At 30.4% G+C, this 139942-nt stretch overlaps 8 protein-coding genes and 1 pseudogene across 19 annotated transcripts; 6 read left to right on the top strand and 3 right to left on the bottom strand.

Moving 5' to 3' along the window:
• Nucleotides 1–511: 511 nt before the first annotated feature.
• Nucleotides 512–3116, bottom strand: LOC129313826 (sodium/calcium exchanger NCL1-like). Its single transcript, XM_054957238.1, has 3 exons — nucleotides 3035–3116; nucleotides 997–1569; nucleotides 512–719 (listed from the first exon to the last, which is right to left on the bottom strand). Exons 1-3 carry the CDS (start codon nucleotides 3114–3116, stop codon nucleotides 613–615), a joined length of 762 nt encoding a protein of 253 aa, XP_054813213.1. The 3' UTR covers nucleotides 512–612.
• A 4921-nt stretch (nucleotides 3117–8037) lies between these two features.
• On the top strand, nucleotides 8038–8147 carry LOC129314711 (U6 spliceosomal RNA; annotated as a pseudogene).
• A 20427-nt stretch (nucleotides 8148–28574) lies between these two features.
• On the top strand, nucleotides 28575–33326 carry LOC129313825 (glutamate receptor 2.8-like). Its single transcript, XM_054957237.1, has 6 exons — nucleotides 28575–28815; nucleotides 29615–30312; nucleotides 30427–30975; nucleotides 31075–31387; nucleotides 31586–31983; nucleotides 32841–33326. Exons 1-6 carry the CDS (start codon nucleotides 28575–28577, stop codon nucleotides 33093–33095), a joined length of 2454 nt encoding a protein of 817 aa, XP_054813212.1. The 3' UTR covers nucleotides 33096–33326.
• Nucleotides 33327–36754: 3428 nt separating this feature from the next.
• On the bottom strand, nucleotides 36755–39543 carry LOC129314259 (basic leucine zipper 61-like). Its single transcript, XM_054957634.1, is given in 5 exon segments — nucleotides 36755–37466; nucleotides 37609–37735; nucleotides 38280–38370; nucleotides 38600–38637; nucleotides 38640–39543. Coding segments are annotated over 5 exon segments (1092 nt in total). The 5' UTR covers nucleotides 39213–39543; the 3' UTR covers nucleotides 36755–37203.
• An 11818-nt stretch (nucleotides 39544–51361) lies between these two features.
• On the top strand, nucleotides 51362–59503 carry LOC129313375 (uncharacterized). The gene is made up of 10 exons (XM_054956407.1): nucleotides 51362–52053; nucleotides 52485–52803; nucleotides 54033–54149; nucleotides 54633–54715; nucleotides 55614–56077; nucleotides 57682–57857; nucleotides 58027–58112; nucleotides 58590–58723; nucleotides 58850–59143; nucleotides 59293–59503. The coding sequence occupies exons 1-10, from the start codon at nucleotides 51944–51946 to the stop codon at nucleotides 59463–59465; spliced, it is 1956 nt and encodes a 651-aa protein (XP_054812382.1). The 5' UTR covers nucleotides 51362–51943; the 3' UTR covers nucleotides 59466–59503.
• A 2621-nt stretch (nucleotides 59504–62124) lies between these two features.
• LOC129313462 (ras-related protein RABA1f-like) lies at nucleotides 62125–64747 on the top strand. Its single transcript, XM_054956600.1, has 2 exons — nucleotides 62125–62609; nucleotides 63995–64747. Exons 1-2 carry the CDS (start codon nucleotides 62389–62391, stop codon nucleotides 64425–64427), a joined length of 654 nt encoding a protein of 217 aa, XP_054812575.1. The 5' UTR covers nucleotides 62125–62388; the 3' UTR covers nucleotides 64428–64747.
• Nucleotides 64748–66443: 1696 nt separating this feature from the next.
• Nucleotides 66444–71417, bottom strand: LOC129313489 (probable E3 ubiquitin-protein ligase ZFP1). 11 transcript variants are annotated; one of them, XM_054956660.1, is made up of 8 exons: nucleotides 71283–71416; nucleotides 70968–71041; nucleotides 69693–69784; nucleotides 68211–69022; nucleotides 67530–67915; nucleotides 67354–67434; nucleotides 67056–67223; nucleotides 66444–66943 (listed from the first exon to the last, which is right to left on the bottom strand). In XM_054956660.1, the coding sequence occupies exons 4-8, from the start codon at nucleotides 68224–68226 to the stop codon at nucleotides 66794–66796; spliced, it is 801 nt and encodes a 266-aa protein (XP_054812635.1). In that variant the 5' UTR covers nucleotides 68227–69022; nucleotides 69693–69784; nucleotides 70968–71041; nucleotides 71283–71416; the 3' UTR covers nucleotides 66444–66793. The 11 variants fall into 11 exon arrangements, with proteins under 11 accessions (XP_054812635.1, XP_054812626.1, XP_054812630.1 ...); XM_054956651.1 differs by having other exon boundaries at nucleotides 67527–67915; nucleotides 71283–71415; XM_054956655.1 differs by lacking the exon at nucleotides 69693–69784 and having other exon boundaries at nucleotides 67527–67915; nucleotides 71283–71415.
• A 23212-nt stretch (nucleotides 71418–94629) lies between these two features.
• LOC129313696 (protein SAWADEE HOMEODOMAIN HOMOLOG 2) lies at nucleotides 94630–102840 on the top strand. 2 transcript variants are annotated; one of them, XM_054957007.1, is made up of 10 exons: nucleotides 94630–94698; nucleotides 94902–94968; nucleotides 97459–97544; nucleotides 97660–97705; nucleotides 97783–97936; nucleotides 99396–99468; nucleotides 99602–99653; nucleotides 100551–100694; nucleotides 100840–100959; nucleotides 102165–102840. In XM_054957007.1, exons 2-10 carry the CDS (start codon nucleotides 94915–94917, stop codon nucleotides 102645–102647), a joined length of 1212 nt encoding a protein of 403 aa, XP_054812982.1. In that variant the 5' UTR covers nucleotides 94630–94698; nucleotides 94902–94914; the 3' UTR covers nucleotides 102648–102840. The 2 variants fall into 2 exon arrangements, with proteins under 2 accessions (XP_054812982.1, XP_054812981.1); XM_054957006.1 differs by having other exon boundaries at nucleotides 102162–102840.
• A 10978-nt stretch (nucleotides 102841–113818) lies between these two features.
• LOC129314513 (uncharacterized) lies at nucleotides 113819–116335 on the top strand. The gene has a single exon (XM_054957963.1). The coding sequence runs from the start codon at nucleotides 114002–114004 to the stop codon at nucleotides 116093–116095; it is 2094 nt and encodes a 697-aa protein (XP_054813938.1). The 5' UTR covers nucleotides 113819–114001; the 3' UTR covers nucleotides 116096–116335.
• The last annotated feature ends 23607 nt before the right edge of the window (nucleotides 116336–139942 follow it).

The raw sequence follows: 139942 nt of genomic DNA, 5'->3' as shown, positions 1-139942 counted from the left end.
CGCTATAGTTATTTATTTGTAACTTGTTTATAGAATTATTTTACCTTTCTAAATATTATTATTTTCTTACAAATTATACAGTCAATTTAATATTTAATTTCTATTAATTTTTAACTTTTTTATGCAAAAAAAAAAAAAAATTTAACGTTTCCGTAGGATGTAAAATCTAGTCTAGTTGTTATTAAAATAATTAAAACTAAAAGGTTGAGGATTAGCTACCTTAGGTAGAAAATTCAAGAAGTATTCTTTGGGGGAAGTTGAAAACTTTTATGCCTGCAGCAGTATCCTCGACCGTAGACGAGAATATGGAGACGAGTCATCAAAGTTGGGATGATCAGATAGGATAAAAATTTCTTGGTTTTACTTAAAGAAATAAATCCAATTCAATGCCCAATCTCAGGAACCACGAAAAAGAAAAGGACAATTTCGATTTTCCGGACTTTAAAAAAAGTTCGGTCAAATCAAGACAAAACGGCCGAATTTACCCTATCTCAATCCCTTTTCTGCCCCCTGGTCAGGTTTGGTTGGGTTAGGAATAAGATTGGTACAAGCTGAACAACTGCTTTGGAGGCTTGGAGCTAGAAAGTGGTTACAGGACGCCCACAGACAAAATTAACTTACCGTCCGGAGAGAAGGAAAGTTCGGTGACACTTTCCAGCTAATCGAACAGATAAAGAAAATCTTAATCGAGATTGAGAATGAGCAGAGGCGGAAAACTCCTGAATATCCAAGACAAATTATAGCGCCGTTACAAAAGTTATCAACAACTCATATCAGCGTCGTATCTCGAGTTTTCATTTTCAAAGAGAAGGCTATTCTGATTTTCCATCCATCTAGAACATCCATGATGAAATAACAAGGCATAACACAGTTACTAATATCTCCATGAATTCATCTTTATTTTACTGATTATAACACAGTTTAGCAGTTCTATGAGATCTTAATATATTTCAGTTGCGAGATTTAAAACGGAAATTGCAATCATACTATCCTTACCGAGAATGAGCATGGCATCAGGCAGGGCGCCAAGAATGGGAAGAAACAAGCCACCAACGATCCCCGGGCCCAAGATTTCAAGCAACAGCTCGCTGCCACAGGACAAATAGGTAGCGGCCTTGTACATGAGGAAGCCATAGACGATGATAAGGAACAAGTTCCCGACTACACTGGTGGTGCAGGGCAAGAACCCGTACGTCTGGTCGCAGGTAGACTCCGTCAGCGGCAGGGAAAACCGGAGCAGATTGTCCTCCGGCGAATCCCGGAAATCATGGATCCCATCGGAAACTAGATCAGAGGAGGAAGAAAGAAAGCGAGCGCGGACCTGAGCGCAGAGGATTAGGAGGGAGAGGGAGAGGGAGAGGGAGAGCGTGAAGCTGAAGCGACGAGACATTGGATGGGAAAACTGATCATTTAATGGGTGAGGATGTGAAGCATTTGTGAGGTTTAAGTAAGGATATGGAGGCAGAGAAGAAGAGAGTGGCGTTATGGATGTTTGAATTGCATTCAAAGGAAGGTTTCTACGTGTGGGGACGGAAAAACGGTCGGCGATCTGCGTCCGAATCGCGTGCCCTGCGGGGAAGAGGATGGTTGTGGGAACATTTATATTAAAAAATTTTAGAAGATAAAACTCTTACAAAATGTAACAAAATAATTCTTTATGTTAAAAACTTCAAAATTTTACATAATTCATGAACAAGTGAACCCAAATAATCAATTTTTTTACTTCTTTTCTTTTAGGGAGAAAAACACGGCAGCTTTTTCTTGTTATAATTGGGTGAGAGGGGAAAATCAAGAGGTACTCAAAAACAATTTCTTTTGGGGGGGGGGGGGGGGGGAGGTTGTCGTGGGTGCGTTGGGGGATGGAGATAGGATGGTCATGTGATGCGTACAATTTAGAAAAAATAATAAGTAAATTCCAAAATATTAAATCAAAAACCGTGGACAAAATCTTTAAAAAAACTACAAATATCCATTAATTTTAGTTATATTTAAAATTCTGGTTTTCGTAATGGTTTGAACTTTGAATTGTTATTTTTAACTTATTTTTAAAAAGATTTTATCTCACACTTGCTTGTTATTAATTCAACATTTTAAAATCCTAAATTGAAATCCGTTGATTATTTAGTGTATTAGTTGTTAAATTTAAAGTGCAAACGTATGTAATAAAACAACCAATCTTTAGAAAGAAAATAAGAACTCTATATTAAATGAGAAAAAATTAGAGTTTTCATCTTTTGATTGGGCCAGTTTCCTCTGTGGCATGTGAAATTGATACATGAATTAATGTTGTTTATAATGTCATAGGGGAGAATTCCCTTCGAGGATTTTTGAAGTAAGTTATTTATTAAAGAAATATCAATAAAGACTTATTGACCAAACTTATTTTAAATTAAAGCTTTTAAAATTTTAAAATATTATTGCAATTCAGAAGTCCTAATTTAATATTAAATTTACAAGAGAATGACACGATTGTATTCATTTAAATTAATATTAGAACTACTTACTTGATTTATTCATTACCCTACTTTAATTGTTCATTACTTACTTAATATTGTTCATTGTTACACTTTACTTATTCATTTCTTTGAAATAAAATCAAGTAAAAGTTTGGCAAAAATAAGTGAAGTAGGTGCAGTGAACGACATTTTTTAAATAAATGAAATAATATATATACAAGAAACAACAAGTTATTTTGAGATAATTTAAACATTTGAAATAAAATTAAGCGAAGTAGGATAATGAACAACATTTATAAGTAAATAAACAAGTAAAATAAATAAATAAGTGTAAAGTAAAATAGTTCTTTTATCATTTTTCTCAAATATTAATATCAAAGCAAGACCTCATACTGCAGTAATATTTCATAAATTTAAAAGCTTAATTTAAAATAAGTCTGGTTAAAATGTTTTTATTGATATTTTCCTATTTATTGTTGTACAACCAAGAAAATAGTATGCAAGAATCGCGAGACTAAATTGTAAATACACTATTGGTCAATTATCAAAATGCCTTCCCCTTAATTGTAAAAACTCACCCTCTGGTCCACCATTGTCACCACCATTATCAAAATCCCTCTGGTCCCGCCACCGGAACCCCATCACCAGCAATTGTATCATGGCACTAGCGATAAATTTTAGTTCAAATTTTATTAAGTTGTAATTCAGATTTTAATAAAATCAATGTTTTTTTTGGCCAAATAATAAAATCAATGTTCAAAGCTTGTTTAGACAATAACTTATTAAAATTCGAACTACAACTTCTTATATTTAAAAAAAAATACAAAAGCAATATAAAAATGTCTATTGTCCATATCTATATATGAGATTTAACAAAGTTATTGTTAAAAACCTAACACAACCCTCTCTTTTTTATTTTGACTTAAGACTAACTATAAATATAGATAAAATTAATATTTAAGAAAAATAAATTGTTAAAATTGAAAATATAACTTTTTAAATTTGATCTACAAACTGGTCATTGGAGCTTTGAAGTTAGCCAATAACTTGCTGGAATGCAAATTTAAGTTGTCAATATTATAAACAAAAACCATTAGTTAATATTCAAAACTGTTCAAAGAATGACATGTCAAAATTCGATTCGAACACAACTTTTAGGACTTGTTCTTTGTTGTTTTTAATTTTTGTGTAGTTAAAAAAACTCATTTAACTGAGCGTTTTACATTTAAATATTTAAAAACTGTTCTATTTTTAATTAAAAAAATAGAAGAATAAATAATTTATACTCTCTCCATTCAAAAATATAAGATATTTTTAATCAAATCTCATCCTCCCAGTAAAGTAGTTTTCTACTTTTCAACTAACCCTATCTTTTCATATTTATTTCTATTAAATACTCTATAATAAATATAAAGTCATTATTAATAGGGGCACTTTTAAAAAAAGTCAATGACTACATCTTAGAAAACTAAAAATATTTTACATTTTTTTTAATATCTAACTTCTTAAAAAATGACTTATATTTTTAACAGAGAAAGTAGTTATTTTTTTTTTATTTTTAAAGTACATTACATTTGATTATTGTAAATTATCTTCCTGTTATAAACATGGTCAATCATTGTCATTGGCGACTGCCACTACTGGTCATTTTTTTACTCCAAAATTATTTTAAATTATCATAATTAAATAGGCTTTCATTTTATTTTGTTTTAAAAAATAATTTTTAAACATTTATTTACAAAATATTTTTAAAAAAAATTAAAAATAGAATGAAACTAAACAAGCTCTTAATATTTGAAAATAATTTGTCAAAATGTGAAGTGCAGCTTGTCCGCCAAAACTTTGAAATCAGATTACAAGCCATCAGATTTGTTCAAGGAAAAAAAAAAGATCACAAGCTATCAAAATTCAAATAATAACGTGTCAGTATCCCTGAACAAGTAATCATATTAAAATAATAGCAAGCCATTTAAAGAAGGCTATGCACTATGCCCAACTGTCTAGTAGTCTGGCCTTGCCAATTTTTTATTTTTAAAATTTTTTTATAAATAATATTTATTTAATAATATTATTTTTATTAACATTTATCATAAAGTATACTTTTATGAAATTTTAGAATTTGTTATCATTATAATTTTTTAAATCATTTTGAAAATTTAAAATTTGTTTTAACTTATTATCATGTAAAAATAACTAACAGTTGTTATTCTTTTAAACTTTTAAAAAAATAAATTTTGATTTTAATATTAGTTTTATAAAAAATATATTTAAATAATAATAATATTTTTTTAAAGAAAACGTTTTTATGTATTTTTAAAAAGTCTTGTAAAAATATTTTTAAATCAATCAAGCATCAGTTGACCTGAATTTGTATATGAGCAGGACACTGGGCAGAAGTAAAACCTATCTCGACCCTGTTCATGTGCAATCTTAAGAATAGCTGTTCAAAATTCAAATTGTCACCAGAACAAAGCTCCAACTACTATTGTTGACGCTAGCAACCTCGTCGTTGGAGCCTTGGAGATAAAATACCAATGGTGGACCAGATTTCCGGTACCGAGGACAACGACGGTGGCAATAGGGGAAGGGCATTTTTATAATTGATCAAGAAAATTTAATTACAATTCAGTCTCTGGGCCCTTGACTGGTCCTATCTTGATATTACCTATTTTTAGAGGTCCTTAAATGATACTCTCCTCAATTATGAATGGTTTGTAATAGTTTTTACACTGATAATATCGATACCGTCATTGATTTTAAGTTGATTTGTACTTATGAAAAGAAATAAAAACGTATCTTTAAAAATTATGATATATATGTAATTATGAAATTTAATAATTAATAAAAATATTTTGCAATGCATAGAGGATCTGAATAACGAAGGACATGCTTCTACTGTTCATTTAATTATTTGTTATAAAAAATATATATAGATCATCCCAATACTTTCTCTTTGTATATTTTTATCTTGTTCCCCTAAACACGCTCTTTGTCATCCATTTGATTGATTTTTTTATGGTAAAGATTATTAACAATGATTTTAAACTACATATGTGTGTATCCCTGTATCCTCATTTAGTCACGTAACCATTATAATCTTGTCTGAAAAAGTATTTCACTAATAATAATAAATGCAGACAATTAAACCAAATATATTGTCCATTTATAAACTATTTTCTTAACCATTCCATTAATCAACCGAGAAGATTATGCATGGAGAGACCTAAAGTACGATACAAAATCCATTTTTTTACTGGTGTACGATACACACATAATTAATTAATTAAATCTTGATTTATTATGGATTGACTTGACCCCCTACGCTTGCCACATAAAGATAGAGTAAAATACAACGATATCTCTTTCATTTTGTTAAAATTATAGAGATGTCCTTTTTATTTTCAAAGCATACACTTTAATCCAATTTTTAATACTATTAGAAATATCATGTTAAAAATTTTAGAATACTTAATTTTTTATTTTTAATTATGTTAAAATGTTTAAAATTATTAATTTGTTCTTATGATCTAATTGTCTGCTCCCTCTCTCCCTGTTTTAAAAAGCTTTAAATAATTAAGTATGTCAATATTTAAATAAATAATTTAAAATTTTTGTGTTAAATTAATCAATTTTAAAGAAAAATAAACATAAATTATATTAAATCATTTATTATATTAAATTCCTATTTTATAGATTTTTTAACTATGTGTTTGAATATTATTTTAGCATTTATATATTTAATTTTTTGAAAAATCACTAAATAAATGCATTTACGTAATCAAAAAATTTAAAACATAAACAAGAATATAAGATTATATGGATTTATTTTTTGGGTAATTTCAAAAACTTTTAAATATAATTTATTTTTAAAGAGTGGTATTTTGATCCGACATATATGACTTGATGGTCAATTAATAATTAGAGAGATGAAAATAAAATTTTAAAAATATAAAAAAATGTTTTTTAATAACTATTTATACTATGAAAGGTTCGTACGGGTCTTAAAAATCTAAAGGAGACATTTATAATTGAAGTAAAATTGAAAATAGGTAAAAGTATCTTGCTCTAAAGATAAACTACCAACGGATGGGGGCAACCGAATATAGTAACTAAGGAAGTCACTTTAAATTGAGATTGGTGGAGAGATATAATAATTGGAAAAAAAAAACTTATATGCAATTCTTTTCTTATATAAACTTTTGATTCTGCTGTCCAATTACCAGATGACGTCTCCTTTTTTATTTTACACATCACACTTCATTTCATTCAGTGAAAATCACTATTTAATTACCAAAAAATTTTATAAAATGTATAAAATACTTCTAAATTCTAAATTCTGTACAATGAGAACTTGACAAAAGAGAATGATAACTTGGACATAAGTTTAATATTAAGTTATTAGTTTTCTTTATCAAATTATAATTGCATAGGATTTAAGACTTGAGAATATTTTATACATTTTATAAATTTTTAGGGTAATTGAAATTCTCGCATGCAACTTCTCAATAATTTTCTGTTTCATTTACTAGTTATTAGTTTAACGCGGTTAATAAAAATGGTTTCATTCCAGCCAAAAAAAAAAAATTGCTTTTCTCAACCTCAATAATCAACTGTCAAAGCCCGCCACCGGCGGCCACCAAATTCCGGATGGTGGTATCACTCTGCCTTTTGCCCCTCTTCACTCTGTTTTTTTTTTTTTTTTTGAGATAATGATAGGAAAATATCCCCAAAATAATATGCAAATGACAATCTGATAACAGGAAATATGATAATTATTTTTTTAGTCTCACGAAACTTGCCTAACATTTTTATGCTCTGAAAAATGGCATATTTGCCACTGTTTTAAAATTTAAAATAAAGTGGTGACTAAAAATAAGTTGTCATTTCTTTTAAAAAATAACTAGAGTGGAATATTAAATTAAAAGTTGTTCTGTATGAATTATTTTATCAAATCTAATAACTAAAATGACTATATTTTTTTAAAAATAACTAGAACAAAATTACAAATTATAAGTTGTTTGGTGTAAATTTTTTTTATCAATAGAGTCTAGCAATTAAAAATCAGTTACCGCTTTCTTTTGAGAAATAACTAGTTTTCTTGAAAAAATGACTACAATGGAATAATAAATTAAAAGTCACTATGTGCAAATTTTTTCTAAAAGGATAAAGAAGTCTTTTCACAATAAAATCAATTGACAAACAAGTCCTCAAGAACTATAAAATAATTATCACATTTTACAATACTTAATTGTTTTTAGCATATTTTGGGATCTTTTTTCTGTCATTCTCCCTTCTTTCTTCCTATTAGATTTATTTTTAAAGTATGTAAATGGAGGATGAGCTAGGGAAAAAATACATGTAATGTTTTGAGTTTTGATACGGGTAAAAAAGCCTGGGACAACTAACAATCATTGATCCTAATGAAATAGACTTTGATTGCTTCAACATGTACATATCATGAATTTAAGTTCACGTAAATGTAAAAAAAACATTTTTAAAAGATTAATTTTCAATCGAGCACGACAATATAATGCTCAAACTTGTTCTAATAATGTAGCTACATTAAAAAACACACATTAAAGTCCCTTCAAGCATCAGGGACATCCAATAAAATTGGAACAACACAAAGAAGATTAGCATGGCTCCTCTGTAAGGATGACATGCACAAATTGATAAAAAAACACAGATTAAACAACATATAAGCATTGTTATGTAAATTTTAATAATACAATATAGTGATAAATTCTACCGGGAATAATTATTGTATAGATTCTTACTATTTATATACTCCTTTTGGTAAAAAATATAAGGTATTCTTATCCATAATAAATTAGTTATTTGTTTTCAAATTAAAAACTATCTTTTCATATATATCTATATTCAATATGGTATTTCACTTTTAAGTAAATATAAAATAATTTATTTATTAGGAGCACTTCTAAAAAAGAAGCAATTATTATATATTGAAATATTAAAAATATCCTATATTTTTTAATAGAAAAATTATTTTTTAGAATCTAATGATATGTTTTTTTTGGATAAAAAATGATATGTTTTTTTTGTATTTAAGAAATAAATATATGCTGTGTAATCAATAGAAATATCAAGCAATATTAAGAGAGAAAAAGTATCATTGATTTTATGTATTTTTATTTTATTTTCATGTTTTCATATTCTATGTATAAAGAAGATCATGGGTGGTACTGGTAAAAAAAATAAAATAAATAACTTTAATTTTTATTAAAAAAAATATAAGAAATATGAATAAAGAAAATACTTATAAAAATAATTAATTAAAACTTATTAATTAATAATATTTTTAAAATTTTAATAAATAATAAAATATAATGATATTATATAATTTATGTAGCTGATTTTATACTGTGAAATAAAATTTATTGTCATTGTTGTGGTTGTCACCATTGTCATCATCATATCCTATATTTCATATAGCGTGACATGCGTCGAAATTAATTTCACTACAGTAATATTTAGTCATAAAAATATAAATAGTTGGATAATGTTTTTTTTAAAAAAATTAACTGAATAAATAAATTTATTAATAAAAAATATATTACGTTACTGCAGTTGTCGGCAAAATCCTTGTTGCGCTGAGGATATGGATCTGCGGGCTGCGGCCACGCGTCGACGGAGTATTGAGTTTTGCATTTTTGCATCGGCTCTGACTTTTTAGCGCGATGACATGTTGACAACCATATAAGATTTGGTGGAACAGAAGAGACATAATTAACAAAAAGCCAAATTTATATATATAAATATATTTTTTTATTTAAAAATATAAAATATTTTTAATCAAATTTTACTTTTAATAAAATAATTACTTACTTTTTAATTAATCTTATCTTTTTATATTTATTTTTATTAAACACCCTACAATAAATATAAAGTCATCATTAATAGAAATATTTAAAAAAAAAGACAATAATTACACCTCAAAATATTAAAAATATTTTATATTTTTTAACATCTAACTCTTTAAAAAATATATTATATTTTTAAATGGAAGAAATATATAATATCAATGTATTCAATGCATGTTATGAGTGTTACAATTTATTTAATTAATAAATACACATAAAAAACACGCAATCACTCTAGTTACTATTATAATTTTTTAAAAAATAAAGTAAATTGGACATGACTCTATTTATTTTTTAGAACCAATTTGGACATGACTCTATTGGAGGGTATCAAATTTCATAAGCAAAATGTAAAAAGGTTCATGCAATTATTTATATTAAATTTATTAATTATTATTAATCAATTTACTAATTATTATTACACTTTAATTTTATGCTCCTCTCAGGTAACTACTTATATGTAATTGAAAACAGGAAAAACTGATTTTTAGTGACTTTATTAGCATACTCCCTTCACTTAAAAATATAAAATATTTTTTGAGAAGTTGAATGTTAAAAAATATAAAGCATTTTTAGTGTCTCAAGATGTAATCATTACATTTTTTTTTCTAGAGTGCACCTAATATATATAAATTACTTTATATTTATTTTTGAGTAAAACACCTTATTAAATAGGGATAAATTTTAAAAAAATAATATTAGTTTAAATATAAATAATTATTTTATTGGAGAATAAGATTCAATAAAAAATATTTTATATTTTTTTATAGAGTGAGAGAGAGTGCATAGTATGATGACTTTTCGACTGTATTGCATGCAATATTTATCAATACATATAAATCTACTCACCAATCAACAGCTACACCTTCACATTAACAAGGAATTAGTTTTGATAAAAATTGACCTAAATATCAATTTTTTTATGGATAAAGGGGCAAAACTATCTAAAAAATGATCAGTTAGAAGCATCCAGTATCTTAAAGTGAGAAAAAAATAAAAATATCAATAACATTATATGAGTAGGTGTAGAAGTGATAAACCATTAACTTTGACTTAACGCTATTAACTTTGATTGTTAAATATTGACTATATATGTTACTCGTCAATCATTACTGACGTGGACTAACAAATGGGCAAAAATACCCATGATGTTATCATAATTGGTGCAAAAATAATAAATCTATCAAATCATTTAAATGTTGACCATTAGTTAACACTTAAGTAGAAGTTGATCATTTTTTCACAAAGAAACACCACCTAATGTTAATATTTTTTAAAAAATATTTTTTAAAAAAATTTTTATACCCAAATTTTTACCTTTAAAAAAAAAGTTCCAACAATATAATTACACTAGTCTAGCAATTTACAAATAATTCAGCTATGCTACACAACATATCTTATGGCAATACAATAAACAAATCCATACAATTACATTGAAAGTTGAGATCATTGATGATCTAGATGCTCATGAGGGGAGTTTTATTTAGAATATATGTTCTTACATGCTCATGAGGGGAGTTTTATTTTGAATATATGTTCTTACATCTTTCTTTCCAAATATTCCAACATACATGGGTGAAGAGTCTTTATCATGGGGTTTTATTGCACCTAAACTTCTAGCGTTGGTCTTTTCATTTAAAAGTATCCAATCTTGTAAAGGGAGAGAGAAGAAAATGCATGTGTAGTTTAGGTTGATTCATTAATTTTATTCAAACCTCTCTAAATATCCTATAGCCTCTCAAAATATGGATGGAGAAGTTCAATGTGTTACAACCAAAGAGACATACCCTGTGTCAAGGGTTGGCACCAAAGGGACGGCCAAAATGCTTGGCAAATTTTTCATCTATTTTTTTGTAGTATTGAATCTCACATTGAGTGGCGTTGAACATACAATAAAAGTGAAACAACTCATAAACTGACATTTTTTCTAGGATGTCTGCAAAACTTATTCACTTAAAAGTAAATAGTGCACATATATATATATATATAAATAATTATTTCATACTATAATACAAATCATTGTCAATTAACTTATGCTTTTCAAAAAAGGTTGGTTAAAATCTTAATTTTTCAAAAATTTTACACATTTCCAATCATGTTCATAAGTGTAATGAATATAACATTTGACTTATTCAAAACATTTTTATTGATTACTTAATAAAGTAAGGGTATGATTGAAAAATAAATAAATAAATAAATAATATATATATATATATATATATATATATAACATCTATCCAATATTCTATATTTTAGATCAAGTAATGTTTCTAAAAATAGATTCATATTGTGGTTCGAAGAAGGAGTATATATCAAGCCCTCTCCTATTTAACCTTGCTAATTAAAATTCTACAAAATTTCCTTCTTTTTAAAAATCTACCTTAGACCTTAATTGCTTCAGTTTTTCTATAACATGCTAATATTTTTTCTACTTCTTATGAGATTTCTCAGGTTACCCGGTCCTTCATTAGCCGTATGCTGACTTTTGGCCCTTCCTTCAAATTAATATGTACGCACGTAAACCCATAATTGTCTTTGAATGAAATGCAAGAAAACATAAAGTTGACTTTGGTACTTTTTGTTTGCATGGATGGTAAAACATTAGATACCAAAAGAAAAAGAATTGTAAAATATTAAGCCAATTGGCACTTTATTTGATAAGATTATTATATATTAATTAGTGATAATTATGGTAGAAAAGAGGTCATACAGTTGCATACATGGACGTGCAGACAACTCAATCACGCATCTCATTCCTTTAAATGATTCTCTGATTCATGATTCCTCAGTGAATGAATGTCATGGCTTCAAAGTTTTGTAGGAATATTTCTTTTTGCTTGTTAATCATATCATCAAGAATTTAAGATTGATTCTGCTTTCAAATAATAATACTTTTATCGCTCTTGAATTCAAATTAAAACAGATTTCACATACTTGAATTGACACTACAACATTTTAAAATAATAATGATAATGATTAAAAGTAGACAAGAAAAATGAATTATAGCACGAATTGATCCACTACAACATTTTTGCTTTGTGGCAACGGTCAGAAATTGTTGCCACAGGGTGAAACCTCTCTAGATATTAGGCAACGGTTTTGAGATGCTGAAATAAACAACAGTTTTTGCCTATTGCCTCTTATATAAGTATAGGCAATACTTAAGAATTGTTGCAAAAATATCAAATAGCAAAACTTTAATATTTTCTTCTTCACTTTGAATTTGAACCTTGATTCACTTGAAGTAATGAGAATACTCTAACCACTCTTTCAATATGATTTTTAGTTATTATAATGCAAAACATTATATATATATATATATATATATATAGATAATTGTTATATTAAATTTTAAAATTTTCTAATTAATAAATAATAAATTAAGAAAATAAAATAAATAAACAAATAAAAGAATATAGATAAATTATCAAAAAATAAAAATATTTTTTATTAATAAAAAAATAGATAACAGTTTTTAAATGTTGAAAAAAAAATATTTATAGGCAACGTTCCTTTTTTTGTTGCCTATTAGAATAGGGAACAATTCTAAAATATTGCAAATACTCTTTCATATTACTTATTTAAAAATTTTATTGTAACACTTGAAAATTATTGTCTATTGTAGTTTAGAAAATAGTTTTTAAATGTTGCCAATATTTATTACTTAAAGTATATATAAATAGCAACACACACAAAATGTTGCTTCTATCCAAATTAGGCAACATTTTTATAATTGTTGCAATAAAAAATGTTGCCTAAAGTAAAAATGTTGTAGTGTGAGGAACTTAGAAAGTTGAGTTGTAAACATTTCTCAATAAATATTTCAAGATGGAAGAAGATGTACTCCCTTGGTTTTGTGAAAAATACTACACATCTTTTAATTATTATACTCCATCTAGTTCTATTATCAATCACTTTCAACATGTTTTATTGAAATAAAAAAAGTCATACTTCATTAATTTTATTTTAAAATTTAATAAATTTATACCTCTACCTTTTAATCAAGATAACAAATAATTATTTTTAATATTTTCTTAGCATCCAATAAGGACAAAAGTGCAAAGATAAATATAAAAAATAATGAAATGTCTTAAAAATAAGATCAAAATTAATCTTATGTATCTGCTTATAAACAAAACCAGTGGAGTACAGCTTCTCCCATCTTCTAGTTAGTTGTAGCATATTGTCTCTCTCCTTGCATAGATTACGAGCTAAAAAAACACAAAATAACAAAAAGTAATTAATATCTTTTTTTTTTGCCGACAAAAGTAATTATTATCTTATTTAAATTTCAAAGTAGCAAATTATTCTAGAACAAAATAAAAAAATTATAAAATGAACCTAGCACTTATTTTCAAATTAAAAAGAAATGATCCTTTTAGGTAAGAAATTTAATAAGAAATTATAATTATTAAATTTATGTTTAGAATAATATATGATATAAAAAATTAAACATCCAACAAGCCATGCTTTTCATGATTTAAAAAAAGTGCAATTTATTTCTCAAATCGGAGCTCATGTCTGTATATAGAATATAAAAATTTTGGATTTAAGTCTTTTGAATTTGAGATTGATAAATTTATGTTAATTTTTTTTTTTGATAAAGGGAAAGAAAATTTTACTTTTATAAAAAATAAGAAAATGAACGAAAATATTTAAAAAACTTCAACCAAATTCATCCATCACAACTTCAAAGAATTGAATCCAAAATTTTTTAATAAGTTACACTTTTCATGAAAGATGAATAATAGACTTCAAATAAAAAGCAGAAGCACGAGGTTCACGCATATATTTTTTTTTAAGACACGACTATGTCGATATTTTTAATTAAATTATATCATTTATTGAATTAGTTAAATATTTTTAAAATTACATACTCTCTTCATATTTACTCTTATTTGATATTATATCACAATTAAAAAATATTATTAATGGCATCCTTTAATTGGTGATATTTTAAAAAAAAACCTCATTAATGGTACCTTTAAATACCTAAAATATCTTACTCACTCCTTCCAAGAATATAAGAAACTTTTTCTTGGATAAGGTGTTTAAAAATATAAAATATTTTGAATTGTTCAAGGTATAATTAATGATTTTTTCAAAAATACTCTCAATTAAATGTGTAATTAATACCCTATCCGTTTAAAAACATAAAATTTTTTTTAAGAAGTTTGATATTTAAAAATGTAAAATATTTTTAATCTTTCGATATGTAATCATTGCTTTTTTTTAAGTATTCCTATTGATAATGACTTTATATTTATTATAAGGTGTTTAATAGGGTTAAATATAAAAAGATATGATTAGTTAAAAAATAGATAATTATTTTATTGGAGGGTGAAATTCGGTTAAAAATGTCTTATATTTTTAAACAGAGGGAGTAATTTTTATGAGTTGTAATTAATACATCCTATTAAATAATGATAAATATAAAAAGAATGTATAATTTTAAAAATAATTAATTAATTTATTAAGATTTATAATTTGGTTTAAAATATCTTGTAATATTGAAGGGATGAAATATATTTTTAACAATCTTATTCTAACAAAATGTTTTAAATTTTTGACTTTGGATTGAATTATTGTGGTGCGAAAATGATAAACGAGGAAAGCCTGGATTGTTGGTGCAAATTGTGATGCTCCAAGTGCCGGCAAAGTCTGCAATAGAGCAGAAAACTGGAAAATGGAATCAGACAGTACTCAGTGGCCTCACATGATGACATGTGGACACTCCGTTGAGTTGACGTTGCCTCGTTTGACTTTCGGTTCTACAAGGCTTTGACAAGTGGATGATGGCAACAACTCCCAAAACACGATGCCGTATTTGATCAGTCTTCTATTGTCAATCAAATCCTATTAACTACTCTATCACACTCAAAATATAAGCTACTCCTCTCATCCTCTTCATAAATTATTTCTATCAATTTTATTAATATTAACATAAAAAATATATATAATTTTAAATATATTCTTATATAATAAATTTTAAAAATAATATTATTTTATTTTTAATTTTATAAAAAATAATTTTAAAAATATATTTTAAATATTATTTAAAAAATCACACCATAATTTATAAATAAAATTAAATAAATTTTTTAAAATATGACTTAGAAATAAGATTGAAATTCAGAGGAAGTATTTTCTTTTCTAAAATTAAATATTTAAAAATATAAAATATTTTTAATTTTTTAATGTGTAATTAATATTTTTAAAAATTTTTTAATAAACAAATTATTCAATCATTCACTTTTAACTTTAAATGAAGAATTTTATTAAATAAAAAAAATATAAAAAGATAATATATATTTAAAGATAATTTAATAAATTTATTGAGGGTATAATTTAACTAAAAAATTTCTTATATTTTTAATAAGATAGTAATTAATTAATGTTTTTATCACCAGATATTTAAATTTTATTTAATAAAACTTTGATCTTTTCAAAATATTTTATATTTTATAATATTAAATTTTTTAAAAAATATTAAATAATTTAAGATAGAAGGAGCATCATTGTTCTTTTATAACAAAAATATTGACACAATAGCTTTACTGTGAGAGAGATTGACAACTATAATGTAATGTATTAACAGTTATTTGAAAAAAAAATAGAGACCAGGACATTGACAAGAAGCCCAAATATCTCATTTTCCATATTCTTTACCTATCGAATGGAAACCACTGGAACAGTCAAAATTTAATCTTAGACTTGAGAAACCAAAAAAAAAAAAAACCAACTCTGGTTTAATCCTTGGTTAAAAAAAAAAGTACATGGGACTTCTTTTGCGAGAAAGTTAGGGACAGTAACAAATAGAAATTTCATATGAACATTAATAACAATTATAAATTTTAAATTATTAAAATTTTAATAATAAATTATAGTCTTTATTTATAATAATATTTTTTGTTGATTAATTTAAGATTTACATGGACTTTAGTTAATTCCCAATTAATGCTATTAAGATTCTCAATGATTTTTCAAGTGATAACAAAAATACAAATAATTAACTTATAATTTATAACTAACTTTTATAAATTTTTAATTGATATTACATGTAATTTCAATTATATTCTGTAAATTTTTTAAGTAATTTATCTATATATTAACTGTAAAAAAACTATAAATGATTAGCTTATAATTTATAACTAACTCTCGTAAATTATTAATTAATGTTATAAATAATTTTAAATATATTTACTCGATCTTTTGAGTGAGTTTATATGTGTATTGATGACAAAAAATTAAGATTTATAATTAACTCTCATAAATTTTTAATTAATATCATAAATAATTTTAAATATATTTAACAAATTTGTTAGTTAAACTTTTAATAATTCTAATAATTGTTATTAATGTTTTGATAGTATCCCTAATTAGCATTTCCTAGAATGGCATGAGATGACTAAACAGGGGCAAGAGTAATAAATGACAAGTAGGGGTCCAGAGAGTAGAAAGCGGCTCACCGATTATCTGTGGAAGTTGGAGAGGACAGTTGGGAAGTTAATATTGAATGCAAGTTGCAGGAGAAAATTAAAAGCCGAATCTTTCAAATTTAATACTCACAATATAAGATACTCTAAAATATTATTTAAAAATTTATTTTGTTTTTAAATATAAAAAGCATCAGGATATTTTTGAGTAGGGATGAAAGTATGTTAGGTCAACTTAGGCTTTGATTAAATAGACCCAAACTTGTATGGTAAATTAAAAGTTTGAATCTAACTTGAAGCCTGTATAAGACTTTTTTACGACTTAAGTTTAAGCCTATTTAAAGCCTGACTTGACCTGAAAACCCATTTAAAGGACTGCCTAAAAGTATTAAATAGACTCGCATTGTAGTATACAATATATAATTTGATTTATTAATTATAATATATAATAGTTGAAAGGATTTGTCAACTATAACACGATATAATAATAAAGTAAAACATTAAAATTAAAATTAATATATAAATTTAATATGATTGAAAACATAAACTAGAAATAAAAAATAATAGATTGATTAAAAATTAAATGATGAAATTAATGAGTTTGTTATATATTACATTATGCGCGCGCGCGCGCATGTAAGTAGGCCGGCATGTTAAGCTTACAGGCTAGGCCATCAAAAATAATCTTAACCTATTTAATTAAATAAACCTAATTAAAGGCTTGAACCTGACTTAATTCTATTTAATAAATAAGCTAAGATGGACCTAAAGTGGGCCAGGGCGCCTAGCCTATTCTCACCCTTATTTTTGAGTAATTAAATAATTTTATTCTTAACTTGAAAAAAGAAAATATATACTAGCTCCGTTAAAAAATGTAAGGTATTTTTTAAAAAGTTAGATGTTCAAAAATATAAAGTATTTTTAGTTTTTTGAGGTGTAATCATTACCTTTTTTAAAAGTGCCCTTATTGATAATGACTTTATATTTATTACAGGATATTTAGTAGGGATAAATATAGAAAGATAGGGTTAATTAAAAAATAGGTAACTACTTTATTGGAGGTAAGATTCATTTAAAAACATCTTATATTTTTAAACGGATGGAGTATTAATTGTGCATTTTATCCAACATTATCATGATATTAATTGACATTTTTATGACAAAACTAAAAAATTACCATGATTTAATGAGATTTCAACTAAATAATAATTTTTTATTGGTATGTGTGACCTAACTGAAAATACCTTATATATAAAGATGGAGGGAGTATATTTTAAAAATCTTGCTTAATCTAAAATATAAAGTATTGAATAACTTTTATAATTATGTTTTGAAAAAAATGATATATAGAAATTTCAATTGTTGTTATGAAGATACTTATACAAAGTATTCAATTAGAGTACAATTAAAAAGATGTAATTTTTTTAAAAAATTAAGTTTCAACTTTCAATTACTATATTTTTTTAAAATACGAATTAGTTATTAATGCCTTATATTATGAACTAGATTGAGAACTCATACTAGCATACTCCCACATATCATAATATATGCTCTAGATAACTATTTAATGGTTTTAAACAAATTAGGTGAAGCTTTAATCTCTTAATTTTTTTTTTTCAATTATACCATCCTTAGAAATCAAGTACCTTCATAATGATAATTAAAATTTCAATACATTTTTTTTAAAAATAATAAATAAAATAGGGTTATGGTTAAAAAAATTATAAAAATTATATAATACTCCTTTCATTTTTAAATAAAATAAAAACTACAAAGTGTCTTTTTATTTTTATTTACAAGCAAAACTACAAACTTTAAGAAACATTTATCATATTTTTCCAAATTTTCTCTCATAAAATCAATTATTCACTTTCACTATATGAATTTGTTAGATAAAGATACTTTGTTATAAAAATAGGGGTATATTCAAAAAAAAATTATAAAAATAAATATTTATTTATTTACCATTTACCTATAAGTGAGACGCTATATTAAATAAGGGCAAACATAAAAAATGATATTTGTTCAAAGATAATTTAAAAAACTCATCAGGGATATAATTTGATTAAAAATATCTTATATTTTTAATAAAATAGTAATTAATTAATGTTTGAAAAAATAATAATAAAATCCACTTGAATTATATAAATGATATTGATCATTTAAAATACTATAATTTCATTGAAGTCTTTATAGACTCTATGTCAAAAAATTTTAAAATGAAAAAATATATTTTATCCTTATTGAAAACAACAAGCTGCAATCATAACTTTTATTTAAAAAATAATAATTTTTATTCTGTAACTTACAAGAGTTGAATAAAAAATTATAAGTTATTAAGTGTAATTTTTGTTATTAAAAAATAAGTTCTCAAAACAACTTTACAACTTTTATTTAAATAATAACAACTTTTATTTAAAAAATTACAAGAATTGAAAAAAATTACAGTTTGTCAAAATAGGTAAAATAGTCCTTTCAATTTAAAATTTATTAACATAAAAGTTCCTACAAATTTTAGTGAAATTATGACATTTTGAAGGATTAGATTATTATTTATATAATTCAGAAAATTTTATTATCATTCTCATTCTCCCTTAATGTTTTTATCATGAGATATTCAAACTTCATATTTTATTCACAAGTCACTTCCAATATGTTTGATTTGAATAAAATAATCTTAAAATTAATTAAGTAATTGTTAACTTTCTTTGAAATTTTAATAAGCTTCAATGTTGTTTCTATTGAATATATATATATTTTAACATAACACATTTTTGAAGTGTGCGAGGAAAAATTTGTGATAAAAAATTCATAATATATCTTATAAAGATGATAAAAAATAATTCTCCCTCTACTTTATAAATAATAATGGATAGAGTATTCTTCACAGAGAATTGCACTACATCCACCACAAAATTATATAATATTTTTTGATAAAATCTTACATATCAATAAACTTTATTAAATGTACTTAACAAATTTATTTTTTTAAAATAAAAATATAATTTTTTTAAAATACCTTTTATTTAATATATTGAAAAAAAAGGAGGACAGAAATTTAATGGAGAGAATAAAAGGATAATATTAAAATAAATTTATTTAATGAAACTTCAATATTTTTAAAGTGTCTTATATTTTAAAATTTTAAATATCTTTTAAAAAAATTTATAATTTAGGATGAAGGAAGTATTAGTGTTCTTTCATAACAAAATTATTTACACATTGTAAGACAATGATTCTTTTGAGATTGACGATTATGATGTAGTGTACTAACAGTTATTTTGTTAAAATAGAGACCAAAACATTAACAAGAAACCCAAATATCTCATTCTCCATGTTCTTTACCCATGGAACGGAAATCCATTCAACAGTCCGAATTTACTCTTAGACTTCAAAAAAAAAAAAAAGAAAAATCTGACTTTGGTTTTAATCCTTGGTTTAAAAAAAAAAATACATGGGATTCTTTTGTGGAAAAGTTATGAGGTGACTAAACAAGGGCAAGAGTGGTACCCCCTGTGGTCCTATTAAGTCACTTTTTAACATTTTTATCGAAATAGAAAAACCGTTAAATTTTATTTAAAAATTTAATACAATTTTATTTTTATTTTTATTAAATATATATATTTTAAAAATAATTTTTTTAATATTTAATAGAGATGAAAAGATAAAAATATATAAATACAATGTACTTTATAAATAAAATTAAAATATATTTTTTTCAGTCCTTTAAATGGGGCAAGAGAAGTAAACGAGAAGGGGTCCAAAACGTAGAAAAACGCGGCCCACGAATTATTTGTGGAAGTTAAAGATAGCAGTTGGGAAGTCAATTTTGAATGCAAGTTGCAAGATGAAATTTAAAAGCTGAATCACTCGAATTTACTACTTACGGAATAAGATATTTTTTAAAAATTTTATTTGATCTAAAATATAAGATATTTTTTAGCTAAATAAAATACAGGATATTGAATAATTTCTATAAAAAAAATGATAGATTAAAATTTTAATTGTTATTATGAAGAGACTTGTATATAATGAGAGTATAATTGAAAGATACAATTTTTTAAAAAATCAAGGGTTTCAACTTTCAATTACTAACAATTTTTTATAACTGTAAATTAGTTATTAATACCCTATAATGTGCTCAAGAGGGAGAACTCATACTAATATACTCCCCTGAATCACAACACATGGTATTAATAATTATTTCACGGTTTTAAACAAATTAGGTGAAATTTTAATCTCTTAAAAAAGTTTAATTTTTTTAATTACATCCTCTTTAAATTTTAATGCATACTTTTTTAAAAAGGTAATAAATAAAATAACAGTATAGTCTGAAGAATAATTATAAAAATACCCAGTACTCCTTCATTGCCTTTTTGAATATAAGAAAAACTGCCACACGTTTCTTTGTTTTTATTTATAAATTTTAAGAAGCACTTATCATTTTTTTTCAAATTATCCTTCATAAAATTAATATTTATTTTTATTAGACAACTTTGTTTCATTCATTACAAGAATAAGTTGGTCCAGATTTTTTGATTACGTACATAATTATTATATTTAATTAACTTTTTTAAATTATATAAATTAATTACTTTTTTTCCTACGTTTAAAGGTGAAAAGAGTATTTTACATTTTGAACCAAGCACAACTCTCAAAAATCATGTACTATGTATTATTGAAGGCAGCGGCCACAGGGACAGTAAAATATATGTAACTGAATTGTACATTTCATCAGAGACATTACCGACATCAGCGCGACCACGTGTGTGGCAACACAATCGCAGGTGGCAGCCCATTGTACTGATCCATTCATAAATATGAACGGTACAGTTGGCAGCCCATCTATGTAACGTGTGGCTGATCTTAGACTCCGCGTATTGTGCAGAAAAATCTGCCTAATCTTTTGCAAGCAAAGTTATGTGATTATTTTTTGTTCAAAAAAAGTTATGTAATTGTTTTACATTATCAAAAAGACGTATGTAAAAGAGAGACCCTTAGGCTATCATTTTATATCTCGTATAAATATACGATCATTATATCATTTTTATGACTTATAAGTCTTCAAGATCTGTAATAAAGAAGAAAAAGTCTCCAACAATAATTAAAAGTTCATGAGAATTGAAACAGATTATTTCTAAATCTTAAAATTGATTTTTAAAATCTTTCAATAAATCATCAAAGATCCTTCTTTCTTTTCTTGCTCACATCATTGGTTTGGCTATTATTTCCAAATAAATAACGTTTCACATTTTACCAATTAGATACAAAGGCCAGACGTTGAATTGATCAATTAAATGTATTACCAAGTTGATGAAGTTTTAAAATTTATATTTACAAAGAAACAAATTAATTAGTTATTAGTTATTGAATTAATCATGAATCAAACTTCGTCATTCTCAAAGAGTTTTGCTTTTTATCATTTTCACAAATAATTTAATTTAATAACTATGATTTTAAATATATTTTTTCCTTTTCAAATAAAATTTATTAAGGATAATTGAGTTATTGAATTATAAATTTTTAAATATTGGAAATTATCATTCTTTTACTGGCAAGGGACAAAAAAGGGGGAAATTGTCATTCAATCAAGGGGCGGTGGATAGCAATTATCAAAGCACTAGCCATTAGGAATGAGGTAAAAATGTGATAATGATCTTAATTGACTAATTTGACCAATAAAATAAAAAATGTGATAACGATGAATTCAATTTCCCTATAAAGTAAGGCCGTGATAATAAATTTAATGTTAAAATATATAAATTTTTTTAAATTTTAAAACAATTATATATAATCCTCTTTATTTTTAAAAATTTAAAATTAACCTCTCAAATTTAAATTTTATTTTACAAAACTCCCTATAATTGATTATATTATTTTTTCATGAGGATTAAAATATCATTTAAATAAAAAATATTATTAAACAAAAATATTATATTATATAATAATTTATAATAAATTCTTATCTTTTTTAGAAAGTTGAGTTATCGATAACAAAAAAATATTGTTATCACTGTATAAAATTTTAAATATTTATGTTTACATTAGTTTTATCCATGTCTTTTTATTATCAATGATGCATGATTTTATTATTTTAAAAAATAATTTTTTATTAATATTTTTATATTAGATTAACATAATGTACATGATTAAAATATTTAAAATTTTAAATGTTATAATGTTAGATTAATTTATTTTTTAATGTAAAAAAATTATACATTATTGATAATAAAAAATATAAAAAAATTAACACAAAAGTAAATATTCATAAAATATTAATTTTTCTTATTTTTTAAAAATAATTTAAAAATTTTAATTTAAAATAAAATAATTTTATTAATAAATAATTTAAAAAATAAATTAAATTATGTTTATAGAAAGTGGCTAGCATACCAAACCAAAAGAGTAAGCAGTAATTAAAATTATTTCAGTGCTATCTCCACCTACATTTCAGTGCTAATCTGGTCAAAAAGCTTATTTTCATTCGCTTTTCCAATCAATTATCGTACCACGCATTGAAGTGATTGTCCAATTAATTAAAGCAGCGTCATGTCATACGCGCTTTCAAGTGACCCATATCAATCAAATCAACGCGTATACAGTAAACAAGAATATATAGCCGACGTTAAATAGTTTAATACTGCCCTGAAAAGGTTCCACATATTAACATAGACATCATAATAAAAAAACATAAAAAAAAATTTTATCTCTACATTTTACTTACATTTTATTATTAATTTATATATATATATATATTAATATTTTATTTTTATTATTTTAAATTTTTCAATAAACAAATTTTAAAAATTTTAAAAAGAATTAAAATAATAAAATTTAAAAATTAAAAAAATTAAAACAGTAAAAAAAAGCATAAATATCTTTTATCAATAATATTTTTTATAAATTTTTAAAATATTTTTATAAATGAAGTATTACATAAATGATATTTTTTAAAGTTTATATTTTTTTAAAAAAATAAAATTATAAAGTATATTTAATAAATTTTATTAGTATCTATCGTTGTTAAACTCTCGAGTTGACTCTATAAATTTAACGTTTTTATATTTTTAACTTATAAAATCATGTCAATTTATTTATAAATTTAGACTAGATATAAATTTGGTTAAATTTATGAATTTATCTCTGAGTTTAATGTTTTTACATTTCTAACTTACAAAATTGTGTTAACTAATTCATAAACTCGGATTAGATGCAAGCTTGATTAAACTCATTAACCTCATCAATTTTTTTTGTTTAGTTAAACGAGTTAAGTATATACTATAAAGAATTCATTCATAAAGGTTATAAGACCTTATTTGAAGAAACAAACTTGAAATGCAAAAAATAATATTAATTAAAAAAATAAAAAAATTAAAAATAAGTTCCTCTATTTTAAAATTTTTATGTTTTGTATACAATAATTTATCAATGTACGTGGGTTTAATTTCAATGATTTATATTTTTAATATATTTAAATTAAATTATAATAATATTTTAATGGCTATTTGTTAATTGAGATAAACTCTTATAAATTTACAATTTGAGTTTGCATTCTCATCACAAGTTTACTTAAATTTATGCACTTAACAACCTTAGTATGTATAATTTTATTTAAAAATAATTTATAAATTAAGATGAAAAAAAGATAAATATTTAAAAATAAATATGAATATATTATAAATAATTTGACCTTCATTTCACGGCCTCACAATTAGTTTACAAAATTGCCTTTGGCAGTCTATTTTGTCTACTTTAAAGAGAATAAAAAGGATGAAATAAGAGATTTTAATAACATCAATTTAATAAAAAAATATTATTATTATTATTTTAATTGTTCTCCTTTGTATTTTATTTTTAATAAAATTTCAATTCATTTTTTTACGTCAAATGCATTAAAATCCTCTCTTCCCTACAAATCACCCTAGCAAAATTCAAGAGTCAAAATGGAAGCTGATCAGGCTGAGTTGGGTTTGGGGAATGAACCGGACTACAATGACCCAACATGTGTAGGATGAGAGTTTTTGAGTACAAAATATGATTGTCCACAAGTAGAGTTGGGAAAATGAGCCAACCCAATATTATAGGGTTGGCCCTTGAAGGACTTGAGTCTAAGAGGTTAGCCTTTTTAAGTTTGAGTTTTCTTTAAACCTTGATATATGAAACTCAGCCTTCAATATAACAGGCTTAAGGTTTGCCTTGCAAGCTTCAGGCTCTTTTAATTATTTTTATTTTTTTAAAATTTTTTAATTAAACAAAGAATTATTTCATTCTAATACAATACTAAATCAAGAAAGGTATGAAAAAACTAACTAAATAATGTCTTAATGAACTAAAAAGATAAATGAAATGTTAACAAGGCAATAAGTAATAGATTGACTAAGCCAACAAACATCCAATCAAAATTAGATGAGGTTGAGCCTTGAAGGATTAAGATATGAGACTAGGAGACCGAGAAAAATAAAGAGCATGGACATAATATGTGCATCAGATAGAGCTTAGCTCATGAGTCATGAATGCACGAGCATGATAAGTGATAGGAGGACTCGAGAGATCGATGACAATAAGCATCAACTAGTCGAGCATTGTTAAAATTTGGTTATTGGGAGGGAGCACTATCGAAGTGAGTAACATGGACAACTGAAGAGTGAGCAAAAACAAGAGCGAGGATGACTTGTAAATTACAATGACAGAGACGGGAATAGCGATGCGATGACTTGCTGAAGAGCAAGAATAACTTGAAGCGACAAAAAGGAAGGAAGTATATTGAAGAAAGAAGAGTAAATGTTGAATCGAATGAATTATTATCGTGAATTTAGATGAATTAGAAGATTTAAGATTGTGTTTTTTTTTTAAATAGCAGCCAAGGATTTTTGTATGAAATTTATATCAATTAAAAACCAATTGTTGTCAAAACTTGAATGAAAAACAAACTACAATGAACTGTTATTAATTTAAAATGAGTTGTTATTAAAACCTAAATGAATACTTATTGATAAAGAATAACTCGAATCCACAAGTATCCGCTTGAATTTTGATAACAAGTGATCTTTGACTGATATAATTTTTTATCAGTGATTCTTCATCGCTATTTTTCCTTTTTTTGGCCTTCCATTCTCAGTAGATATGGGCTGACATGTGATGTGGAATAAGATTTAACTTATTTTTTTTTCAAATCTAAAAAGAGTGAAAGTCACAAGAATTAATTAAAAAAATATGCATATACAGGCTTAAATAGGCTGGCTCTCGACCCTGCCGGGTTAGCTCGTTTAAGCCCTAAATTAAATGGGAACCTGATCTATTATTTTGGAGTTATATTTGCAAGCCCGACCTATTGTTATATTGGTTTAAATGGGTTGGCTCGACGAGGTTGACCTATTTTTTCGGTTCCATCCACGGAATTCATAAAGGAAATGTAGAGCGTATATTGTGATTTGTGACCGCAAAAATTTTGTAGGCTGTACAATTCAGTGGGAGACAAAAATAACAGAGTGAACTAGGGATGTTACTTTCAATTTTTTTCTAGGAAAAATTTATTTTTTAAAATAAATAATTTTATTTTTTTAATTTCTAAAGTGAATTACAAGTTTTTGGAAACAAAAATTGGAATATAAAAGAATTACACTTTTTATTTTTTTTAGAAGCTATTTTAGGCAACTTTGAATTTTTTTGAGCATTTCTTTGAAGTAAAAAAAACATTTTTTAATAATTATAAACTAAGTGCAAAATAACTCTTGTTTGACAAATGAGCCTTTAGTATAATTATATGAATTATCAAATATGAATTCTATGCACAACTATCTTTTTGTTGTTTTGAAAAAATCCTTCCTAATATTATCAATCCGGTCTGAAGAAAAGTAAGGACACGCCAAGGGAGTAAAAGGAGACCCACTATGCTGGTACTGGGCTTTAACTAGTATTGGGCTTAATGGGTTGATCCATATGTGAGAGAGATTCGTCACCTACACTTTGCCTACTGGACCCTAAACCCAAAAAAAAAACAATTTCATAATTGATCTTTCATCCCCTTCACTGAACCAAACATGCCCTTAAAGGCTTAGACTATCAAAACTTAAACATGATAATAATCTTAAAAAAGTTTCTAATTGTATTTCAAAGACTAGAGAGAGAAGAGAGAGAGAGAGCACGCGCGCATAATATTATTATATGGTAATAAAGTACTGAAATGTAAGAAAATACCATATTTTCCCACACGAATATGCATATTCATGCTTCAGCACTCTCTCCAAGTTACATTAGAATAACATTATTCAGCTGAAAGTGAAGTGATCATAATTAATTTACCATTTTTATAAAATTATCTGATATCAAATATTGTTAGATCGAATTCAAGTAAGGAGTCTAATTAGATGTAGTTCTCCTCAAAAATATTTTTATTTTATTTACACCAACTCAAACTTAAGATATTTATGCTTAATTAAGATATTTATTAACATAAACTCAAATGCTATATATATATAGCGCCCCTTAACCCCTTTCATTCCGTTGGTTTAATTTTATGAAATGGAGATATATAATTTTTATCTCATTTTTATTCTCGTTACTTTCTATATTATTATTGAGATTCAAAGACGTTTTATGTACGAATCTACGCTCATTCTCATGATTCCTGACTTCTACTAAAAGAATGGAAACTTTTCATTTCTTCAATATAATATTTGGTCTGCTCAACGCGTTATATGGAACTGGAATAATATTTATTTTTTTGTTAAGAGAATATTCATGACTTATACTTTTCGTCTCTCTTTTCAAAACTTCATTCAAAATCTGATTCGAGAGTTGAATTATTGACTCACTATGTATGAAAAGATCTCAGCAAACAAACAGGCGGCTTTAATACTAAGTCAAATTCAAATGATTTTGACCTAATCATATGCTCCAAAATCTAAAACTACTAGGAGCTTTTTATCAATATATGCGTTAACGTCCCCTCCCATTTATTATGATTTATGAGCTTGAAGAAATTAGAAAAATTTACACCTATGCGTTGCGTTGTACGAGAAAAAAATCTATATATCTATATATTTATTTATATTAAATTTTTTAATAATATATATAAGACTTATTCTAATTGTTGAAAATCTAGATGTATCTAAGTTTGAAGGCTCTCGCTTTCACCTGCGAGAGTAGAAGAAAGTGATCTACTCAAATTCAAGCTTTGTGTACATAAAATTTTTAAGTTTCAGAAAATTTTAGGTGTATTTGGTTCCAGGATTCATCAGGACTTCAGGAAATGCATTCAGATTTAAAAAACATTTATAAATAATGTATGTATATATCACCCACTAACAACGAGACATACAAATTTTAAGTATTAACAAAGTCAATAATATATATATATATATATATATATATATATATGCGCGCATGCATATTCGTTGCACTGAAATTTTCCAAATTAAGAAAGATTGAAAACACCTCAGAAATTTCCGTCACTTTCTGGTTAACGTTTGTACTCACTACAGAATATTCCCATAGGATCGTGGCGGTAGCATCAATGCGTAGAAAACTAATGATAATGCGACATAGTCAAATATTCTAGCCTTCTTTTTGTCCTTGATCGATCTACTTGCTTGCAGTTTGGTTTGACCTCTCTAATCAAATAACACGTAAAATCAAAAAATTGATCTATTGCACTACCAGGTAATTGAGGCCCAGAAATTTCCTGAAGCGTAACTAAAACGCTATATATCCTTATTCCCTACCCGTTCGGAAAAGCTAATTAAGAATTCAGCATGCATAGATTATTTCTTCTCTTTCGTGTTACTCTTATGATCATCATCATGGTCGTACTAGTGAGTATTGCACGAGTAGCAGCAACAAACCTTGAAGATGAAGATGAGGGTGGTGTTGCCGCAATAATAGGAGCTGTTATTGATAACAGTTCTCGAATAGGGAAAGAGAAGACTGTGGCTATAAAGATGGCATTGGAGGATTTCTATCATTCTCAGAATAACACTAACCAAAGCTTTGTTCTGCACCTGATGAACTCTCATGGAGATCCTCCTCAAGCTGCTCTGGCAGGTCTTTCTTTCTCCGTTCTGTATTATCAGTCCTATCTCGTTGTGTTTTCCTACTTCTAAACCTGCATGCAAAAAACGTAATTGTTGTTAAACTAAAGTAAGCAGTATATTCATGCATGCGTGTATCAGAAAACTCAGTACTGGCATAGAGTAATACACTAATACTGCTACTCCCTTCTAATAATATCATTGATAATATGTTAAAGGTAAAGGGCCTTCACTAATGATATATATTGGGATAAGTTTCTTCCAGGTATTTATTTAGTAAACTAAAGACTGAAAATTAGAAAGGGAGAATAAAACCTCATAATTAAGGTGTGTGATTCTTGATATTTGTTCCCTCTTAAAATATACAAAGCGTTCCTTTCTTGTGATCATTTTTGCATGCACCTCATCCTTTACAGGGATTAAAATGCGTAAATGATGAAGTATATATGCATGAAAATATTGGTCGATTAAGAAAGTAGGCATTGTCTCAATTTCTTCATGATGCACCCAAATACATAGCACAAGATAAAACCGCTTGACCTGGCTATTTAGAATGAAAAAAGTACAGCATAATATATTAAGATATGCAATAAGATATATATATATATATATATATATAAGTAACCGTTGATTTTATTACGAGAGTGATTATTTCAAGAATATTAAAGGCCAGTCCCTACACAAGAAGTTATCTTGTGATTCTTGTCATCTATATTCCTCTCTTAAAAGTGATGCACATATATTTGAAATTTCGGTTTTTTCTCAAAAAAAAAAAAAAAAAAATCATCTAACTTCCATGCGATGCTTTTCAGCTAGAGATCTGATTGATAAACAGAAAGTGCAAGCCATCATAGGACCACAAACATGGGAAGAGACATCCGTAGTGGCCAATGTTTGCAGTGAAAATAGCATACCAGTTCTGTCTCTTGCTGATGCAACGCCAAACTGGGCAACAGACAAGTGGCACTTCCTTGTTCAAGCCTCACAAAGTCAGTTCCTTCAAATGAAAGCTGTGTCTGCCATAGTTCAGTCCTGGGAATGGTACCAAGTTAACATTATATATGAAGACACAGAGTCTCTCTCCACAGGTATCTTAGCTCACCTCTCTCAAGCCCTCGCCGAAGCCGGCGTTGGAATAAGCAATCTTCTAGCCATCCCTCCTTTTGCTTCCTCCTCCTTGTCCCATGACCTCATGAAGCTCAAAGAAGGACAGTGTAGGGTCTTTGTGGTCCACTTGTCCTTCCCTTTGGCCCTTCATTTGTTTGAAACTGCAAAGAAACTGAACATGATGGAGAAAGACTATGTGTGGATCACTACTGATCCCTTCACAGGCCTTGTCCATTCCCTGAATGCTTCCACTCTCTCCTCAATGAAAGGAATCGTTGGAGTTAAGAGCTATTTTTCACAGCTAGGGCATCAATATGAGGACTTCTATGTCAAGTTTCGCCGGAGATATAGCTCAGAGAACCCTAATGAGTTTGACAATGAGCCAGGAATTTTTGCAGCTCAGGTACTGCGTAATTATGATAAGGAATTAATTACTGTTTATTACTTTCTTCTATGACAATACAGATATTGAATTTTCTTATGATATGCTTTAATCTTCTTTGTTTTGGATTACTAGGCTTATGACGCTGCATGGACTCTTGCCCTAGCAATGAATAAGACCAACAAGAAAGGAGGCCAAGTCCTGCTAGATAAGATTTTGCTCAGTAATTTTTCTGGTTTAAGTGGGAAAATTCAGTTCACTAATTATAGATTAGACCCTGCAAAAACATTTAAGATTATCAATGTGATGGGGCAAACTTATGGGGAACTAGGGTTCTGGTCAGATGGACAAGGCTTCTCAAGAACTATTGGTCCGGATGCTACATATAGTTCATCAATGAAGGTTCTGGGACCAGTGTTTTGGCCAGGAGGACCTTGGGATTCACCAAGAGGTTGGACCCTACCAACAATTGATAAACCTTTGAGAATTGGGGTTCCTCTTGAGTCAACATTAAAGCAATTTGTAAACATAATCCAAGATGAATGTGATAATACCACTTCATTTCAAGGCTTTGCTGTACAACTTTTCAAAGAAACTGCAGAACTTTTGCCATACCATCTTCCATACAAATTCTATACTTTCAATGGCACTTATGATGATTTGGTGAAGCAAATTTATTACAAGGTAAGAATATTATGTGTGTCTATATATCCTCATAGGCTCCATGTTTTGATGATTGTTATTAAGTTATCATCTAATGATGTTTTTTTCTGCATGGCACAGAATTTTGATGCAGTTGTTGGAGATGTAACAATTGTTTCATATCGGTATGAGTATGCAGAATTCACTCAGCCTTATACAGATCCAGGAGTGGTAATGATAGTGCCTGTCAGAGTAAAAGGAGGACAAAGAGGTTGGTTATTCTTGAAGCCTTTTACAAGGACCATGTGGGTTCTTATAGGCTTGATGATCATCTACAATGGATTTGTACTATGGATGCTCGAAAGAAACCATTTTCCAGACCTTAAGGGCTCTATGCTGAATCAAACTGGCACCATGTGTTGGTTGTCATTCATCACTTTCCTTTCCTTACATGGTAATTTTGATTTTATCATCCTATATATATAGCTAGGAAGTACACATGCATGAGCAGTGTTGAGAATCTGATGCGGGTCAGGTCTGATTTTATCAGGCAGGCAAATACTTCCTCTAAAGTCGAGCTTGACTAGCCTAGTTGTGACTTGCCTTCGTTTTTTCTCCTCAGTCTGTCTAACATTAATGGTTGAAACCATAGGGGACAGGTTACATAGCAATTTGTCAAGGATGACAATGGTGGTGTGGTTGTTTGCGGGACTGATCATAACACAGACATACACAGCGAACCTGGCAAGCATGTTGACTGTAGAGAAGCTTGAGCCTACAACAGATGATGTTGATCAGCTAAGAAAGGGAAATGCCATTGTGGGGTGTGATAGAGGGTCCTTCTTGAAGAATTATCTTTATGAAGTTCTGCACTTTCAACCCACAAACATCAGGCAAATCAGTTCTGAAGAAGAATATGCTGAAGCTCTTAGGAATAAAGAAATTGCAGCAGCGTTTCTTGAGGTTCCTGTGGCCAAAATCTTCCTTGCAAAGTACTGTAAAGAGTTCATTCAGGCTGGTCCTATGTACAAGATTGGAGGGTTTGCTTTCGTAATATTCACCTCTTACCTTTCCGCTGCATTATGAATATTTGTTTGGTTCATTTGTTCCTGTGACTTTCTCTTGACATACTTTCCTCTGTTTATAAGTTTTTTGTTTCACTCATCTTTCATGAATCGTATTCTGGTGTGCATTTATATTTATTCCCAGGTAGACGATCATTTTGTACATGTGCGTGCGTGTGTTTTGCTAGGAATTCGGAATAAGTTGCCATATTCATGATTTATTAATAATATGACTTTATATAAATTGGTGCACTGATTATTCCTATTGTAATAAGGTATTTAGGAAAATAATTCTCGGTCACAGTCATCCTGAAAAATGTTCATAGGCCAAACTAAATCATAACTAGGTGCATATTAGGCATTTTGATCATTGAGATGGGTGTTTCATTGAGCCAATTAAAGTAGTAGTGGCACAAAAGACAAAAAAAAAAATTGTTAAAATTTGGTTTAAAATTTAAACGATATAAGTTTCAAAGTTTTAATCTACAAATTTTACATTTTACAGTTAAAAAATTTATTTTCATTTCATAACAGTCGTGGATTTAAATCCCCTTACTAATATAAAAATTTTATCAATAAATAATTTTAAGATTGCTCTTTAAATTCTAAATCTTAATATTATAATCTTGGGAGCTCTTGAAATTCAAAACTCACATATATAAGCTCTCTTTTTCCATGAAAAAAATGATATTAAATCTAAACGCTCAAGTTGCCTGCTCAATGAAAAGGGTATTAATTAGTCACACTTCTCCAACAAATCAACCTCAAACATCATATTTATATTTTTATATATGTATGTATGTATATTATGCTTTTGCTGATATATGTCTCGTGTTTTTGCAGGCATTTCCAAGGGAATCGCCACTGACTGCTACTGTAAACAAAGCCCTAATAAAAGCATTTGAGAACGGGAAGGTACTTGACCTGGAAAACAAAATGTTAGTATCAGAGCAATGTGAAAACACGAACACAGATGAAGATGACACTGCAAGTCTTGGTCCCAACAGCTTCTGGGCACTCTTCACCCTCACAGGAACCACCTCAACCATTGCCCTCTTGGTCTATGTTTTCCGTAAGAATCATTCCAATTTGCTCTGAAAACTTTGTGGAGATTAATGATTAAAGTTGTTCAGTTCTGGGAATTTCCTCGGAGAGTGTTTTTGAGAAGAGTCAGTGATGTGGCACTTGCTGAGAGTTCACCTACCAGCCCTCCAGATGATATACCTGCATTTGCAACTAGGGTTTAGCAATATCCTAGGTTTATGGTCGGATCCTCTACATTATTCATATATTGTGGATATCAAGGTAAATATATCCTCTTATATCGCTTTCTTTTGTCCAAATGTAAGAATATATGTATGAATGTAGAGGATTCAAATTTGTATAAATAAAAATCATAGAATTAAGTTATTGTTGGTGATTCACATAAGTTATACCTTCTCCTTAATTAAAGTTATATATTGATCTTACAATAATATTATCAAACAGGTGTATCTTTGCTTTATAATATAAAAAATACATAGCTCTTACAATGTAATTTTTTTTTATCTATAAAAACTAAAAAGTATCATCCACCTTATTTAAGAAGATTTGAGTTTTGTTGCACATTTACATGAAAAGTCTCACAAAAAAAGTGAGGTTTATAGTTCAAAATTTTTTTTATTACGAGTTAGTTTTTTAAGATGAACTTTTTTTTTGAACTTTTGCTCAGAACAATTTTTTTTCCACTCAATTTAACCACCATTGGTCCAAATAATAATTTTGAAAAAAATAATTATAATAATTTATTTTTATGGTCATTAAGACATTTTATTTTTTAAACTTCTTGATATTTTTAAAGATTAAAAAATGAAAGCTAGCATCTCAAGAAATATTCAATGGTGAAATCTGGTTAATGCGAATCCTTACTAGAGGAGGCTCTTTTTTTAGGTTTTAAAATTTGTTTTGCAATACACTTTTTAAATTTGTTTTCAGAACAAAACAAAGAGAAAATTTGTTTGGTTGTGTTGATTTAAAAAATTTTAAAATTAAAAAATTGGTTAATAGTAATGGTGACCGGGGCTAAAGATGGTGGTTTATAATAATTATTAGTTAAGGTAATTATAGTTTTCAATAAGAAAATGTAATGTATTTTAAAAATAAAAAAAAATGAAAACAGCTTTAACATGTTTCTATTTTTTCATTTTTAGAAATAAAAAAATGAGAAAAGTTTTAGAAACAATTATATTTAAGACATATATCCAAACAAGTTTTTAATTTTTTTTATGTTTTCAAAAACACAGAAACCAAACAGGTCTTGAGTAACTTCTGATTTTGATGGCTGTGCCATAGGAAATGAACAAAGACGTTGTAAATATGCATTCTAAATTTTCCCAAAATTTATTTTATAAGATTGTTTATATACATAGCAGTCCAAAGTCTCTTACGTAATTTAGACAACTTCTTCAATGGTCAATGCAATTTTTCGTATTAGTTCAAAAGTCAAGCTGTGAATTTTTGAAGGAATATTCTACAGCTAAACTTTGATTTTCAGACGGATCCTCTACATTCATAAGAACCACTAATTATACTAATTTATTTTTTATACGGTCATTAAAACGTTTTAGTTTTTAAAGTTCTTAAATGTGATTAATTTATGAGTCATTGTTATTTTTTAAGAATCGAAAGCAAAGCATATCAGGCAATTTTAATGGCAAGAAAAATCCAAATTTCTGCGGGACAATCTGAGTAACACCGTACAAAATATAAACAAAAAAATTAACTATTAAAATAACTTTTGATTTTGATTGCAGCTCATGTGTCACGTAAAAAAAAAAATTGTTTTAAAGAGGCACTAAAGTTTCTCAATTTTTTTAAAAAAGCCTGAAAAATATTTTCAGTAATTTTAATTACTATTAGGGCACCGATTCATGGCAGCCCAAGGCCATGACCAGGCAATTTCAATGGTCAATGCAATTTATTTTTTTATTGGGAATCTACAGCTAAAGCTTCTTCTTCTTCTTCTTTTTTAATTAGAAAGGGCAAGCAAAGCTTGATAGTATTTTTAACTTTTTTTTTATTGGAAATCTACAGTTAAAGCTCGATAGTTAATTCATAACCAATAGTTATCATGATAATTATAATTCTTTTTTTTTTTCATTCTTAAACTTTTCAAAACTCACATCAGGTCCCAAAAAAAAAAAGAACATTTCAAGACTCTATAATGTAATTACCAAGGTTTAGTAATGATCAATTCTGGTCTTTTCCTCGACTGTTAAATTCAATCATTACCTTAATTACTTAATGGACGGGTTGCTTAGGTTGTTTCCAAAACAACATAATTATGACACCAACTTCTGTCATTAGCACAGCTAATTAGAGTTTTGAAACTTGCAAACTCAACTAATCATGCTGGGTTAATCCTGCACCCACAAAATTTCAGACCAAGCTGATATGAAAACTAATCTATGCAGCGTGCACACATCAAAATTAGCCTCATAAATATAAGTAATATATATGCATATGTATATGTATAGTATATGCGCTGTGCTAATAAAAATTGGTTTAGTTGATATATAACAGTTTGACTCATTTTGTCTAGAGTGTGAGCTCAATATTATAATGTACTTTTAATTAAATTACATTCTCCAATGAGTTGGTTAATCTTATTACCTTTAAAATTACACTCTTTTTATATTTATATTTATATTTGATAGGGTGTCTCGATTAAAAAAAACTCATCAATTACACTCCTAATTAAAGAATTTAAAAAAACTTCAAAATGTATGTATATTTGAACATCTTACCTAAAAAAAAATGCATTATATTTTTTAAACAGAGAGAATTTAGTGGATATAACTATGTGAGTGTGTTTTGAATTTTGAGTTATCAAAACCTATCTCAATCCTAATGAGTCTTGCACGGTTCATTTTCCCTAAATTTTTATTTCATCTAAAAATATTTACTTGTGTTTTCAAATGGCCCCAGGAGGACCAAGTCCTTTTTGCGTATTGTTAAGCATTAGAAAAATTGATTTATGCTGTGCATTGAAAGAAATATATTAAAGCAAAAAAAGGAAAGGAAAAAGAAAAATTCAAAGCATGTAATCTTTGCTAAGGGAAAAAAAAATAAATCGAGTAATCTGCTGTCAAGATTTTAATTTACTTTTTATTTCTTATAATCACTTTTCAAAGACCATAATTCAAATATTATTTTTATTTTTCATTGTGTTTCATTTAAAAAATATTAAAATAATAAAAAGAATTAGTGATTCTTCCAAACAATATATATATAAGTTAAAAAATATAAGATATTTTTAACTGAATCTCATCCTCTAATAAAGTAGTTATTGTTTTTAAATTAATAATATCTTTTCATATTTAACCCTATTTAATAGGGTATTTTACCCTAAAATAAATATAAAGTGAATTATTTAATAGGGGCACTCTTAAAAAACTAATAATTATAAATTAAAAGATTAAAAATATTTTATATTTTTTAATATTCAACCTCTCAAAATAAACATGAATGTGTTTGATTTAAAGGAGCGGCTATATTTACAACAAAATAGTACATACATTGATCTGAATGTGTTTGATTAAAATGAACATGTGAATCAGTGAATTGATGCCAAAGAAGATTGTATGTAAAATTACTGAACAAATAGCTGCAAGCTGATCCAAAGAAATTATATATATATATATATATATATATATATGACACAGCCCAATTTTCACACGCACGCACACGCACGCATAATATAACATCAAAATCCGATGGAAAAGTAAGAATTAAGAACTACTGTTAAAAATACACCCATCACCAGTCCTTTAATTTGTACAATTCTCCAAACCATAAAAATAAGTTTACAATTAATAGGAAAGTTAGGACTTGGAGCTAAGGGAAGAAATTAAAAAAAATAGAAAAATACAGCAAACATGACATACACCACTCTTGAACCATCCTCTAAACCAAAAAAGAAAAAAGATTGATACTTTTTAGTTTTTTTCTATAATGATTGAGAGCAAGAAGAAAACTTAATGTGTAATAATCACTAAATTCCCAACCCAGTTAATCCGAAGGAGTAATTATTTTTTGATCACTTTCAGTTCATCCAACAAATTAAATTTACTTTATAACTCATGAAAATGTCAAAGAGGCTGCTGAGCCCCCACATGGTGGACATTCAAGTGTGGGGGAACATCACGTGAAAGTTCTGACATTTATATCAACTCATAAGCTGTTCCTTGTCCAAACATCCTACGGGCTGAGACCGCGGTGGCATTAGTGTTGGTTGTGTCTCCGCTAGTGGTGGTGCTGCTGCCGGCAATGATGTCGTCGTCGTCGTCGATGTCCGTGGTTGTGGAGGAGAGTGGAGCGGATGGCCGTTATTATTATTGTTCACAGACCTGTCCATCTTGTGCAGGTTCTGTTGTTGGTGATAGATTTGCCTTAGTCTTTCTATTTCCTTCTTTAGTGCTTCATGGTGAGCTGAGATCAGAAACCAAATCATGTTTTTGCTTCATGACTTTCAGAAAATAAAAGGCTGTGAAATTATAAATGTAATAGCACTATATATATAGCTATATATATAATATAAATATATAAGTTAAATATTGATCGAAGGCATTACCATCTTTGAAAATCTTGTCCTGAGCCAAAGCAGCAATACGTTGCTTTAAGGTACTATTGTCTACGTTCAGAATCAAACGTTGGTGGTCCAAGAATGCAACTCTCGGCGACAATGCTGATACCTCCGTCTTCATTTTCACCATTAATTCCATTCATTAAAATTTATTCAAATCTACTACTCTATTTTTATACAATAATATAAAATATTAAAAGAAATTATTTCATATATAAGCCATAAACAATATAACTTATATATCAAACTCCACACACACACACACACAAAGCACTTGCCCATGATGAAAAGTACACACGCTAGATATATGATTATCGAGTTGAATTTCTTTTAAGATGCCAATTATACATTTTCAAACATAAAATTATTTTTCGCATGTGATGATATCCATAGTGTTTTTTGATTCCTTAATATCAAGAATTAACTGTGATTTGACTATAAATTAAATGAATGAATATAATTTTTGAACCAATAATGAAGCAATTCATATTCATGATTTTTCTCCCATAAAAAATTTAATAGAACTTATCAATTTAATGTTCTTATGCTTAATTATGTAATTTGATTCACCTAAAATTATTATAATTTTTTCAATTAAGAAAAATATGGCCTGATTTTAGATGCCAAACAAATTGCCAAAAATTAACTTTCTTAAATACCTGCAAAGTTGACACGCTTCTTTCTAAATCAGAAATGTATTGCAGCTTTCTCACCCTGGATCTCTGAGCTGACTGCCGATTAGCCAAAATTCTGATTTTCCACCACCCAAAAAGAAGAAGAAGAAGAAGAAGATAATAAATACAGATAATTAAATTAAATAACCATGAAAAATTCGAAGCCTGAAATCTACTCTATGTTTATCTCTGGTCATATAATTTGGTGACTATTATTGTGAAGTTAATTGGTACGTGCATGGGTCATTTATTATATTTATACTATATATATCGATCGCGTCGAGATATAGCTAGAGATGGCTTACCTTTTAACTCTTTTTGGATCGACGATGGATTCGGCGCCACCGCCTGCAGCGGACGGCGGCGGGGCGGAAGAGTGTCACCGTCATTCTTGCATGCGCTCTCCACCTCCCCTGGTTCATTCTTGGGCTGTATCTGCAGTTGAAGGTCCTGTGTCGGGACGACGTCATCAAGCACCATAGGCTTCTCCTCGTGATTGCTATTCTGGTCATCGGACGGCGTGGATGGGTTCGATGCAGTGGCAAATGACGGCGGCAAGGAAACCGAGCCAATGTCATCGGAGAACATGGACATAAGCTGGTCGTCATCAAGCCTGTCAAACCCAAGATGGGCTCCGGCTCCTCCAGCCGGTTTCCGACATTCCTCGAGGAATGCCGTGTCGAGGTATGCAATGGAATCACTCGCAGACCGCCGGTGAGCCCCCCGCCGTGCTGAGGAGAAGTCGAGGAACTCGTCCACCCAAGTCGGTAATGTCAACGGCGGCGGTGACGGCGAGCCTTGTTGCTGAAACTGTTGAGTGGGATTAATAAAACTCGGCGGCATTGTGGGTAACTTTTGGTGAGGAAACGATGGCCAATTCTGGGTCATGGTCGGAACCTTGGGGGGTAACTGTGCCATCTCCTAGGTGGGATCGAACAACAAAGTTAATCTGAACGAGCTTGTACTACGAGAGAGACGATGATGATGATAGAAAGAGAGAGAAAAGGGAAGAAAAATAAGCAACCTAGAAGTTAGAACCAACAGAATTCGTAGATGAAAAGGGAAAAATTCTGGGGATGCTAAAACAGTAGTGTGAGGAAGGTCATGAGTTATAAGGAAGAAGTCACTTCACAACCACCTCGAGGATATCATCATATAAGGGGGATTAGCGATCTTTTTCCTCATTAATTATACGACCTAAAGCGATCGATGTAGGATAGTGTGTTGCTGTTTCTCGTTTAATTCTGTGGTTTTGGTGTGCGCTTGCTTCTTTAAAATGTCCAGAGGTTTTGGAGAGATGAGAAAAGGCAGAGAGAGAGAGAGAGAGAGAGAGTCACATGGGAGGGGGGATTGGGGACAGCTATCAACAGCTAGGTGGTGGAAAACCAAAAGGTAGTCTTGTTTAATATATGAGAAAATAACACCCAAAGCCCCGACACTTCTTTGTAGTTTTGATTGCATTACGTTTTAATTAATTGTTAACTACTCTACTCACACGTACTCTCTCCAATTCGATTTATAAATTATTTTTAATATATTTTATTAAAATTAATAAAAAATTTAAATATTATTAATTTTATTTTAAAATTTAATAAATTTTTTACTCATTTTTAATAAATACTTTTAAATTTCACTATTGATATTTTTATTTATAGTATTTAATAAGAGTAAAAAAATTAAAAAATATTAAGAATTGATAAATATTTTATAAATAGGATTAATATATTTTTCTCTTTTTACTCTATAGATAGAACTAAAGGGGTATATAAGTTTTCATGATGGGCACGATACGCAATTCAATTTGTACAAGTTGTACGAGTATTATGCTCTCTGATCAAGACACGCTCATCTTTGTAGTTATATCTGTTAAATTTATAAAATTCATTATATTCTATATGAGAACCTCCGCATCATGTGGGAATCTGTGATAAAATTCTTTGAAAGACTTTTGTTATGTGATCAATAAAGTATTCTAATTCATGTTTGATGTATGAATTTTTAACCATCACTGTGCCTTGAGTTTTAGAACAATTTGTTGCCCCATATATATTCCGTTCTTGTATTAATGTGTTATGAATGGATTGAGACATATGGATAATTTGGTAATTATGAGAAATTTTGGGGGATTGAAGTGGTGTTTTTGTAGGGGAGAAGAAGTGGAATCAGGAACCACGTGGCGATGTGACCCAGGCCTTTGCATCCATTATCTCAGAAAATGCTATTTATTCATATTCAATAATAATAATAATAATAATCCCCAACACATGCGCTTCTCCTCTTTCATCAGCTGCCTCCTGGCCCTTCCGTATCTCTTCCCTTTTCTTTCCTTTTTTTTTTTTTGGAGAAGCCAATGAGGGTAAAAAAAAAAAAATTGAGAACTCCAAAAGTTAAAAATTAATCGATATACAAGTTGAATATTTAATTATGTATAAATTAACTTTTAATTCTCCAAAACTCTCACCACTTTTTCCCCCTCTTCTAGGCTATTGCTACCATTCTCCCTTTATTTTTTTAGAGTTAGATAATTTATATTGAGCTTATTAAAATTGAACTTAAAGTATTTATATTTTTAAAAACTTTCATATAATCAAGCTCAATTTTTTTTATATGTGTTTGGATTTAGTCTGAATTATCAACTTTAAATACACATAGAGCCTAAAATTTTGGTGGTCAAGCTCATTAGAATTGTGCTTAAAGTATCCTACATTTCAAAAGAAAAACCCATATAGTCAAATTCAATTTTAATTTTTTTAGATGCATTTGAGTTAGTCTGTCAGGTTTGACCCAAATTAATGACTCTATTTTTTTTTAATTCTATTAGAGCTAATTATATTCAATATGTAATTGGATATTAAATTTAAATATTTTTTAAATATTTAAATATTAATTCATCGCATTATAATGTATTAAATGATTGTTTGAGTTGGTTATTTAATTTATTTTCTAAGAAAATGATCTCTTTAACCGTGTTGATTTTTCCCCTATCTACTTAACCGACACGATCATAATTCTAGATGATCAATTTATTACAAACAACGAGACAAATACAGAAAGCGATTACCAATTTAATAAACATTTTAAAAAACAAAATACTAATAAACAAATTCACATCTCAAGCCAAGTTATATTCAACCGAATATTATATATAACTGTTACATTATTAAAATAATCTAAAAATTTTTAATTTATATCTTTATTCTAATAACCATCATAATTTTTTTTTATAAAAAAAACACATACTCTCTATCTTCAGAGCAGAAATTAACTGATAAAAAACCACATACCCTCTATCGTTCTAAAGCATATTAACAGAATGCAGGATTGATTCCTGGAGTAACGCGATGCGATCTAATGAGCTATGAACTCACACAATTTTTTACTAAATCTGGTTCTCAATGAATAAATAAATAATTTTTTTTAAAAAAAAAGAGAGGGTAAAGGAAGCAATAATTATAAAATTGTAAAGGGAGGGCTTATGGGCCCACTTGGAGTTTGGGGAGGGTCGGTGGAGCATCACAACCATCTCGCATTGATTACCGATCTGAAATAATTGGGGTCGTCCTGATGCCTCCTTTGCTCTGCGTGCTCTCTGATCGGATAACAGATTCAACATTCAGATATGGCTAACCAAGTAATCACCCTTCAATGTGCTTTTTCACAAATTTGGCATCATACCTTTCTTCTAATTAAAATAAATCAAAACTCACCAATTTAAATTCACATACTCTCCCTACTCTTTTTTGACAAATTCTCCCTTAACATAAGAAGCCTGAAATATTATTAACATTACTTACCCAAACCAATCCATCCCAATTTCTATTGTGTGAGACTTTTATTATCAACAGTGATTTAATTTTTATCTTGAGAATGTCTTTGACATTTTTTATTTAACAAGACTGCATATTTTCAAGACTTGAACTTTAGATTTAGGAAGAATTGACTTGATTCTCTTAATTTGTTGAACTAAGTGTGTCTCAATTTTTTTATTACACAATTAATATACTCCTTGCAGTCTTATTTATAAGGCAAAAAGATAATAATTTTTTTAGTATTTATCACAAGTCATGTTATTATATTTTTATCACAAGTTTTTACTTGCACTTCTATTAATGAGAGAAAGTATATTATTAAACTATATATATATATATTTAGTAAAGATAGTGTTGAAAATTTATTAAATTTTTAAGTAGAGTTAATAAGTTTTAATTAAGATTTTTCTTGATTCCAACAAAACATATTAAAAATAATTTATAAATAGGATTGAGTGAAATATGCATGTGACAAGATTTTCATCCATAAAACAAGAAGTTGGGGTCCCATTCTCAATTAAGAGAAGGCAATCTCTCTTTACCCTCCTTACTCTAAGGAAAAAAAAAATAGGATTCCTGTTTGGGTTTTCTTCGAAAGCTTGTTTAAATTATACTTGAGATGTGCTTTTGTAAAATGTAACAAATGAATTTTTGAGAATATATAAATTGAAAACCAAATATGCACGAAGATCACTCTTCGTTTGGAGTTCAAATATACATGCCTCATTAAAAATTTGTTAACTTATGCATGTTTTTTAATCAATATGCATCCTTATAGTTTCTAACTTGCATATAAGAAACATATACTTTAAAATTTAAAAAAACACTCTTAACAGTTTTGTCTAACTATTTTGTCTTGGTAATCAAAGTGAGGTCACGCCTCAAACAAGAGATCTCTTGGGAAGATTAAATTAATGGGGTAGAGGGATAGTGGGGTGGTGGAGGGTTCTGGTTAAGAATGAGCTGTGAAGAGCTAGCAAGGAAAGCAAGTGTTTTTAATTGATAATTTTAAATTTTGTAATATTTATAATTGAGGCCTTATCATGAGAAAATTTTTAAAGTTATAAAGAAATCCGCTCAAAATAAAATTTTCAAAAAATTAATATTTTTATCGATGATATAGCAGCATTCAGTTGAACCCATCTTCACTTGAATTAGTGATTATTATTTGTTAAATAAGTCCTGAAATTCAAAATTCAAGTCTTAGCTTTTTCATTTGAGATCCAATGAATTTAACTTATAAATTAAAATGAAGAAATAATATAAAATAAGGTATTGTGTGAATCTAATTCTAGGTCTTTAATATGGAAGAAGAATCATGTCATGTGAAGAGGCCAGCTTGGTTTGTCCCAAATCAGAGTCACATGGCCAGATTTCTGTCTCTTGCCTTCTCAAAACTACTTTCTTTTAGTATTTTTCCCATCATCTCGTGTTGGGACTTTTATGCTTTTTTTTTTTGTTATGAAAAGAATAATAATTAAAAGTACTTGGGAGACACTAACAATGATTAGGGAAGAAAGGTTGGATTGCATGTTAACTACCACTTTTTTAATTTTTTTTTGTTTTTTCACATAACTATAATATTCACATATATACGCTTCCTCCTTTTATGTTAGTCACCGTCAACTATAAAATGTAGTTTTTATTTTTTTCATTTAATTATTTGATCGGTCATTTTCAAATATCATCGACTCTAATTAAAAATAACTACTTCAAAAACATTTCTATATTCACACATATTTAATCTGGAGATAACTTATGCTTCACTCTTCTCTTCTCCTAATGTTAATTCGAACACATGACACATGGGAGAAGATTATTGTTATAGTCATTTTCATAAAAACTCATGGAAAAATGATAATAAAGTTTCTCTAAATTATATAAATGACAATTTGGTCCCTCTAAATATCATAATGCTAATGAAGTTCTTAGAGATCTCTTTATCAATAACTTTTTCAGGAAAAAGATTATTTTATCTTTATTGATAAATTGTGATTTTTTAATTTTTGAAAGTTGTGATTCTTTAAATAAAAGATGTGAATGGATTTTTTATTTTAAGATTTTTTTAATAATAGAAATACACTTGATAAATTGTGATTTTTTATTTAACTCTTGCTATTCATAAAATAAAATTTATTATTTCTTAAATATTAGTTGTGATTGAAGCTTGTTTTTCAATAATAAAAATTATACTTGACAAGTTGTAATTTTTTATTTAACTTTTACAATTTACAAAAAAAGTTATAATCCCTTAGACAAAAATTATAATTGAGTCTTGTTATTTTCAATAAAGGTAAAATGATACTTTTTTAAAAAAAGTTATCAACAAAGAGGTCCTTGAAAACTTCATTGTTATCATGACATTTTAAAAGATTAAATTATCATTTATATAATTTAAAGAAATTTTATTATCACTTTTCCTAAACTAATACCTATTAAATTTGTTTTCTTTCCTTTTGCCTACATCTCCAAACAGAAAAATCATAGTGGTGCCCATATCTAACTGATATTTTTAGTCGGATTCCTTGCATAATTTTCTCTCCTGATTTTTTTAAACTTCCAACATATTTAATTTGAAGAAAAACTTTAAAATTTATTAAATATATCTACACTTTCAGATTTACCTTTATTATATATATATATATATATATATATGTTTTCTCTTACCAATATTTAATTGGTTAAAAGGAGAAATTTATGATAAAAAAATCAATGACATGTGTTATGAATATGACAAATTTTTCCCCTTATAAATAGGTCTAGAGGGACTACTTAGACTTCATTTAGTTGTTAAAAAGAAATAGAATGAAATGTATCAAAAAAAAATAAAGGTAAAAATAAGATGATTAAAATGTGGAGTGAGATAAGTGAACTATTTTCATAAGGGTGAAAGATAGTTCAGTTTAAAGGTCGAGAGTTGTAATGTCTTGTAATATTTTTACTCTACTAAATATAATTAACCAATATAGTACTTAATAATCAGAGGCTTAACTCAAAAAAGATGATTATTAAGGTTTAATTCAAAAGTAAGGGATCCCAAGTTTTCTAAATAAAAATAAATTTAAATCAATTAAAATCTTATATAGCAAAGTAAAAATAAGTCAAGGAAGCATGAGATACCTCGGAGGAGTGAAAAAAATCAAAAACAGTTGAAAAACAAAACATGTGTTATGATACAGGGCAATACGCCACGGCTCGTGCATGCTGCACCATGACATGTTGCTTTTTGTGCCATGCGTCGCAACTCAGGCACCATGCATCGTGGTGTGTTACACAAAATTTTAACTGATTTTGCTGTCATTTGATAGCAAGATCGGAAAACTTTTGATGCACCTCAATTCTTTGTCTAATGTCCGAATAATATGATCTAGATGTTTGTAAAAAGATCTTTACATGAACTAGCTAATGGCTTGATTTCACTTCCAAAACATGTTTGTAAAAATATACAAAGACTAAGGGCTCAAAATATAAATCTAACATTCTTGACAACAAAATAGTGCAAGTGTGATGGTATGCATCCTAAAATTGGCAAACATATGTTATTACACAAAATAAACTAAGTTAGAGGCATACGGTAGGAATATGTTAATTCCTAACCTCTTGAGCCTTCTCCCTCTCTACGCTAGAGTTAGAGCTTGAAAAAATATTAAATGGAAGGGTGAGTTTAGCCACTCAGTGACTAAGGTTAAACCTACCATATGTAGTTATATTTCAATCATAAACCAAGTACATGTACAAGAAATCAAGTATGTAAAATATGCCGGCATATATGATATCTTGTCATTTATTATTAAATACCTTCTTTACTCTCATAACTAGGTGCATTATTACCATGTTCTTAGTTATGTGACATGACCCATTATTTATGTGACTTGCCACCACTTAACACGTGTGACACATTATATATTTACTTAGACAATGATCAACTAACTTTATATTTTCCTTATTTTTTTAAACTGAAACCGTGAGCTATAACATTAATTAGGACTTTGTCCATGTGACTGGACTACCAAGCTCACTAATTATAAGGTGTGACCCGACTAAAGATCACAGGACTCACTCTTGAACCACGGCTTCTCCTATTCTTAAATCCCTAGGGTGTCTCATACACTAAACTATTCTCCTCATTGAACTGGTGGAGATAACTAGGTTCTAGTCCCTCGATAAACTATAGGATAGTCTCTCAATAAACTGTGGCATAAGGCTATACCCCTCGTGCATCGGAGGACAACACACGTACCATATGAATTTTCTCTACTCCCAATCCCTAGGTAAACTTTTGTTACTGATCATGCCATAATCAATACTCACTTATTTTAATATTTTCATTTTCATTTACTCATCTTCTCAACAATCACGTAAGGCTCACGCCTATGTGCTATCTAAGTGTGTATTCTCACCATCTTTTTAAAATCCATTTCTCATCAACACGCATCTATCTCACAAAATATCACATTCAATTTTCTAAAGACATATGTATGTTCATATTCAAAAACATTTTAATTAGGTATTTGCATTTTAAGTCACAATAACTTTATGCACATTTAATTTTTCCACGCACTCATTAAAACTAACACATGCTTTTCGCATTGAAAATCAATCCATGCATGTAACATTCACAATTTACATTTAATATTTAATTGACAATCAATTAATGTATAACTACATAAAGTAGAGTTTCTCTAGTTACTTCAAACCTTTGAGAGGTCAAAGGTTTACCCCTCATGATAAAGTTCACACAACAGCTTTTCGAGTATGAAAAGGGTTGAATACAGTGAGTCCTTACTAAGCACTAGTGGAGGGAACTTGTTCATACAGATTATGTGGAGACCTTCCAAGGCCTAAATAGGTGGGATTGGCTCGGTTGGAATATGAAACATCAAGGAGGGAATTCTTTCACTAAGAAGGTTTTTTGGGATATTTTATTCGCTTATATCTGTTGGGATATATGGAGGAGTCACTGTAATTTAGTTTTCTAGGCTCCAGAGGAATAGACAATGGAGGAACCTTCTATATCTCTCTTTAGAGTTGTAGCTGATCAAGGTTTTAAAAATAACCTGCCCCAACTCCTCATGAGTAGTAGTTGCAATGCTTTGTATCAACATTTGTTAGAGGGAGTTAGACTTGAAGTTGATAGGTCTACTTTGACTAATGGCTGCAGTTCATGTGGAAGAGTTTTGAAGGATAAAAACAATACTCGAATTTAGGGTTTTAATAAAAAATTAGGACATGTTCCCCTTACCATTGCTGAATTGTTTGGTATTTTTAAGGGTCTTGAGTTATGCTGGCAAAAACGGTACAAAAATGTGGAGGTTTTTTATGATTATGCAGAGGTGATCTCAACAATCACAAGGGACAACCATAGTTATCACCCCTTTCAAAGTATTATCAATTCCATAACTTTGATACTTTGTAGAAATTGGACTGTGAACTTTAACTTTTTATATAGGGATGATAATAGGATGGCTGACTACCTTGCTAAGCTGGGCCATAGATTACCCAATAACTTTAGTACTTTTGATATCCCACCTATTAGTTGATTAAGGGTGGTTGGTTTGCTTTTCTTTTTGTTTGTTTTGTCTCCTATATTGTTTTCACATTCTGTTGAATGAGTATTTTTCATGTTCATATTAAAAAAAAAGGTTCACCCCTCAATCTACTAGCTTCCAAGCTTGAATTTTCAATCTAATAAGTGACCAAGAGTCAAATACTACAATTAACCAAGTTAAATTTCATCAACATTTCCATCTCAAGCATTAAATCCTTAATTTCTACTTCTAAATTGCCCAACATTCACTCTATAAGAATTTGAGCCTGTCCTTTAGGTTTAATAATTACCTTTAGTCTCTAATAACATTAATGAGCCATTAAATCTCTATTAATGGCATCACAATCTTCCAACCACTCATAATAAATGATATTTTTTGACATTAATAGTGCCCAACAACTCAAAACACCAAAACTCAATATACCTAAGTTTAAATACTCTAATCTATTCACATTAATTTTATTTGAGTCAACAAATTCAGACCTATATCTCATATGGACTGAAATCATCATCCTCATCTAAACCCTAACTTAAATCCTTGAGAAAATGGAAGAGAAAATAAGGAAAAGAGTTTAGAAATCTTATCTTGGATGATTTAGAGCTTCAAGCCTTCTCAATTCTCATCTAAGTCGTGCCCTAGCAGAGTATTAGCGCGTCTCTCTGTTCTCTCTTTCCTCTTCTTTCTTTATCCGTCTCATTTTCAAAACTGATATCTTCAGAAAATGGCCATGTGCCATAATGGATGCATAATGCGCCACGACGCATGACATAGAAAGGTCTTCCCTCGTATTAGAAATGCCCGTGTGCCACGGCGGATGATCTCTATGTCGCAGCATATGGCACAGCAACATCACTTTTCATTTTTCTTTTCCCTTTGATGTTCGGGTAGCCTGCCTTGATACCGGACTCATAATTAAGGCTAAAATACAATCAAATATGATTATTGAACCTCCTTGGCCACACACCACTTTAACTTACTTTATTATCCTAATTAAGTTTAAAAACTCAGGATATTACAACTCTCCTCTCTTTTTAGGAATTTTGTTCCCAAAATTCACTTATTCTAGCAAAGCTAGTAAAATCTTACCTCATTGAAACAAGTGAAGATAATGATTTTTCATCTTCTCTTCAATTTCCCATATAGTATCATCAGAAGTCATCCCTTTCCATATGACTTTCACGAGCCGAATTGTCTTATTTCTCAGCTATTTTTCCTTAACATCCACAATTTGTTGTGGATGTTACAATAATTCTCAGGTGTTACAGGAGTCATAATTCATAAAATTTTTGAATGTTATAATAATTCTCACATTTATAATATATAATATTAAATTTTATTACTTTTACTATGAGAAGGAAATGCAATTTAATTCATGTTTATTTTAATTTTTTTAACCTATTCCATTTCTATCATTTCTAACAACCACATGGGACCTTAGTGGTGAGCTTTATTTACAAAAAGATCCAAAAACTACCAAAAATGAAATGTATAGCAAATCAATCAAATTAATTACCCCCACTATCTAATTTGACACATACATATACATAATTATTATTCTTCATCCCAAATTATAAGGTACTTTTAAAGAAGTTTTTTTATTTTAAAATATAAGACACTTTGAGTATATTAAGATTTCATTAAATGCGCTAATTTCAATATTACTCTTCTATTTATAATTAATTTATACCACTTTTTTTTCAATATATTAAATGATGGGTATTTTAAAAATTTTATATTTTTATTTTAAAAGATAAGATTGTTAAATGTGTTTAATGAAGCTTATTGGTATGTGAAATTTTATCTAAAATATTTTATAATTTAGGACAGAGATAGTATATAATTAACTCAAATGGGCAAAAGGACATTAATTAAATATTCCATAATAATCCCATAGCACATAAAGTGATTGCATGTGGCCTGCATGAACTATTATATTAGAATAAGAATTAAGGAATGGATGGATATATAAATAAAACACAGTGCACAAAATTTTGCTTCTAATTTTGTGATCCCGAGAATAATGTGGTACCGTACACAGGATCGTTTGTGGAGGACTTGTGTGGAGTGAATAAAGAAGAAAGCATAATTTCACGTGGCATGAACAAACAAGTGATCCCAACCTGTCTTATTATTACTTAATATTTGATTAGTGGTGCTTAATTTTGTGTCAAGTTTGTCAAGAAGATAATGAGATTACAAAATAATGAACTTGACGCGTGAACACATTAAAATATGCTGGGATTGTGTGTTGCAATGGAACTCTTATTCCCTTGAGATTACCGAACGAGGTCCAACTATTATAAAATCCACATTAGGAGAGAGATTATGAATGTGTTATAGGATTAATCAGTGAGGGGATCAATTTGGGCTGGTCATGGCCCATTAGATGTCTTGTAACTTGTAAGTAGCCCAAAGAGAACTCATTGGCTCATTTTCTCATCTCCATGTTGTATTTAGAGGGGTTTATCAAAAAAAGAATTGTGTTTTTAGTGGGCCACCATATTTTTTTGATAGGCCATGTCTATTTCTCTGGTCAAGTGAATTGGGCAAAACAAAATCCCCATCATGTGAGAGTTTTAACAGAGCGGAGGCAGCCCCAAACCACGAGGATTTGGTCTTGGTTATTCACCTCATATTATTTAATAAATGGGAGAAAATTTTTTTAAACTCATTGATATATATATATATATATATATATGCTTATGATAACATATACATATATGTGTGTGTGTGTGTTAACAGAATATATTTTTCTTGTCAAGGTTTAATGAGATAAAAAGAAAAGCTCATGATAAAAATATAATAATATAATTTATAGATACGACAAAGAAAATCTTTTGCTCCTCATTTTATAAATTGACTTAAAGGGAGTGATGTATAACATTGTCATTTCTATTACGAAACACCTTTGGCCTTGAGGCACTTGCTACTTCATCAGGTCTGAGAGACATGTTTAAATCATTACCGTTAATTACAGTAAATACAATATTTGTTCCTTAATAGAAAACAAACATAATCAGCTTTGTACTTATTAAGAAAATGTAGTTGTATTCTTAAAATTATAAAAAAAATATAAATTTTAAAATTTATTTATTGTAATTAATCATTATAATAAACAAGTAAAGAATAAAATTTAAAAATTAATTACTCACTTAACTTCATATTAATTCTTTAAAAAAATGTGTTATATGGGTGGCAGTATATGAAACACATGAAGACTGAAATATCGATCCAATAAAATACACGACGCAGTGATGCTTCTGGTCTTGTTTCTGCAGGTTTAAACTAAGACCGTTGCAGGTTTGTTGTTGTTGCTTTGTTTTGTTTGCTTTTTAGTGCATTGGTTTGTATGCTTAGTTTTTTTTCTTCTTTCTTTTTTCCTTTTTTTTTTTTGAACTTTGGTTATTTTATCTTGTTTGTACGCTTCATCTGATCTGTTTAACCAGGCTTACTTAACTAAACAAGCTTGTTTCCAGGTACATATATATTATATTTATATATATTTTTATTTAAAAATATAAGATTTTTTTATAGGTTGAATTTAAAGAGGTATCAAATATTATAACTTTATATTTTAATTATAATTATTAATTATTAATTATTACTGGGTGTCCCTAGTCAACCGGTCCTTTGACCTAATCCGAATCGAAAATCTCTACGCGGTCAGTCAAAAAAAAAAATCCCTATGCGGCGCGCCCCTCAGGCACTCGCAGTCCCTGCTTCTTCAGATTTGAAAACTTGACTGGACCTCGCTTCGTTTCCTGACGCCTATTCACGTTCTCGCTGCGCTCGCCATCAACATTCTCTGTGGTAGCCGCTTTTGTTCGCATTCTCCGTGCTCGTCGTTCGTGTTCAAGCTTCTCACCTCTCCTTGCACGTAGCCTCTACTTCGTGTGCTTCTGGTCTTCCATCGTTCTCAAGCTTCTCGTCTTCTATTGTGCTCGAGCTTCTACACTCTATTTTCTTCTCATCGTCCGTCGCGTGCTTCACTTATCTTTCGTTCGAGGACGAAAAGAGGAAGCTTGAAGAAGACTTTCCTCCGGCCACAATCCCACAGAGCCTCCAACGCTTCAAGGACGTCCTTCCAATCACTTTCCTCACCTCCCTCTGGCTGTGAGCGAATTCAGCAGCTTCCTCCTTGAACGGGGGCGGAGCGTTTTGAGCTTTCGCCATTCGTGCGATAGAAAAAGGCAATCGAAGCATATATTGGCGGTGGAGCTGCTACTCTTCTCAGTTCTCCCGCCAATTCCATCAAACCATCGGTTCTTTTTCCGTTCGTCCCATTGCCACGATGGCTTCTTCCGTCGAAGAGTTCGTGAACAGAGATATTCATCTAGAGTCAGACGACCTCGCTGTCATCCCCGTTGATCTTACTCCAAGCCCTAAACGCCATGAACATGGGTTTACTTTTTCCTCCTTTTATTTCATCGTGTTATCACCCTAACTCTAGTACTTTTTTCTGATTTATGCAATTGGTATTATCGAAATGTGGAGCTTGTGACACACTGCACTGCAGTAGTGGGATTTTCTTGCAATGGAGGGAATCTTTTTATTTACACGGGAAAGAACTATGTTTAGGGGTTTTGAAGTTGGATTGGTTGTTTTTATGTGTCGGAAACGTGTTCTCTGCCGAAGCTGAAATCAGATTGAGGGAATTAGAGATTTTTAAGATTTTAAGTTCAGATAAGTTAGCGGTGATTGGGATAGTGAGATGTGAATTAGGAAACCAGATATTAAATTAAATATACAAAGTTAAGAATGTAAAGTTGTGATGACATTGTACTTGATGATAAATAGCTTCATACTGATATCGAGTCTCATGCATGGGATAGGGAAGCTGAGGAACCAGGGATTGGAGACAGTATAAAAATCCATGGTCGGAAAAGGAAGTCCAAGGGGGTTGCTAACGATGACCCTATGGATAAAGAAGAGAAGCTTGTCAAAAGAATAATCTTATCATTGACGAAGCCTTCTTATGTTCTAGGACTGTGTCCTGACAAATTGAGGACAGAGAATCAGTGCAGATTGCGCGCTATATTGCAGAGACTCATCAAACAACAAAACTGGGTGGAAGCCAGTGGTGCCCTTAGTGTGTATCTGCAGGCAACGGTTAAAGAAAATTCACCCTTTGAGAATCAATTTAAGTTTGGGGTATGAGTTTATTTTTCCTCCCTTCTAAAGTTTTAATGTCTTTTAGATCTTTATTTTTGTTATATGTTCTAGAGGAATAGTTGTCTCCAGTTTTGCATGCCCATCATATATTAGCAATGAAACCATTTGTTTTGAACAAACTTTGTTCTGGTCTTCTGGCGTTGTTGTGGTAATTTTAAAATTTGGGATTGGGAAATAAGATTTTGGGTTCTGGGAAATTTCCCGGCCATTTTTTTTTTGTGTGTGAAAATCCCTCATGTAATCCTTTCTGCTGGAAAAGGAGGGGGAGAGAAGAGGAAAAGGGATGGCTAAATAATTTTCCTTTACCATGTTTAAATTTACTGCATCATAACCAAAAAAGATGAAATTGATAAGTGTGAATAGTGATGTATGTTTTGACACCTTTTTCTATTATTATATGCCGTATTATGATAATTTGATTTGTTGATATCTTAATATCTACTGGTTTATTTATCTCTTAAAATTTCTTGATCTAGGGAGCTTAAATTTATACACTGTTTAGTACCTTGGAAGACTTCTGAAGATTTTTGAAAGATTGGTGAAAAATCATCTATCCTCCATCCATCATAAAATACTCCCAAGCAAGGCATAGGTTCCAATGAAACATTTCCTTCCAGTCCTTTTCCTTCCATTACTGCCATCCAAAGATGCTTTACTGTTTTGGTGCAAACTTGATGTCTGGATGGAGAATTTTATATGCTATTGTGGGATGATGGGCTTTTGCCAACTATCAATCTAAACCTTAAGTTACTGTTTTGAAGGAAGGATTTTTTGTTCTTCGTTATTTTTGTCTGCGGAAATTCCTACCTAGACATGTTAACGTCTGGAGAAGAGGTTGGAATATTTAAAGATATATATTAAAGCTTACGTACCTACTTTAGAATTTAGTTTTTTTTTTTTTACCATAATGTTAACAAATTTTCAATAACTTATTTTGCTGTTGGGGTGCAATATATTCTAAAAATGTATGCTAACAAGATGGCATGCACATAAAAGTGCCAGACTCGGAAGTCTAACTTGCTGCAAAATGGACAATTTACATGTAGCTTTCTTATTCAGAAGGTTGTTAAAGTGGCTTAATATGTTTGTTACCCATTTAGTGCTCTCTTGATAATCATGCTACCATAGTATTATGTTGTGATTTATTTTTCTATGACTGATCCAGATTTAGATTCTCAATACCATGTTTTATGTTGTTACATCTCTAGGTTTTACTAGAGTTTCTCAAACATGCAGAAAACAATCCTATCAATCCTACAAGAATCAAGAACATCTATGATGTTTGGATGAGGAAGAATGGGTCAAGGAAGGATTGGCCAGTAGAGGTATAGTCCATATGTTACTTTTTCCTGAGTGCTGCAAAATGACTATCTTTTTTGTTGAATGTTTTCAATGTTGCTGGATTCTATCTGGTTTTGACTTATTCTTGATGCCTTGGTGGTGTAAACAATTATTATTTTAATGAGCGTATTATCGCAGTAAATTATGGGGAAATATGGATTGGGGCGAGAGTAGCTGTTAGGAAAGACACAATAAAGACCAAACAATAGTATGAATCATTGGAGTGTAGATCTTCTCGAGTGCACGTGCTTTCTTTTGGTGTATAGTGTATGTCCATTTTTTAGCCATAGTTGTTACTATCCCATTCATGAGGAGGAAACTTATCCTCTGGAGCCCATAATAGATAGGAAAGATTCCATGTTTTTTATCAATTCATGACTTCAGAGGAGGAGTATTATGTCTGCATTCATGACGTCAGGATGTTTGCCGAGACTTCAGTTATTAATATAAAGTTACTTGCGGAGCAGAACAGATTTGCAGTTCATTTGGAGTTCATATTTTTTTTAATTATGCAAGGCAACATGGAGGAAGCATACCAGGCTGTTCTGTGGTATGTATTTTTGTTCTTTAGTGCTTAATCCTTTTTTTCTTTTTAAATTTTTGGGGTTAATGTGTAATCATTTGCTTTTGCAAAGGAACATGAAGTAGGCATAAAGTATTGTTTCATAATCTAGTCTACTGGGTGTAAGCCATTCCCTTTTCTGTGGAAGGTTTTATGACATTCTTTGAAACAAATTGTCCACAATACATTTATAGGTTTTTAATAATTATCAATTTGTCTATTTTTACTCCCATTTATGACAAGTATGCCATTAGATATACATTGGTATTACACTCTTTAGTTTACAATAAACAAGTTTCCTTGGTTAGAGCCTTTCTTTCTTTAATTTTTCAACATAACTCTTAATAATCATATGCTATAGTGAGTAGTTGTGCATGCCCAAAATGAATGGCTTTTAGTGAGGTATAGAAGGAAAGTAAGGGCTTATTTCAGAAGCTATTTGACAGGAAATTGGAGGAGGGCCTTTTAGCATGCTTTTCTTGATTAGAGTCTTTCAAAACTCAGACCCGTGCTCTTGTGCTGCCTGCTTGGCATATTATATATAGTATTAACCAAACCATGGGGATGCTAGAATGGAAGGGTGAAATTTTAATTGGTAATAGCCCTTATTAAAAAACAAGAAAAAGAAGAAAGAATGGCTGTTTGTTTATTACTTCTCGTAGTTGGTAGTTTCTATGGCCAACAAACAAAATTGGAAATGTTCCTTTTTTGAGCGACTTCATTACTATATCTTTGTTGCCACTGCTATCTGGTGAATGATATATTAATGTCCTAGAATTCAGATTTCTTCTTTTCATTGTCAATGCAAGTGCTTCTTTAATGATGTGTTTCTCTTTGAAAATAGACCATCAAACTCAACTTTTTTGCTATTCCTCCTTTTTTTTAGCCTCAAACAAGAAAATGGGTCTGATCATGATCCTATGGCAAGTATGATCATGGGTTTGGTATTCTATGAGTTGTGGTATTCTGGTATTCCGAAAGAGTACCAATGGAGAGATTTAGACCAGACTGACTCCCCACGGACCTCATATATAGAGGGAGACAAATTCAGCAATCAACATGGACAATCAGAGTGGCATAATACAGTTGAAACACACATAGGAGAGGCTTTTTACAAATGCGACTCAAACTCATCCGTCTTTAACAATAAGAAAATATCTATGGATGCTGGCATTGACCAAGACACGAGTGTTCCTAAGGTGATCAATGATGACCCTCAAAAAGAAAAACCTCCTTCAAACTTCCAGCCTCAAGGTTTTTACATGGATTCTGAAGAAGATGCAGAAAATAGAGACTCTGGCTTAAATAATAGATTTCATATGCAAGATGCCTCTTCTTTATATGCTCTTGGTAAATTTTCAATTTCAATATATATTCCTTTCATCCATTTTCTCTTGACTTTTCCCTTTTTTGTTAGCTTGTTATATTTGTCTTCCAATATTTTTTATGCTACAAATTGTTTTAGGGGGCTTACCTTTGTTTGGTTAGGTCGTCATTTTATAGTGGTTTTCCTCCAATGGGGAGGAAAACCTATAGTTTTTCATGCGATAGGACAATGAAGAATTTGAAGGGCTAAAATGTACAGAATTCCATTAATTTGGAGTCATGTGCACATTACTCCTAATCTTCAGAACTACAATGGATCCTGTAAACTCAAGTTTGTGCACATAATTGCCATCAGTAAATATATTAATTTACTAAGGTAAGAGTGACAAGTCAGATTAAATGAACCCTTCTAAACTTTATTTTTTGTGCAAATAATGCTTTTTAATTTGGATTATGTGTAGATAAGTTCTGTAAATGTTAGGTCATGTAATTCTCTAACATGTCATTCTTCTGTTTGTGAAATAACAAATTAATTAGCAGGAGGGGGTTATTTTTTCATAATTCCAAGTATTAGGGGATCCTTTTTCAAGTTTTAAAGGACGAGGAGTTATTTTTATACAGCCTGAAGGTCAAAGATTCTATGCATTTTAGCCAATTTTAATTGAGGGCTTTATTAGTAAAGCTTATGATTTGCTGGCAATGTCTTGCTTTCAGCAGTAACATTACTAGGTCTGGGTGTTTTTTCAGCAGTTTTTTTTTTCCTTAAATGAAAATGGATCTGAGGCCCATGGAATGAAGATTCTTTACATTCAGGTTTATGATTCCTCTCGCATCATTGACTTGTGTATTGGAAACGTTGGGTGTCTGCGTACCATGTAACAGTAGAGATTGCAAAATTAGCATCACTGGACTTTTCTGTAGTCTGTGAATTTGATTGACCATGTAGTTAATGATAGAGTACAATGGCGTCGTGCAATCCATGTAGCTAACTCCACTTAATAGAATAAAGCTTGTTGTTATTGGGGAGATTTCTGGTTCTATCCTTGTTTGACTTTTCATACTGCTTCTGATTTGGGAATAGATAACAGAACAAAGAGAATGGGAGTTTACTGAAGTACAGTTTCAATGTCTCTGATGAGAAACTTAACTAAAATTTGTGTCTGAGTCTTTAATTTGTTTCATTGTATGGACGTGCTTCTTATGTTGGTTGTACGATTTTATTTTAACAAAAATTTCTTTACCCATTTTTGGCCGATCAAAACTTTTGACTGGAGAACAATCTATTTTCTGTTGGCAATGCTAGCAACATGGGCTAAGTTGCACTTGTATTCGTGTATTTGTATCTTGATTTTCTCCCTAATATTTTCCGAGTAAAAAGCCTGCTTTCTTCTTATTTTTTTTTTAATCTATGCAAACTTTTCTATCTTGAAAAAATTTACACCCCCCTCCCCCAAAAGAAGAAGGAGAAGATACAGATGGAAATTAGGGTCAATCATACTTTTACTTTATTTTATCAACCTCTGATAAGTCTGTTTCAATCGCATATTACTCAGCATATTCAGGTTAAGTGTGGTTACCCTTTGGTTCACCTCTGACTGCATTACTGATGTTCTTTTGCATTTTCTTAGAGGGACTTGATTCGGGGTTGTTACCCTTGCATTTACCTGACCACAACAGTTTGGAGAATTTCATTTTCATCCACAACAAACTGCTTAATGACTATTACAGAGAGGCAGTGAAGTATTTACAAATAGCTCTCGACTCAACTCCCACAGCACTAGCAGCATTACTACCGTTGATACAGGTAAAAAGCATCCATGATCATATGCATATACATGTTACATGAGTGTCGTAATGTTCTAATTGTATTTTGGTCAAAAAAAGTTCAAATTGTATGACCAGAGTTTCTGTATCTAACGTGATTTTGGATGCCAGCAGTCCTTTCACATTTTAATATGTCTTTATTTTGCCAGCTTTTGCTGATTGGAGGTCAAGTTGATGAGGCACTAAAAATACTTGAGAAGCAGTGCTGCACTTCTGCCTCTGCTCTTCCATTTAGGTATGTGCCTCCTAGATTATCAAATACATAGAATGGATGAATGTTATATCTTAAATGAAAATACCAGCAAGAGTAAAGCTTAAACTCACACCAAAATTCTGTGATTAACTTTGGCTAAACTCCCTTAGGAAAGGAATGCTTTATCAGACTATATATAGCATACTTCTATAGTTTATTTCTTTGCCGTGCTTAGGTTATTGCTTAATCATGCATGGCTAGAGTTGTTTTGCATAGCAGAATGGGTTAGTTTTTTTTTTTTTTTTATAATCACACTGAATTTGTGATGACAAGGCTGATGCGATGTATTATGAGTTCAGAGACTTGGGCTTTTCTCTAAAGTTGGCAGCAGAAGATGAAGTCATAGTGATAGTCATACATACTAATTATATGGTTGTTGAGAAATGCCTACCTTGTATGCCCCCAAGATATTTTTGCATGCCCTCATTTTTACACTGTCACTAATTTAAACATTCGTAGGTTGAAGGCTATCCTCTTGGAGCGGTTGAAATCAAACGATTCTCTCTTACTTGGACGCTGTTTTGGTGATGCATTAAAGAAGGACCAAACATGTTATGAATCATTAGCAAAGCTTGTGAAGATGCATCTAAATGGTACTTTGGTTTCTATAAATCATCATATTTATCTTTCCTATATACTTGATAAACCTTCATAATTTTCTATTTCATCCTTCCTTCTCTGTTACGTTACATATATAGATTTCTCTTGATATCTTGCAGGGAACTATGACGTTGAATCTCTAGTTGAGATGATTGCTCTACACTTGGATGCTACAGATTCTGATCACAACACATGGAAGGTGTTTGCTTCTTGTTTCTTTATATTATTTAGCAATGAAGAAGATTGTATGTCTTCATGCTTAAATGGTAGCAAAGATGAGCGCAAAGAACACCTTGGATCTCTCCCAAGCAGAACTCCAGCAATATTTACAACGAGGCCTTGGAGGGTCCGATGTAGGTGGTGGAAAAGAAGGCATTTTGGATCAAAGAATCTTGAATCAGAAATTCAAGCTGGTATTTCTTCTAATACCTTTAAATCACCGTTTCTCTGTTTAATAAATTGAGATTTCTATTAAGTTTATTATACGATGTAACATCACACAAATTTATTGATTGTATAAGATATGCTCTGATTTATTGTCTCTCATTTTATTGTGCTGCAGGTGATTTGCAGTTACTCACGTACAAAGCTGCATGTGCATCGTATATATATGGTCGAGAGATCCCTTATGTTGTGAAGTCTTATTCTCATTTAGAAAAACAAGATGAGAAGGATTTGTTAGGCTTTTTGGATAATCATAGTCACAACTCATATGGATTTTATAAAAAATTTTGACATAAAAGTGCATAGCAACATATATATATTTTTACAAATAGGTGTCTTCTTATTAGAAGTAATCTTATGTTTGGCATGATTGGGTGCCAAAAAATAAGTACCTCTTTTAATATGAATTTGAATTTTAATTCATAATGTTATAAAAAAAATTGTTTTGCTAGGCTCAACTATGTTAGTATATAGCAATATAATTTAATAAAAGTAATTAACATGATTCCTTAGGTTTGTTTTTTCCTTTTATTTTGATTTTTAGGTGTATTGTGGTTTGGTTTATTGATAATTTTACTTCTTAAAAAAAGCAATTAACAAGATGTATAATTTGACTTGAAAGTTGAAAAGAAACAATAGAATAGAAAAATAGACAAAAATAGGCAATAAAAGAACAAGCCTAAAACTTCTTTAATACCATTTATTGATTGCAGGAACATATTTTTCTTTAGCTTCATAATAAAATTTTTGAGAAAAATATAATTATCAATCTTTCTAGTTTTCTTGGTTTTTTTAATTCTTTGTAGTTTTTCAGTGTTTTAAGTATGTATAATTTCAACAAAATTGGATGATGTTTGTATTTAAGTTGTTATAATAACTGAAAATATTAAAAAACTATAAAAATTAAAAGTAAAATCTGACAAAATTATAAGAATTAATGATTGTGTTTCTTCTAAAATCTTCAAGGCAACGATGCAGAGAGGGAAAATGGTTTATTAGCATTTGGCAAAACAAACGGTTTGGAACAAAGCAAAGAATGTTGTCATAGAAGCTGAGTTCAAAGAAGAAAAGAAGACGACGGAGAAGCCAAGTCTAATGGGTTATCTTATTTGCTTTAGAATTTAGATATAAACAAATAGAATCTTTAAGGTTTTGATATGGTGGGGTCCCAATATACATTTTGGTCTGATCAAGCTAGATGACATCTGAAAAAAAGTGTTTTGATAAGATTAACGCGCGTGTAGGTATTTATGCATGCCCATCAACTTAAAAAAAAATGCAGACAACTTTTCGCTTTTTTTTTTTTTATACAACTTTTCGCTTATCTTATTACATATACCTACAATCTTATGTGCTATGTCTAATTGATAATGATGATAATTATCATCCAAGAACATTGAAATACACGCGCGCACGAGATACACGTATATTTTATAATTTATAATAATACCTAATATATATGTATATATATATTTAAAAAAAAAAGACCATCAAACGGCACTTGAAGCAAAAGATGCTGCAATGTGATAAGCAATTTGAGTTGTGACAGTGACGCGCTATTTCCAACATAAAGCACTGCAATAAGGTAACAAAGACCTTTGATTATTATTCATTCTAGTTGAGCTATTCTGGTTTCTTGAGATCGATTTCTCCTTGTTTGCTTTATAAACCGTAAAGAAATTAAAGTAAGAGTAAAATAAGATGTTTATTTAACAGACAAACAATTATTATTTAAAATGAAGATTTTTTTAATTTGAGGAGTTTACAGCATCAATTATCTCTTTTAGAATACTGAAGACAAATGATAAATCCATTTCAATTAAGTTGTTTCATACATAAGGATTATAATATAAACCCCAGCCACTTATTTGAGTAATAAGAGTTCTTACCACTTATGCCAATTCAAATTAATAATCTACAATAAATATTTTGTTAGTATCATTATCAACATTATTTTTTGAGGAAGTAGTTTCATGTTATATGAATCTTATATGAATTATCAGTTACAGTATATTTTTGGAAGTCTATACAATTGCGTGTGTACTGGTTTGATGATTAACAAACTCCTATTTCCCCAGTTGCTCACTTTATTGCATTTTCTCTCCAAGAATCTAACAATTTGGTTCATTTCTCCTTTTAAGCACATTTAGTTTGTGATCATGAGGCTGATCCATGACGTGTATTATGAGTAGAGAGACTTGGGAGCCCCCCGCAAAAAAAAAAAAAAAAAAAATAATTTTTGATAAGGATTGCAAATTTGCCAATGACTTTCTACACTATTCTTAAAAAAAAGAAAAGAAAAGAAAAGAAAAGAAAAGGCAGAATATTTCTTTATTCAATGCTAAATCAAAGTACAAGAATGTTTTATCCTTCCTTTAACCGTTGATGTGATTTGTGAGACTTCATTTTTTTACACCCTACATAGACAACTAAGAAAAGATAACATTGCACTAGTTTTGAAAAATTATGGATTACCTTGCTTGATCGTTTTTTTTTTCAAGAGTAAAAATACTTTTTCTACACTGTTCTAAAAAAGAAAAAGCGCTAGAATTAGAATATTTCCATATTCAATGTTAAATTAAAGTACAGGAATATTATATCCTTATTTTAACCGTTAATGTGAGTTGGGAGACCCTTTTTTTAACCCTACATTGATACTAAAAAAAAATAACGTTGCTCTGAATATGAAAAATTATAGGTTGACTTGGTCTACCATTTTGTTTAAGAATTCATGGTGATATACTTGTGGGGTAAAAATTATAATTTAACCCTAAAAATAAATAAACGACCAAAAATTAGTTGAGAAAGAAAATGGTCCCCATTTTACCGAAAATAATGGGCCCCCAAAAGGTAAGCCCAGTTTAAAGTTCAAAGTTTAAAGCATTAGAAAGCGCAAAAGAAAGTATCAGAAGAAGGAAAGAGACCACGAAAGCGCAAAGCGTTTCATGCTTCACGGAACTTCCAATACCAACCGCAGATATCAATTTCCGGAAGACCAAATTGAGACTATCTTCAACTCTCTCTCTCTCTCTCTCTCTCTCTCTCTCTACCCCCTTCCCGGTCCTTTTGAACTCTTATTCGTTTCTCTCTTGCTTCCTGGTTTGCGTGAGTTAGCTACTGTGTTTGCGTGGCCGATGCTTTTTGAGCTTCGCGTTTTGATCCGATTCTCAGACCCACTACCTTGCCTGGAAGCCTCCCCGATCCGACACGAATCATGGCGGCTTACAGAGCTGACGATGACTACGACTACCTCTTCAAAGTGGTCCTGATCGGAGACTCAGGCGTCGGCAAATCCAACCTCCTTTCTCGATTCACTCGAAACGAGTTCAACCTCGAGTCTAAGTCCACTATTGGGGTTGAATTCGCTACTCGGAGTGTAAGGGTTGACGACAAGATCGTTAAGGCCCAGATTTGGGACACCGCTGGACAAGAAAGGTTCTTCCCCTTTTCACTTCGTTTTATTTTGTACTGTGGGTCTATAGAATTTTAATTGCCAATGGCTTGATTACCAATTGAATGACTTAAATGGTAGTATCCTGAGTAGTGTTTGCTTTTTTATTTTACTCACCTCGCCACTGTAAAAGCCTTTTTTCTTTTCCTATTTCTCCAAATGATGTGTAAACGGTTACAGAAGTTAGACAAAGTATCAGGCTTTATGCAGAAAATGTGTGATACCACTTAGCTGGTTTGACTGAGCATTTGAATTTGATGAACTGGGGTGAAGTTTGTTTGAGTCCAATACATTTGCTCCCCCTACTTTAGCTTTGGCAATAGTTCAGCTAGATATTTATGGGACTATTATGGTGCATTACTGTTATGGATAAGACTACAAAACATTGGGTGGTGTGGAATTTTCTAGATTTGCTTCTGGAACATAAAATCGAGAGCCTTGAAACTCATATAAAATTAAAAATGTCAGTTCCATTTTAAGGTTTGAGACAGGCCTGGAATTCATTTTAGAGACGTAAGTGGATTCTTACTTTGGTTGAGGACTTGTATGCAAAGAAAAGACCTCATAATTGTGTGATCGTGACAATAGGAAGAGCAGAGGGGCATGTTATGGGAATATTGACAATATTTGGGTATCGCTATGCATATTCTTATTATCGTTTTCATCCTGCTGAATGCGGCTTAGCTAAAAGATACAATATCAATACTTGCAACTATCTTTGGCTTGTGTAAACAGGACTAGTTCTCCTGTTACAAGCTTTATTCATTCCATGTCATTGCATGGCCCAGCAATTAATCTAAGCACATTAATCTCGTTTGACTGCATGATTGGTTTCATGATAATTTTGTGCATGTTTTCATATTCTCATGGGCTTGAGAAAAATTGTAGACTTAGACTGCGTGAATTTATGTAATCTATGTATTCTTGAATTTATGTTATCTAGCTGATTATGAATGTATTTTTACTAATTTTTTAATAAACTTTTGTAGTGAGAAAATATATGCCTATTCCAGTGATCATATTTGAGAGTTTCACCAAAGCTTCTATGAAGTGCAGGTTTTTATACCGTACCTTTCATATGAAACTTACCTTGCCTTATTCCAGCCTTCCCAATAATCTTACTTACTATGATAAATAAATGCATACTTTGATGTGGTAGAGTACAAGGGAGTAGGAGACTGATGTAAGTGAAATCAGTTGTCATTATGCCATACATGTTGAGGGTTATTGAAAGTTGTTTGTTATTATGCCTACTTTCTGATGATCAGATCCCAAAATGCTGCAATGTTACTTTGAGACATATGAGGTATTCTGTTCTTTGAGAATTCCTTTAAGTCTAAGAAACATTACTTGATCATTATTGCTTTAGATATCGAGCAATCACAAGCGCATATTACCGAGGAGCTGTTGGTGCTTTACTTGTTTATGATGTCACCAGACATGTTACATTTGAAAATGTTGAGAGATGGTTGAAGGAGTTGAGAGACCACACAGATTCCAATATTGTAATAATGCTTGTTGGTAACAAAGCAGACCTGCGTCACCTGCGAGCGGTTTCAACTGAGGATGCCAAATCCTTCGCTGAAAAGGAAAACACTTTCTTTATGGAGACATCTGCCCTTGAATCTATGAATGTTGAGAATGCATTCACTGAAGTCTTAACCCAAATATATCAAGTGGTCAGTAGGAAAGCACTTGAAGCTGCGAATGACCCTATAGAATTGCCTAAAGGACAAACAATAAATATGGGGTCCAAGGATGATGTTTCTGCTGTTAAGAAAGTTGGCTGCTGCTCTGTCTAAAAATGGCTGGTTATCCCCGAGGCCAATCATGTTATCTGTTCGTTTGTTTCCCTCCAATTGCAAATTTTTTGCCTAGCTACTGGTGGACTTTTCGCTGAACCATTTTCTGTGTTTTTTATTTTTTGGTTCCTTAAGTGTGTGAGGTTGATAGGAGGTTTAACTGGAAAAAGTATTTCTACGCACACATTCCCCTTGTACTTGCTTTGTTTCTACTGTACTCGGTTGCACTAGTTTAGAAAGAATCTATGATTTAGTTGAATTTTGTAATTGACAACCACTCTTGTTTATGAAGGTGTATGATAGATTATTCAGTTTATTAATATGCCCTTCTTGATGACCAAGCTTGAGCAGCTTGAACTTTCTGGGCATGGGAGGGAGACATTTCTCTTTATATTTGCTAATGTTTATTGAAAGGTTTCCTTTGAGAGTTTAGAAGGCAATGCAGCTTCATTGGATCAAAGACGGAGCATTTATATAGACGCTCCTTTATACAGAATCTGCTTCTATCTGCTTGATGACATGGTATAACTAACATTGTCATTTTTCATTGCCAGAATAATATTTAAATGAACAAAATGGATGTAGTTAACGAAAAAAACTTGATATATTCTACCTTGTAATTAATTTTACCCCAAATGTAATTATTAACACGGAAGCATATTATAATTTTTATAGTAAATAAAGTAAAATACAATTTATAATAGGTATATTATTTATAAATAGTAAATGGTGTGGGTAATTTTTTTAGAAGGCAAGACTTAGGCACTAAATCTTATATATTTAATATATTTTTATCTAATTAAATTAAAACAAATAAATTTTGATGTGTTAATAATATTAATAACAAAAATTATTATAGACTAAATAATTTATAAATGGTGTGTGTGTGTGTGTGTTTGATTTAATTAAAAATAAGTATTTTAAACATGTAAGGTTAAATATATAATTTTTTTATATTAGAACCCAGCTAACTGCTGAAATAGCTTGTTATATGAAAAAGGTAATAATTTTATCGTACATTCATGAAAATTCTTGATAATCTTAACGTCGAATTGAACGGAAATGTTTTTTGCTATTTACCAACAACTGAAATGAATTAAACTGTGCTGAACCAATACTGATTACACTTGCAACATTATTTTTAAATTTTTTCTTATGAGACACCTAAAGTATCTCCAGCTAAATGTAAAGACTAAAGAATAAAGATCAACCTCTGGTAAACCCCCTTCCCTCTCTCTAAAGATACTCTCTCAAGAAAATGGAAGTAAAAAGTAGATTTTTTCCATTAAAATTTGCACTCTCCATAAAGGTTAGAATTTTTTTGGTATGTAGTTATACTTTACTGACAATAAAAAAGATCTCTTTTCAAATAGTGAAAGTAATGAGTAGACATCTTTCAATTAAATTACTACATATATAAAAATTGATATTCAAACCTCAAAATACTTGTTTTATGTGACAAGAACTCCCATTGCTCACCTAACTTTGAAGGCTAAAGCTAAATCCTCAATAACTGCTCAAAGGCCTTATTTTAAAGTTCTTAATGTGGATGGTGGATGCAGGTACAACAATAATAATCAGCATGATAAAAAATGAGATAAATTTTAAAAAGAATGACAAATAAATTTAAAAAAAAAAATCAATTAATTCAAATTAAATCTCACATACCACATTTTAAAAATTTACAAATTCCTCTATCAATTTTATAATTTTATTGTGATAAATTTATAACTTATTTTTTCAAATTTTAACATGATTACAAAATAAATAAATTTATTTTTCTTGTTAAACTTTAACACACAAACTAAAAATTCATCATAACAAAATTACAAAATTAAAAGTGAAATTTGTAAATTTTTAGAAATTAACACTTAAGATCTAAATGAATTAAGGTCCTGTCTATCACTTTCCCAAAATTTTAGCATCTATAGGTTCTACAATCAACGACTCTAGAAGGATGGTGATGCAGTAAAACACTATCAAGCCAAATGCTATAACGCAGAAAGAAAGAGAACATAAATTAAGATCAGAGACTATCATTAAGAGTAAAGACGTAAACTTCATTCTGAACATGGCCATGGGACTTCCAACCATGCTTTACCAGAATGAACAAAAAAAAAATGTCAAGGAATAATATAATTACCTGAAGTAGATACATCACACAACAAAGTCTGTACAATTTATAGATACAATGTCACTGGAGCCAACAAGTAAAAGAGTTGGGCAGCGTAACCATCTATATATGTGCAAGTACATATACAAAATTACACAACAAAATATGGACTCCGTCCAAAAATAAATTTGCCAAAAGGGATGATGGGCATTGCTAGAAGAAGAAAAAGAAGAGATTTTGCCTTCATTGGTTTCTATACTCCTTTGTCCTTTCCAGGAGTCAATGCTTCTGATTTGCATATGGGGCAGACATTTTTCACAAGAAGCCATTTCTTCAAGCAATCTGCATGATACTCATGACCGCATTGAAGAATTCCTACCTTCTGTCTGTTCTCATATTTATCCTGTGAAATTATATACACGTGTTTTAGTCACGGGCGAAAATGTTACATCTTTTCATGTTGAAGACACAAAAATCTGAACTAGTTTTCATATTCAAACGAATTAAACTCATACCTGGCATATTATGCATGAATCAGTTTCCTGATCCTCTGAAGTTTCTTCCTCTTCCGGGTTAATAGCAGTGGAGGTTGCATAAATTCTAGTTTTCATTAAAGCTGAAATAGATTGTTCTGATAAACCAGTGCTTACATTGCCAATTCGCTCGCCCAATGCAAGAAGCTCCTGTTGTCAAATTAAGCGTAAATTATGAAAAGGAAAAACCCACTAAGATCAGTATTTATAATAACAAGCTTTATGTTTGTCCACAATCCACATTAATAGGAAATACGCTAGTAGACTTTTGACTGCTTGCCTCATAAGACATATCCTCTATGTCCAAGCGCATGTCTCTGTGATGGTCAACCAATCCCACTTCATCCAGTATGGCAACATCCTGCATGCACAAACAATCAACATAGCCGACTCGTGAAAAGATGGTATAAAGACAAAATATAGAGTAAAAGAATATGAGCAAGAGAATATTACTACATCAACTTGGAGATAGCCCATAGGGTGAAGATTTCGATGCCCAATTGTTGTCTCATTCATGTATCCTCTATGAGGACGAACCTGGAGGCCTGCTGATGGCACAAGGCTAACATGCCTAGGACCCATCTCAAAACCATTCTGTGTAGGGATCAAAGCATTGCATAAAGGATTTGTTGGAATTCTATAAGAAGCTGCAGTTACTGGAGGTTGAAAAATGATATTGTGGCCCCTGAATCCTCTCATTGGCACTGCTGGATGATGATAATTATGGTGGTGGTTGACAGGAGGAAGAACAAACCTTAGGCCATTTATGTTACTAGCTGTATCGTGATATCTCTGCAAACCCATATTTGCATTCTCTAATGAACTTCCGTTAACATTAGGTGCTGGGAAGTATAAGAAGGAGTGTCAGAAAGACCAAACCCAGACTAGATTGCGTCTTCAAAGAAAATTTTGACATCATGCTTTGATGCTTCACTTTATGATTTTGCAGTATAACTCTAAAATAATACACCGTCGACAACAAGACATTCCAAAATAGTTTCAATTTTCATCAGAAACTTCATACTTCTTAGATGTAATAAATAACAACTTAGTAACTGAGGCTCCAAGTAAAAATGGTCATAAGGCTCCAGAGGAGAAATGGAAAACTGAAAAGAGCAAGAGCACTAGCATCTTTACCTTGCATATAAGGCATTGGAAGAGACTGATTCCAAGTTGTAGGATGCCCATCACTGTGACAATTATTTAACTGTTGATCCAACCAAGGAGGAGCAACTGGCTGGAAGGGTGCCCTAAATAATTACCTTGAATGAAATGGCTATGTTCATGTACCATAACAGACTCGCCCGACCTCCTCCACAAACTACCATTGGACCCTAATTCCATGGGTGAAGGGATGCTATTTCCTCGGAATTGAGGCAGGGGCAAGGAAGCAGCATCCATCATAGTAATCCCATCAGAGTGCCTTGCATTTGGGGGAACAACTGATGAACTAGCTGAAGCATCAAAATGTGGAAAATTTCCTCTAACAGTTTCTGTATTTTTTCTTTTGAAAGAAGCTCTGACGTCATCTGCATAACTGCTGCTCCTTCCAAAATTATCTGAAGAAACTCCAGACACAGCAAATGTGCTTGATGCTGGCAACTGATCATAGGCTCCATGACTAGTAGGGAGAGGTAATACACCAGTACTAGAAGGATTCATGCCAGAATAACGCAAGTTGGTCATGGCTGCAACACCCATATCAAGATTGTGTTGATTTAGAATGCCATTGTATTGTGTCCCTCTATACATTACGGTATTGTCATAGACATCTGGTAAATAGCGGGAATCAAGATTTCTTGCGTTCCCTGAAGCTGTTGCCATTGTGTGGATATTTGGCTGCAAAATGTTGGCACTGCTTGCAAGGATAGAAGGTTCTGAATTAGAATTCCCATGCCTTTGTCGATCCATATCTGAATCAGTCATCTCATCTATGCTGTCAAAATGTGCTGATTTCCGTTTTACAAGGTGAAGAAAACCAATCAGACTAAAAAATGCAATTAAAAACCAAATAGACAAATATTGCAACTATAAACTATGCTGCATCACACTTCCCTAGCCCTCTTTCTTTTCTTTTTAAGAAAACTACACCAACTCACATCAAGAAAGACTGTGTGTAGTCATATGAGAACAAACAAGTGAAGGAATCAAAAAAGAAGCAGTGAAATGGAAGAACTCCCTCCCACATTCTTAAATCTCAACAACAGAAAAGGTGTCAAGCACACAAAAATAACGTTGAGTCAATGTCCCCATTATCTTGGCCTTATGTCTTATCTTTCAGTAACTGCAGATCAGTTACAGTCAAAGGCTACCTAGTAACTCAGGAAGATATCTTGGCCCATTTAACTCATAAAATCAGAAATTTGACATAATACTACCAGTCCATCCAAAGGGATTACTTATTTAAATAAAGAGGAGGTAAAAGGAAGATGACAAAGGAAAACAGAGAACTAGAGAATCTGAAGATGTAAAACACAAGGCCAATTGTCTAAAGATTAAAATTAATAATTAATTGAATCAAAAAAAAAATCCATACATAATACAGAACTATTAGAGAGGTAAAATGGCATATGATTAATTATGATCCCTTATCATTTATGGAATACTTAAACACATTACCCGCATGCAAATTATGCATCACGTGAAAGGCCTTGTGCTTTTGTAATATTTCTGAAAGCCTCCCTCATCTTTCTTTAGTACAAACTGACAGACTACAAGAAGTTTGATTAAACCAACAGTCAAAGTGTTCAATACTCTTTCAATATGATCAAATCCCACATTGACCCATGAGAAGACTGAAAATTTGGGCGATCCCAAGAGCAAATCAAACAACAACTTTAATGTCGAACTTTCATAAATTTTAACTTTAATGTCGAACTTTCATAAATTTTAAGACTAAGCAACTAAACATTTATCTAAAGACAAAAAAAAAATTATACCTTTACAGCTGGTTAGTTGATCCATAAAACTAGGGGGGGACTGTGGCTTTTATAAGCCAAACACAAAGTAAATTCAATGAAGCTAAAAACAGATAGATAAATAAAATAAAATAAAGAAAGAACGACAGTAAAGGAAAAGGGAAAGAGCTGTATTTAAGGGTATCTGCACAACCATGCAACATTTTGTCGAACACATAAGCAGGTTAATCCGGTGCTAATCACGATGCTAAGTGCCTCATCTGATATTTTATTCATCCAACAGTAGCAAAGGAACTTTTATATTCATTTTTCTGTTTTCTTATATTTCTACAACTAATGGGTCACTTAAATTATATATGACCATATTGTTATCAACCACTAGACAAAAATTTCTTTCATACAAATTTGATGGCAAAAAAAAAAGGTCATTGAGTCATTTGGCACCCAAAAAAAAATTCAGCCGGCGTATTTAAGGATAGAAACTACATTGGCAATGCAAAGAAAAAAAATAGCACAAGTATATAAAATATTAGATCCTGTAAGATTCTTAACACTTCATTGAAAAGATGAAGCTTCATCATTCAGAAGATCTCAAGTTTGGGCAAGCATAATTACACTATAATCATACACTAAATAAGGCTGTATAAGCATTCCAAAAAAAACATAAGCAAAAATTTCCTCCTTGTTTTGGTAGTCAAGCCTCAAAATTTTCCAAAATATATACAAAACATGCATATTTCAAAGTTTGAGATAAACAAAAAATAATAACTGAAATATTCAAAGATGTGAAGCTTAACTATGGGAATGAGTTTCAGAATCCTCGTGATTTATTGAGCATGCAGACAAATATTAAAGCAAAGTGTAAATGAAAATACCCTTTTTCTTTCATAATTTGTTAACAAACAAAAAAACACCCCCCATATCATCCCAAGTTAATCAACCACAAAAACAATACAAGAACATATCAAAACTTTACCTCGCTATCATGAAAAGGTCGCAACTTCCAAGTTTTAGAGATCAATTTAACTAAGAACGAACCCGGAACCAAATCTAATAAAATTTTAAAAAGATAAAACAAAAGTCATTAATGGGTCGAATATGAAATTAACATCATTGACCAGGGGGAAAAAATAAATTCACATCGCATATAGTTGATATCCTCGAGAACAGCGAATGCAAGTTCTGTTCTTTCACGGGACAAGCAAAATAACAGGTTTTTAACCCTAGATAGCCCGAAAAGGTCAAAATTTTGCAAGGAAAAAACTTGAAATCCGATGTAAAAATCATGTACCGGAGAAAGATATCGACGGAGGCGATGAATGATCAGAGCAAATTATCGAAGGATCCGAGGTAAAAATATCACCCAGAAAGAGAGAGCGGAAGCACAGAGAGGATCGTGAGAATAAATCTCTATCTGTACTTTATTATTTTTTTATGTACGGTTCGCATTCTGTTTGATATTATTTTACCGTTTTCTCAGCAAAATAAGTTTTTTTAAATTATTACCGTTATTACAAAAACCATTGTTTACAAAATTTATCGCGTTTAATATTGGTAAGAAATATTATGCGATAATATTAATTAAGAACGAAAATTCTTTAAATGATTGGAAATGTGATAAAAAATAGGAATGTAAGAGATGTACGCATTATTAATCTGTCGGTTTTATTTGTTTTTCATTATTTTATTCTATTTTTATAAATGGGAAATAAATAATGAATGTCTTGATACAAATAAAGAATTGTCTTTTACTCTTAGTTGGCGCAAACGATTAAATATTCAGAAGATAACCCTTACGTCAACTCGAGACATTTTACATTAAAAAGGTAATACTTACCAAGTCATACCAAAAATATATATATATATATATATATTGCTTAAGCAATTGTGATTAAGTAAAACTTTTTGTCGCTTAGTAACTAAGCTGAAATAAAACTTTCTCAATAATTAGTGATTCCCTTCTATCTAACTTAAAAAAAAAAAATGTAAGAACCTGGAAGCCTGATTCTCAAAAAAGAACTTGAAAAGTAATTTCTCAAATAAAATCTTAAAGAGTTGTATGTTTCGAAGGTTTTGTGCTAATATTTCAAAATATATCTAAACCAAAAATAAGGGTATTCGTGTTTTTAACATTGAAAGTTCGATATTTATTCAGAAAATTAATTTCAGCTTCCCAAAAAGCATAATATTAAACAAGTAAGTTGTCATGAATTTCCTAAAAGGTTCATTTTATAAAAGGTATATTTCACGAAAATTTGAAATTTTAGGAATTGTGATTAGTTAAACCAAGCGGCTTCTTAAAAAAAAAAAAAAATCAGCAACACGATGTATCCATAATAAAAGCTATTAAAAATGGAAATACAGTCTCATTTTACATATGAGATTAAAATAGTCATCATTTGGTGGCCAAAAAAGTCATCAGTATAAAACAATGGTAACATGAATATAAAACACATAATTCATAAATTAAATGGTTAGTCTTTTACATTGCATGGAACTTTGTAAATAAACTTGTAAATATTTTGTTATTATTCACGTGTTTCTTCATGTTAGAGACAGATGATACATTGTCAGGACTTTATTTATTTGTTAGTTGCAATTATCTAAGATAGATATTTGGATGTTTACAACTCATATTTCATAATTTGCAAGGAAACTCTCATCATTTATTTTTATTGGTGTAATTTAAAGACATTTTTACCTGTACAAGTTTTATCTTCTTCAGCTAAAGACTTTGGTCATTTTCTACAGTTCTCTCAACTAATGGCATTTAAATATGCTTAAATTTTCTACCATGGGCCCTTTGTGTCATTTTCCCTTGTTTTCTTAGTCAAGATGGGCCCGTGGCAGGCAATCTATTTACAAACCCATCAGGGGTTCACGCTAATCAATTTGACTTCGTTTTAATAGGATTTAAATTATTTTAAATTGATATATGTGAATTTATGTGGAGTTTTCTTTTTTAATATTTTTTGTCATTCTATTATTTTTTATAAAATATAAAATATTCACTTTCTCTTTTCAAAAGACAAATTTCACAGAAATTTACTGATTTTAACTTTAGAAAATTTAAATAAGCTTTAACAATGTAGTCCAAGTTCATGATAACTTAAGAAATAATTATGCGAAGGAAGAATGACGAATAAATTTTCATAAAATAAGAAAATAATAATTTGATCATGTGAAATGGAAATAATGATCGTGAGGTAAAATTGCCCTGTTAGGATAAAATTGGATTAATAGTTGACTATAAAACTAGGCAAATGAGCTCAACCCAATGGGCCAACCCCGTTAACCTGCAATTTTTTGTGGGTTGGTTTGGCAAAATAATCTCATTTTAGAAAATGAGTTAAGTTGGCCTAAACCATGAAAGTTTGTGTGCTAATCGGGCTAGTTTGCTTTTTTTATAAAAAAAAATTGTCAATGCATGAGATTGCTTTAGCATGGATTAAGCCTCCTAACTTTGTTTTTTTTTGGACCATTTGATCTAAATCAATTCTATAAGTTGAATTAATTATTTTCATCTAATTAATTATTATGAACATGATTCAAAGCTAGCTGCTGAATTTCTTAACTCCAAATTTGCCAACCCTAAGTGTGAAATATAAAAATAATTAAGATCAAGCAAATATGTGTATAGATATAGCTAATTGCCTAACTCTTAGTTAAGATTAATAAATGAATGAGTCAAAAAGAATTGTTGAGCTTATTTTATATAATATAAAAATAATCCTAGCTAATTAGCTAAGAACACGTACAGATTCAGACTCAAGGAATAATTATTGTCTAAATAATTGAAATAATAATTAGAGTAATAAGAATGAGGTAGATTAAGTATTTTGGAAAGAATCAAAAAACTACATTTATATCATTATTCTTTAACTGGACTGAGTGTCTATGAGTGAGAGGGTAATTTAAGGATAGCTTGTAAATTTATTGTATTTTAATGAAATAAAAAACAAAACACACACATTTTAGTTTACATTAAAATAAAGAATGAAGATCAAAATAAAAAAGAAAGAGTTATTAGAATACGTAAATATGTATATAAATTTTAGATTTTTTTAAAAAATATTTGTATGTGTTTTGTGTAACAATCCTTCCTCACTTTTTTGGGGGTCTTTTGGACTGAGCTCCAACATTCCTTATGGAGCCTAAGCTAACTTAGGTTAGTACTTGAGTTATTTCTCATTCCATTAAAGAGATCTTTTAGAGCCTTCCCAAACTCAAATCTCCAACCTTTACCACCTTAAGAAAGTTGAGACTAAGTTTAATACTATTAAGTCACTTGGGCTGGCCTATAGGCTAACCCATAACCCATTTGCACAATGCTAGTTGATCGTTAACCTTCCTTTGACTAATAGGTGTCACTATTATAGAATAAGCCAAGGCAAAGAGAGGAAGGCGTCGGGGGCAACGACGTGGTGGCGGATAAATAATGAGCAAGGCAGGCAGCAGGCAAGGGTAAGGTTGTGTTGGAGCTCAAGCATCTTGGTTTGGAGAAGAGAAATGGCACTAATACATCTATATACAAGGTCCTTAAGGCAAGTATCAGCCTCATAGGTGAGGCAATTCATGATGGCCTTACATTGGTTCTCAAAGACCTTGGAGAGGATCTTGCTAACATTACTGGTGTCAAAGAGCTTGGTGAACTTCTTAATCTCATCGAAGCATAAGTAGGGATAAAGATGTAGGTGGAGGCACAACAACACTTAAGGAGCTTGCATGTAGTATAAAAAGAACTAGAACAGAGGAGAGGACAAGGAGTGAAAGAGAGATGAAAGAGCTTGAAAGAGGGATGAGGAAGGAGAGAGAGACAAGCGAGCTTAAGATAGGGATGGAGAAAGGAGAGAGAGATGAGAGAGCTTGAGGGAAGATAGACGAGGGAGGGAGAGATGAGAGGAGGATGAAGATCAATAATGCAAATGAGGGAGGAGAGGACATGTGTCAAGCATATGCTTTTGATGGTCAAACGTGAGTCAATGTTAACGGAAGGGCAAAATCACACCATTTTTAAATGTTTCAGAGCAATATTGCTCTAAACAAAAGTTTAGAATACCCAGGGCCCTCATAAAAAGTTTTAAGGAATTTTTTGCCCTTTAACTCTTGTTAGTCAACACCATACATTATAAACTATTGCCTGATTAACATCCTAAATCCTAAACTTTAAAACTGCTAGCAAATTACCCTTTGTTTATATATAAAATGTTGACTATTATGCAGACAAAATTAGTATCAATGTGGTTCATCGTGATGAATGAATCGTTGGCCACAGTAAACGACCTATAATTTTATAAAATAACATTTTTATCCCTTGTTTATAATGTTTTTCAAATGATTGGTATATCATACTTTCGTATATTCTATAACTCTAATTTAGTCTTATTTTGAATAATATTTATTTATTTAATGATAAAAACTTGGGATCTCATTTGAAAAGAAGTTTAAATATTAGAAGATTTTAATTAATTGATTAATTTGAGTTTTAAATTTGTTGATGAAATCATCAGCTTTTGCATCCATTATCTATAAAATCCTCTAATATTTAAGCTTCTTTTCAAATAGGATCTCAAGTTTTCACCATTGAATAAATAAATATTGTTCAAAATAGGACTAAATTATAGTTATAGAGTACACAGAAGTATGAGATACTAATTGTTTGAAAAATATTATAAAAAGGGGCAAAAAATGTCATTTCACAAAGTTATGGGTATCGCAACGAACCACGTTAAGACTAATTTGGTCTACGTAATAGTTAACTTTCTAAATATAAACAATGGAGGTAATTTGCTCATAATTTCAAAGTTCCAGACCCAAGACGCTACTTGCACAATATTTTAGGGTTTGTGGCACTAATTAACACATGATACATCAATAAGGGACTACCACATCAGCATTTGACTAGGCCTCACAGTGAATCGTACAGTAAACAGTAACTGCATTCACAAAAAGATAATGATGGAGGTAATTTTATTATGAATTTAAAGTTTATGCTTCATTTTACATATTTTAAGAGTTTGAGATACAAAGTGCTTTTTACATAATACTTCAGGGTTCAAAATGCTCATTAACCCTTTTTTAAATCATTTAGTTATTAGTGAAACCAAACTTATAAACTATATAAAATTAGTTGGATATGGTTAAATGAAAAAATTGTTGATAGAAAGTTGTAGTTTTCTAAATTGTTTTAGTTATCGATAATATTAAATTTGTGGATACTTATACTAAACTTGTAAATCATATAAGATTAGTCATATATGGGTACTAAAATAATTTCACATAAAAATTTAATCTCGAATAAATCCGTTGGAACCTCACTATCATTATCACATCTTGCGGAACCAAATCATTATTTTTCTATTTTAGAGGGATTTATTTGTCATTCTCTCTTATATGAATGCTCCTCAATTTCACATGCACATTTTAAAATATTAATTAATATACTAATTCAATTTAATTCCAATTGTTTTACAAAGCATTTGTATTACCAGATAAATTGAATATGTTATTATCATCAAAATTCTTAAAATCGAATGAAAATGTTTGTGATAAGCAAATGATGTAGTTTATTTTGAATTTAGGAGAACACTGCAGTTGAGTGCCTGTGGTCGAAAGCATTCATATGAACCATCATATATTGTTTTGGTAACCAGATATGGTTCTCGCGGAAAGAGTTATAAATGCTTATTAAATACAAGGTCTTGAAATTGAATATACTGAATCCATAAAATATTTTTAAGAAAATAATACTTAAACCTAATCCAATCAAATGGTTATATAAAAAAAAAATCATTCATGTGAGTACTAAGTTCTTTCCATGTACCTATAAGACTCATAAGATCAAACTCACTTAGACTTCTATTTGCAAAAAGAAACCATTCACTTATTCATTTAATTGCAGGTAAGCTACGTACGCTTTCTAAAGCACTATATGAAATCGGCCGATGATGAGAAATCCAAAAGCTTGTTTCTCAAAAAAATATTATATGAAATCTAAAAATAATTCATTGTTTTTTATTCACAGATAACATGAGTTTACAAACATTTCATCATCACTGTACATGTTAATATATTAATTGATTAATTGATATTCTATGATGAATAGATTAGTTGATATTAACACTAGCAATTTATGTAACTTCCAACAAATATAAACCTGTATTTACATTAAAACTGGTAACGATGCCTCTTCACAAAAACGTTTTCTCTGTTCAAAATTATAGTACAAATCTTTTGAGGGTGGGTATCCCTGTTTATAAGATAAATTATAGAATTTGAGGAGTAATTAGTATTTTTCTTAGAGAAGATTTAAAAGTGGCTAGATTTAAGTTGTTTTTTTTTTCAAAGTATTTAAGGGTACAAAACACTCAGATTTATTTTGGGCGAAATTGGAAAATAGAAACAAGTTGATATAAATTAGTATAATTTTTCTTATAAAGTAAAGTTTTAAAGTCTAGTTTGATTTTAAATATAGAGTAGAAAATGTAACAGTTAATATTTTTTTAATAAAAAATAGCCATAGAAAAATGGACTTGAGTTCTATTGATCACGTGATTGATAAATGGATGGGAAATTGGGATTACATGAGGAGAGAGAAGGGAGGTGGTGAGAATGGAGTTCGCCTCCTGCAGTTCCTTGTTGCATGGGGAGAGAAAAGCGAGGCCACAAGAAGGAAGTCGTTTCCTTTCCCAAAAGAAGCTCCTCCTCGACAGTTTGGATTTATTTTTTTTATTTTTTATTTTAATTTTTTAAATAAAAATATATTCATTTGATTTTGTTTATAAGTTATTTATATCAACCTTATCAATACCAATATTAAAAAAGTATAAGAAATAAAAATATATAAAATTTTAAATATATCTCTATGTAACAAATTTAAAAAATGATGTCACGTTACTTTTTCTCTTTCATTAAGAGTAATTTTGAAAATACTTTTTAAATAATACTTAAAAAGTCACACTGTGATTTATAAGTGAAACCAAATGGATCTTCTAAAACATGCTTTATAAATGAAACCAGAGGAAGTACATAAATCCTAAAAAAATTAATAAATCTATTTACCTGTCTAAATAGTCAAGATTTAATATAAATGGCTTATATTTAATATCAATTTTTTTAAATTGACTTTTCAAACATATTCTAGACTCTACAAGTTTAATATTAAATTTTTTTATATTTTTATAAATTAAATATGGACTATTTATATTCTTTAGCCAATGATTATTTATATTAAATATAAACTGTTCAACTTAGTAAACAGATTTATTAAATTTTTTATAATTTTTTATTTTAAAAAATATAAAATAAAAAAATTGTAAATCTAGATTATTCAGATTAAATTTGGATTATCCAAATTCTGCACTTCTTCAATGAAGGTAAGAAGGAGGGCTTCCTTCTGGCTTCAGTAAAAAGAGGGTGAGAAATGGGATAACTGATTAATTGTGGAGCGAGGAGACAAATGAAAATATTAGACACAGCTAGTACTTTGGAAGAGTTCAATTGGTCAAGTTTGGTCTTGATCACTTTGACCTTTGGACTTATTCAGTTGATTCAAAAAATATATAACGTACTTTTTGGGACTTTAAAAAAATGTAGAAGACATATCTTTGGTTAAAAATTTAATCTTTATTATATATATAAAATTTAAACTCAAGACCTCTAATTAAAAAAAATCAATCTCCAACCAATTAATTCAAGTATCAGCGTATTTTTTACAGTGAGACAAATACCAAGTTGGTATTAATAACCAATATCACTCTTCTTTGGCCCAAAAAAAATGAAAAGGAAAACCCAATACACTCTGCTCTTTCTCATTGTTCTTATTTGGGGATTGTTGTAATAAAGGAATTGATTGTTGTTAAAATAGCAACGAGACTTTTTTTTTTTTCAAATAGAGACTTGTTCACTAGATTATAATAATTTATTTACCAAATTAATATTTTATAATTGTTAATAAAGCAATTGATTGTTGTCAGCAGTATTATCAGAACCGAACCAAACAAGCCAGTCCAACCAGGAACCGGTCCCAAGTCTGGTTCGGTTATAAAAAAAATCAAAAATTTCAAGAACCGGTCAAAAACTGGCATAACCGGCCACAAATCGGTAAAACTGGCCAAAACCCGACAAGAACCGGTTATATTATTTTTAAATTTTTATTTTTAATTCATATTTTAAAATTATAATTTATACATATTTATACCTAATAAGCATTACGAAATAAAAAATGTATGAAATATGTATAAATTATGTATATGTGTATATATTTTAAAGTTATAAATTATGAATTATGAAACATTTGTATATGTTTTGGATGAAAATAATGTAATATTGATGGATGTTATATTTTTTATTGTATATTATTTTGTTTGAAATTTAAACATTCATTTTTGTTACTATATATGATTATTTCTTTCTATTTTAAATATATAATATTTAAAATATATCAATTTATTTATAATCGGTTGGACCATGGTTCAAACCGCGGTCCGACCATTGAACCATGAACCAGTACCTCGACTGGTTCAATGGCCGGTCTGGTTCTAATAACATTGGTTATCAGGATGAAAATGAAATTTATTTTTTCTTAAATGTGGACTTATTCTAAAGCAAGTAATTCAGACTGATATTATTTAAATTGGGTATAAAGTATCTCACCCTTTAGAAAAAGCCTAAATCACTAAGCCCAACCTTCACATTGTCAAGTCTCAAGCTAGCCCAAATACCCAAAACTTTTTGAAAAAATTTATCTTTTTTTAAATGATTTTAGTTTTTAATTTAAAAATTTTATTTTTTTTCCAAACAATATATGAATATAAACACAATAATGCATTCTAAAATAGTAAATTACATGTGATAAATCATAAAAATTACATCAATATTACTAACTACATTTAAAAAGTTAATTGCTTAATTTAACAATAAAGCCATGCTACCAATATTATAAAGCTTGCAAAAGTTCAAACAACTTGAAAATAAGAGTTTAATAGTACATAATTGCATAATTTATTCATAAAGAAGGATGAAAAATTAACAATAAAGTTCAAAACATCATGCTATCAATTTTGTTTAATTTCCCATTCCTTTTAACTCTTTTAATGGACATTGTTATTGTCATTTAAAACTACATTTGAACTCTCAACTGCAGGCACATCAACATTTGAAATTTGTTCAGATTATTTCCTCTCATTTTCAATCACCATTTTATTTTTTGCAGTGAATAGACAAATTTTATAATGTAATTTAATGAAATTGGTTTCTAATCAAGAAAGAAAACATACATACATACATACATACATACATAAGAATAATCAATATTGCCGTTATCTTGAAAACCATACAACCATTTATGAGTATAAATAAGAGTTTGAAAATTATCAGGAAGAATAGTACCTTAGTATTTTGTAAGAACACATGAACCAATGGTGAATGTAGATTCACTTGTCACTATAAGGATTGGAATACTAAATATATTAATTGCCATCTTTGAAGAATTTGAAATATATCCTTATTAGTATTCCATCAATTAAATACATCTAATTATTGATGCACATGAGGATAAAATATTGTTTCATTCAAATAAAATTTTAGCTCAGACTTACCAATAAACAAAAGGTCCATACTTGTATAATTAATCCAATCATGCATTATGAAAAAAATTTGAAGATGCATTTCTTAAAAAATTACAATAAGATTAAAAATATGAAAAAATTACATCTAAAACTCCTTGAAGATTGCTTATTTTTGTCAAAACACTAGAAGTAATAGAGGATTGTGCTTGATTTCCACATGTTATGATTGTTAAACTTGATCTAACCCCAAGATCAAAAGCAAAAGTCATATCTTTATACTAATTAAAAATATATTTCAATTTGTTTTGGATATTCTCAATCTTCGCATGACAATTTATAGGATCAATCTTGGCATACATATACTGTATCATTTGGATATTCCTTTGTGGATCAAACACAGCTACAATTGCAAGGATAGTACTATAATTATTCAAATACTTATAACTTTTCTTACATTATCTAGGCCATTTCATTGATTATAGGATAACCATTGAACACATTCTCATCTAACAAGAGCTAAATCTTTGATATTTGAGAAAAATATAAATTTAAAGTAGGATAAGATGACCCAACATCAACCTTATCATGATATCAAATGGCCTCAAGAAATTACACACATCATCTACTCTTCATGTGCTAGGCAAGATGTAAAACCTATATCATGGCAACATAAGCTAGTAAAAGCATGACTATATTTTAATGAACTTTCAAGCATTGTAAAAGTTAAATGCCATCTAGTGGGCACTTCCATTCACAAGTCTATTGAACTATCAATGCCACTAACCTCTTTAACACATTTCTTGAAGGCAATCATCCTTGCTTATGATCCTTTCATATACTTAATGCTTTCCATACTCTTATTTAAAGCAATACTTGTCACTTTCAAACTTTCTTGAACTATTAGATTTAAGTTATGGGCACAACACCTTATATGAAAAAATTTTCTTTTACAAATCAAGCTTGTACTGTCTTGTAGAACTAGCCTCTCTTTTAATTTATCCTACATATTATCATTTGCAAAAGCATTGTCTAAAGTGATAGAAAATATTTTCTTATTGATCTCCCATTTCACCAAATAATCATATTGTTTTTTAGCCAATTCTACCTAGAATGTAGGGGTTTCATGTGATAAAAAAAGTATTTTGCTATTTAGCATCCAATTTTTTTCAACAAAATAAGTAGTCAAACATAAATAACCTTTAGAGGTTACAACAGTTCAACAATCAGATATCAAAGAAATTTTTCCAACACCATTTAACAATTTATGTTTCAAGACTTCTTTATGCCCATGATAGACTTTTATGACATCACTTATTGCTATTTTTCTAGTATTATACTTCACACTAGGATTCAAGATTATAGAATAGTGACTAAATCATTTATATTTAATAATGGAATAAGACAAATCATGTTCAATTATCATCATAGATAAATAATTTCATGCCTCCTTTTCATCAAGTTTCCTAGACTTTAATTTTTCGTCTTTATCCATCAATGTTAACCCAACATCATGATACTTAATTGGTTTTGGACAATTTTTAGCATGTTGTGCTAGATTAGATGTGCTCTCAAATCTTGCTAGAATGTGCTCTCAGCTCTAGCTCCAACAAGATCTTTATTACAACCATTATAAAGAGGAGATAGAATATCATACATAGCTACACTTGTTATTTCTTCAAGTTTAAAGATACAAAATTGAACTTGAGAGAGAAGAATGAGAGTTTGAGAGGCAAATATAGTTGACAACATAGAGCTCGAGAACGGAGCTTCGTTGCTTCGATTTGAAGTTTAGACAAGGAATGGAAAGTGTTAAGACTGTCAAGAGAATAAGAGGGAAGAAAGAGAATAGAGAGATTGATATTTGATGGAGATTGACTAAGGCTAGGGTAGCTCGGAAGATTCGAAGAACTTGGACGAAGATGGAATAATTGAAATGGGTGTGATAGGTGACGACGTGAGAGTTGAGCAACTAGAGGGGAAGGATTTTCGCAAGCGAGGCCGAGTAGGAGAGTAGAGTTAAAGACATCTCTCTCTCCCCCCTCATCTCTATGACTAGCTCACTGGCCTATGCTGAGCTCTGTGTGTGGTGTGGGTGAAATTCTTCATTTTTCATCCTTTTTTTTAATTGCCTACGGGTATTCGAGCCAAGTCTAGACTTTATCGAGCCTATTTGGGCTAGAACATTAAAAAGTTATTTTTTGTTCGAGCTCGGCCCTAATTTTTTAGGTGAGTTCGAGTTTAGTCTAAATTACCAACTCTAACTTATTTACTGAATCATAAAATTTATTCCTCTTTAACACCAAATTAATTTTTTAGAATTGTTAATAATTGAATTGGTTGTTGTTAGAATAAAAATTAAACTTTTTTTTAATATAGATTTATTCACCAAATCACAATACTTGTTTCTCGTAACCATTAAGTTAATTTTTTAGAACTGTTAATAAGAAAATTGATTATTATTAAAATATGAATGAGACTTATTTTTCTGAATGGGAAGTTGTTATTTAAAGAGTATATAATATACAAGGATATTTTTGTTTTTACACAACAACATTAGGTGTTTTGACTCTGTAAAGTAATATTAGAATCATTTGATCATGTAAGGTAATTAATTATCTTAAGGGGTTCTTGATTGTGGTTTTCCCTTCTTCTTTGACATGGGCCCACACGTACTCCCTCGCTCATCCTGTCCTCAACCCAATGAGTAAGGTGGGGCCTTACTTATTGCTCACAGATCACCGTCTTCTTTCTCAACACCTGATCCTTATGAATTATCATCAATGCAGGACGCGCTTGGTCACATTGAAAATATATTCTTATTTTTACATCAAAATCAAGTCTTTTATTTATTATATTTTTATCGCCTTTTCCAGTTCTTATTGTTTTCATCTATAAAAATTATTTATTTATTTACTTATTCATATTTTAAATGTTGATCAACACTTTTTTATATGTAGATTTGAATAAGATAAAATCTAAAATTATAATAAAAATTTATTTTACTTCATATTAAAAAATTATAAAGAGATAATTATAATTAATCAAATAAAGTTAATAATATAATAAATATTACAAACCAATCTTCTCGTTTATTTTTTCCCCTAACAAAACAAGAGCCTCTCCAATAGGGTGTTAGGGGGGGACCACCACCTTCCCAATTTTAAAAACATTTTTAGTATTATATGGGTGTCATATGCTTTTATTTCAGGTCTTAATATTCATAAAATTTTTGTAATTTATGTACCTTTTCAATCACCACTATTTTCATAAGTAAGTCCTAGCTTTTCTATGTTCTTCAATTGCTATAATATTATTATTTAATAATTTTGTGATTCCCAGCATTTTTGGCTGAAGAAGGAGAATAAAATCAATATTATATGATTGATTTTTAGTTGAAAAAAGTACGATACGCTGCTGCTGCAGCATTAATATTAGGCGGAGTTATCTTGAAATTTCACCCAAAAAAAATAAAATTCATTTTCAATAACCTTAGTTTAATTATTAACAAATCTTTTAATAAATATTTTTTTAATGCGAGATCTGCATGTAACTTTTCCGTAATATTATCCGTGAATTGTTGGAAGTAATATTCACCTCACTTTTCGCCTAACTTAGCAAGGTGCCGGCATGAGGACATAATGACAATTTAAAGTCTGTGTCTAATTTTAAATTTATTTTTGATATAATATTTTTTTAAACTTTAAAAAACACTGTAACATTTTTCTTATCGTTGACAAAATTAAAGTAGTAAAAATTAAATCAGTCAAGATATGAATTTAAAATTAATGAATAAAATTGTAATTGTATTATGATTAAATTTATTATAAACAAAATATTTATTAAATTGGTTAATATACTAGTTTAATAATTTACTTGTTCAATTGAGCAGGTTGATCTGAATTTTCACACTGTGCTTTAATTGTTAATTAATTAAAAAATTACAACAAATGATAAAAAAATTATAGAATGTGACCAAAAATTAAAATTAAGGACAACAAAAATACAGAAAAGGATTTGATAATCTTCTTTAGTTTTTTTTTTATAAATTAACAGTTAAAGTTGATATTTGTTAATGGTCAAGACAATATTGTATGGTTTTAAAAATTAAAAGAAAATATTATATTAAAAGCAAGTTTAAAGTTTTAAATGTTCTTAGACTTATAATTTAAAGGTAAATTTGTCATTTAACATTTAAAAAATAATATATTTAATAAGAATAAATTCAATTTTTTTCTTTTATAAACAACATTAATAATCTAATTAACTCTGATTAAATTTGGCGAGATGAATAGAAGTTTTTTGCATCACACTTATATTTTTCTTTGAATACAAAACTTTTAGTGGGTGGAAGGAAGGAGCCTTCGAACAACTTGATAAGCGGTGTTTTGGAGTTTATGTTATGAACTGATTAAATTAACTGTAAGTTGACAATTTTATTATTTGAATATATTGACGTATTTTATATGATACATTGAATATTGAATATTTATATAGTGACATGAAAAGTAAAGTAAAATTGTATCTTATGCAAAAAAGGACTGAAACAATGGCTTTCTTGTGCCCAACCAACCACATAAGTTGCTTACCTTGTCCAAACTATACAATCTGCTTGCACGCCTAATTCCCCATCTCATTCTCATTTTTCTTTTCAACCAAGCTATGTCAATGATGTCTCTCTCCCTGTCCCTACACATACATACCAGAGTCCCTCAATGTATTTTTATTTTTATTTTTTAAATCTATTTCATTCTTTTTTAATAACAAACAGGACTTTAATGTATTTTTTTATTCCATTGTTTGATATTTTAGACAACTTATTCCATAACTCCAACTCAAGATTTTGAAATAAGTTGATTTATTTTTTCTCAATTAGTTGAACCAAACACCTCTCAATATTTAATGTATTTCTAAATACTTAGATAAAAATCATTATAGCATAGATAAATATTGTGTGGCTTAACTACCACAAGTAGCATTAGGAATATGGGTTGGCATTGACTCGAATAACTAGTCATAAAGGTTGGGTTGGATTGACAAAAAATTGATTCAAGTAAAAGCGAGTTTTTTCTAACTCAAATACTATAACTTGTGAACCATATGGGTAACCCTAAATGGGTTAGGGCTGACTTATGTAACCTATATTATTTTTAAAAAATTAAAAACAGGAAAATAAGGAAAAATTTTGTGGATATAAACCTCATTAAACATCACTTATTTAGCTAAATCAATTCATATATTTTATACAAATATTATAAATTAATATTTTAATATATTTAGAATGAATCATGAATGAATATTAAATTAAAACTTATTGTTTAGGTGTATTTAAAAAAACAAAAAATAAATTAAAAAATAAATAAATGGATCAATAGATTAATCCATTTAACCTGCCAACTTTCAAAGGCTGCGTTGATATTTTTCCAATCATATGAAAATGAGTTAAATCCAACTTAACCCACATTTCTTTCAACCTATATAGCCATTTCATATGATTTGGGTTGGCTCATATTCTCATCTCTAATTACATATTTATTTTTGTCATGTATTTCTAAATACTTAGATTAGATGGCATTGATGAATTATAAAAGCCCAGAGACTGAAGTTGTTTAAGCAATGAAGATTGTGCCATTTGTCGTTAAGATTACATAATAAACTGAGATTAATGAGAAAATCATATAAAAATTAAATATAAAATACGCTTGTGTATTTGAGCACACAGAAAACATAATAATGAAGATAATATTTAGCCATATAAAAATTACAATGATTATAAATCACAGGCAGCAGTGGCAAATCTAGGACTTTAAAGGGAAAATTATTTTTGGTGAGAAACGAATAATATATAATTTACTGATAGCAAATTTTAATTTGCGAGTGTATAGAATTATGAAAGCTAGGTTTTATTACACGTGCAAGAGCAGAAATTCAAACTCCAACTATTTGTTTAAATAATAATAAAATTCCTACCACATCACAACTTGATTTGTTAAAAGTATTAAACAACAAATTTAACATGTAAAGATCATAATTATTTTAAACTATTTTATCTGTTTAAAAATATAAAATATTTTTAATATTTTAAAATATAATCAATGTTTTTTTAAGTGCCCATAGTAAATAGATCATTTTATACTTATTTTAAAGTAAAATAATTTATTAAATATGTATAAATATGAAAAAATGATGTTAATTTAAAGACAACTAATTATTTTATTGAGGTTCAAATATTGTTAAAAATATTTTATATTTTTGAATTAAGAGAGTAGATAAATGATTTTAGTAAAAATCTATAAAATATTAAAAAATAAAATAAATGATGCTACTAAAAATATATGAATTAAACCGCTTCAAATAAAATTAATTCTCAATAAAAAATATTCATATTATTTAGATTATTTTAAAATCCCAATCCTCTTTTACTATCCACCATTCTAAATTTTCATGATTTTACCGTTGGCTTCACTTCTCCCAATATTTAATATCTAAAGTTCTAGATCCACCTTTCTAACAAATTTTACACTCCAAAATCTCACCTAAATATATGTGATTGTCACTTCCCTCTCCCTCTTTATCCCTTTTTTCTTGTTTCTCTCTCAATTAGTGGGTTTAAAACTAACTAGTGTCTTCCCGCGCGACGCACGGGCAAGATATCATTTAATTATGTTAGTTTATTTATATTTTTAAAGTTACTTTCTTCTAAAATAAATTATGATTGAGCATTGTTGTTACATACTATGTATTTGAAATTAATGTTAATGTGCTATTTAATTTTTTTTAAACAAAGTGTGATCTTTAGTTGAATTATATTAATTTTCCACTAATTGAACAAATAATAAATATGAATGACATAATCACAATTAATTTTGATGAAGTACAATCCATAAACAAAAGTTTAAGCAAATAATTAGTGTAAAGTATCACAAAAAAAAAAACTATAATCCATTTTCAATGTTCTCAAATATCCCCTGAAATATAATATTGATCATTCTTGAAGACATTTTATTACTTTTGCCATGGATTAATATCTTTAGGCCTTTTGTGTGTAAATTTATTTGCATCTAATCCAATTAATTACATGTACAGATATACTTATAATGATTAATGCCTTATTTCATTAGTAAAGTATCAAGTGAGCTATTCAATATCAAGGTCAAAGTCTTCTTCTAAAAAAAAATAAAAGAAAATCTAATAAGCTAACAGTTGTAAAAAATAATATAAATGCCTAATATAATTTTCATATAAAATTTTTATCTAACATTAAGCTCTCAAAGATGTGAGTAAAGCTCGTATCCTCAATAATTGCTACGTTCTAATATCCGACGTGTCTGGTCCATTGTAGAAGAGAAAATCATACTCAATTTTGTACAAGGTTAGCTGTTTTCAAAAAGAGAAAAGAAAGACAATCGAGTAATTAATGCTGCCAGTAGTTGAGCATAAATCCACTTGGTTACGATAATTAATGCTACAAGTAGTTGAGTATAAATTCGTTTAGATTACGACAATTTATTACAGTCAATAATTAAACACCAGATTTGTTAACAGTGTTTACTGCACCCAACCCTGAAAAGGTGAGGTTTTGCACAAAACAAGAGTCAGTAAACTTATTGAACAGAAACAATATGTGACATTTAAACCCCTTATTGTTTCACTCAGCTAATTTACTTCTTTCAAAGTATTACATACAGAATATGATCGGGTTACTATGCTAATGTCCGATCACAATTTCATCCAAAATAAACTTGCCCTTTACTTTTCTATCTCCTGAATGACATACCAGTTATTAACATTGTACCATTAAAAATTAACTCCTCAACAGTGGGAAATATCAATACAATGTTTATCGGATTATTAATAAGTTAAAACCTCACCAAGTGAAGATAGGAATAACAGTCAATATTCCAAATCTTACATTGATGTGACCAAAAATTTCATGAACCTGGCTTCTAAGCTTCTGATTTGGGAAAATGCAATAAATGAATCCAATTCATGATCTAAAAGAGAACTAAAATCACAAACCATGCAAAGATAAGTTGAAACTTGACACATGGGATAGTGAGCTTTCGTAGAAATACTATCTCAATCAAAGCAAAAGAAATGGTAAAAATGGTAGAAGGACCTGCCATCAATAGAATGCAATATTCCCAAGGAAAGTTCTTTGACATCAATGCCTCACTCATTTCCTTTCTCTAACTCTGTTTCCCCTCTACCGAAGAGTACCTTGATGTAATAGAGTATACCAGAAGAACCCTCTCAGAAATAATTTGTTTCTTTCATTATAAAGCTACCAAACGATTTCAATTCAGTTCTAAAATGCCTTGAGTGATTTTTTTCTTATTACATCAAGAGGGTTTGAACCCTTAATGACTACCTAAACCCCCACCATATTTTTACCTTACCACTATGTTAATTATATTATATAAACTAACAGAACTCCAAGTTGACAAAAGATAGAATCACAATCATTTCAGTATTCAAGTATGGACTTTCAACTTAGTGCTAGTTTTTCAATCTTGCTAGAGAAGACTTTTTACATAAGTTTCATGTCATAGCACATCTCCGACATATTATAATACACAACTTAGACAATTTTGATCTTTCATGTGTTGGACATGAGCAATATTGTAAAGACAAGCCTATTTTGTGGACTTTCATACTGTAGAAGCCATAATAGAAAAGGTAACATAAGGAGCATACACTCAGGAACATCTGTTCTGGTTAGCACATCAATTTGAAGTAAAACTACTTTATCATGCCCATAAGTATTCGCTTCTAAAAACTTTTCAAATGCTAGAATTTTTTGAGGAATCCCTTTAATCATATCAAGACGATCAACACCTAACATTACCTATCATGCCATGAAAATGTTAAGAAGTCGAAAGAATGTATTAAATAAAGTTATAACTATGCCCGAAGAAACTGAAACAGAATTACATGAAACTTCATATTTAACAACAAAACTTATATAGTGAAAGCAACATCGTTAAAAACAACATGTTCTATTTGCTAAAGCACACAATCACTTGAAAAAGCAACATAAATTTGATAACGACATATCATTATGAGGGATTTAAGGATGGTTAATGAAGTTAGTTAGGGATTAGCATAAATAGAGGAAGATGAGGGGGTAAGGAGTGTCTAATGAATGAATAATATATTTCTATGTTTTGAATGCATGTATAACTACAAAAACACTTTCCTCATTGTCTATCTAACAGTGATAACATGGAATATACTTGCGATAAAGTGAGAACCTTCAGCAGTTAGACAGATTTATGGAACATCTAATTGAAAGATCACAGGTAACAGATTGCTAGCTGACCCATCAGCCCTTTAGAATTAACAATAAGAAAATTTTTAAAGAAAAGAAAAGGAAGCATTGGTTTTTGTATGCATAATTATTACCCCTAAATCCTTATTTTACTTACTTGATATCTACTTGAAAATAACATAATAACAACAAATACTCCTAACAACACCTCACAATTAAAGGAAATGATAATAGCCAAAATATTCAATGAATAAATAGAATTGATCTACAGCATCACAAATAACTCAGTGGTTAAACTCCATAACATATCAAATGGAGCAAATCTTAAGCTTGCTAATAATAAAAATGAGCTTCATTATATAGTTACGGTAATGATACTATAGTTCATAATGATAAGTAATTATGGCTTTATGTGTCACTTCTATGGTGTTTAAAGAAAGACAATTCTGAGGTCATCTAGAAGTTTCCCATTTTTTTATAAGACTAGACTATGGCAACAATAGTTGTCATGTTTTTGACGCCATGATCTCTTCTTACCAAAAGCATGATCCTTATGTTTGATGTAATTATTTAATGGTGTATAATTTGTTCAAAACTGACATGAACCTAAAAGCGACAATTCATTAGAAAAAGGAGGAATAAAAATTAAAAAAATTATGAAAAATAAGTCAAAAATTTTCAAAGTTATTAGGATAATAGGATTAATATGTCAATCAACATTAAAAAATCATATAGATATTAGTAAGCTGATATTACAAAGATATATGCGTACCTTTCTACCCTCAAATCTTTCTTCTAATTCTTTGATATGATCCTTCACTCGAGTAAGCTCAAGTGCATGCCTAACTCCATCAGAGTCTATCCCAATTGAAAACTTGAATTAAAATGCACAAGAAATACCTAAGCAAGTTGTCAAAATCATCATGTTAAAAGACCTAAGTTAACGATGAACAATTAAATAGCTTTCCTTTTTTTTCCCACTGTTTTAGCTTTGTGGAAAATTCCAATAAGAAATGTTAAATGCTATACATAAAAAAATGTAAGGCTGATTTTATTAAATAAAAATTTACAGGCACATACTACAGCAGCTTGAGTCAATCTCCCCTAATCCTCAACCCCTTTAAGAAAATAAAGTATTGAGAATGGTTAAGTTTCAAACCATGATAATACTCGAGTAAGACCTTTTCATCTGCATAGTCCAACAATTCACAAAATCTCCACACTAACCCTTAGCTGTATATATTTATGAAGTTACATAGATAAGTATAACTAAGGTTATATGGTTTAAGATGAAAATAACATTAACACTACACTCATATCACAACATGATTGTAGTTCAACCCACATTCTTTTACTTGACTTGTGGCTTCATCAATTTCAATTATTCTCAACTTCACATCCAAATTCATCCAACTGCTATGTGTATTATGTGAGTTGGCTATCTGTATTCATCCAAATTCATTCACCAAAAAAATTTAAATTGTTAAAGAAATCCAGCATTTAATACTTTAATTTCTCCACTCCATTAGTAATTAGATCATATGAGAATCACTTTGGTTATTGGCACAAAAAAATAAAAACCATTTTAAACAAAAGTATTTGCCTTTCCTCAGCCTCTTGTTTACTCGATTGACTTGGATTCACTCTAAATATTAATATGTGACCAATCTAGTTAAAAAAACCATGTAACCCAAGGTTATACCATTCCATGGATCAATCATAAGTTTAAGGTGAAAAATGTGAGTAGATTATGACTAATTCTATGCATTAGTTATAATCTTTGTTGTTGTCTTTGAACCACTCAACGAACATGCAATTAGGATGAAATAACTACAATTATTGTCTTTAAAAATGTTTGTTCCATCATCAATCAAAAACTGACATGACATTAAGGGTCTCACTTATGTCATAAAACACAACAATTCTCAAAATTATGAAAAAAGAACTCAAATATAATGGCAAATATAAACAAAAAGAAACTGATAGAATCTAATTTCTAGAGGTGAATTAGAAGTTATATTGAAGAAAGTAATGCTAGAATATGAAAACATTTGTAGCTCCAATAGAATAAGAGAAAATAATCTACTAGTAAGGGATGTGCAAGAATCTCACTCTTCCAGATCTAATAGCCAAGGAGAACCTCCAAAACACAATAAACATCAGAATGCTTGTCTACGACCTCCATAGATACTGCCTATTCATAATGGAGAAATAAACAATTAAGTAAATGAAAAAAATAAACTTCTAGGACTCCTAAAAAGTAGGGAAATGGTGTGAGCAAACTTAGTGCATGGGTAAAACTCATAAAACTTCTTTACCACCAACCCCTGCTTGCTTACTATCTACTTTCTCCATATTCAGTCACATGGTGCTACATCAAAGACTTTACACGAACCAGGAAATAGATGGGGGAAAGCTTACCCGAATTTGAATTGAGCACCGCAATAAGATGATTGCATGACAAAGATTCATGGCCATACTGGGAATGAAGACTAGAGAGGACAAAAGTATGGTTGAAAGAGCAAGACCCCAAGACAAGAAGGTCATAGTGACAACGGTAGGGACGACAAAGATGAGGATGAATTAGGGGTGGCTAAGGCGGTCCGTTCTGCAAACCTAAAAAATTCTCAGATTAGAATTAGAATTAGAATGAATGGTCAAGACTTCAACATAACTTCAAGAAACCACCATCAGAACTTCCAATAATAACAATCAACCATGACAATACCGTGGACAATCACGGCCACCGACTGAAATCTCCGACATTGAAAGCTAACTTCAACTAAAGGTGAAAAAAAAAACCAAACAAACACCACCCAGCAGAGCAACAGGAGTGACCAAAAAACCCTTTTGAACCCAGCAAGCAAAAAAAAACCAGCAAACTCACCCTTAAATGGCACGCACTGCCAACCCCACCCACGAAGAGTTCAAATACGATGAGATCCCGCCAATTTACCCTATCACCGACCCCAGTTGCTTCAAAAAACTCCTCATGTGGTAACAAAATGTAATGAAATAGGCAAAAGGGCAGCTCATGTGGGGTCATACTGTTCATGCATTGTGCACCAGAAGATCCTAAATTTATATTGAGTATAAGAGTATAGATAGATTGGTGAAATGAAATCCCACCAATTGACCTACTGACCTTCCCATTTAATCAATCCCACCGATCGTCCGCCCCTTTCTCTATCTTTTTCTGTGTTATAGTAGTTAGATTAAGAATAAAATATATAATATTGGTTGTGATGGAGAAAAAACAAACAACAAGGATCACCAAATATTATAAGAATATTAATACTATAATATTTGAATCTCTATCTCTAATATCATAATATTATATTATTATTATTATAATAGTATAATATTATTATAATTATAATAGTACAATAGATGGAGGCTAGAATACGCGGCTTGAAACACGTAATTAATGAAGACAATAGATGGAGTTCTGACAAAAAAAAAAGAACACAATGGAGCACTATTCATTTACTGTAGATATGGCCATCCCGCATTAATAAAGGTAATAGATATATTAGTAAAGATAAATTAAAACTCAATTCATATTTATACAAGATATCACAAATTTGAGGGGGCAATGGTCCCCCTCAAGTGTGTGTTCATTCATTATTGAGACAGTATAATTGATCTTTGATACAAATATTCTTAGCCCTTTTTACAATTAAAATTGGTCACATTCAACACATAATTTGACCATGTTTAGCCCAGAATAGAACAACATAGAGAATGTAAATGGCATGGGCTATCTTGATGGGCTTAGGTCTATTAAAAAATTGAAGATTTTGAGCTCTAACTTATACTTTGTACGTTAAACTTTGATAAGTAGTGAGTGAGAGAATCTCTAATATTGAAATAAAGAATTGATTTATAATTAAATTTAGAGTACTCAATGATCTGTCGAGTTAAGTTGATCAATAAAGATGATCCCTAATCCATACATTCAAATTGCAACACACACATAGAGGAGAATGGGGAATTGCTCATGTGTGATAGGGAGATATCTTATAATTATGACTTTATAGAGGCTAATAATTATGTTAAGCTCACCAGACATACTCATAAATAGAAATTGATACGAGGTTTATCATAAAATCACTGTGAAATTGTAAAAATATAATGTAGCATGTTTTCTATAATGGTGTTATAGACCCAATTATTTAACTATTTGGTTTTTAAGTAAACCATCAAGTATTTGAAAGATGATGGTTCTAACTAATTCAAATAAAGCCATTTTGAGATATTTTCAAGCAGCAACTATACTGTTAAATATTACTGTATTGTTAGGACTTGAATTCAAAATTTTTAATTAAACTAAGTAGAACTCTCTTGTTACTTTTGAACAAGTGTTCATTAGTTTGGACTCTAACTTCCACCCCATGGTTCACTGTTTGATTATGCTTGGAAAAGAACCACACCAAAAAAATATATTTAAATAATAATTTTGGGTACAAAAATTGATGAGAAAAAAGATACTCTTTTTATTAAAAAAAGTAAAGCATTTTTTGAGAAATTAAATGTTAAAAAATGTAAGACATTTTTAGTCTTTTAAGGTATAATTATTATTTTTTTTAAAAAAATATACTTATTAATAATGACTTTATATTTATTATAATATATTTAATAGGGGTGAATATGAAAAAAAATAGAATTAATTTAAAAGTAAATAATTATTTTTTTAAAAATAAAGTTAATTAAAAATATTTTATTTTTTCAAATAGAAGGAGTATCAGATAGGGGTATAAATATAAATCCATTGGTGGAACACCGGAAGTGGGCCTCGGACGAGACCATCCTGTCGCTGATCATCGTACTTGCCACCTGCCTCACTCCTCTCCTCTTCGCAACATCACAAGGTTTGAATCCTAACGCCCTTCTTCCCCTCCCCCCACTCTCTGTTATCTCAAATTTCTTAACCGATTTTAAATTAGTTCCATAAGGGCCTTTGCATTTTCCCTCTCGCATTAGCGTTCTCGTCCTCAACAATACAATCTGTATCTGATTTTTCTTCTTCTCTTATGTGATCGCTTCGTTTCGCGCTGCTTCACGGAAAGCGTAGGAGAAACGCGGTCATGGGTAGGCCACCCAGTAACGGAAGCCCTGCCTTCCGCTTTACTCAGGCTGAGGTATTCGTCTATTTAAGTTTCTATTGAAATTTATTATCTGCAAACCGGTCGCATGAGTCCTGCGAACTTGCTTTCGAGCTTGATTTAGCAATTTCTTTGTTGAAAATTCTGTATGGGATAGTTCAATGCATTGTTTTTTCCGCTCTATTTCTTGGCAGTTTCTTTAGTCTGTGTAATGAATGCGTTTTTAGAGGGTGATTTTCTAATTTTATTAAGTCGGCCCCTGGCCTCTGGGTAATATCTGTTTGATTTTGGGGCTCACAATTCTTTCATTTTTCTTCTTTTTCATTCAATTAAGACCCGACAGATTTTACTTTTCTTGTTGTTTTTGTGCTTCGCTGGACATGAAACGCTCTATTTCTCGCATCAAATCTTGAATGGTGCTGCTTATCGTTTATTTTCAATTCATTCCTTTGCTCACGAGGTCGGCTTTAGCTTGTTCAAATTGCGCCTTATACTGTGTCTTACATGGTTCTATGGAATGCCTAGCATGCGTTCTGTGGATTTGTTAATAAATGATATATTTATCCGTGTTGGTGTAGCACCAACACTGGGTGCTGCCAAGGTTTCAACTATTTAAGGTTCCTCACTTACGATGTTATCTATAGCTTTGGACCTCCTGAACACCCTATCATGAACTCAGTGGAGTTTCCAGCTGAAGCAATTCTAGTTAAGCATTTTTATTATTCATTTTTGTTTATCTTCCTCAGAATACATGAAACAATTATTTTTATCGTATTGGATAAGCTAGGTGCATGGTCAAAATTTCTTGACACTGACCCACGCCCTGAGATATGCAAGAGCCACCCTTCACTGTGCATTCTGGGTTGAGTCTGTTTAGTGGCAACATTACGCCCTTTGAATTGTCAGCGTGTCTAGTCATTTGACTGCAAAACATAGTTATTTGAACCTTGAATGACTTGTTATTCTCTTCTTCTCTGGGCGGATGATTTCCCACTAGGCATGCCTGGTACCAATGGGTCAATGCCATCATCTATTGTCAAATTTATTTATTTACAGCTTAGAGTATTTGTACTGTGGATCTCAATCCTTACAATGTTGTCCTTCTCTTAACCAATTTAATATTTAGGTAAACTCTCTTCTAAAACAGAAATGGAAACCCACACTACCACTGGAGAACTGCCATATGATTGCCTTTTCTTTCTTCCCTCTAAGGAATGTCACGCCCCAGCCTCTAATTGGGTCAATACAGAGGACTAGTAGTAAGGAAAATGATTAGGACTTCCTTAGTTGCTTAAAGCTAGAGTCTCCTGAGTTTTGGAGAAAAACAGACACAAACCTTCATTTCTCAGCGGTCAGGTTTTAGTTCACTTTGTTGAATGATATGTGATGGAATGCAAAGGATTACTATAGTATTAAGCATTAAGCATTAGTCAATGGGATAGAACAGAAAGGGTACCAATAAGTGACGATCATTCTTTTGTTTGGATTGCTTGCCACTTGAGAAATAAATAGTTGATAATGATAATGTATGTTTGGCAGCACTATGCAATAGGAAGAAAAGAAGTTATTTATAGAATCTTACTATTTGTTTTTTTCCCCCTTTTAACTTGAGTCCTTATATTGTTAGTGGACGAATTTACAAGTTTAATGGTAAAATTTGCTATTCCCTGCCTTTTCACGTGCTTTTGGAGTGAACTATAAAAGTGAGGAACATGCCTAAAGGAGAATCTCATCCCCTTGGCTTTCGTACTTAATTAGTTATATTACATCCAAACAAGGGATTGGGTGGTTCCTTCTGTTATTCTCTATACTATTCTCTCCCTTCCATTAGGAGACCACACTGTCAGGCTTCTACGTTTGCTATATCTCTCTTGGTTTACTTTTGCTCTCTTATATATTCTCCAATATCCTGACTTTAAATGGTCTACTATATTATATTGTCCTCTGTTAATCACTTTTGAGCAATTGACATAGATACAGAAAAATTAAAAGCTTGGTTAGAATATAACTCCAAATTTATTTGAGTGCATTTCTTTTCTTTTTCCCCCTTAAATTAATATCCTATCCTATGCACGTTGTTTCCCATGACAGGGACCTTATTACTTCAGTCATGTTTTTGGCCCAGTGGCTATCACAAATAGGGTGGCTGCATGACATAAATAACAGGAAAATTGATCTTTAAGGGAAAGTGTGTGGATACCTTTAGATGATTACATGCACTATCATGCCAAACATTGAGCTTTCAGGTTGCTATTGCAGACCTACTAGGGTTGTCCACTAGGTGCATATGTAATTATGCTTACTTCTGAACATTTTTCAAGACCGTTAATACATATACATCTGTAAATGGTAAGTAGGTGATTTTTTTTTTTTTTTTATGGTTCTGTGTTTCAATTATGGTTATGATTTCAATAATATTCTGTGTATTTTTCTTTATGATGCCATATAAAGATACACTCAAATTTATGATGGAATTAAGATGTTTGAATTCCAGTGGTATATTTTCTATAAACAATATCTGTATAGGTTGCAGAAATGGAGGCAATTTTGCAAGAGCATAATAATGCTATGCCAGCACGTGATGTTCTTACTGCTCTTGCAGAGAAGTTCAGGTGTGCTACATATATATGATTACTCGATTACTGCAAGGCATTTAAGTATTGTTTGTTCATCTCATGAAAGTGAACAGTGGATTGATCTTATTATTTCCTTTTATTTTGGCTGTAGTGAATCTCCTGAACGTAAAGGGAAGATTACTGTGCAGATGAAGCAAGTATGACAACTATATTTTGTTGGGGAAAAAAAGGATGTCTTCTGCCTTTGTTTTCTTATATGTCTACTTCATTATAGGTTTGGAACTGGTTTCAAAATAAACGGTACGCTATAAGGGCGAAATCTAGTAAGGCTCCTGGAAAGTTAAGTATTACTCCGATGGCTCGAGATGATTCAACTCCAGTTAGAAATATGCCTCAACCAATGGCTACTCCTATGCCTCCTGCTTCAGGTAATAAATTGTTGCACGTTAGTGCTTTGATATTTTTCATTCTTTCTTTCTTTCTTTTTTTAAATTTTTGTCATATGTTTTGGTAGTCCTACATGCTTTATATTGTTGTATTCATTTTGGTAGAATCTTGTATCTCTGAATTATTTTACCGACTAAACTTGAAAAGAAGCCTCAAGAAGATGGCATGTATGATACAGTGACATCTTCTTGAGGCTTCTTTTCAAGTTTAAACTTTGTAGTTTGCATGGTGAGGGGCAAAAGGTGGAGAATTATTGTTTGCGGAAGGGTCTCTGCTCCCTCCTGTTACAAGCCCTATCTACCAAAGTTCCTCGAACCTTTTTATTATATGTTATTTTCTAGTTTATATATCATATTAATTTCAATATAATAATTTTTTTTCATGTTGTGCTTATGTAATGTGGGTCCAGTGACAATTCCTATTTCTATTAACAAAAAGAGAAGAGAACAGGGTTAAGGTTTCAATTAGAATTCCCCCCCCCCAAAAAAAAGTACGTTGACAATTCTTAGTGTATAGATTTTGCACGCTCTTCTGGGATCTGCTATTACATGTTATAATGGGCTCAGTAGCTTGCCAAGTCTGACTGACTTCACCTGCATTTATCTCAGTGCCTCTCCATAGCTGCTATAGCATCGCCATTTATGACAGTTTATGCTTCTAACCCAAACTTTTCATTTGGTTTTTTTGATTATTTTTTTAAATAGCAGCAATTAGAATTTAGAATATACCTTGAACTGCTTTTTCCTATTCAAATCTTAATCATTGTCAAATCAAATGGTTGTGATGTTGAGGCAACTGTTGGCTGACTTTCTTGATTTTGTTGACCCAAAGCCACTCCAGTAGATTCAGTTCTTTTGAACATGCACTTTCTGAGATATCTCGATGTTCTTAAGCTGTTTCCCTTGTTTCTGATGTGTGGATTATGATAGCGTTGGAATTAAATGCAGGACTTTATGTAACTGACTGATGTTTAATGATGACGTGATGTTGATTTTTGAGTACTGTTGCAAATGATAATCTTCAGCCTTGTAGATTATACATGTAGGACAGGAATGTGTGTCGTATCTGAGGCAGTGCATTTGAATTTAAATTTATTAACATATTCAGAACCTATTCTTATAGTCCCTCTCGCCCTGCCCCCCCAATTTTTTTTTTCTCATTCTTCATCATCATCATCATGGTATAACCATAACAGGATACAGCCTAACTGAAAAGTGAGACGACTTACGCATTCCTGTGAAGGTTCTGGCTGAAATAGCAATTTCTTCCTGGTTGTTTGGAGTCTTGAGTTGTCATCAAGGAACCTGGATCATGAAATATTGTCTCACTCTATATCATGGCCTTGATATGTTTTAGAGCCTTTTGTCTCGAGTGTTTGTGCTCTCATGTTTTAATTTGTCATATTATGTATTTACATATATTGCTTTCGTTTTGTTGCAGTTTCAACAGGAAAAGGTGCTCCAGAAAACTCAGCAATGGAGTTTGAAGCTAAGTCTGGAAGGGATGGAGCATGGTTAATATTTCTCACCATTCATGTCTACAATATTTTTTGTTGTCTAGCCCCACAACCCAACCCAAAAAAAAAAGGAAAAAAAAATTAAATATCTTAGATATGCAAACCTGACTTTTGTTCTTTTGTTTATAAGGTACGATGTTGCCAACTTTCTATCTCACAGGCATTTGGAAACCAGTGATCCGGTAATTTCAGGATGAACTGCCTTATTTTATTTAAAAGCATTAGTAGGGCCTTTTCATACTTGCCATCTAGGTTTTGTTCCTTTTTCTTTCATAATACTATCTTGCTGATTTTGTGACTTTTCAATTGATCCATTTTTGCATGCATGTTCATATCAGTTGTGGGGCTGCTCACATGAAGTTTGTGTTTATATAATATATATATATATATATAGGCACTGAAACCCCTATTGAGTGTTGGTCTTGCTGCTATCAACAATTGAAGTCAAATAATCATTGTTTTTTTCGGGTGAACCACTGCTATACAGTGCCAGCTGTTTGATTTTTTATCCAACTTTTTTGCTGGTCAGATGACTGGAATGTACTTCTTAGTGGCAGCTTTTTACCCCAACATTCTTACTATAGTAGGTCATATTGGTTTTTATATACAAGGATAAGACTCTAGTAGGTCATAGTGGTTTTTATATACAACAATAAAATTGATTGATTCTCAGTTTCTAGGCCACTAATATAATTTTGGTATAAATATCTTTAATTTTTGGGAAAACATAATCTTTGATCCCTATAGTTTTATTGGGTTTTGCTTTTAATCGTTGTAATTTTTTTTTTAGCGTTTTCAATCTCTATAAGGACTAAAACCATTGAAAAAATGAAAATTATAGGGACCTGAAAAACATAGTCACCCAATCTTTTTGAAACTATGGGGACTGAAAACACTAAAAAAAAAACTATAGGAATTAAAAACAAAACATGATAAAACTATAAGGACCAAGGATTGTGTTTTCCCTTAATTTTTTGTCCTCAAATTTTTGAAAAATAGAAAGGATTTGTCTTGCTCTTCATCTTATATTGTTTTGGGTTCTACCTATGTGATCCACACTAACATTTTTCTTGTTCCAGGAAGTTCTGGTCCGATTTGCTGGTTTTGGACCTGAGGAAGATGAATGGGTTAATGTCCGAAAAAACATCCGGCCTCGCTCTCTGCCATGTGAATCATCAGAATGTGTAGCAGTGCTCCCTGGGGATCTCATACTGTGTTTTCAGGTGGGAATATCAGTAGCCAGATGCCAAGTAAAAAACATTGATACGATTTTAATCATTTACAATTCTTTGCATTTCATAGTTTCTTCTCAAGAAACATTTCTTTTTTTCATTCCCCCCTCTAAAGTTCTGGTTTTGTAACATTTAGGAAGGTAAGGAGCAGGCTCTTTACTTTGATGCTCATGTCCTGGATGCTCAAAGGCGGAGGCATGATGTTAGAGGCTGTCGTTGTAGATTTCTGGTTCGTTACGATCATGATCAATCAGAGGTATCCAGTTTCATTATGTACTATTATAGCCTTTATCTTTTCATGGGCCCTTTTTTTAAGGTGAAAAAATAAGTAATTTTGAGGTAGTTTAGAAATTTTATAAAAAGATTTATTTTGTAGAGATTTTACAAAAAACAAAAACAAATATTTTTTTATGTCTAGTTATAATGATAAAAAAGCGATTATTAGTTAGTTGTTTTTAAAATTTATGATATCTTTCTTGAGTTTTGTTTTGTACATATGATTTATTATGATATTTTTTTTTAAATTTTATAATATCTCCGTGTATCCCACTTCTTTAAAACACTCCTTCTCATCTATCGCGTTAGATTATTTTCAGAGGTTACTCAAAATAGCTTCTTAAAATAATCATAAAAATGTGTTTTTTTTTTTTTCAAATTCTGATTATTTTCAAAAGTTTAAAAAAAATCAAAAAAACAAACAAAATAGATTTTTTTTTCAAAAAAATTAAGTTTTTTTTTTCATAAAATAAGTTAAAACAAACGGGCCCATGATGAGATTCGGTCACTTTATCTTGCGTCCTTGAGCTATAGACAATAATATGTAGCCAAGTGCCTTATCTATTATGTAGTTGGTATTACCTACTGTAATTTTATATTGGGAACCCTCTCTTCTAAATTTTAGTTTTAACCACTACAAACGAGTCATTTTCACTCTAGTTTCACTGGTCTTTATATGCCAGACTGTAATCGATGTATCTAGATGATTCCCTACTTTTCTTTTGTCCGATTATGTGGCCTTATGAAAGCCCTGTTTTCTGAATTGATGTCAAGTTTGGATGCCCGTATTTGTCTGGAGATTATCATGGAATGCAGAATGGTTGTAAATCAGTGAATCACAGTGAAGCATTGGCTGTGCATGTCTAGGAAAACTATATTGACTAGTCTGCTTGGCCAAAAATTTATTTATTTTATAACCAGCTGTGTGCATAATTGCCAAGTGGTAGGGTGTTCTCAAGTGGGCTTATTCCTAGTCCGTAGCTTTCTGTCCGACTATATTTTCAAGTGGAAAAATGATAATTGTTGTTCAGTGTTATATTCTGTCGTGTTGTTTTTTTTTTTTTTCAATTGTGCAAAGATGCTACTGATATATGACCTACTACCTACATCTCCACTTGTCAATGTTTTACAAGCTCCCATATTTGATATATTTTTGTTGACTCATCTGAGTTGTGTGCTTAGCAGGAAATTGTTCCACTTAGGAAGGTTTGTCGTAGGCCTGAGACCGATTACAGGTTACAACAACTTCATGCTATGAATGAGGCAACACCGGCGGACCAGCAAAAGACCGGCATGGACTTTACGCCTGTTCATGCTGTCAGGGTTACAAGCTCAGCTGAAACAGTGCAAAAACAGCCGAGTGCAAACATCGCCATGGCCCCACAAGTTTTGCAAGCTACTGTTACTTTAGCCCCACAACCTATGAATGTAGATCAGAGAAAAGCTGAAGTTTCCAATGATATGACTGGAGGAAACACCGTCATACGCCCTGGCGGTGCTGCATTTACCACCAGTGTCGTTACTAGTGGTGTTCCCCCAAGTGGAACCACATTTACCAGCAATGTTGTTGCTAGCAGTGTGCCCCCTGGTGTTACTGCATTTCCCAGCAATGTCGTTTCAAGCAGTGCTCCGGTGGTTTCGAGTCAGAATCTGGCTGAAGGAAAATGATTAGAGGCATGTTTTCTTGTCTCGTTCTCCCTTTTGAGGTCAACTTTTCATGCGCTCGTTTTTGTTCAAACAGTTAACTTGCTGGTGAATATCATCTTTCTGCGCATGATGCTTGTACATGAGTTTTCTCTTGCTGCTTTATGTGAACCCTGGAAACTGAAATGAAGAGAAAAATCTTACATTTTGGCCATCACCTCCTGAATCCTTCGAAGACATCGTAGTAGTTAATTTTTGTTTCTGCTTTCTATAGCAATCAAATTTGCTTGTGATTCCTTTACACGACGAAGTTAGAGTTGGAATGGCTTCAATTGGCAACAATGTTGAGTCATGTATAGCAATTTATTTATTTAAAAAAAGGACATTATTTTGCCATCTCTGTGATTGACAAAACCATCGATATCTAACCTGATCTAATAAGCTTAAGGAAGAATCAATCTAGAGTGTATGCATATCTAGTTAGTTAAACAATGATGTTCCTTGTCCAATGTATAGGAATTTTTTTTTTTGTAAAAAAAAGTGGTTGCTATCATTAAAATGATAAAATATTATCATGCTTTTTAAGATAATGATCCAATTAAAATCAATATATTTTAATTATCCTTAATTTTTTTTCTTGTATAATCGATTAATCTCTCTACAATATAATTGATAAGGGAATTTGTGAAAAAGGAAAATTTATTGGCAAGCTATTGAATTTTTAAGAAGGATCATACATTTTGAACCAATATTAATTGATAAAAAAGTGTTTTATATTTTAAATTAGATGGGAGTAAATGGAACTTTATGATGTCAAATCTCAAAAGAACCTTATAAAAATAATTACAGATTGTTTCTAACAGAATTTTCATATCAAAAATAGAATTCAAACTCACATTCCTATGAAGCATGAGGTATTAAGTTGCCTCTTGTTAACTGAAAGCTTTCTTGACAAGCCCATGTGAACTATCCTACATCTTATCCATGTATTTTCATCCTAAGTCAATGTCAAGCTATAATGATTGTTGAACGCATAAAAAAATTATTTTAATTACTTTCAAGTGAAATTTAGCACCCTTTTTTTTTTTTCAAATTTTGGAAAATCAGAGCCTATTTAGCAATCTGTTATGAAAATAATTTTCTATTCTTCAAAAGAAAAATCAGTTTGATAACATGTTTTCAAAAATATTTTGAAGAATAAAAGACAAAATGTTGTTTTGGAGAATAAAAAAATAAAAAAAAATATAAATAAAAAAACTATTTTAAGTGTTATGAAATTATTGTTCTAAAAAATAAGGAAAATAAAAAATACTCATTTTTATTATTTTTTTAAAACAATAAAACAAAAATAGTTTTAAATAGGCTTTCATTTTTTTTAACCCCAGGGGGCGGGAGTTTCTTAGCCTGTGCTAACCTATTCTTATTCTATACATTTTTCTTCTTTGTTATAATAAAAGTATATAAAAGGACCATGCAATTTAGAAGAGAAGGAAAAAGAAGAAAAAAAAACCTTATGTGTTTTTCTTATTCAAATTATTGGGAATGGGCAGCAACAATTTTAAAATTTTGATTTATGATATGATGTTTTTCTACTACTCTTATGCATTTCTCTTTTTCGCTCATTTAATGGTAGTCGCTCCTCATTCATAATACAAATTCATAACCAACCTCTTACAATGTAAACTAAACGTCTAGATTATGAGAATCTTACCCCAACCAATTTGCACATATTTATCCTATTCATATCTTCATAGTTCCATGGGTGAACTAACTTGGACTTTTCGTTGGTATTACAAGTTCACTACCAAAGCTGATCGGTGCTATTCAAACGTCCTCTTATTAAAATTAATTGATTCCACACTCTACTTTTTTATGATACAGAGACAACTCACGAGCTTAACGAGACATGACTCACTTTAGCTTCAATATTATTGATATGTGAAAGCCATATACATGCAATGGAAGCTGGCAAGACAAAGAATCATGTGAATACAATAAACATGTCAAATCACACACACACACACACGCGAGGGTGAGAAGATCATGAGAGGCAAAAGACAAGAAGCCGAATCCTTCTCTCTACTTGAAACTTGAAAGGGACTCTGTTGCACTGTTGATTGATACATGAACAGTGAATTCCATTTTCTGGGTTCTCACTGTATGATTGAAAGTGTAAGCTTTGGAGCTTTTCAATTGTTCATGAATATGAATAAATATCTAATCACACACCTCTGTGTGTGTAAATGGGTTCAGAAATTTGTGCGATGATGCTGACTTTTGTAACTAGTGTAGTGTATAGTCAAATGTTTTTCCAACGTTGGACTTGGAATGTCGAGATATGATTTTGATATTCGTGAACGTCCTTGCTCAATCAGATTTTGTTTCTCTTCATTTTTCCTCCTTATTTCCTCCACACTTTGCATCTCAACTTTGGATTAATTTTTGAACGGTTAGGGTCTAATGATCTATAAAATTAATTTTTTTAATTTTCTAACTAGAATCCTATACTTTAAATTGTAGTTTAAATCAAATTTGTTCAAATTTATTTATTTTTCATAAATTTATATTTTAATAATAATTTTATAAAATATTAAATTCTAACCATTTAAAAATTAAGATAGAAAGTGGAGAGAAAAGAAACGAACAGAAGTCAGGTTATATTCTCTCATCGTCAAACAGTGAATGTTGTCATGGAATGTAACATTGAAAAAGAAAAATGCTAACAAAAATATCTTGAGTTGCTCTTTAGTGCTAAGCCATATATGATCTTCTTGACTTTGTCAGGCACAAAATATGTTGATTTGTTTTAATTGCATTTATTAAATCGCCCTCGTTATTTAAAGGAAAAAAACCGCCAACTCTTTGTATATTTGATATCTTTTTTAAATTAAAACTGCAACTACATTTAGTGCCTCACCTGCCTCGAATATAATTAATTTCAATAAAAAACTATTTACGAGTAGTTAAAAAACCACAACTATACCTTGCTATGGATGAAAGAAAAAAAAATTACATAAAAGAGTAATTTTTAATAGGATTTTATAATACTTAATCTGATTCAACAGTACTCGATAATAGATAATTATATAATATAACTATATAGATGAAAATCTATAGATACCTTTCATTTAATATATATATATATATATATATATATATAAAATTAAAATACTTTATATTTAATTACAATATGCAATTTATTATTCATCCACTTGCATTGTGTGGCGGTATAGGTAATTTTACTTTTGAATAATAGCAAAACAATTGGATAGCAATTGAATGACTATGAGAATGCAATGTCACGTGATTGATTTTTTACTATTATAATTTGTAAAAAAAAATGTAAAAATTATACTTTATTTATTTTAAAAACAAGCCTAATGATGTAATGAAATATAGGGTTGGAGCCCGACCAGAACCCAATAAGTTGGAAGTGATGTTGTGAGCCTTTCTTCTATGGACGATTGAACTTTTACGCATGCGACGATAGTGACAATGTCTCATATTTACGTGCGCCAAGCCTTAAAATGCTTAAATATCATCCATAGACAATGCATCATATTGCCTGTGTTTAAAATATGGGAATCATAGACAATAATTGAGTTGAGTGAAATAGGGGAATAGATTCATTAACCCTAAATCTGAAGATTCGAATGAATCTTATGAATAAAAAAAAATATTGAAGAAAATTTCACCCTTAAATTATAAATCAAGAGTTATAAGATTTTAAATCCATTTTTGATGCAACGTCACCTTTAAGCTAACTTTAATAATTAGTTATTTAAAAAATTATAAAAATAAATCTAAAAATTAGACCCAAAGTTATAAACAAACAAAATTATAGAAAAAGATAGAGAAAATTTTCTTGATTATTTTTTTTAAACTTTATGTCAACTAGCAATTAAAATTTTTATTATTGATAGACACAATATTACACTATTTTTATAAATTAAAAAAAATACTATACAAAAAATGAGTTTAGTATTTTAAACATTCATGTATTTATAATTTATTGGTAAATTTATCATTTAAATGCGAAATAATCATGTTTAAAAAGCTATTCTCATTTAATCTAAGAAATGATTGAATATAGATCAGTTGATAGTGCTGAATGCCAAAAAGTTATTTAAAAGGAAACATATTGAAACAACATATGAAATAATGTTTTAAAAATTAGACTGGACAATAAACAAAAAAAATTAGTAGGTCATGGATCTTATGGTTCAACCATGATGATATAATAATTAAATAAAAAATAATATATATATATATATATATATAAACGGGTTAAAACGATTCAATCATTCTGAGTCTTGAGTTTTTGCTTCGAGCCAAAGTGGACCAATTCAAATTAATTATCATAATGGATCAAATGATTGAACCAAACCATTTCTTTTTTAGGTGGCGGTTCAATTGGTCAGACCATCAGGATTGATCTGAATCTTCAAATAGTAATACGAGATGTTTTGAAAATAAGGTAGTAAGGTGGCAGTGTTACCCTTACACCTTATAATCAAGACCTTGACTTGATTATAACATTGAGATGAATTAATTTTGCCTAAAAATGAATAATTAGATTATAAACTCCTGTTTTGTATAGAATTTAAGATGAACCGTAGTATTGATAAATAATTTTATTTAAAAAGATAGATCCGATGAAAGGCAAGAGCACGTGAACATAAATGAGCAATAATGGATAGAGAAGGTGGCGGTGGGGCAAGATGGAATAGAAACCTTACAAGCCTAAGCTAAGGTCATTTTCACCCAAGTACAAGTAGGGCTCTTCTGCCCCATACCTTCATGACAACAATTATTATTATTATTACTATTATTTTTTATATTAAAAAATATAAAAATATTTTGAGTTTAAATATTTAAAAATATAAAATAATTGTATTTTTATGTACAATTAATTATTTATATTTAAAAGTGAATTTAATAAATAAATCACTTATTCATTTATTTTTAATCAAGACATTAAATAAAGGTAAATATAAAAATATTATATAAATTTTAAGACAATTAATTAATTTACTAAAATTATAATTTGATTAAAAATAAATTATATTTAAGACATTATTATCATTGTCTTCCTCTGAATAAAGTAAATATAAATTTACAACATTTAAAGTAAATATAAAAAATATTATATAAATTTAAAGACAAAAAAACACAGAATGTTCACGTTGACCCCAATATATTCAAATTCTGTGTTTGACTGTGTTGCGGTGTGGGTTGATATTTGCTACAAGATACGATTGTGTTGACATCTACACAATATTTTTAAAATATCTTGGACATTTGTAAAAATGTATTTTAAATTGTTGCATATATTATGTATTTATGTTTATCCAATACATATAGTCAAAAGACTATGCCTGTCTAATATGTTTTAAAAATCCCACGGTAAAAGACACTCACGAATGATAGCTAGGTTTTTGTTTCTTAAAAAATTAAAATCTCTTTTGAAAATCATAAGAATAAAGCATTACCATATTCCTCATATTTCTCAAAATAACATGATTTTTCAAGTGTTTCAAAGATATGTTAATTTTATTATAACATTTGGAAGATCAACTTTTTAATATATTTACATACTCCCTTTATTGAAAAATATAAGAAATTTTTTAAAGAGTTGGATGTTAAAAAATACAAGAATTTTTGAAGTATAATTATTACTTTTTTTTTAAAATTATCCCTATTAATAATAACTTTATATTTATTGTAGGGTGTTTAATAAGGACAAATATAAAAAAATAAAGTTAGTTTAAAAATAGGTAATAACTTTATGAGATATAATTAAAAATATTTTATATTTTTAAATGGAGAAAATAAATAAGATATTTTTTTCTGAGGATGTGGATTGTCAAGTGAATCTTGGTATTATAGAGATTGGTGATTCAAGGATGCTAGCAAAAGTTACAGAGATAATATCAAATCATAACTCTATCCAATGTTATGTTGTACCCAATTCCAACTATTTATATACCCATAGATGAACGATTACAAGGCATTTTTATAAAACCACCCTTTAACTCGCTATTTCATTATTCATGGTCAAAGATAAATTTCACATGTTGATAAAATCTTGAGGCAAAAGTGTGAATACTCATCGCGTGAGATTATTTTGAGACATTAATAGAATCTAAATCCCTTATATCATACTATATGTACAAGATAAATTAAAATTTAACCTTTTTAAAGAATTATATTTATTATTTCATAGTTTAATTTTATAAAAATCAAACTTAAAAGAAATTGTATTGGTAAGTTGGTTTTTGTTGATTGTTGATTGGATTTAGGCATATAATTATGTTTCAAAAAAAAGTTTTAGTTTAGACGAAAGGCTCGTTTGGTGTTTTTTAATTTGATATTTAAAAAGTAAAATTTAATTTTTAAAAGGTTGAAAGTTATTTAGATAAAATATTTTATAAGAAAGCATATCCTGAAAGTACATTTAAATAATAATTAAAAAAATTTTAAAATATAACTATTTAAAATTATTAACAAATAAATTTAAAAAGCAGAATGTTATTTAATTATATTATTTCAAGTTTAATAGTCTCTTATTATTTTATTTAAAAAATATTTAATTTTTTAAAAATAATAATAATTAAGTATAAATTTTTTAGCATTATGAATTGAATAATTAATTATTTTAATTTTTAACATTAATGCATAATAAAAATTACAAATCTTCATCATATTTTTAAAAATTATAAATTTTAAAAAAATAAATAATTAGATTTCAAATTTTTGACATTATAAGTCAAAATTTATATTATTTAAAATATTTATCATATTTTTTAAATATTTTAAATATATTATATTTATATAATAAAAATTATAAATTATCATAAATTAATTTTTTTAATAATTAGACATTTAAAAATATATTTCACTATCATAAATTAAATAATTTTTAATATATTAAATAAATTTTTAAAAATATATATTTAAATATAAATTTTATTATAATAATTAATTTTTATTAAATGAACTTTTACGCGCCCGTAGATTAATCTCAACTTTTCTAGGTGGCCAAAAAGTAAAATGCCTCGAAGACCCTATGGGCTATGTCCTATGGTATGCAGTGATGCATTAAAAGAACTTAAAAAAAAAAAGAGTCGTTGGTTACATCATATGTGATATTAATAGAAGTTTTGTCCAGTAGTGAAGTTGCAACTGTGTGGTCAAACCTCTCCTTTTTAAGGTACCCTTGACCCACTCATTATTTTGCCTGTCATATCTGTTCGCAGCTTAATTACCATATTGTCTCTATATTTTCTCTTTTTTCCACGTTGACCCCCTAATTAATTACGAATTGCGTTTTCCTTTTAACCTCTGCTTCAGCCTCCAGCTATCTCCTTTCCCCCCCGTTACTTAAAGCATGCAATCTTTGTCCATTAAGCTCGATTAAACGATCATTAGCACATATAATCACATTTTTATTTCGTTCTGTACACGTGGCTCAGGACAAGGCAGTACTTGTTTATGTTTAGATTCGTAATGGTTGCCGCACCTGATCTTAGCACCTTCATTCTCTTGTGTCCCACGCGCCACGAGTGCGCGCTTCTCAATGTCATGCGTGGGCACAAATCTCTGCCAACGGGACCTGCTTGTAGCAGTAGCACTTTCAGAATTTTATATTTCCTGGATTTTTTTTAACCTGAAAATAAAAATGCTGATTTTTCTTTTTGCCTGAGAGTGTAGATATAAAAACTAAACAAAAATTACTATTCTAGCATGCCATGATAGAAGACAAAGTGGATGAAGATATTGCATCAAATCCCAGTTTGTTTGGAGGGGGAAGAAAAATTTTAATCAATCCGTTCTCCAAAAAAAAATGAGGTTAAAATTTTTTAATGTGAAAAATGCAAGAGGAGATATAGTAAGAAATATTAATTACAAATTTCCAATCCCATCTCTTTTATGTTTTAAAATCAAATTTAATAAATTTTTTCTTACTTCTACTCCTTCTAAAAAATAAAATTTTCAATTGATTTCCATATTAAGATCGGAGTTAAGGAGGAGTCACACACACTGTATCGTATATTTCCTTGGACCCAAAGCACAAGACCTTTTCTATTAATAACTCACGTTGGTTGAGAATGTAGGACACTCTGCAAAAGGTCAATGACATTAATATCTTCTTTTTCACAGATGTTCCTATTAATTAGATCGTAGATTGAGATCGTATAAGGAAAAAAAAAAAAGTAAAGATAGACTGATAACAACAAAGTCTGTTTAATGAATAAAGATTTCACTCAAACCCTATAAAATGGTGGGATTAGATTATTAATAAGTTATCTATAAATATTTTTTAAATTTAAAAGCATGCCTTTTTAAAGAATTTTTAAACCCATTTCACCTGAATTTTTTATTATAAAAAAAGATAGATTGACAATTTAAATTATTTTATATTTGGGAGAATGACATATAGATCCAAAGAAGACCAGTAAACTCAAAGCAAGTCCTAAAATATTAAATTTTAGGAATTTATAAATTTTATTTTTAATTTTATAATTTTGTTATGATAAATTTATAATTTATATTTTAAATTTTAAGAAAAAAATACATTTACTTATTCTTTCCATTATGTTAATATTTAAAAAATAAATTATAAATTTATCATAATAAAATTATAAAATTAAGAGTTAAATTTATGAATGCTTAAAACTTAATATTTTAAGAGACTTACTTTAAATTAATTCATTCCTTTAAACCCATCTGTCCTTTCTCCCTTCATATTTTGAACGGTAGAAAGTAGAAAGTATGTGGGAGCATGGCTTTTGGCTTTGGACACATGAGGTGGCATTAGCAAACACGAGACAGGTTGGCGCGTGGAGTGGTGAAGCGGAATGTGAAGAATGATTGGAGGGCATGGAGGACGTTGATGTCTACGTCCTCACACCTTTAGACTGCGGTCACGTGCACCTTCGGACTCGCCCCTCCCCCATGTGACTCCCTTCCCAAACCACCCCCCTAGTCTCTTCTATTTACTACATGCCACTATGTACGTCAAAGTCTCCCTTTGCTTGACCAGTGCCCTTTAATTCCGATGTTAGCATAGTATGGAGCTACGGACATGCTGGGCTTTGCCATCCTTTCTAGCTCAATTTTAATTAATCAGGCTAACATGATTTTCTTTTTTCCTTTTTTTTTTTTGCCGAAAGAGTCTAAACATGAATTTTAAATACCTGAGTGAATTGATATCGAAAAAAATATGATGTAAAAATAAATTGTCTTTTCTTACAATAATTATTATACCCCATTATTATATGATTCAACATTTTAGATTGATGTTAATAAATCATATTTAATTATATTCACTATTTAAAAATTATATATTTTTTTTTATTTTTAATGTATTGCGAATTTTGTAAATGTTTTTTGTCAAAAAAATTTGATGCAATTTAAACAACATAATTTCAAATTAATTTCAAGCTAAACTAGCTAATAGGTTACCTATAACGTTATTATTCTCACTTGGGCGGCATTACTTCCCAACGTCTATGCTACGTAGCTATAACGTTATAACACACACACACACACACACACACACACAGTGACTAATTGGTGCTTGCATGATCAGCTGGCCACGTTCATGCAATTGCTCGAAATACTAGGATAAAAACAATTCACATGTTTTTTGAATATACTACTAATTAATTAATCATCTTATTACTTTTGTATATAACACTACAAAATAAAGATGGAATCAAAAAATGTGGGAGCGATATGATCCATTTGTATTCATCTTCTTCCTGGTCTCCTTGATTCCATCCAATATCCATCTTCAAAGACCAACCATTGCCAATAGTATTTTCTTTCTCTTCAATTATTTGTTTTTTCTAAAGATGACTACAATATGACTCTTTTTATTCTCTTTTAAAAACCATATGTGTCTTGCGTCCAGGAGAACATCTTGAATCAAGCAGGGAACTACTGAATATCGGTTTTAAATTAATGTTTCATTGTCTTATGTTGTTATTAATCATGATTTCAAACTAAATATGCTTCTCTTAATGTTATTTAATATTTCACCGTATTCACCGAAAAAAATAAAAGCTTGACAATAGCCTGTACTATTTATAATATATGAATAATTTATGTTACAAAATTTTATATATACGCCGATCATGGGAATGTAGAAATAAATTAAATTAATTAAGATATATACTACACGCATGCTCTCAACATCAAATAAAGATATATTGGAGTTTTATCTCCACCTTTTCCATAATATATATATATATATATATATATTGGTTATGAAAATAATAAAATTTAAATATATATCTTTTCGGCCTGAACTCTAAATATCACTTTAAACTTATAAAAATAGTTTTGTACTTTATTAAATAAATTTTCGTAGATGTGGAAGTAGTTATAAAAGGCAGATACAAACTTAGCAATTTGGAGAAGGAAAAATTTTGTAAAGGTTCCCGGTATGTAAATTAATTATCAATTCATCATCTAAATTTGACTTATTAGTAACTAGTTACTTGAAGACCCTTGCAAAAATAAATAGGATAAACTATAAATTTATAAATTTAACTTGTAAATATTGCAATAGAATTTGTAAAAAAATTAATTTTGTAGTTTAGAGTTTAACAATTTTTTTTTACAATTTTTTTTATATTTACATGTCAAACTTAAAAAAATCAAAATTTTTTTAAAAATATTTATTAGTAATAAGTTATATTTGAAAAACCTATTAATAATTAATTTTATAACGTGTTAGTATTTATTTGTAATATTTTCCTTTTGGAGACTACATCATGGATCCTAAAATGTGCTTGTTCTAGAGAGATTGGAGGCTGGGAGCTTTTTCACACTCCGTCACTTTGGTCTTTTGCTTTTTCGGCCTTCACCTCACTTTCTGATATTACCAAAGTTGTTAATCTGCCCAAGGTCTCGTGCACACGCAGTTTCACTTCCTTCTTCTTCATGTTCATATCTTCATCATCATGCTCCTTCTCTCCTCGTCATGCCTCGTGTTCTCAGGAATTTTCATAAAACACCAAGGGTATTATCGTCCTTAAGCCCACCATATTGCAGACCCCACCATACCCTACCTCCATATTGCAGACCCCACCATACCCTACCTCTTTAAAGACCTCCTCGGTTCCATTCAGCTAAAGACAAACAGCATTTCGTCACCTTCCATTATAACCCCACCCCCCCCCCCTCTCTCTCTCTCTCTCGCGTATAAGCAGTGTGCTCTGCAATCTGCATTCTGTAGTACTACTCTCTCTGTAAATCCCATCCCAGCCACCATTAAAGCTTTGATATTTCTTCATCCACTGAGCTTTGGATCCCAAAAACCTCTCAGTCGCCATGCTTTAGGTTTTGATTGAAAAGGAGGAACTTTAATGGAAGTAGAGAGACCCCATCATCGCAATAACAGCAGCGAGCTCTTCATCTGCTTCACCTCTCGCTTGTCCTCCTCCTCATCCATGAAGCTCTCGTCAAAGTCCATTCTCAGCCCAGGTCGCAGCAGAGAGCCGTCTCAGATTTCTCTATCCACCTCTCTCAGCAGAAGGCTCAGAAACAGTGGTAGCATCAAGGGTGGTAATGGCCAAGCCTCTCCGATGTTCCCGACGACCGGAAAGAAGAGAGGATGTGCGTTCGAAAACCCAGAACCATCTTCGCCGAAAGTAACATGCATTGGGCAAGTTCGAGTGAAGACGAAGAAACAGGGGAAGAAGATGAGGGCGAGGTCAAAGAAGAGAAGAGGAGAAGCAAGCTTTCGAAAAGCAGAGCCGGGGTTTTCAGATCTTCAGAATTTGCAGCAAGAGGCGGGGCTGACTCATCGGAACCAGAGATGGGTTCATCTGCCACTGACGATTTGTGAAGCTTTGAGGGCGTTCGGGGCTGAGTTCAGCTGTTTATTTCCTTGCAGGTCGTCTTCTTGTGGGAGGGAGAAAGACGATGAGGAGAAGATGGGGAAAGGAGGGGGATCTGGTGGAGGACAGAGCAGGGAGGGTTCTTGTGGGGCAGCATTTGCGAGATGGTTGGTGGCTTTGCAAGAAGGAGAAGCTAAGGGCAGAGAGATTGGGTTGGTGGTGGGTGAAGAGAATGAAGACGACGATGATGATAGAAAGGATGATAGTCCAGAGAGAAGCAGAAGAAGACACGTGTTTGAAGATATTGAGATCGATATGGAGAAGAAACATGAGGATGAAGAAGATAAGGCGAGGGTGAGTATATGTATTCCACCAAAGAATGCTCTTTTGTTGATGAGGTGCAGATCTGATCCTGTGAAAATGGCTGCTCTTGCTAATCGGTTCTGGGAGTCACCTGCTCGGAAAGATGAAGATGAACGAGATGAAGAACTACAACAAGACGACGACGACGAACAAGTACACATGGAAGAAGGAGAAGAACGGGGAAAAATTCTAGTTCCAGCAGTGGAAGAAGAGAGCAGCATTTGTGAAGAAGCCAATGAAGAGCGAGAAATCCCAGAAGCAGAAGTGGAAACAGAAGCAGAATCACTTTTAGAAGCTTATGAATTTGAAATCCCAACAATCCCAGAAATTAGTAAAGTTGCTGAAGCAAGTGGGGAAAAGCCAGAGGTTGAAGAAGAGCAAAAGACGGAAAAAGAAGTTGAAGTTGAAGACGGTAATGGCAATCAGAAAGACGAAAACTGCTTGTGTGATTATTCGCCTGAGGTTATACCAGATCTCGAAAAACCAGAACTGGAAGAGGTTCGTGAAGAGAGACTGGAGGAGAAGGAAAAAGGCAAAGATTTTTGTAGCAACGAACAAGATATCTCAGAACCTGCTTCGTCGTCACCGCCTGTAACTTCTGTAGCATCAGAATCAGAAAACAATGAAGAAGCAGTAGCAATTTCGGTGACGCCTGAAACATCAGCACAAGAAGCAACTGTGGAGTCAACGGAAAAGGAAGGAGAGAAAGAGACCAAAGAGAAGCCTAGGGAAGACGAATCGACAGCGACCCAATATAGATCCGACCCGGAAGACCCGAAACCCAAAGAGCAGAAACAGGGTCCAGTTCTACCCGATTGCTTGCTGTTGATGATGTGCGAGCCGAAGCTATCTATGGAGGTGTCGAAGGAGACGTGGGTGTGCAGCACGGACTTCGTCCGGTGGCTGCCGGAGAGGCCGGCAAAGAGAAAGGACGGTGGGGATGAGCCCAAGAAGAGGATTAGCGTCGACGCCAAGCCACCGCTGGCACCGCCTCAGCTGATGCAGCCACCAAGATCGTCGTGTTCGTTTCCGGCACCGGCGGCTCACGGCGGAGGGATGTCAATGGCGAGCATGATAGAGCAAAAGCTGGTGGGGTCCAACGCCTACGAGCCATTCGTTTTGACTCGTTGCAAGTCGGAGCCGATGAGATCATCGGCGAAGCTGGCGCCGGACGCTTGTTTCTGGAAGAACAGGAAGCTGGAGACGCATCACCGTCCGGCTACGCTCGGCGTCGGCACGGCTGGGGTTGGATTTTGATCTCAATTCTTTTTCTTTTTCTTTATCTTTATCTTATTATGAAAAATAATCTAGAAGGTATGATTCCGTAGATTATTGGACAAGGTTTGGAATCACAGTCATCATGAGGTTTACCGCCTCTGGGTTTCCCTTGTAAATTTATCAGTGATTTTCTTTTTCAGGTAATTATTGTTCGGGACTGTACCTGTTTATTTGATTCTGAGCCATTTAACAAAATTGAAGATGTCTACTTTTTCGTCCCTTGTCAGTGGCCCATAGTCTACTAATATCTCAATTCTCAATTATGAATTTACTGACCGGGTCAAAAAACGTGGGTGTTTATAAACTCACTGCAACCAAATGGTTCTGGCTCAAATAGCATTTTCAAAATTACTTATAGGATAGTTTCTAATAATTTTTTGTGAACACTCAAGGATAGTTCAAAGAATAAATTAAAGTGATAAACAAGCCAATTAAGGTTGGTCTAGATTTGATTCATAAATTTATAAGGTTGTGAGGTGTAAGGTAAGGTTCTTTTTAGTAGATGATTTGTGAACATTTTTTAAAATACTTTTTGAGTCAAATTATATCTCGTGCTAGTGAGTTCTTGAGGTTTAATTCGCTTCAACTGTTGTTTGCCGGAAAGAAGTGATGAACAAGATAATAGAAGAAAAAAAGAATAGTAATCAAAAGTGGAGGAGTAGTTTTGTAGAAGACGCTGGAAAGAAAGAGGAGAAGAGGACAAAAGGAGGTGGTTGGGTTAACAGGAAAAGGATAAGAAGAATACGAAATTAATTGAAAAGGAAGGAAGGGAGTGAGGGAAAATACTTGGGAAAGGGCAGTAAGGTTGTTTGGTGTCTGGGTTGTCTGAGGTTTGTTTGTACTCTCTCTCTAGTTTATCCATCTTAATCTCAATTCTCCCTTTTTTGCTTGCTTTAATTATTTTTTCAGTGAAGATTCTTTTTTTTATTAAAATAGAATGTGCGTGTTGTGTCATCAAAACTCAGTCACTTACTAAAACTAATGTATACTTCTGGTTTAGATAGCTTTTACAAACATACTTACATATTACCAACAACAGTTTCAAATTCACAATAAAATTTGAACTCATAGCTTAATACATCATGGGTTAAAATTCTTATCAACTGGATGAATTTAAAAAAAAAAATTGTGTATGATGAGTTTCTTTCATAATTTTTTTTAGGTCCATCTGGTACGTATAAAAATGTGATAAAGTGGTAAATATTTTATAAGATGAAACCAACAAAAAAAGTTGTTGGTTGAACCATTGTCACTTTTGAAAAATGTACATTTGATTATTACTTATTTTCAAGAAAAAGTAGTCTTCTTACTTTATATAAAATTTTAATTTGAACCTTTAAATATTTAAAATATCTTGTCATTTATTAAATTCTAATATTGTTGGCCTCAAATAATTATTTCTTATGTTAATCATTATTATTTTTTTAAAAAATTAATCTTAAAATATAAATATTTGAGAATGTTTTGTGATTATCCTTGTTAATAAAACTAATGGTGTTAAAATTAGTGAATTTTTAAAAAAAATACTCTAAATTATATCAAGAAAAAATACTCTATAAAATTAAGAGACAAAATGTATACTTATGTAAAATTAAAGGAAGGTTAATGAGTATCATAAACTTTAAACTATTATATGAGTAATATTATGAACTCTAAATTCTTGAAATATGAAAAAAAATTTTAATTTTAAATTTTGAGCATTTCAAAGCTTGTCATTAAGTTGTAGAAAATGAAAACTACTTTTATAGATGTGGAATCCAATGACATACTAATGTGATACTCATTTTGACTTTTAAAAATAATAATCATTTTTTTAAATTTATATATTGAGAAAAGTTTTTATATATTTTAAAAATTTAAGACCTAACATATTATTCATATAATAGTTTAGGGTTTAAAAATTTAAATATATACTTTTTTTAAAATATTTATCAGTGATAAATTTTATTCAGCTAAGCCACACGGCTTTTGGTAAAATAAAAAATAAAAAGGGCATACGGCTATTCGTACAGACTTGTCAGACTATGAAAATAATGGCTCTGATATTAAGAAAATGAAAATGATAGCGTTAGTTCGTACTTACACCAAAACTTCGTAAATTCATTTCTCGGGGATATTTAATTCGTACATAGTTTGTTTTCGTGCGGGTTAAAAGGTACTCATCAATTTTAACCAAAGTACTGACAAGTAAAAACAATAATGGTCGTTAAATCAATCGATATTATAATTTATAAATTAGTGATTTAATTTACAATGAACTGAAAGTTAAATTGATCATAATTACAATAATATATTTTAATTTAAATATTAAAAATATATTTTTTATTATGAAAACAGTAATGTATAAAAAGTCTTTAATTTTTAAGTAAATGACAAATCCATCTATAAAATCTTATATATGTCTTTTATAAATATAAATTATAAGTTTTTAATAATAATAAAATACAATAAAATTAAACAATATTGATAAAGGAATTTAGTTTGCTTTTGGATTCAATATTTTAGAAGAGGAAAGGAATAAAAGAAGAAGAAAATAAACTCGGGCTTATGGGTTTTTACAAGAGCTTCTAGAGTTATGAGATCCTCACTTTGACAAACCTGTACTCGAACTTCCCCCCTTAAACAACATGTTTTTTATAGTGAAAAATATTTGGTACCAAACAATTACATTTTACGATTGCACCGTATAAATTGAACATATATACATGTATGTGTGTGTGACATTTGACATTTTTAAAATTATTTTTTTCCTTGATAAATTTTGCTTCCCATTTCATTCTTTTTTGCATACCAAACAAGACCTTCCTCAGGATCATTGATCAAACAAAGTATCAAACACTTTAGATGTGAGAATTGATTGAGAGAATGGAGGGGCGTTGTGTTAGGCAAGATTTTAGAAAGTGAGGCCTTGACTTTTTACAGAGAAGTAATTAAGAATTTTTACGGGTAGTCAACATTAGGTATGAAGATATTGTTTTTAATTTTGAGATAGCAGGCGAGCAAATTGTACTTGAATAAAACAACCCTGGATTTTTCTTTTTTTATAAAATTTATGTTTCGAGGACTCTTTGGGATTTGAAGATATGGTAAGAATTGAGGGGTTGAATCATGCTAAAAGAATTTCAATGGTGTAGTTTTTTTTCTTTTGTTTTTTTTTTAAGCAAGGGGCTTCCTTGTTCTAGATTGAGATGTAGCATGGTTTCATGATGTTTTTTTTTATTGCACACATGTGCATGTATTTTTTTATTTAAGATAATCTTATTGGAGATATAATTGAATATTAAAGATAAGCATATTCTTTGATAAGAATTTAAACATTAATCTATTATGTTGTGAAAAAATACTTTGTTTGGTCAGTCTCAATTTCATTGGATTTTTATGTTGTATTTTGTGTGCACTCATTTGCATAGTTTTCATTTTTAATTTTTTGCTCAAAGCATACTTTGAAATGCCGTACTGGAAAAGCAGGGTACTACAATCACATTCCCAAGACATCAAATCCTATGCTTTGATTGGAGGGGTCATCTTTAAGATCAAGTGACATCTTTTTTAAAAGTGACCTCACAAATTTTTGGGTATCTTCACGAATCCTAGGTAGATTATATATTCGTCAATCAATGATAATCACATCATGTTATAAATATTACAGGATTCATTCCCATTGTGGCTTATGTTGATTATTAGAATAAGTTAAATTAGACTAATAACAATTCATCAACATGAATGATGGTACAAGTGGCAAAAATTTTGGGAGAACTCTCCTGATCAATTATGTGTGTGAATTCAAATCCTTCTAAAATCATTCAAAGCTTATTAGTGTATGCTTAATGTCTAATTATGTAGCCGTAGCTAGAAAAGATTGCTTATGTTCGAAGCATAAGCAATTAATTTCTAGAGTTAAGCCTATATACTCGTATGCCTAATGCATGCCCGTAAGAAAGACCCTTTCTAATAGAACTGAGAGTGCCTCCTCCCCCCCCTAAAAAAGTAGCCCTAACAACCTAATTATTTTCTATATAAAAAGTAAACACACACGTAACACGTGATGGGGATAACTAAGTGTTGACACCTCTTTTGTTTTTTGATCACAAGAAGCAGCTTGTAGAATTGAACACTTGATCTGACCCCAGTGAAATAGAATTACTAGTTTACTACTGGATCACAAGTTATTGCCTTATTGGCAATATCTTTCTTTTCTTAGTCCTTCTGTCGAGAGGAAGACTAACAAGAAACTATATCAACACGTTGAGTAGCTTAATTTACCATATATTGTTTGCCAATGATTTAGTTCATAATTAATCATAACAATATTAATCGTTCCCAAAATTTTATGTATTTTCTTGCTTTGTAAGATACAAGACAACAATGAAAAACCAGGACAAATTACGCTTATATATGTAATAGCTATTTAGACTTTGAATTGTTAGAATTTTACATTAATTATAAATTACACTTTAAATTGTTTTGGGAGGACTCATGTCACACTTATATGGTTGTGCATTAATTTTCTGATCACTAAATGTGAGATTACCATATATCTAATAATAAGAATTGAAGTCTTTTATTATATAATTGACGATCTTTAAATAATGTATTCCTATAAATCTATCAAATATACAAATGAAGGTGATTTAAAACAAGGAACAAGACAAATGGGGCATATATGTAGGTCGTTGGACTTTTTTGTTGTTGACCAGCTTTCTCATTGGACTTGAAAGTTGAAATTGCAGTCTTTTAGGCAGCTTCTTCTTGGATTTGCAATGTTTTCAAGTTTGAAGAATAAATAAATATTTAACTTAAAATTAACAGCTAGAACTCACACTCACCTTTTTACAAGTTTCACCAGCTCTTTCAAAATCTAGAGTTTAGATCCTTTCAAGCAGATAAAAAGATATGAAATTAAATTAAACTAATTAAAATATATGCCTGTATAACTTTAATAAGACTCATAAAAGATTATACATTTTCTATTTATTAAAAATCAAGAAATTGGCATACGAAAAATGAAAATAATAAAAAGATCGACAAAGTAATTCTGATTTTGTAATATAGATACATATACATACATACATACATATTATAAAAAGTTAGTGGATAGATTCAGATACAATCATGAAATTGTGGAGAGAAAAAAAACAGAGATATGATTATGAAATAATTGAGGATACGATGACTATGATGCAGCCTATAATTCTATTTAAAAAAGGTAATAATTTCGTGAAGAGCATTCAATTACAAAGAAAAGTCCCACAATGCTTCTTTTATGAGTAAGATAGTTCAATACAAAGTGCTTCAAAACAAGTAATGCTTCTTCCTCAAGCACCTTCGATCATAACCATACACATATTCACTCCTTTAAAACTCTCTCTCTCCCTCTCTCATATGAATAAACACAAATACATGCGGGATAAAGGTGGCCAGATAGATTGGAATCTATAAAGTAAAGCGACAAAGAAAGACAACCACAATGGAAGCTGCTAATATAAATAAAGTGTGTTTTGCTGTTGCTCCAAGCTTTAGCAGCACTAATATGTGTCTCTGTCCGTATATTTATATGTATATATGCAAACAATGAGAGACCCAGAGAGAGACATCCTGGCTCCCACAAATTGAAGGCCCTCACATGCACTGATTAACCTATTCATAAAGTCATGCCCTCACACAATAAGCCAATCTAGTCAACCTCAGCTTTTGCCCCCACCTCTAATTTGCTATATATATCACAACGATAATATATATATATATATATATATATATATATATGTATGTATGTATGTATGTATGTATGTATGTATTATCACTGGAAGTATAACATTGATAATGGCAGCGATAATCAATACTTTAATAGTATGAGAAGAATAGGGGCAAAAGTACGATATAGCTAAGAAGACTGTTGTCTCTTTCATCAAAGCCATGCAGTTTGGCTTCTGAATGCTGTGACAACGTCAACATAATGCAGTTTTTTTTTTTAATATAAAGAAAGGCTAGATGGTGGGAATAAGAAACAAAGAAGGGTTCAAGATTTATATGAAGATTTTGAAAATTCATTTTAAAGATTTAGGATTACTTTTTTTAATTATTGTTATCTCTTTTTAAAATTTAAGTAATTATTGTTATCTACCGCCTAATAATTAAAGATGTTGAGAGTAGAAATAGAGGGATAACATAACATCATATATTAACTCAAAAATTAAAACCTTAAGTTTATGAATTTTTCAATTTAGGCTAAAGTATATATTTATTTTTTTTAACTTGATATAAGATTTAATTTTCTCTTAATTTTATAAAGCATCTTTTAAATTCTTTAATCCTAACACCATTAGTTTTATCATACAAAAAATTATACATTAAAATTTTAATTATAATTAACAAAATATTATCAAATGTTGATATATTAAGTTTAATTAATAATAATGATTGACACAAAAAATAATCATTTAAAACTAATTGTATTAGGATTAGAGGACTGAAAATATACTTTATAAAATTAAAAGACCAAATTAAAATCTTGTATGAAAATAAAAGACCAAAAATATACTTTAACATTTTTAATATAAAGCCACGATAACAACCGTACAAGAGAAATATACTTTAACTTTGATGTGAGACTTCTCAAAATAACTCAATTCTACTCACACTTTGACATCTTATACAATTTTCCCTCAAGAATCTGTCAGTGTGACTTTAAGGTTTTTTATATAAGAAAATTTTATATTCAATTTTTTTTGAGGAATAATAGTGGGAGTGAGAACATTGTAAATATTAAGTTTAATTTTATATTTTGTATCACTCTCTTCTTAATTTCTATAAATAAAAAATTCCAGAAAATTTTTTTGGCATGTGCTTGTGCTCCATGTACAAGATGATGAATCAAAGTATTTTGTTGTCGGAAATTGAAATATAATATTTGTTTAATTATATTTTGTAAGGGAAAGGATAATTCACCCTTTCACTTTGCTGTCTCTAGCCTGTATGAACATGAGCACGTGCTCAAAGTTAGAAGCAGAGGACTAGGATCTGTCATCTATAAGAACATTAATGAGATCCCCACCCACAACCGCGAAACCTTAATGTTTTCGCATATTTGAGTTATAACGAGGTGGCACTTTAATTGTTCCCACCTCCCACCTTATGTAATTGATATTTGTTATAAAATGTTAGGTAAATAATGAGAAATTCTTGCATAGATTTGTTCAACAAAAATATACTGTTAGATAATAGTAAATATAAATGTATTATGAAAAAAGTACATATAAATCCTGTAAAGCTGACTTATTTACAAATAAATTTTATAAAATTTAAAAATCACAACTAAATCCTTTGAGACCTAAGCATAATTTAAAATTTAAATAAAAAATAATAATGTCTTTATTAAACATATATATATATTACATAAGTAATTTATAATTTTAATTTTAACTTTACAACTGTAACTTCATATATTCAATGATTAATTAAACTTATCAGTTAACTATTAAATATATGAAATTACAGTTGTAAAAAATTAAAATTATAGTTGTAAATTACTAATAAAGTAGTCACAAACAATTGATATTAAATTTTATTAGTAATGCATGATTCTCTAACTATTGAATATGTGAAAATACAGTTATAAGAAGTTAAAATTATAGTTATAAATTGTTAATAAAGAAGTTATAAATTAATTATTTGATTGACGTAATATATATTTAATAGGGGTATTATTGTTTTTGTAACTTAATTTTAAATTATACTTAGGTTTTAAGAGAACTGACTATGATTTTTGAATTTCACAAAACTTATTTGTGAATAAGTCTACTCTATAAGACTTATATGTAATTTTTTCATTTATTAAGTCATTAATGGTAAGAGAGAGAAGACAAGAAAATAAATTCAAAAAATAAAGTCATTAAAACTAATAAAATATAAAATTTTATTTAATTGAACTGGTACTAACATGACATAATTTTGCCTGAGAGATCATAGAAAACATGACACATGGGGTATATACAAAAATTTCTCGGTGAATAAATGTGATTAGTTTCATTTATTAATCACAATGGCTGCTATCTAACTAGGATCCAAGAATCGGGCACTCTGTAATCTGTATCCTCGACTTCGTACAATTTGTTAAGGTCATAAACATAATCATGGGCTGGCCTCCAGGAAACTTATCTGAGTGTCATAATGGGCCATAGGTGAGGGCCAAAAAATCCAGTTTTCAAGGCCCAGATCTGGTACAAAGAAGATCAACTTGCATGGGTTATTAAAAAAAACAAAACAACTCCCACGGTTAAATAATATTCCTTTCATTTTAAATTATAAAATAATTTTAAAAAAATTTTCTCTATCTTAAAATATAAAAAATTTTAGGTAAATTAAAGTTTCATTAAAAATATCAATTCCAATATTACCTTTTCTCTTTTTATAATTAATTTTTATTTATTCTCTTTTTAATTTATTAAATAATGGATAGTTTTAAAAGTTTAGATTTTTATTTCAAAAAGATAAGATTGTTAAGTGTATTTAATAAAATTTTTTAGTGTATGAGATTTTTTTTAAAAGTATCTTATAATTTAGGATGGAGAGATATTTTTTAACGAAATATCATATGTTAAATTCAACAGATAATATCACATATTACTTGTAAAAATGGAAAGAGAATCTCAAATTAAACACCATTTAGATTATGCAGTTGATGTAACAGAGCCTCTGGTTTTTTTCCCCCTGAGTAATCTGTAATATTGAGTTGATGGTTAAATAAAAGGGCGCCATTAAAAAAAATTAATTTTTTTTCTTGACCAAAATTCATAATTAAAATGTACCCCTGCAAAATTGGAAGAGACCACAATCCTAGAAAAACTTAATCAATGCTCCACCTGGTGACTAACGTATATAAGATCATCAATTCATCAGAGGATGGGATCATATTTTGATTATTTTCTGTAAAGAATCCAGCCCCATTCAGTGCTCATTAGCCTATGACTTTAATTTATACGATTCAAATTTAATTATATAATTTTTTATTTATATTTGTTAAGATAAAATTATAAAATATTTAATAAATTTATTTTATCATCAAGTTAAACAATAGAAATTTAACCTGAATAATCTAGTTAAACATTATAAGTTTTTATATTTTTTTAAATTGATTATTTAAATATATCTTGAACAGTATATATTTTAGAATTTTTATAAATTTTTATTTCAGTAAATATAATATTAAAATTAAAGATAATTTCCAAATTTGCACATTAAAAAAATTTAGAAAAAAATTTATGAGTTACAAATTTTAAATTTAGACTGTCCAAAGTACATTGGATAGTCAATTTATAAAATTTTTTAATATTAAATTAAATTATTTAAATTAAATATATATTATTCAAATTGATAGTAAAATAAATTTATTAAAATTTTTATAATTTTTATTTTAATAAAATAAAATAAACATTTAAATTTGGACCGTCCATATCAAAATTTGAATAGTCTAAATCTCGTTAGCTTGATGAGCACCATGGCTGATGAGCATTGAAACTGGCAAGAGTATATAAAAAAAATAAGATAATTGTATAAATACCAACCGATTTTGTTTGTTGATGTTATGTAAGTTTTTTTTTTTTGGGAAAAAAGAATGGAACAAGTAGATATTTTGATTGTTCCACAACAGAATTTTTCTTTCCTTTTCTTTTTCCGCGGATGTAGGATATAGAAAACGGGACGATCTTCCTTTCAAACATTAATTGTATATACATGCATAGTTTACAATATGAGTTAGGTTATATAAATTGGCACGAATTAGCCATTATAGGTTGAAAAGAAAATTTACTCAACTAAAAATGAATTCTTGTCTAGCCCATAATTAAATAACCCGTAAATTAAATGGGGTAATTCCAATGATTTAGTATCGGCCGATTTAAATTATATTATTTATAAAAATAAAATATTGAAAATTAAAAATGTAGAGGTAGTTTTGGCATGACGATCCCACAAAGTAATCAATGAATAATGATGGAATAAATGAATCTCACACATTTTTCATGTGAACTTTTTTAATTGCATGAATTATCATGTCAGAACTTATCATCGTTTGGGTGTAATTTCTTTAAAAAAAAATCATACAAAAAATTAATTAGGTAGATGGGCTAACTTATTAAATCCCCAATCCACGGTAATTGGATTAAATTGAGTTTTTTTTTTTAACTTATATGAAAATTGGTTAAATTCAACTCAATTCATATGGACCAGTTTATATGGTTAGGGTTGGCTTATATTTATAACTTTACATGCATGTGGTGTGGTGTGGTTAATTCATTTTTATCTATCATCCGACACCGATATGGATACGTGAGGCAATTTAAAATATCGGTGCTTTATAGTTGTGGTCAATTCATTTCTTCCATCACAACTAACGGGAATTGGATATAATAAAAGCTACTAATATCTCAAAACATGACAACCCAAGATTTTGAATATCCACTAAGAGATATGGCACATTTAATACCCAACAATACGTCAAACATAAATAGTATTAAATGGGCAAGTGTCTCCACTTTTTAAAGAAATAATTGTTATTCCATCCATTTCTAAGTATAGTCCAACGATTTGCTCTAATCTTATATGTAAATCCTCAATATTGATTGCACGCTTTAAAAAAAAATTTAATCAATAAGGCAATTTTCAATGTAAATAACGAAAGGGGATAATTGTTTAAGGAAAAAAAAACACACATTTTTAAAAAAATAACTACTGAATAACTTAACTAATTCTATTATTAGCTTCTGTAATTTAGCTCATCTAACTCGTACGTCTAGAACAAGAGAAATTGCTTTTTTTCCCCCACTAATCTAACACCTATGTAATTTGTAGCTCTAATGTTGGGCCATTTGAGAATCAACTTTTAACTTATAGAAAGTGATTTGAAAAAAAAAAAGTTATGAGATAAAAGAACATCGTGAAAGTGCCCATAGAATGTTGTTAGAAGTTGATTTGGTCAATGTGACTCTTGCTAACTTTCAAACTTACATTTGGCTCCTCAGATCCTCTTATTATGTTTCCTTGTCTACCTTTTTTTGTACTTTTTTTTTGAATAAATGCAGGAATCCTCATTCACAAGGAAAGAAGTACGAAAACAAACAACCTAAAAAGAAAAGGTTAAAAACAACAAATTAGACCTACAGACCACCCAATAAATTATCTATTTGGTGGCATTTTTTTTTGTTTTATTTGGATGGAGAGAAAATATGAAAAGAAAGAAAACTATAGAGAAAAACATAGGAGGACATAACTTTTTTCCTAGTTAAATGAGAGAATAAAAATGGAGGGAAAGAAAAATACGATAAAAAATGAGGTGGGAGACATGCAATATTTTCTTCCTAAATTTTCAGAGATTTTGAGAGAAAAACTTAGATTCCACGTGCTGCCCTTAGTCGCCCTTCCTTCCATTTATGCATCTCCTCTATCAACAGCCATCATTCTCGCACCCATTCTCAATCTTCTGCTACCTTGTATTCATGCGTGTGTTCTTTTCATCTCATTAAGGTCTTGTGTAAAACAAAATCATTTTCTTTTTGAATAATTAATTATTTGATCATTATAGTTTTTATCCAGTTATAAATTAATATCTAAATTTTAACTCGTTATAATCCAATCTCTAAATTTAACTCTTACAATTCAGTCCTTATAATTTCAACCATTTAAATATTAGTCATTATATTTCTTAAATAAAATTATAAAGATTAAAATATTTTAAAATTTATAATATTATAAATATTAAAAGGGTTTAATAATTTAAAATATTAGTAATAAATTTTAATATAATTTTAATCTTTAAGATATAGGGACGAAGATTTAAGTGGTTGAAACTACAGGGACTAAATTGTAAAAATTAAAGTTTAGAGATTGAGTTACAATTGAATCAAAATTTCAAAAATTGAGTTATACAGAGTCAAAGTTTAAGAATTGAGTTACAACTGGATTAAAACTACAAGGACTAAATAATTAATTTTTTCTTTCTTTTTTTATAATATTTCAAGATCATATTTAAAAAAAAATTTGATTTGTCAAATAAAACATAATATATAAATTATTTGATTTTAAAATATAATAAAAAATGTATTTTTTATCAAATAATTTAATTTTACATGAAATATGGTGTATTTTGACATGAGGATATTACGGCCATTATTGAACATCTATTCTCTCAATTCCTCCCATTTACTCAAACAAAAAGAATTTTCTAGGTGCAGTAAGTTTTTATGAAAAGAAAATTTGGCCTTCAGACCACTCTCAGAAGACCCCACCTGCTATTCAATTATTTTTTTTTTAAAAAGAAAAAGGTACACAGTCACATTTGGATCGTTGGGTATATATGAGAGAGTTAAATTTGTTAATATTCAGTATTAATATATATTAAACTATTTATATAATTTTTGTTCATTATATCTAACTTTATATTTGTTATTCTTATTATAAACATATTAAATTTTATATTATCTAAATTTTATCACATAATTTTCAAACATTTCTAACATAAGCACAAGTATAACAAAATTACAAATCATAAAAATCAATACTTTTTATCATTATGCATTTAAAAGCCTTTTTCATATATAATTCAAAGTTTCAAATAACTTTTAATTTATTAAATTAATTTTTTTAAAAAATATATTTAGACATAAATTTTTTTTATAACAATTAATTTTTATTAAAATAACTTTTGATAAACTGACTTTTTCGGTCCACAAAAGATACATGGCAATCTAATTTCTAACCATATGTTCATTCCTTTCTCAACTTGGCAGGAAAAGCAAAAGGATGATGCCTTGTGTTGATGTCCTGGCCAAGTAATAAGAGTGGATAGTTACGCTGTGACAGGCATTGCCTTCTGTCCTTTGAAAATTAATTAGGGGTTGGCTCACTCTAACTTAACGAGGCTTCCCTACCAAGCGTTTGTATTCCGTGTTTATCAGGTACTCATGGGCAGATGAGCCCTTAATTCATTTTTAGTTGCTTTTTGTATTTCATTTTAAATTTATTTTTCAGTTTATTAATATGGTATGATTAAAATAAAAATCTATAAAAAATATGAAGATTTTAATATTAAATCTGAATTGTCTACAATAATCAGCAAGGAATGAGTATCATGTTACTCATCATTATTGATGAAGATTTGGATAGTTTAGGTCTAAAGTTTTTCATTTTATATTTATCAAAACAAAAAACTTATAAAATAATAATTTTTTAATAAATCTGTCTAAATTAATTATGATTATCTAATTTTAATATTATTTTTTTATAATTTGTCTAATTTTTTTAACTCTAGAAATACGCGTGGGTGAAAATGCTTTTTAGTTGTGAGCCTGTGGTAGAGTTTTAAAATTTCTTTTTCATGCATTTTTAATATTTTTTTAATTTTTAATTGTTGGTTTGGTTCGAATTTGTGATCTGGTTCACCAGTTTCTGACTGGTTCACCGTTTGAAGCCAGTTTTTGGTTAATCTGATTATTTGTTTGTTTTAGACCAAACAAGGTGTAGTTTTCAATTTAACCGGTTCGACTGGCCGGTTTAGTCTAGTTTTCATAACAGCGGTCTGGACGAGGAATCTTGTGAGCTACCAAAACAATTATTTAAGCTACCTCACACTACCCTAATAAGGAAGGACTTATCTATACTAGCTAAAAATTGGTGTGGACAAGAATTATATTGAAATCTGTTCATTACTACATCAATTATCCAACTAGTGTTGATATTAATTATTATATCGTTTTTGTTAACTAGTTTAGATAAAAGTTCAAGAATGATAATAACTTTTTATTTAAAAAATTATTATCTACATCACTTATGATCATAACTGGTATAGATACTAGATATCTACATCAGTTAAGACCATAAAATAATCCCTATAAGGATAATAAAAGCTCTCAAACTATCATTTTCAGTATTGTTTTGAACAAATTTTAGAAACTCCTTCAACCTCATTAGCATACTATGCACTCATTCTTTTGGCATCTATCTAATTACGATTCATGTTTAATTTGTCTTCTCAAAAACACATGGATTATTGCTAAATTCATTAAGATAGGGCCAAACAACAAGTTCTACATTAAAAAAAAAGAAATAAGCATGTTTAAAACATGAATTTTCAATTTTTTGGAGAACAATATTCTTCAGAGTTGGTTTCTCTCCTATCTAATAGTAAGAGGAAAGCCAATTCTATATTCTTTGGCCTTCTATATAAAGGAAGGGGCCAAATAATAAGTGTGGTTAGACCTAGTATTTATTATATTCAATGTAAATATATGTTATTATTTTGTGGGATACCGGGTAGTTAAGAGTAGGAGGTTTTTTACGAGATTATTTCCTATTTCTCCTCCCCTGAATCAATCTCCATTATTCTCGGAGATATGATTGTTTTCTCTCCTGTATATATTCTCGTGCATACCTTAGATGTATATACAAGAGTTTCTCGGCTTATTCACTACATGGTATCAGAGCTCCGTGACTTCCCAGTGCTGTCCGACGCCGAGAACTCTGAGACAGAAAGTACTGAGCACGAGTCGAACCCAGTTCACAGTTCTCCCATGTCGAACAGTGATGGGTCCTCGAAGACTGATCCGAGCAGGGCAGGTGGTCCCTTCGAGTCGACTACCAGCCACGAAGGATCATTGGTACACGTTATATCAGTGAAACTAAACGGTACAAACTACCGTATGTGGGCACAAGCTATGAAACTCGCGATCGGAGGCCGAGGAAAAATGGGCTATCTTGATGGCTCATCGAAGATCCCAGAAGACCCCAAGACGCAAGAGTTCCAGCAATGGCACACCGAAAATTCACTGGTATCATCATGGTTAATAAATGCCATGATTCCAGAAATTCAACAAAGCTTTATGTTTCTCCCCTCAGCCCATGAAATCTGGAAGGCAATACGAGATTCATACTCTGATGGGAAGGACTTAGCTCAGATATATGAGCTCAAAACGAAGGCATGGACACTGCAACAAGGAGAACGTGATGTCACTGCCTTCTGGTTAGAACTGAATGCTATATGGCAGGAACTAGACTTAATGACAGATGTGGAATGGTCTAGCAGTAGTGATGCAATTCAGTATAAGGAGAAAGTTAAAATGAGAGTGTATTTTAGTTTCTTGCTGGATTAAATCAGTCCCTGGATGATGTACGAGGACGAGTCTTGAGTCGTGCACCACTCCCATCAACCAGGGAAGTTTTTTCTGAGGTACGTCGTGAAGCCTCGAGACGCAAGGTCATGCTTCTTGGCACTACCCCTACTCCAGTACCTACTCTAGACTCTGCTGCTCTTGTAAGTAAGAGCAGTGACGCAAACCAGAAGAATCAGAAAGGGAAGGTTTCTTGTGAACATTGCAAGAAGATTGGGCATACCCGTGACACTTACTGGGATATCCATGGAAAAACCGACTGATTGGAAGCCAATAAAAGGAAAAACATGAGGATACCACGCTTCTCATGATGTGCCACCAGATAAAATAGATTCAACTTCATCAACACCAGAGATTGATAAGGAACAGCTCGGTAAGTTACTCGAGATGCTCAGTATGCTTCAAAAGAATGAGAAAAATTAGAAACCGAATCACACTGCGTCAGTGGCTCATAAAGGTAACTGTGCCTTGCTTACCTCTACTAGTAACTTCAAATGGATTGCGGATACAGGGGCAACTGATCATATGACTTCAGACTCTAAGCTATTTGTACCTATGTCCCTAGTGCTGGAAATGAGACAGTAAGTACAGCAAATGGGTCATTTTCATCGATAGCAGGAACAGGCAGTGTTGTTATCTCTGAAGCTATGAAATTAGAACATGTTTTACATGTACCATATTTGGCCTGTAATTTGCTGTCCATTAGTAAATTAACTAAACAGGCTAATTGTTGGGCTCACTTTTGTTCCACTCATTGTATTTTTCAGGATCTCTCATCGGGGAAGATGATTGGGAGTGTTAAGGTGCATAATGGTCTTTACTACCTTGACGAATCAACCGTGAGTAGTCTTTGGTCTCGAATTCAATACAATGTCGCATCTACCTATGAAAATAAAGACTTTAAAGATCTTATGTTATGGCATAGGAGACTAGGTCACCCAAATTTTCAATATTTATGTCGTCTGTTTCCAGAATTTCAAGTCAATAAAAAACACTCCATTTCATTGTACTGATTGTGAGCTCGCTAAACATCACAGATCCGTTTTCAAACCTATTGAGTACAAATCTACTCGTCCTTTTTCTATCATTCATAGTGATTTGTGGGGTCCTACTCGTGTCACTAATCGAACTAATACAAAGTGGTTCATCACATTTATTGATGATCATACTAGGATGTGTTGGGTTTACTTATTGCAAGATAAATCCTCTGTTCCCTCTGTGTTCTCTGAGTTTTATACAATGATAAAAAACCAATTTGACACCACAATTCAAGTGCTTCATACTGATAATGGAACTGAATACTTCAATAACACCATGCATATGTTTCTAACAGAACATGGAATTATTCATAAAAGCACTTGTTCGAATACCCCTCAACAAAATGGCATTGCGGAAAGGAAAAACAAACACCTGTTAGAAGTTGCACGTGCTTTACTCTTTACCTACAATGTTCCTAAATTCTTTTGGGGTGATGCAATTCTCACAGCTACATACTTAATCAACCGCATGCCAAGTCGTGTTCTCTCTTATATTTCACCGCTTGAAAAATTACAAGAATGTCACTCTGTCACTCACCTCACCACTAATCTTCCCCTCAAAATCTTTGGCTGTACCACCTATGTTCATTCTCATCATTCCCATAAATTGGAACCCAAAGCTGTCAAATGTCTCTTTCTTGGTTACTCTTCCACACAAAAGGGGTATAAATGTTTTGACCCAACTACCAAACGACTTTACATCAGCCGGGACGTTACCTTTGCTGAAAATGAACCTTTTTATCCAAATGCCTCAATTCAGGGGGAGAGAGGGAGTGATCTTCAGCCTTTGGAAAGTGAGAAATACTCAATCCACGATCCTTTGTTCACGAGCTCAGATCCTTTGTTACCTATACCAGAAAATTCTCGGGTTCTTAGGCCAGAAACTGAAGTGAAAAGTCTTTCAAAATATAATAAAGATGCTGGTATTGCACTGGACAAGACACCAATAACCTACTCAAGGAAGAAATGGAAAAAGAGGGAGACTATTATGACTGACGCACAACCAGAATCTGAACTGAAAGAGGTTCCTGAAGCGGAGAATGTAGAAGGTGCTGTGTTCCTCAAGAATATGAGGAGAAGAAGCAGTGACCGAAAGGGAGGAAGTGGATGAGTTAGACCTACCTATAGCTCTCAGAAAGCAACCGAGGGCCTGCACACAACATCCTATTCAGAGGTTTGTGAGTTACCATACATTATCCTCACAATTTCGTGCATTTATAACTGATCTTGACAAGGTAAAGATTCCTAATGATGTGCATGAAGCACTGAGTGTACCTGAATGGAAGAAGGCTGTAATGGAGGAAGTAAATGCCTTAGAAAAGAATGACACATGGGAGATAGTAGATCTTCCAAAAGGAAAGAAAATTGTGAGCTGTAAGTGGGTATTTACCCCTAAATATGATGCTGATGGAAAATTAGACAGATTTAAAGCAAGGTTAGTGGCAAGGGGTTTACTCAAACATATGGCTGGATTACAAAGAAACATTTGCACCTGTGGCCAAGCTTAACACTATCAGAATTTTGATTTCTGTAGCTGCAAACTTGGACTGGCCCCTACATCAACTAGACATAAAGAATGCCTTCTTAAATGGTAACCTAAATGAAGAAGTTTTCATGACTTTACCCCCAGGTTTTGAGGAAGGGAGAACCAATCAAGTGTGTAAGCTGAAAAAATCTTTGTATGGGTTAAAGCAATCACCTCGAGCCTGGTTTGACAGATTCTCAACAGTTTTGAGAGCTGAAGGGTATAAGCAGGGGTTGCTGATCACACTATGTTTGTGAAGAGGGAAAATGAAAAAAGATGTATCCTCATTGTATATGTTGATGATATAATTGTCACAGGTGATCATAAGGAGGAGGTGGATAGAATAAAGAGGGCTCTGGGAAAGGAGTTTGAAGTGAAAGACTTAGGCAACTTGAAGTATTTTCTAGGTATGGAGGTTGCAAGGTCACAGCAAGGGATTTATGTGTCCCAAAAAAAATATATTATTGATTTACTTGCCGAAACTGGCATGTTGGGATGCAGACCTGTAGACACACCCATTGTTGTTAAGAAAAAAAAGGAGAAACTGAAGGAAAATTAGGAAGGTGAGGCAAATGGAGTTGAATCCAAGAAAGATGGTTGTGGGAGGAGGAAGAAGAGGAAGAAGAAGAAGAAAAAAATGAGCCAGTAGACAAAGAAAAATACAAAGATTAGTTGGTAAACTAATTTATCTCTCTCACACTAAACCAGACATAGCTTTCGCAGTAAGCGTTGCAAGCCAGTATATGTGCGACCCTAGAGAGAGACATATGGAAGCTGCATACAGAATCTTGAGGTACTTAAAGGGCACGCCTGGTAAAGGATTGCTGTTTAAGAAACAAAACCTAAGATCTATAGAAATATATACAGATGCAGATTGGGGAGGAACATACAAGGATAAGAGGTCAACATCAGGTTACTGTTCCTTCGTATGGGGAAATTTAGTCTCTTGGAAGAGTCAGAAGCAAAGAGTGGTCTCAAGAAGTAGTGCAGAATCAGAACTAAGGGCTCTAGCTCAAGGCATCTCAGAGGTACTATGGGTAAAAAGAGTCATGGATGAGATACATGTCAGAATTGATTCCCCATTGAAGCTTTATTGTGATAATAAAGCTGCAATAAGTATGGCTCTAAATCCAGTTCAGCATGAAAGATCCAAACATGTGGAGATTGACAGACATTTTATAAGGGAAAAGGTTGAAGAAGGAGTCGTCTGTCTCATTTATCTGCCAACAAGACTCCAAGCTGCTGATGTGCTCACCAAAGGATTACAAAGAACAGCATTTGATAGTTGTATAAGCAAGTTGGACATGATTAGTATCTATGATCCAACTTGAGGGGGAGTTGGTTAGACCTAGTATTTATTATATTCAATGTAAATATATGTTATTATTTTGTGGGATACCGGGTAGTTAAGAGTAGGAGGTTTTTACGAGATTATTTCCTATTTCTCCTCCCCTGAATCAATCTCCATTATTCTCGGAGATATGATTGTTTTCTCTCCTGTATATATTCTCGTGCATACCTTAGATGTATATACAAGAGTTTCTCGGCTCATTCACTACACTAAGTCTTAAACTTTTTTTGATAAAATCTCCCTTAAAATTTGAACTTTCTAAAAAAAAATTTATAATTGACCAAACAAAATAGCCATTCAATTCCCAAAGGCCTCTAGCCTCCTCTACCAGCACTCAATCATATTACAGAAAATAAACTAGTCAAAAAAGCACAATTGTTCAATTCAAAAGTCACAATAAACCAATCATCCGATCATATTTCAACCATTAACAATCCTTAACCAAAGCTAATAATGCAAATACAAACTTTATTGTCAAACTAAATTTAACTAACCTTTTTTTGGCAAAGAAATAAAACTAAATTTAACTAACATGGGTTAGCAATTAAGCTAACTCCGCCTATGTTTATAGCCGGTCCCAAGTCCGGGTAAAGGAGGAGGGTTGTGTTAGGCCATCAACAGTCAATGTAAAAATTTGTTGAATCTATCATGAACATGGACAATAGACGTTATAATGTTAATGCTAGGTCGTTGCCCGTAAGTAACGCACTGCATGGCTCGAGTACAGTGATAAGTGAGTTAGAGCCGCTGAGACATTAAATGGAATGTTGGGACATTAAATTGTAAATCTGTAGAGGTTGTAGGGGTTATGATTCAAAGGAAAACCAATATCCTTTGCTTGCAAGAAACAAAATGGCGTGGAGAAGGAGCTAAGGATATTTAAGGTTTCAAACTTTGGTATACAGGAAAAGTAAGTGCACGCAATGGAGTAGGCATCATTATAGATAAGGAGTGGAAGAAGAACGTTGTAGAAGTTAGCAGAATTGGAGACAGAATTATTCTTTAAAAATGATAATTGGACGTGAGACTGTTAATATTGTTAGCGCTTATGCGCCGCAAGTGGGGACAGAAGCCAGTCTTAAGGAATTATTTTGGGAGGATCTGGAGGGGTTGATTCGACACATACCACAGAGTGAAAAGATTTTTATTAGAGGAGACTTTAATGGGCATGTCGGGAGGGAAGCTGTCAGTATGTGAGGGTGCATGGTGGTTTTGGTTTTGGAGAGCCAAACAATGAAGGGCAAACTCTTCTTGATTTCTCATTGGCGTATGATTTTAAGATTGCCAACACTTATTTCAAGAAGAGAGATGAGTATCTCATCATTTACAAAAGTGGAGCCTCAAGGTCGCAGATTGATTTTCTTTTGGTTAGGAACACAGATAGAAAACTTTGTAAAAATTGTAAGGTGATCCCTGGAGATGCTGTGACGACACAACATAGGGTCCTAGTCCTTGATGTGTGTATTATGAGTAAAATCTAAAAACGTCGACAAGTAGTAACACCAAGGATTAGGTGGTGGCAATTAAAAGGTGAGAAGCAAGATATTTCAAGCGAAATCTTTTGGATAAAGGAATTTAGGATTCTCAGGGAAGTGCTAACATCATATGGGAGGATATGGCTAAAAGATACGGGAGGTTGCAAAAGTAGTTTTGGGAGAATCGAAAGGTTTTGGTCCGAGAGATAAGGAGTCTTGGTGGTGGAATAATAGTGTACAGGACAAAATCAAGTATATAAGAAGAACTGTTTTTAAAGCCATACATTTGTGTAACAATGAGGAAAATTGGGAGAGGTACCGTATGGCTAAGAAGGAAACTAAGAGAGCTGTGGGTGAAGCTCGTTCCAAAGCTTTTGAAGAATTTATAAGAACCTTGAGATGAAGGAAGGAGAGCAAAATATTTATAAGATTGCCAAGAGTAGGGAAAGAAATTAAGAGATCTAGAACAAGTAAGGTGTATTAAGGATGAAGAGGGAAGAATTTAGTTACAGATGATGAAATTAAAAATAGATGGGAGACTTATTTTTCTAAACTTTTCAATGATGGAGAGGATTCATCTAGTAACTTGGAGGATTTAGTAACTGGTGAAGGAGAACAAAATTTGTTCATTCTATCGAAAAATACGTGATAAGGAGGTAAAGGAAGCTCTTAAGAAAATGGCAAATGGTAGAGCTAACGGACCTAATTGTATATCTATCGAAGCGTGGAAATATTTAGGTGAAGAAGGGGTGAGATGGTAACTAAGTTATTAATGTGATTTTACGGTCCAAGAAAATGCCTGATGAGTGGAGGAGAAGTACATTAATTCCTATTTATAAAAATAAAGGAGATATTCAAAATTGTACTAACTATAGAGGGATTAAACTCATGAGCCACACAATGAAATTGTGGGAGAAAGTAATTGAGCACAGGTTGAGATTGGAGACAAGTATTTCTGAGAATCAATTTGGTTTTATGCCAGGTAGATCAACTACAGAGGCGATTTATCTACTAAGGGGATTAATGAAAAGTATCGTTGTAAAGATAAAGATCTACACATGGTTTTTATTATTTGGAAAAAGCTTATGACCGTATACCAAGAGAAGTGCTTGGAAAGCTTTGGAAAAAGGGAGTACGGATTGCTTATATTAAAGCCATACAAGATATATATGAGGGGGTAAAAACTAGTATAAGAACGCTAGTGGTCAAACAAAGGATTTTTCTATAAAGATTGGACTACATCAGGGATCATCTCTGAGTCCTTATTTGTTCAACTTGATTTAAATGTTTTGACGAACATATTCAAGAGGAAATCCCGAAATGTATGCTCTTCGCGGATGATATAGTTCTTATGCAGAGACAAGAGAAGAGGTTAATTGCAAACTTGAGTTATGGAGGAGGACATTGGAGTCGAAAGGTTTTCGTCTGAGTAGAAGTAAGACGGAATATTTATATTGTAAATTTGGTAAAGGACTATTCAAAAATAATTTGAAAGTGAAATTGGGAGATCAAATTATACCTCAAGTGGAAAAGTTTAGATATTTGGGAGCCATTATTCAAAATGATGGCGAAGTCAGTGGAGATATTTCACATAGAATTCAAGCGGGGTGGTTTAATTGGAGAAAAGCTAAAGGAGTTATTTGTGACCGTAACGTGCCTAATAAACTTAAAGGAAAGTTTTATCGCACTGCTATCAGACCGGCAATGTTATATAGTAGCGAATGCTGGGCTCTAACGGGACAGCAAGAGCATAAAGTTGGAGTAGCAGAGATGAGAATGTTACGATGGATGTGCGGACATACACGTAAAGATAAAATTCGAAATGAGCACATACGTGAAAAAGTAAGGGTGGCACCTATTGAGGAAAAATGGTAGAAAATCGGTTGAGATGGTTTGGGCATGTACAAAGAAGACCAAGGGAGGCACCAGTGAGAAGAGTGGAACATATAACTTTAAGTCCGATTAAGAGAGGTAGAGGAAGGCCTAAGAGAACACTCTTGGAAGTTGTTGAACGTGATCTCTTAATTAATAATATTTCTAAAAGCTTAATAAATGATAGAGTACAATGGCGTCTTGCAATCCATGTAGCCGATCCCACCTAGTGGGATAAAGGCTTGTTGTTGTTGTTGTTGTTGTTGTTGAGTTAGCAATTAAGCTAATACTCATGATTTTTTTTTAAAAAAAAAAATTGATAGAATCTCCCTTAAGAGTTGGACTTTCAAATAAATTTACAATTAAAAATACTAACATAGTTTAACTATAAATGCTTGTCCTATCTAGCAATAATCCACAAACAAGATTTTAATTAAATTTTTAAAGTCAATGTAAGTTTCAAACTGTAATGAATTGGATGTTCCCAATATAGTGAAATGACCAATACAATCCCACATCTCTTGAGTTTGAACAAGGAAAAGATGATACATTTCACAAATTCTCATATGGACAAAAAGTCCAGTTCCATTATATCTCAATCTCAATTATTTTAACAATAGAGAAACACACACTCTATTTCCATTATATCCAAAATCACAATATGCAAGAAACAAAATCAGTGAAGAAATTCAAAACTATTCTCATATCCAAAACCAGAAGCATGTGTGAGGAAATTCAAGGAATCCAAAATAGCGAAACAAGCAACCACAATCACGACAGAATTCAGAAGAAAATTCAAAGGCAACCACAAGCAAATTTGAAGAAAACAAATCAATGAACATCAATTTGGGTATGAGCATGAGAGAATTCAAAAAATAAAAACCAAAAATTAAAAAATACCTAGGACTCTCAACAAGAGCACGAGCAATTGAAGATGAAGAACAAAGAGAGAAGGTGATGAAGCTAGAAAAGCAACAAGAATGAGCGCCAGCACAGGATTGAAGACAAAGCACGAGCACTGGATCAAAGATAAAGCTAGACAAAGAACAAGAATGAGGGTTGTAAGGCATGAGCACAGATTTTGGGTTTCAATTGCTTGAGCGTGACGAACTAATTCTTCATTTGAGTTAGTCGTTGGGAACTGATTGGGCTCTGAGGGCAAGAGGGAGAGACGATAGCATTCTTGAGTGTGACAACAATGAACTAATACAAGAGTTTTGAGAAAAATTAAAAACATATCTACAACAATTACAAGGGAAAAATGGTTTAGGTATTGATATCTATCGATTACACAAGGAGCTGGTGTAGATATATTTTAAAAAAAATATTTTTAACATATCTACATCAATAATTACATACAATTAGTATAGTTATGTATTCTAATTTTAAAAAATTATTTTTAATCAGTGTA

This window comes from Prosopis cineraria, unplaced genomic scaffold (assembly GCF_029017545.1).
Source record: "Prosopis cineraria cultivar Desert tree isolate PC_DT_omini unplaced genomic scaffold, ASM2901754v1 PC6, whole genome shotgun sequence".
In the NCBI taxonomy this organism is placed as follows: Eukaryota; Viridiplantae; Streptophyta; class Magnoliopsida; order Fabales; family Fabaceae; genus Prosopis; species Prosopis cineraria.
This window is presented reverse-complemented; position numbering and strand designations above follow the sequence as displayed.

Excerpts from the sequence above, each read along its gene's own strand:
- LOC129313462 (XM_054956600.1), top strand. The coding sequence starts at position 62,389 with ATGGCGGCTTACAGAGCTGACGATGACTACGACTACCTCTTCAAAGTG. Across the intron at positions 62,610-63,994 it reads GACACCGCTGGACAAGAAAG|ATATCGAGCAATCACAAGCG; the intron begins GTTCTTCCCCTT and ends TTATTGCTTTAG.
- LOC129313375 (XM_054956407.1), top strand. The coding sequence starts at position 51,944 with ATGGCTTCTTCCGTCGAAGAGTTCGTGAACAGAGATATTCATCTAGAG. Across the intron at positions 52,054-52,484 it reads CCTAAACGCCATGAACATGG|GGAAGCTGAGGAACCAGGGA; the intron begins GTTTACTTTTTC and ends TGCATGGGATAG. Across the intron at positions 52,804-54,032 it reads AGAATCAATTTAAGTTTGGG|GTTTTACTAGAGTTTCTCAA; the intron begins GTATGAGTTTAT and ends TTACATCTCTAG.
- LOC129314513 (XM_054957963.1), top strand. The coding sequence starts at position 114,002 with ATGGAAGTAGAGAGACCCCATCATCGCAATAACAGCAGCGAGCTCTTC.
- LOC129313825 (XM_054957237.1), top strand. The coding sequence starts at position 28,575 with ATGGTCGTACTAGTGAGTATTGCACGAGTAGCAGCAACAAACCTTGAA. Across the intron at positions 30,976-31,074 it reads TGAAGCAAATTTATTACAAG|AATTTTGATGCAGTTGTTGG; the intron begins GTAAGAATATTA and ends TGCATGGCACAG. Across the intron at positions 31,388-31,585 it reads CACTTTCCTTTCCTTACATG|GGGACAGGTTACATAGCAAT; the intron begins GTAATTTTGATT and ends TTGAAACCATAG.
- LOC129313826 (XM_054957238.1), bottom strand. The coding sequence starts at position 3,116 with ATGATACAATTGCTGGTGATGGGGTTCCGGTGGCGGGACCAGAGGGAT. Across the intron at positions 1,570-3,034 it reads TGACAATGGTGGACCAGAGG|GGCACGCGATTCGGACGCAG; the intron begins GTGAGTTTTTAC and ends TCTTCCCCGCAG. Across the intron at positions 720-996 it reads TGATGCCATGCTCATTCTCG|GAGTTTTCCGCCTCTGCTCA; the intron begins GTAAGGATAGTA and ends TTGGATATTCAG.
- LOC129313489 (XM_054956657.1), bottom strand. Across the intron at positions 67,435-67,526 it reads GCTATCTCCAAGTTGATGTA|GATGTTGCCATACTGGATGA; the intron begins GTAATATTCTCT and ends TTGTGCATGCAG. Across the intron at positions 67,224-67,353 it reads TAGAGGATATGTCTTATGAG|GAGCTTCTTGCATTGGGCGA; the intron begins GCAAGCAGTCAA and ends ATTTGACAACAG.
- LOC129313696 (XM_054957006.1), top strand. The coding sequence starts at position 94,915 with ATGGGTAGGCCACCCAGTAACGGAAGCCCTGCCTTCCGCTTTACTCAG. Across the intron at positions 97,706-97,782 it reads TTACTGTGCAGATGAAGCAA|GTTTGGAACTGGTTTCAAAA; the intron begins GTATGACAACTA and ends ACTTCATTATAG. Across the intron at positions 99,654-100,550 it reads ATTTGGAAACCAGTGATCCG|GAAGTTCTGGTCCGATTTGC; the intron begins GTAATTTCAGGA and ends TTCTTGTTCCAG.